Source organism: Glycine soja, chromosome 4 (genome assembly GCF_004193775.1).
Source record: "Glycine soja cultivar W05 chromosome 4, ASM419377v2, whole genome shotgun sequence".
NCBI classification, from domain to species: Eukaryota; Viridiplantae; Streptophyta; class Magnoliopsida; order Fabales; family Fabaceae; genus Glycine; species Glycine soja.
This window is the reverse complement of record NC_041005.1, coordinates 7,372,286-7,473,327: the sequence shown is the minus strand read 5'-3', so window position 1 is coordinate 7,473,327 and position 101,042 is coordinate 7,372,286. Positions and strand designations below refer to the sequence as shown.

The following is a 101,042-nucleotide window of genomic DNA, read 5'->3' as shown; positions in this document are numbered from 1 at the left end:
ATATATATATATATATATATATATATATTGACTTCCATTTCTGTTGCGAATAAAAACTTAACAAAAATAAAATTAGAAAGTTGAAAAATATAAAGAAAAAAGAGGAATGTGAATAGATATATGCTAAAGTATCAATAAGCACGTTCTTACTTTTAACATTAAAATTTCCGTTCAGAAAAAATAAATATAAGATGATGATTGAAAAGCATGGAAAAAGAAATAGAAAATCAAACAAAACAAGCTTAGGATGAATATTAATGTGACATAGAAATAGCCAATATTATTTTACAAAAATCCTTTTTATTTTCTTCTGATCCCCTTCCCTTTTTCAAAATACAAACACGGGGTTCCCTTTGTTTTCTTTTTCAAAATGAAAATCTTCCAGAATGTCTACCCCCTTCCCTTTTTCGGTCCAGAGAATATATTGTTCCCTTTACTTCACCCCTTCGTCATCAGCCATGCCAGTTTTTAGGGCTTTGACTTTTGATGGAACCCAAAAATATGGGTGGAAAGCACCAAACACAATGAGGAAAATAAGAAACAAATTGACAGAATATATATATATATATATATATATATATATATATATATATATATATATTAACATTGATTAAAAATCAAGGATTGAAATTATGATAAAACACATAAGCATATAAAATAAAGGGAAAATTACAAAGTTTTTAAAATCTTACCATCATTTTCTTGAGTAGCAGCATCATACCCCGAGTACGAGTTGACAATAAACCTAGACTCCAACGTTAGAATTACTACTACTCTTCCAAGGACTTGAACAATGGAGAAGGGACCAATAGGTATTGGGAAAAAAGAAATGCTTAAACCAATGTTACTCATCAAAATACTAGTAATCGAATAAATGTACACCTGACCCTTTTAACAGTATGTGGACCATAAGTGATTAATTATATTTTTTGAGGTGCACCTCAATTGTTTCAATATGACGCAAGCTAGTTACACACTATAAAAAAGTTATATTTTACGACATATGATTTAAGATGATTATATTAAATTGTCTTAGAATATGATGTAGAATCGATATAGAAATATATTTTTATTTTTGTAGTAGTGACATGCAGAAATACCACAATATGCATATCTCGTGTTGAATTGAATCAATCTATGGCTCCAGTTAATATGTAGATCTAAAGATGTTAAGTGTAATGGTTGGTTTTACCCAAATTTAACCTTAGACTTGATTGGTTTACAAGTAATCAATAGGTTCACTAACGTTGACTTCTAATTAAATTATGGCTTAGTGTGGCAAGAGGAGACCAGTCAAATTTATGAAACAAAAGGGTAGTATTTTATAATTTATACATTAATTGCCACAGTTTCATTACTAGTAGACAGTAGTCAGTGAGTTCCCCTTTCAAAAAGTCTCCACTTTTTCTTCTTGTCAAGCTATAATCTGTTTATAGAAAATGACGTAACCATATTGGAAACGAAGTTGCAACAGAAGATGGATTCAATCGCACATATTCCTCGTCACATGCAATCGGGCAGGGTCAACGTTAGTTAACGTATCAAAACTAAAAAGCACTTAAACGCTAGCTTCTAGAATAATAGCATAACTGAATATTTGATTGTCCTCTTGAAGAACAAAGGAGATATGGTTAGATTAAAATGGAAAAAAATCAAAAAATTAAATTTATGTTAAAAATTTAATTATGTAGTTGACATATGGATTATATATTCTGAATAATTTTCCCGTTGTGTCAAAGTAATGTTGGAAATTTGTACCCAAAAAAAAAAGTAAAGTACTGTTGGAAACAGTAAAAAGTATGTTAAAGAGAGTGTGGCAAAGAATATATTGTTAATTTTTTTCTTAAAATTATTGATATATAAACTTAATGATTAATAGCAATTATAGAAAATTCATAGAGACGCTGCAAAAATGGTTTGATGGGGGCACCCATTAGGCCATAAGGTGAAGATTCGGATTCAAATTCCCTCTTACCCATATCCCAACTAGAAATAGCTTTGACTATCTATACCATATAAATTATGCTAATTTTATGTGATAATAAGTTAATAACCACGTTTGTTCAAAAAAAAAAAAAAAGCAGATGCAGTAAAAAAAATTCAATAATCTTAATAGAAGTTAAACTCGTGAAATTTTATTTAAAAATAAAGTAATAAATTATTAACACACTTGTTTTATTTAATCAATTTTGCAAACACTATTTTACATGTATCACTAGTCAAGACTTATTTTTTTTTAAATTATAAAAATTTATAAACTAAAATAAAATAATATTTAATTTTACATATATTTTTTTATTATAAAATTTTGTTTTAATATAAATTAATAATTTTTTATATATTAATTTGTTCTTGTTATTTTAAAAAAATTACATAAACTAATATATATATTATTCTTAAAAATATTTTATGTAATTATACAAATTATGTAAATTTAAAATAATATTTAAATAATCTAAAAAATAAAAAAAAAATTATTTTTTATAATTAAAATAAAAATTTGTATTACTTATAAATATAAATAAATTTACATAAAATAGTTTATATAAATAATTTACATATAAATTTATGTAAATTTATTAATTTACATAATGTTTAATTATTCAAGTCAAACCTGTCAAAAGTTTCTCAGTCCAACTCTATGAGTCATAAACGTTATTTGAGAGAGAAAAAAAAAAAGGAAAATGATTTGTCTTTTAGGTCCCGCTTGGAAGAGTTTATTAACAACTTATTGAGACTTATCTTGTGCTATAAGTGCTTATATGAGTGTTTGGGAAGGTCTATAAAAAGATCTCATACTGATCCATAAGATTTTTTGAGCTTATTGTAATAAGTTGTAGGGAGTAGCTAATTAACAAGTGCTTAGACGCTACTTTTAGAAGTGCCAACTTTTGAAACCCACCATTGAGCATTCCAGATTCTTTTTTTTATTTTTATTTTATTTTTTTCAATTCCTTCGCCGCATAACATTTTTATTCTTCCGCTTTTTTTTTTTTCTGGCTTAATCTAAAGTTTTGTTGGCTTTCTTTCCTAGGCTAAAACATTCATATAGAGATGGATATATATTGAATTTGTCCAAATTAATTAACACATCTCCCGATGAGATAAATCAAAGTCCATAAGACTATCAAGAAATAATGAAATAAAACAAATTGATACTTTTTACAAGTACTTTATAATCTCAAGAAAATATTATAATTCATTCAACTAATTTCATGATTCAAAAGATATTCCTATTTTTTTTTTACATTTTTATGATTCTTAATTTCCTTTTGGTTTTTACGATAAAAAATAGGAAAATAATAATTTAGTGATTTTATATTTATAATATTTTTATGGTATATCATGTTATTTTTTTTATAAAAAATAGTTACTTTTAAATATTTTATTTTAATTTTAATCTTATTTTGTTTCTTAATTTTTTAAATTTGTAAAATGAAACGTTTTACAAGTGCTTATGCAACAATTGCAATTGGTTCAATTCTCGATTTTTTTTTCAATCTAATTAAAAAAAAGTTGATGATGACTCAATTAATTATTTTTTAAATTTTAAATTGATACATTTTAGATTTTAGTACTTAGATTTTCCTTTTATTTTTATTTTTTATTTTTTATTTATTTAATATTCAATTTGATATTATTATAATTTTATCTAGTGTTACTAAATGTCTTAATTTGATCATATTTATTATAATTTTTTTAATCATATTTTGTGTAAAGAAATTGATGAATAAGATATGAAAGGTGATAATTCTAGAAAATAAATATTAAATAGAATAAAAGGTTAAATAAGTTTTTAGTCCGGGTCGAATTTCAGATTTTGAGTTTTAATTTTTCTAAAAACAATTTCCTATTTAATCCATTGACTATTTTTTATTGTTAATAATTAATTAGTCCACGAGGGGGGACTGAAAATGAGAAACAAAAGAGAAAAAATTAAAACTAATTATGAGGAATAAAAATAAATGGCAAACTAAAAATGAACATTTTTTAAAAAAAAGAAAAAATAGAACTCAAAATTTGAAATTTCACGTTGACTAAAAAATTATTTAATCCTAAAATAAATAATGAATCATCAAATAACAATAACTATTTTTTTTACCTTTCATTAACATAAAATTAAAATTTTATATATAATAGATAATAAGTAAAGATAGAAATTTGGAAAAACATAATTTTTTTCATAACTTGATGCGTCAAACTAAATCAATTTTTAATCAGATTGGTATAATTTGGATTAACTAAAAAAAGTTCAAAACTTAAATCAAATCAACCCAATTTTTATATTAAGCTCGAATTAATCGAATCCGTTAATAACATCTCTAAATTTTGATAGCATTATATGAAAGGTACTATCAAAGTTTTCCAAATACAATTTTTCTGATGATCACTAGCTCATCCTGTTAAAAAAAATGTTCACTAGAAAATATATGACGACAAATCTTGGAATGTCAAAAATTTTCTTCAATCTAATGAATTGATGTTTGCTTAAAGAACGACAAACTTCTTTTACGACTTTGTGATTTTTGTTATTTAGAATGACTTCTATTCAAGCTTTACTCCCATATGAACAACTCATACTTTCCATGCATCTAGGTCACTTTTGCACTTTCTCAACATTTCATTTGTTGAGTCTCACAGTAATTATTAACAATATGTCTTGTTATGTAAAACGTGCTTATCCACATCTCTCCACGTATAAAGCATAATTAATATAAAAGAATCATTGTATGAAATGTACTATCAAAGTTTAACATTAATTTAATATATTTTATAATACAGAAAAGTTTTGATAAATTAAGTTTCGGCCGAGACTCACCTCTTATTTAGGTTATTTCATATTTATACCTTTTTATTATGGTATAGGTGTAATTTGAACTGGAAGATATAGGTAGCACCTTTTTACAAATCCGTTCCTGTAATATACTGTCTATTTTATTTGTCGATGAAAAAAAATCGAAAGATAAAACATTTCTATAGAAAAGTTCAAAGAATATTTATACAAATACTTACTAATCACTTATTTATAAAGTGATCACGTTGATATTAAAACTGGAATACTGAATTAATATCAAAATATTAACAATTTCATGTTATATATTATGAAAATATAGAGATAAGATTGGTTTGATGGAGAAAAAAGAAGGACGGGAGAAATTATGAGTCAAATTTGTCATTAACAAAAACTAATAACCTATCAATTAATATTTATGGATAAAAAAATCGTAAAAATATTACTATTAGATTAATAATAAATTAATGTCAAATAGTTGTATACGTTTTTACATGCATTTAATTGTATATCTCTATCCATATATATTAAAATTTTATGTGCAAATTAATATTATATTTATAATCAATAAAACATCTATATCACCTAATTTGTACAAACTATATAATACTGACTTTGTTTCAAAATTATAGTAATATTATTTTTAAATGATATATTAATTTAAAAATATATTGATATTTGTTGATTATTAAATATTCAAATATTATGTTTGATACTTTAACATTGTTTTTGACAAAAAAAAGCTAGTCTAAGCATAATTTGATTTTAGTGATAAATTATTTTTGTGTGTGTGAGAGAGTGATAAGAAGTTTTGTTTCTTTTGAATAAATTTTTGAATTTAAATTTTGCGAAAGATTTTTTTTTTTTTTTGCAAGCAGAAGTCTTGGTCTCCCCTTCTTCAAAACCCTTAATTAATATATAAGAGAAGAAGAACAAATTAAAAAAGAATATTAATAGAGAAAAATGAATAAGAAAATTAAAGTTTCAAGTTGATGTTTGTTCAATTTTCTTTTAGTAGTGAATCATATATCTAATTTTACACATAAAATTAATAATAAATATTTTTATAAAACTCATTATGTATTAAATAAACATTTAGTAAAATTTAAGTATTTAGATAATTGTGTAAAAAAATCGACTTCCTTTAATACATTTCTGGCCGGATGTGTCCTCAACAAACTAATTATTAGCTAATGTCACTAAGCACTTTTAATAATTCAATCAACTAGGCACTTTTTGATGTTTTTGCATAAGGATAGATGAGAGGACTAAATTGTAATTTTAAATGCACTAATATTACTTATGAATTTAAGCAATATATTAAATTTATAATTTAATATGTTAAACTCTCTGATACAACAGCTGGTCCCAAACAAACAACGATGACCAGTAGACCACACCTTAAAACAATAACGTTTCAACCAAACATCCCCTTGTGCCATGTTTTTCAACAACGTTCTCCTGCAAGTTTTGAAGACATCTCCGAAGGCCAATTTCGCTAAACAAATCTATGTACCCATATTTGCATATCCCTGTCTGAGCTTTTCGCTTCTATTATTATTCCATTTCTATTCTATAGTTATTAGGTAGTAGCTTACAATATTTGACTAGGATCTGCCAACTGTGCAAATTATGAATATGAAATCCTCCAAGAGTTGCCTTTGTTATGTGTTTACGGATAGACACATTATAATTTATTTATTTATTTTCAAAGGCAACAGACACATTATATTATTATAATTAACTAACTAAAAACACAATATTACAAAATTGCTGAAGATAATATATATATAGTATATACTTGCATAATGCTCGTATATAATAATCTATAAGGGAGTGCTTATCCTGTTGGGGTAAGCATGCATATATAACCTTTTTGAGTATTTATGATTTGTGGTTCGTCGCGTACGTGCTTCATGTTTGCAAATGGCCACACTCCTTCAGCAGGAGCTTTAGAATCTTCTCCTTAGAAAATAGCGATTCTCTTTACCAGTAGTATGGTCCTCTTTTTTTTTTTTAAGGTTTCTTTATGCAATGGCCAATGTCTTTTTTTAATATTTTTAATCATTCATTATATAATATAGGTGGTTTTTGTAACAAATTAACTATTCTTTATTCAAGTTCTTATCTACGGTCCACCACAAACAAACAACGAAAATTTAGATGCAGGGTCATTTTGTATACGATTGCGATGGCCATTGAGAAACACTACAACTTTTGTGTCCGTACATAAAAATATCTATTTTGATTTCATTTATTATATTATGCACTTAGCTCCATACTGTGTGCTATCAATCTTTTAGAAAAATCTATCTATTAAAAATTGCTTTACAGTAATACTACAATTCTTTTTATGTGGAACTTATCACAAATCTTTTATAGTCAATCATAAACTAAAAAACAATAAATAAAAAAATTGACAACACATATTTGTATTTTTCATTTTCGTAAGTAGTTTTGTTAAACTTTATTCATTTTATTTAGTTAGTATATAATTAATTTTTAATATGATATTAATATATTTTACTTGATATAATTTCACATAATGTAGACAAAAAATAGTATAATTTTACATAAAAGTTCTCACTGTGTGATAAATGTACACAGTGAAGTATTAACTTGATCAAGCGTATACATAAATTCATATCAGATTGTTTTAACTTAATTAAAAAATTCACGTTTTAGTTTTACACATAAAGTTATGTTGATTATTCAAAATAACAGTTTATTATCCATAATAATCATTTATGATTCAAATAACATTATATCCCGTGATGGATCAAGATCCTAAATTAGTGGGTACAAAATATAAAAAATAAAATCAGTGGGTTTAATTATATAAATATAAATAAAATAATATAAAAATATAAAATTTTATTTACAAATTTAATGAATTTTAAAAAATAAGAGAGGTAAGTGCACACCCGCGGAGCACCCTAGGTCTGCCCGCCACTGAATTTATATCCCATAAAAGATACTCAAAATCTCAAAAACAAAAAAAATGTTAACATATGAATTGCGAATATTGAGTCACTATTTCTTTTAGTAGTAGTTTGCAATTCTTTTTGACACTCTTTTTCAAATACTTCTTTAAAACACTAATTTTTAATTTTTTTATATTTTCTTTTTCTTTTATTCTATAGAAATTATTAATTTTTCTTCGAATTTTTTTACATAGGTAGAGTTTTATTATTCATTTTTTTTATATTCTCCCACTTGTTTACAATGAGGTTTTTTTTTTTTATTATTTGTAGATACTTATATAATACACTAGCTATTTAACTATTAGGCTGTTTACAATATTTATTTTATTATTTTAACAACATACTTCAAGATATTGATGATATGTTTATTTTAAAAATATTTTTTATACTACAACATTTATTTTAATCATTACATAATTTATGTCATTTATTCTATTATTATTAATATTATAATTAATATACTTTAACCAGTAACATAACGAAAATATAATGCCTACTCAATTGTATGTTTTTTTAGTGGGATAAACGTAAGTACGTCTGTGAATATTTTTTTGAGTCCCAAGACTTTTCCAATATTGAACTAGGGCACCATCATCTTTTCCCTAAATTTTCTGTGATTTTGGTATTTTATTTTAGAAAAATTGTATTTTGGTCTAATAATTAATTTTGCATGTTTTAATTTATTTCTTTTGGTTTAATTGAATTCTAGATCTAACATTTATTTTAAGCACCATAAAAATAGTTTAATTAATTAAAATATAACAAATACATAAATTAATATATGCAAAATTAAAAATTTGGTCAAAATTGTACTACTAAGCCAAAATTAAGGGAAAAATAGGAAATCAAAATCAGATAAAAATTAAAAAGAAAAAAAATACATTTTAACCAAATAATAATAACTTAATTACTCAAACTTTTTACTACTAAGCCGGTCTTAATGACTAAACTTTTTTATTTGAGTCATATTATACTGAAAATTAATAATTTCAATTCCATTCACATGTTTTTTTAATCAAATATATATATTATAATACAAGTAAATTTTGTTCTAGGTAGACATAATTATTAAAGATAACAAAACTTTTTCTTTGGTTATTTGATATGGATGCTTATTTAATACTCGAATTTGTTACAAGTAAGTAAATTGAAAGGGATAAAGTTATAGTACTATTCTTTCTATATGAAATTTATACTTCAAATCTTTTAGGCTTGCAAGTTGCAAGGTAAATAGATTTTTTTTTCTATTTCTTGTTTTTATTATCAAAAAAGAGAAAAAAAAATACTTTAATAGATAAAATATAGAGTAGTTCCATTTCCTCTCTAACATCCGTTAGTCTTCATGCGATAATTAAAACTTAAAAAAAAACCCATTTCTAAAGTAATGTTCTCTCATTCAAATATTAAACCATGTATCTTTTTTTTTTTATTTAAGGTTAAATTTAGTTTATTATATTTTAGTATTTTTTTTATTTAAATATATTAAGTTTTAAAAAATTTATTTTGATTCCTTATATCTTTTTAAGTTTTAATGTATTCTTTTCTTTTAATTTTCGTTAGTAAATATTAGTGGTCTATTAATTTTTAAATAATTAATTTAAAATAGTGCAACTAAAAATCGAAATAAGATCCAAAATCATTATCACAACATTAGATATTAAGCTTTTCTTTATTATTGGGACCTAATCTTTATGATCTATGTTGGTGCTAGATCGCGATGTGATTATGGGATGATACAATAGTGTTGTTTGATGGATGAATATTGTAAATCTGATTAATTTGTTGATGATGACGGCAATGTTAATGAGACAATAAATTTGAGTAAAATGTATTTGCAGAAGACGATGATGAAGATTAGAAAAGTAAATAGTTGAATCCATTTTAAAAAAACACCAGCGTCTTACATGTTATTATTTTAAATTAATTAATTTAAAATTAACGACATACTAATATTTGTCAACGAAGAAATGATAAAAATAAAAATTTCAAAAATATAAATTGAAAATATAAAAAATCAAAATAAATTTTTAAAACTTAATGTAACAAAATAAAACAAAAATAACATCTATCCTTAATTTAATTATTGAATCACGTATCTTTATCGCAACCAGACACTTCTTACTAAGTTACTATTGCATTTATTCTTATGATTTGCTGCATGTACAGAGAAATTCGATGAATAAAGAAAAACTAACAATTTAAAAACTTTCTGAAATCAACTAATTTTGGTGCGGAACATTCCGTTACGGATTAATATGCTTATGCTCGTGCTTTTCTGGATAGATAATAATGGGAATCTCCCATGGTTTTGGCCTATCTTCTTTTTTAGTGATCATTCTTGAAATAATGATATACACACTTATAATATTATATAGTATATATTTTTTATTATTTAATTATAATTGGGATTTTTTAAAACTATTTGAGAGTTTATTTTTTTATTTTTATTAATGTAAAAAAAAACAAGTAATCAATTAATTAAATTAAAAAATTCTTCAAACATAACTTTTAAAATAATCATTACAAAATCTAATTATTATTAATTACTTATGACTAAATAATAATATAAAAAATATTTACACTGTCAAAATATTCTGACGTTGACATTCTAACCAATGTGCTAAGTTTATATATATATATATATATATTCTTCATTGATTCATTGAAAGGAGTGTGCTTTATTTATTTATTCAAGTCCTCTAAAGTACAAGGGGTAATCAAAACTAGTTATTGTTGTTAATTAAAATTTATGTATATTTAATTATAAATAATAAAGTTGTTAAAAACGTTAGACAATTATTTTTTAATCAAAAACTGTAAAATGTAATTACTTTATCCTCATAAATACGCATTCTCGTTTCAAAGAAGTTAAATTGCTTTTTTATAATAAAAAAGGACCGACAATTATCTGGTTTGAGGACAATACTTATAAAAAAATTAATGTTTTAATTGCTCTTAGTTATATAAAAAAGTATGGAGTAATAGATACTTACAATCTTAAAAACTATAATTTTTATTCTTTAAAAATACTAGTATATATTTTAGTTTGTGAGATTGATTTGAAGTTTCCGGTGCAACATAAGTTTGGTAATGTATAGGGCTATTTAGTTAAGGCAAGTCCTTTTTTAAGGTTTGAATTTTTTTTTTTACTGGAAAAAAGGTTTTAATTATTTTTTAATACATAAAATTTTATCAAGATTTTTGTATTAAACATGTAAATAAATTAACTGGTAAATTGTTTTTAAATAAGTTATAGACTTATATTTGTATGTCAGATAATATAGTTAAATCTTAAATAAATTAACAAGTACGCATATGTTATAGAAAAAGATTAAAATAACTATATATATTATTAATATATTACAATAAAAAACTAATACAATTAACAATTTTAACACAAATTAACGTGAATATGATTTTTTACTAACTTCTAATCGTTTGAGTATGTGTTATTAAAATTATATTTTTCCATTCATTCCCTTAATTTTGTTTTCCTTTTTTTTTTTATAAAATGTTAAATTAAGGATCTTCATAAAAGTGATTACAATGAAATAATGTATAATTTATTTTTGATAAAATTTTAGTTATTATTTCATTTAGATTTTGTTATGTACCTTGATTTATAATGTTCTTAAAATCGGTAGAAGTACTCGGGGTGAACTGATGAATGGAATCGAATCCATTTTAATAAAAATATTTTTTAAACATTTTAATACAATATCCTAGTATTGAAAAAAATCATGATGTGTATAAAAATTAATAATAATAAAAAATAAATTTTACTTAAAATGTCATAAGTTATAATACTTTTTTAAAAAATCAAAATCCCGTTGTTTCGAAAGTTTTTTTTAAAGTTTTAAGCGAAATTGGTTAACCCACCAATTTTCGACCGATTCAATGGTTTTGAGCCAATTTAAAGACCCATCAATTTTTGGAAAAAAATTAAATGGGAAACATGCCCTGTGTTCTTTCGATCAAACCGGTTAATCCGATTCGACTTCAAAACAATGCTAATTTATTTATATAAACTTCTTTGACTTCAGGAGAATAATATTGTCATACTTAATTTTATAGTTGTATTAAATATTGATGATATTCAATTATCTTTTATTATTTTTTAATTTTTTGATAGCTCTTTTTTCTTACTATTAACAAATAAGTCCTATATCATGAACATTTGAATTGATTTTAATTTTTTTTCAATATTATAAAAAAATAATTAAATTATTGATTTAATTTTTTATATAATAAAAAAATTTGTTCCTGAAAATTTACCCGTGCATACTAAATTATTTCAAATAAAGTAAAATTCAACTCTTAAAACTGAATATAGTTGATTAAAAAATTTAAACTTCAATAAATATAAGCTAAATTAAAGTGGATAGAAATAAAAACAATAGAGTCCGGATAAAGTGCAATAATAATTCTCACTCACTCACTCACTCACAGGGTCAGCCCCACAGGCCATAACACAAGAAGCGCAGCGTGATTCTAACGCGTGGAATGATCAAAATTTCATTTCAACATCGTTAGTACTATCTTCAGTTTTCTACTGCTCAGCATCACACAATCCCTCTCTCTATATATACCCCCGTTGCGGTCCCTCTTCTTTTCATGTTCACTCCCAGTCTCTCTGCAATTCCAAATCTCTCTTCTTTCTCAGCCAAGCATTTCCCCCCTTTTCGTTTCGAATCTCCCCTTAGACAACACCGATTTCGCCTTCTTCTTTCTCTTTAAACTTTAGGCTCGCTAGGGTTAGGGTTAGGGTTAGGTTTTCGGTGAGGCGAGAGAGTATGAGGTTGAGGGAGGACTTGCCGTGTAAAAACGATGACGTTTGTGAGAAAGAGGAAGTGATGATAGAGAATGATGTAACCGTGGCCCAAAATCATTGGTGTCCCGTCGTGAATGCGGGCTTTTCTTCGCCCAAGAGAGTCGTTGTGGTTGGTTACGCTCTTACCACTAAAAAGATTAAGAGCTTTTTGCAGCCTAAGCTTGAAGGTTTAGCTAGGTAATTCAACACGCCATTCCTTTCATAATCGCAAACCAAAACCGCTAATTAAATTAAATTCATCATATCTTGTTCCGATCTTAATTTCTTTTTCGAAGAAAAATAATAATTAACCGAGATCGTTTCTATTTGGACGAGAGAATTTTCATGTATGGTTGTTTTCAATTTTCAATTTCAATTAACGAGGTTCTTCCAACACGCGTCGTTTTCATTAGGCTGGCGAGAAAGCGAAAGAAAATATATGTGATACTCAGAGAATCTGTGTTGAGAATGGGAAGATATTTTACCATTTTTGTTCTTGTTTTTTCGGGAATTATAGGAACCCGTGCTCTTTCTGATAAACATAAAAGTTTTGTTGATGGAAACGTTGATTTGCCTTACAGCCTCACAAATTCTGAATACCTTCTTTGTTTTCTAGTGTCGTCCCTGATTTTATGGTTCAATAATGTTGAGTTGTCATTTTACTTTGTAACTGTGACCGTGTTCCGGTACTCGGTTTGTTACTGAGTTCAATTTTTACGAATTTTCGTGCAGGAACAAGGGAATACTATTCGTGGCTATTGACCATAATAGGCCTCTTTCAGATCAAGGTCCTTTTGATATTGTCTTGCATAAGGTTATAATTTCCGCTGCCCTGAGTTTCCTCGTTCTCTCTCTCAAAATTACTTCAATACTGCTTGTTACCCACTGTTAACTCATAAATCATTCAATATATTGTGTTAACTGTTTGCAGTTCCATGTCACATGCTCTAATGATACTTGTTCTGTTTAATTGCGACTGATTCTTCCATTTTTTTTCTTGGAAAATGCAGTTATCAGGGAAAGAGTGGCGCCAGGCTCTTGAGGTTGGTCCACCCACCCACCCCTTTTTCAGCACGTGTTTTTAGTGTGTTGATCAATCCAATCATAATAATTATATGCTTGCTGCTTGTGTTGTGTCTATGCTTTTGATTCTAACTGGGATGAAAAAAAAAGAAAACATTGGAAAGGCTGGTCAACGACTAGCTTTTTTAACTTGCTGCCTGGCATAATTTGCAGAGTGATTATTCCTATCTCTCATTAAACAGTAGTTGAGGTCGAGGCCTCAAGGTTCCTGCAAGGGAGGATGTTACTACTTTCATGGCCTTCTAGCTGATTTTGTCAGGTTTTATTTGGCAAATCTCTTCAAAAGATTTTTCCTTTTGAACTCGATTAAGTAGGTTCATTTCTCCTGGGTGCAAGGATAGACTTGTGGCTGGTTATAAGAGAAAGATGACTTACCACTTTATTAGTTGCGTTCTTAGCTTCTTATATTGCAATCTTTTATGCTGTAGTGTTTGCTGTACTTCTTAACGGGATATAGGAATTATAGTGACCTAACTTTGCAAGTTACTACTCTAACTTTTCTGATCAATGGACATAAATTGTGGTGACTATCTCATGCATTTCATTTGATAATAATGCTTCCCGATCTATGATAATACTCCTCAACTGTACTGTAAACACAGATTTGCTGTACCCTCCAAAATATTGTGTCTACAAGTCTACTACTAATTATATGAGTTTATAGCAAGTTCTGCATCTGATTGAAAGAAACGACAATCTTCCATAATAATTACCTGAATAATAGCTACTTTTCCTGCTGTGCTCTCGTTACTAATTAAATGATTCTGTATTTTGATCTTTGTCTTTTATGTTGGAATTTTGAGAAGTATACCTGCAATATAGAAAACTCTTATATTAGAAAAGCTGACAGATGCAAGAGTTTTGCATTAACATTTTAACTTTACTGATTTGTTGCAAGTAGGTCTTTTATCATTTTCCTCAAAGCTTGATTTTCTGGATGATATGCTTTCTATTTTGGTTCAAATATCATTTATGCTTAAAATTCAACCCATAGTTTACAGAGTAGTTGTTGTGGGACTTGTATGAATTGGTACTTTCCTATTTACAATATAGATGGGGACCCATTTCCCTGATATCTTAGTCAAATTAAAAGTTATAAATTCATTCTGTTAGGTCTTCTTAGTAATTTGCTTAAGTCACTATTTCATGATTATATATTAAAATTCATGATTCTATGAATGAGAGTGGAAACAAGATGCCCTCTATGTTCTATACTCAGATTTTATTGCAGTGTGTTATTCTTTAGGAGAAAAGCAATTTTGGATCCTGCTTGGATTTATTTGCAGTTTATTCTATGTAATTTTATAATATCCAGAGAACTGGTAACCTCTTTTTCTTAGTTTCTAACTCCTGTATATATTTTAGGATTATAGGCTGTCACATCCGGAAGTTACTGTTCTGGATCCTCCAGATGCCATACAACATTTACGCAACCGGCAGTATATGCTTCAGGCTGTTGCGGATATGAACCTTTCTGATTCCTATGGTAATTTTTGGCTCTCCACCTTGATTATAAGTTACTACTCAGTGATGCTGTACGTTCAACCATGTTGAGTTATTAATAGCTAATGAATTTTATCATATTAATTATCCATGCAGGCACTGTTGGTGTTCCTCGGCAATTAGTTATCAAGAGAGACGCATTAGCCATCCCAGAGTTGGTCAACAAAGCTGGCTTGACTTTACCCCTTGGTATGTATATGTTGGTTTTTCAACTACTTTTAGATGCTGCGGTTATGCGATTTCTCAGAGCATGGACGCATGGACATTTATTGTTACGAGGGTTGTGTTTTTGAGGCAAAGTCATTAGAACTTATGAAAATAGGCATGGTAATCCCATCTTATTTTGTGTCTGATCAGATTACTTAATTTGGTAATGCTTAATTTGAACTTTCCTTCTTATGTTTGCAACTTCAAAATCATTTTAGTTGCAAAGCCACTAGTTGCCGATGGAAGTGCAAAGTCCCATGAATTATCCCTTGCTTATGAGCATTTTTCCCTTCAAAATCTTGAACCTCCTCTTGTGCTCCAGGAGTTTGTCAACCATGGTAAGCAATTGCTGCCTATTTATACATTTTTTACTCTTAAATGTCTAGGAGCCAATCATGATACACATGCTATTTTATTTCTGGCGTAGGAGGTGTTCTCTTCAAGGTTTATATAGTTGGTGATGCTATAAAGGTTGTAAGGCGGTTTTCGTTACCTGATGTTAGCAACTGGGAACTCTCCAAAGATGCTGGTATATATCGCTTTCCAAGGGTTTCTTGTGCTGCAGCTTCTGCGGATGATGCAGATCTGGATCCTACTGTTGCCGGTAAGTTTGTATTCCTGACCAAAAGCTTTCTATAGACCTTTACTTTTTCAAACTTAAAACAGGTTTTCTCATTCTCCCCCCTCGGGAAGGGGAAAATAGCATCCTTAGAAACCAGGTCCTGTCCCTGCCATTCACAAACATAAGAAAAACTAGTTCCTGGTTGGTTCTCCTGGGTTGATAATCTCATTAATTCAAAAACACTTTTAGTTTCTTGTCATAGTTCTCATACTATCATTTTGTGTCAATCTATTTTAAACAAATTGCTATTTCATAACTTGTTTGACTATATATTTCAATTTTAAACAAATCTCTATTTTGTCCTGCCTATAATATATGGGTTGGTGGGTGGTGATCCAACTTTGACAATTGGAAATGTAAGCTCAACTGATTAGGTTATTAGTGCATTCACTTATGGATGGTTATAGAAAGGGTTTGCAGTATGGGTTCTTCTGCTGTTTGTCAGTCCTTCATGATTCACTGTCTTTTAGTCTCCTCATTTTCTTCATCATTTTTCTCCTTGCAGAGCTTCCTCCAAGACCTTTACTAGAGAAACTGGCTAAGGAGCTTCGATGGCGATTGGTAACTAGCTCATTCTTTGGTTCAAGGTGTCATGTTATTGATACAAGGACTATAATTATGCTTCTTTGTCATATTCTTATTTCTAGGGTCTTCGCCTATTCAACCTGGATATTATCCGTGAGTATGGAACAAGAGATCACTTTTACGTCATTGACATAAACTACTTCCCTGGTAAGACGATATATTGAAGATCTTGTTTACTTAAATCCCATATCACACTAATAGAGAGTATGCCAGGTTATTTGGTATGCCCAATGAGATTTCACCTGTGTTGACAAGAGTATATGTCAGAAGAGTTCGTTTATAAAAATTTCTTTTGATATTCTACTTTGAGTTGACATATAATCCTCTCACCTTCCCATCATCATCTCAAAAAAAAAAAAAAAAAAATCTTTCACCTTCCTATCTGGTATTTGTATGACTTTCTTTTACTTGTTAACACAATGTTAAGTCTTCAATCTTGTGAGAATATTAACAGTTGCCTTTGAAATTGGTATTAAAAATATTAATAGTTCATCTAATTTTGTATGACTTTCGTTTAAAACTTCTGTATTGGTTTTAAAATTGTTGCAGGGTATGGCAAAATGCCAGAATATGAACACATATTTACAGACTTCCTGTTGAGCCTGGGGCAGGGGAATTACAAGAAAAAATAGGCTAAAGTAACTCTTTCCAGCCCTTTGATTTATGTGCCTCTCATAACGTAAGCCCGTTCGCCTCTCAGTATGAAGCTCAAAACTATGGCTGTTGGAAAGTATCTTAGAAAGCATTAGTGATAATAACATCAACTATAAAGACTTAATGTTTCGTGAACTTCGACCTGTACAGAAAAACTGTTAGTATTTTGTTGTGCGGGAACTTTCTGCTGTCCTTCCAAAGTAACAAAATGTTGTTTCAAATCCTGAAGTTCTATAGCTGGGTAGCTTGATGACCGAAGGGGTCAAGTCTGCAATTTGAAGGATTTGTATTCGCCCCGCAATGGATGTTGATATGACCATGTTGGATAAGTTTAAGGATTTCAAATGTACTGACCGTTCTTTGCTGTATATATGGCATAAATTCTTGACAGTAGGAATCTAAAGCAGATTTTCGTCAAAGTACATCTTTTTATCTTGATATTTCTTTCGTGTTCTATATTTTGGTTACCATTATCTCAGCAGCAGAGAATATGTCGAACAAGTCAGGAACACCTTGCTTTGCGTATTAACTATAACGATCTATATAAGCTCGCGCATGTCTATTCAATTTTTCCGTTCCATTGGTTTGTGGTAGAAATTAGGATGCTCAACACAAGGGAAGGTAAAAGGGAAATCTTCTGAGATAATTAAAAGTTGTTTGGTTCCATTGAGAGGAGGGAACCGATGGATGAGATTTTGATTAAACATTAATGCTTAATCAAAAATTAATTGAGAAGAGAAGAAGGGGGAAAGTAACTATTTTCTTTTTCTTTTTCTGAGACGGAAAGTAACAATTTTTAACGGCGAATAGGTAAATAGCTATTTGTTTGGTTTACAAGGGGGGAAGGATTTTATAAAATAATTTATTTTGTATCTTTTAAAGAATAAGAATATTTTAGTCATTGAAGTTGGATGAAAAAAATAAATTATTCTTATTCTTGTAAAGTTGTTATTTGGTTCCCTCAAATCAAATATTTGAGAAAAAACATTTCCTTCAAAATGTCTTAAATTCAACTATTTTCCCTCTAAATTCTTTCAATTATTGGAGAGAAGTAAAAGTTACATGAATTTTTTCTTTCATTTCCCAAAAAAGATTTCCATGATTGGTGCCATCTCCTATGTAGAATAAACAGAATCATGGGAGAGAGCTTAGGTAAATGAGGCAATTGTCAAAGGGAATCTTCAATAAGAGATCTTAATTTAAGATTTTAATCATCTTTTTGATAGATTGCATGGTGTGTTATATTGATTTTGTAAATTTTTTTACTCTAATAATAAAATATAATTTTGAGATATTAAATTATTTTTTTAAACCCTCACTATTCCTCCAGTTCTCCTATTTTGCTTTCTCTCACACTCCTCCACCCCTCACACTTCACCACACCACCCACCCCCACCATTTCTCCCTTCGTGAACTCCATCACCACCATCTGCTCCCTCCACGAACCTCACCATCCTCATCTACCTCCACCCCAAAACCCCACCCTCACCCTCTCCTACCTCTGCTTTGCGACCACCATCTCTATTCTCATCAACAACATGCAGAGGCAGATTTGGTACTCATCAATCCAAATTTGTCCTTTTTTTATTTTATTTTTATAGGTTTTGTTGTTCATCTCCTCTCCTCCCTTGCCTTCCATTTTTTCCCTTCATGGTAGTTGCTATCCACGGGTCTGTTGGGCAAAGAGACAAACAATTTTTTTTTTTTGGAAGCAATACGGATTTTGGTGGTTCTTGTGGAAGAACCAGATCTCTACGTGAAGATTTGGCTGTTAACTCCAATAGTAAATCTTAGAAAGATCGAATCTTGAAATTAAGATTAAGATCTCCTTCCAAGAATCACTGTTGGAGATGACATAGGCCTAGTATGGGTGATAAGTTGAACTTATTATTATGATTTTTTAAGGAATAAATACATAAAATCATAGTAAAATAACTGGTGGGTTAGGACACACAAGTCATCTTGAGTTTTTAATCCATGACGGAAAAAAAATCAATAAAATTTAACCCTGCATTTGTAAATATAAGGTAATTTTTGATAAAAACTAAAATACATTTTACAGAAGCACTGCCTTTGAATACTCAAGAATTTATTCTGTTCAAATTTGACGAATTTAAATAATATAATTATAATATTTCAAAACTAAATTTAGGATCCCGTCAAAATAAGTGAAATTTTCAGAATTCATATTGAGCACTCTTCTATCTATTATTAACTTCATCTTTTCTTTTCATGTGAGGCCTTAGGCAAACGAGGTTGACTAAGCACTCTTCTATCTATTACTAATTTCAAAGAATTTTATATCTTTAATAACTTTACTTATTATGAATTTTAGTAATAAATTTTGTTAAAATTACTTCTTCATTGAGTTTTCTTTTCATTTGAAATTAAAATTTTGTTATTTACACATAAATTACTATTAATTTATTTGCAGTCTCTTGCCATTTTGATTGTTAATTAATTTTCGTTTATAGTCTTTGGGTGAATGTTAGTATATATATATATATATAGTTAGTTGTGTCAGTACTTAAATTGTATAACTAACCAACTAATTCTGTTAGTCAGTTAGTTACACTTTCACTCTGAATCGATAAGAATTCACAAACATGGCTTCTTCTTCTTCTTCTTCCTCCTCTCTTCCTAATCTTCATCCATCACATCGTGCTGAAGTACGCATCGTGACGAAGGCGTCTGAACTCCCCGCTGCATTTCTTGCACCCTCCCCGTCGTCGAAGCTGGTGATCGGTTTCGACAACGAGGGCGTGAAACTGGGCCGCGATGGCACTCTCTGCGTGATGCAGCTGGCGTTCGACGACGCCATATACATCGTGGACACCATCGAAGGCGAAGAGAATCTCGTAATGAAAGCTTGCAAGGCGGCGCTGGAGTCCGAACACGTGACAAAGGTGATCCACGACTGCAAACGCGACAGCGAGGCCTTGTACTTCCAGTTCGGCATCAGGCTAAACAACGTGGTGGACACGCAGATCGCGTACTCGCTCATAGAGTCGCAAGAGCAAGGAAAGAAGGTAAACGACTACATCTCCTTCGTCGACCTTCTCGCAGATCCGCGTTACTGCGGCGTAGCGTATCCGGAGAAGGAAGAGGTTCGCTTAATCCTGAAAAGGAACACCGAGTTTTGGAGAGAGAGACCGTTGACCGAGTATAAGTTGAATGCTGCTGCTGCTGATGTTCGTTATCTTATACACATTTACCACAAGATGATGGAGAAGCTGAGTGAGAAATCTTTATGGTATCTTGCGGTTCGTGGTGGATTGTATTGCCGGTGTTTCTGCGGGAACGCTGAGAATTGGCCACCTCTGGCTCCGGAAGCGCTGAAAGATGAGAACGGAAAGGGACCGGAGGAAGAAAGGATTTGGGTGTTGGATATTCCGGCGGGAGGGTGGGCGAGAGAAGTTATTGGGGACGGAGGGATAACAATTAGGAATCTTAGGAAGGCCAGCGATGCAGAAATCCACATTGTTGAAAGGCCACCGGATGACAAGGCCTTCATCATCGGAACAGAGAAGGAGGCCAAGAAAGCCATGGCTATGGTACGTGGTGTCTGGGAACATTCCGAAATCAGTTAGCTAGTTGCCTTACCTTCTCTTTCAACCTAACTTTTCTATAGCTTTCTATTACATATTGGCTTCAAGGATATGCTGTTGCTACTAGTTTGTTTTTTGTTTTTGTTGATATGTGAACAACACACATGTGATGTGACATACGTATGATTCAATGTTTAATTCCATCAAATTTAGTATTCCCCAATGTACAATTTTTTGTTAGAACTAGAACACAATTAGGGATTTAGTTACATAACATACATGTTTGTATTGAAAATACATTAGTACTTGATTTGTTTACTTTTTTTAATGATATATTTGATTTGAAATATATTCGAGTATGACTTACTTTGAAAAAAAAAAGAAGCTATGTATAACAAAAGAGAAAAGGAAAATCATATCGTGTATATATATATATATAATGAGGAAAATAGTCTCTTGTAAATAATACTTGTATAATTTAGACTGACAAAAGAATTTGCTTTGCTGAAATATGGGGTATACTTTAGAGGATAATATGATTTATAAGTGTATTTTCCTTTCTAAACTGGAATCTCAGACCATAGTTTGAAGGTTTCCGCAGTTGCTTATGTAAGTTTGTAGGATTTTCAATAAAATATGTTCACAATTTCTTTGCCAAAGTCCCAATGGTAATAAATCAGGGCAGGTAATGTAAAGCTAGTATAAATTTAAAACTAGAATCTATAATATAAAAATAATGTTTTAATATATTGTATCAGGTAATGAAGATGATTATTTATTTTAATCATCATAATATCTTCTTCATTTGCAATTATAATATCATAATATTTTGAGGTAACCCACATGGAAAGTGGAAACTCATCTATTTCAAACATCTCATTAATAGTTATCCGTTTCTTTTATCTTTCTTTCTATTATTATTATTATTATCTCTCTTGTATTTATTCACGCACAAAATAGAGGTAAAGAAAGTTGCAAAATGTTTCTAAAGTGCGTCCGTCGTCGGAATCTAAAAATTGATGTATTTTAATCCAATTCTCACACAAGCAATTAGTTTGCGAAATAATAATTTGATTGGCTAACGCATGCTAATTAATAAAGAACAAATGATGAAGAAGGTTTGATTTAAGATGAAATACAAACCGGAATGACAGAAGAAGAGTAGCAAGCAAACAAACAAGAAAAAATGAAAGACAGAGTACCGAGTGAGTGACTAGACAGTGGCTTTGCGGTTTCTATCCCATGCCTGCGTCTTCATGTGATGCGCCGTCGACGAACACACTATCCTCAATCCAATTCCCATTGGCGCCATCAACATGCTTGAAACCCACCACATCTTCCTTCGGCATCCAACACTTTTTCAAAATATTGAAAATGTCTTTTGTTATTTTTAGTTACAAATAGCATATTAATTTTTTATTTTATTTTTGCAGTACTCTTTTTTTTTCCATAAAACCACACTCCTTTTAATATAACTTGTTTTCATTGGCGTTCTTTTGTGAATCTTTGTTATCATCGGTGGTGTACATGCGTTGTTTATAAATATACGATTAAGTTCGGTGGTTTTTCGTTGCCAGAAAAGAAGAAATGTATATTAAAAAAATTCAAAACATATGGATTGATAATCTATATAAACCATACGGATTGTCAATGTGAATGTTTTGAATTTTATTTTAAATTATAATTTTTTATATATTATTTTATTTAAATTTTTTGATAATTAAACAAATTTGATATTTAACTGGATGTTATATTTAGATGTCTATTACGGTAATTAATAATTAAATAAGTTAGATATTTAATTAAATGATGTATTTGGATGTTTATTACAATGACTGAAAATTAAACAAATATGATATTTAATTGAATGATGTATTTTGATGTTTATTACATCAATTGATAATTAAATAAATTTGATATTTTTTTATATATGTAAATTTTTATTAAATCTATGATTTTTATTTACAATTTATACATGTAAATAAATTAATTATTAGATAAAAATTAATTATGTAAATTTACATGTGTATTAAATATATATTAAAAAATTTAATATTATATATATAGCAATATTAATTATTTATAATATAATTGGTCTATTAACTCAATTGGTTAGAGTGTTATGCTAATAATGAAAGGTATAAGTTTGATTTCTGCTTGGACCATTAATTTTAAATTAATTCCAAAATTATATTTTTGGGAAAAAAAATTCTTACGGATTAGTAATTCATATTGAGCCTATAGATTGTCAATAAGTCTCATACGTATTGTGCTTACAAAAGGGTAAAACCGATATTTCACACATTATGCTGTATGCACCAGCAAAAATACTAGGTGGCCCTAGCAGTTCCTAACCCTTCACTACCAGGCCCAAATCATTTTGCTTTCTCTTTCTGGGCTACTGTTACTCTTTTTGGGCTTTTCCTTTTAATAAATTACACGAGGCTGCGAACACAGTTTGATTCGATACTAACCTAAAATAATACTTTGTGTTGGCGATGATAGATTAAAATTAAAACAAAAAAAGAAAGAAGCATTACTTTTATTTCTTTTGGAACAATAAAACACGCGTGTGCTAGAGATTTCTTTTTTCATAAGTATATGATGGAGAATTAATTATGATGCCAACAACCATTCCAATTGATATACATTATTAGCGTAAAAAAAAATTGCACAATCAATCAATAAAAAATCACCACCAATATTAAAATATTTGTGATATTGAGATGCTGATATATAATTACTCTTATACAAGTCTCTTTTTTGGTGAGGTGCTAATTCTCTCCTTGCTTCAAACCTTCACTTTCGTTAGCCGAGACCAAATTGATCTAAATCATTTCCTCCATCTGCTGGGGAAAAAGAAAAACATTTTGCCAAATAAAATTGTTTATGATGAAAACTTACATGCACAAGAAAAAAAGGTGTTTTAGAAGTAATGACATCATTTCCTTTTTCTGAATTTCAAGTTAGTTAACAGAGAAACAAAGTAAGGAAAAAGAATCCTAGCAAACCATTAAAATATCTCAAGTATGGTGTCTATTCGATAACTTTATATGTGTTGAGTGTTGACTAATACCATTGCAATAAATAAAAATATAAGTCTGCCTTTCTGGTCATTTAGGAGATGATTTTGAAGGTAGTTTGCCGAATGGCCGCTTTGTATCCTCGAAGGAGAGGATTGTAGTGATTTTTTAAACTTGTAATCCCTAACACTTACTAGAAAACAAACTTAGTAGTTGGTATCGTGTCATCATTCATACGCTTTCCGTTCTTTAATTCGTGTCTAGATAGTTAAACAAACATTAATTTACCTTGTCCGTTAATTCATTAGCTGTTATCATTAATGTTTAAAAGGGGCGCAAACAAACAAAACCCACTTAATTACGGAACATGGCCACAGAAACACGAAGACGTCCTTTGTTACTGATTAGTGTCTGTTTGATATCGGGTTTAGGGTTCAGAATTGATTTTTCATATATTTTTACATATTTAAATTCATATTAAAAAAAATTCATAATTAATTCTAAATCCAAAATTAATTATGAGTTAAATTTTTTTGAATAGATTCTACGATAAATCTAAAAAATTTGTAATGAATTTTACTTCATAAAACATTTTTATCAAAACATTTTTTAATTAAAATCAATTTTATCAACATCCACGTATACACTAAATCTCATATTCAAAATCAGATCTATGAGTTATTTCTTTGAGCAAAAATTAACATGCATGTAGACCTTTCTTTTACTCTTGTCAATTGCCATGCTACTTTGCCTCTTGGAAAGTAAGTAATTAGTAAACATTAGACCACATATATTAGTTAATATATTTTATATGACAAAAATAACGTTTCAATGTTTTAAATTCATTGGGAAAAAAAAGTGATGATAACATATTTTTTAACACATTTCTTTATACAAATGATTAAAATATGTTAAAAATTATAAAATTAAGAAAAAATATCATTAAATAATATGTGAGATTCATTCAATTTTAACCAATAAAAAATAATGTATTAAAGAGTGTAATTTCAACATTATTTCTCCTGTTGAGAAATTAAATGGTTCAAACTATCCTACCTGCGACATCACTTTATGAATTAGTGTGTCGGGTTGCAAATCTCATATCACCATGACAAGAGATTCTGTACTTGTTGATCATGCACAATAAGAAAATATAGATGTTTAACTGTGCAGTGTTGATAAGTCCACTTTTCACGCTCTCTTAAGGCCAAGAAGGAACTACAAAATCACAACACTTTCTTTATGACTCTGGCTCTTTATGGTTGCCCCTGGCTATCACATTTGCCTCTTCCATAATTCTTCATATTCTACCAAAATATATTATTAAGGTCCCTACTCTTTCAATAGTGGACACAATTGTCCCTGCTTCACTGAGCAATAACTCTAGATAAGTTTTATTTAAAGAATATATATGTAACAACAATAATAATCAATGGGTTAATGGGTCGGGATGAGTATAAAAATTGAAATCCATGACTAAACCCACACATAAGTAAGTTTGAATAGATTAAGTTGAGTTTAAACATTCAAAAATCCAATCCAAAGTGATTGTATTGGTTTGAATTAATTTTGATTCATAGGTGGCTCAGCAACTTATTTTTATCTTTATTTATTGTAAATGATGACAAAAGAAAACAAAAAAGAGTGTAAAAAAAGTGAATGTGGATGAGCATTGAATGAGGAATTAAAAAAGTGATGAATTGACAATTTATGTATGCAGACTCATGCATGAGAGTACTTAAAATGTGTTTTTATTTCTTGTCTTCTAAGATATACAATGTTTGAGAGAAAAATACTAATGTATATGGTGAATGAGAGAATCTAGGATTTTTATTTAATGTGTAAGGGACTTTATAATGTTAAGTAATGAAAAAAAAGGTATAAAAAAATATGTGATTATTAATTTTATATTACATTAAAAAAATAATTTATATTATTTTAGTTAAATTTATGTATCATATTTAAGATTAATTTTTCTTATTTTTAGTTCCTTGACATGACACTAATAACATAACATTATTATTAATGTTGTATTAATGATGTGACATGAATTGACACATAGCATTGACATATTTATGAAATTATAGGAAAGAAAAAAAAAGATAAAAACTTAAAAATTCAAAAACAAACTTAAAGGAACAAAAATTCAAAAAGCGTATTATTAAGTATATTAGAAATATATTATATTAATATTATTAAAAAGTTACACTGAACCGTGTAATTTTTTGAATGGAAAATTATAAAAGCTAATACTTTGATGACTGAAGAGAAAAATGGAAAGAAGGAGGTTTGGGGATATTGGATTCTTTAATAACGTGCACTGTTGCAGCCATAAACTCCACGTGTGTTGTGGCAGTAGGCAACAAGAGCAACGAAGGGCAATTGGGGAATTTAGAATGATTAAAAAATGGATAAAAAGAAAAAGAGGAAAATCGAAAAATCCAACGGGCAGTGTAACCGGTAAGAGAAGGTATTGTATGAGTGGAGCCCAGCCAAGAAGAGAGCCAACTGTACCCAGCTGTATCCCACCCTTTATGTTCTTCAACCAACTAACACACTTACACTTGTTCCTTCCAACTTCCATTAGCATTACCTTCTTTCCCTCCCGCCATGGATCCTTGCCCTTTCTCCAGACTCACCGTTCGCAACCTCGCCCTCAAAATTCCCGTCGCTTCCAAACCCGCGCGCTCCGTTGTTCATCCTTCTTCTTCTCCCTGTTTCTGCAAAATCCAGCTCAAGAATTTTCCTCTTCAATCCGCCGTCGTTCCCTTCATTCCTCCGGATTCCCTCTTCCCTGACTCCCTGGTCCATCCTATCGCTGCTACTTTCCACCTCAGCAAGTCCGATCTCGACAAGCTCGCCGGCAAATCCATCTTCTCCGCCAAGCTCTGCCTCAAAATCTCTATCTACACCGGCCGTCGCGGCTCCACCTGCGGCGTCAGCTCCGGGAGACTCCTCGGCAGAGTTTCCGTTCCCTTGGATCTCACCGGAACGGTAGCCAAAACCACAGTGTTCCACAATGGATGGATTAGGATAGGAAAAGACGCCAAAGGCTCTTCCGCTCAGTTCCATTTGAATGTTAAAGCCGAACCCGATCCTAGATTCGTCTTCCAGTTCGACGGCGAACCTGAATGCAGTCCTCAGGTTTTCCAGATCCAAGGCAACATTTCACAACCTGTCTTCACCTGCAAGTTCAGTTTCAGAAACAACGGCGACCGAAATCACCGTTCCAGGTTAGCTCTCTTCACCTCTCACACCATTATTTTAACCTAGAATTAGATTCTATTTGAATTACACTAGTTGCTACTATTAGGTGCTTTACTCTTTATAGACAAGGAAAATTGAAAATCCAAAGTTGAATTGAATATATTATCACTTTAATAGAAGTTTGAATGTGATTGCTTCTGAATTAAACAGAATTTGGTTGGTTAATTGGTTTTAGGAGTGGTTCAGTTTAGGAAATTAGGAGTCAATTTGAGGGATTTGGATTTCCAAGGGTATAACCGTTTCTGCTATGTTAGCGTGGTGTGTTTCGCGTGTTAACGATGTGGTTATTCTGTTTCGTTCAGGTCGTTACAGTCGGAACCGGGAGGTTCTAGAAGTTGGTTGAGTTCGTTCGGAAGCGAGCGCGAGCGACCGGGGAAGGAACGCAAGGGATGGTCCATAACGGTTCACGATCTTTCCGGTTCACCGGTGGCCGCAGCTTCTATGGTCACGCCTTTCGTCGCTTCGCCCGGTTCGGACCGGGTGAGTTGCTCCAACCCTGGTTCGTGGCTAATTCTTCGCCCGAGCGACGGCACGTGGAAGCCATGGGGGAGGCTCGAGGCGTGGCGCGAGCGCGGCGGCTCCGACGGCCTCGGCTACCGCTTCGAGCTCATACCGGACACCAACGGCGGCATGAGCGCCGCCGGTATAGTGCTTGCGGAATCCACGCTGAGCTCCAACAAAGGAGGGAAGTTCGTCATCGATTTGAGTTGCCGCAACGCCGTTAACGGTAGCGGAAATGGTGGATCTAATGGCCGTGCGACGCCGGGGAGCGCGACTTCACCGGCGTGCAGCCCGAGGAGTAGTGGAGATTATGGATACGGTCTCTGGCCTTATTGTATGTATAGAGGTTTTGTGATGTCGGCGAGCGTGGAGGGTGAGGGGAGGTGCAGCAAGCCTACTGTGGAGGTGAGCGTGCCGCACGTGAATTGCACGGAGGATGCGGCGGCGTTTGTGGCTTTAGCGGCTGCCGTTGATCTGAGCGTGGATGCGTGCAGGCTTTTCTCTCAACGGCTGAGGAAGGAGCTGTGCCAGCAGCTGGATTTGCTTGGCTGATTCCGCTGGTTTTCTTTGTCGTTTCGTGTTTTGCCCCCTGTCGTTTGTTTTAAATTTTTTTTTTAGTGGGGTTGTTCATTTTGAGTGAGAGGCATTTTACTAACTAACAAACAATTTACAGGCTGTACAGAGGAAGGAGAGTATTAGAGTGGGCGTTGTGTATTCACGTGTGGCTTTTTCATTGATTTTTCTCTCTCTTTTTTTTCATCAGTTATGGGAAATCAAGAAAAAGCTTTTTTTGCTTTAAATATTTTTGATAGCAGAACTCCACTGCTGCACATTCGTGTTCATGTTTTTTTTTTTTTTTTTTTTTTTCTGTATCTTTCATTGTTTTGGGTTATTTAAACTTGTAAATGGTAGTCTCTGAACATATTGCTTTTTTTATTTTTAAATTCAGTGAACATATTGCTTTGTGTATTAAAAACTGACAACCCATTAGTATTTCTGTAGTAGTACCAAGTTAAGTCGATATTTTATTCTTTGCCAAGTTGTTTAGAATTCAAGTGTTTTAATGAAAGTCATAAATGTTCTGTAATCAATTATAGTTGAAAAGAGAACGCCTAACTCTATAAAGTAAATGGATATTTAATAAAATTAAACTGATTGTTTAATCAATCTATAAAATAAGTTCATAATTACACCTTTTAAATGGAGTATATTTCTTCCTTTTAAATTGTACTCTGCCTTCTATGGTTTTTATGTATTTTTGGTAATATTTTTAAAAATTAAGATGTTTATTTGCAGCATTGTCTTTGTTTATTATTATTGTATGTAAAGAAAAATATTAAATGTTTCAATTTTTTAATAAATCTAATTTTTGTTAAAAAGTTCATTTCAACAATTTGTATAATTAATAAAAAATTTAAGAAGTTTGCATCATTTATAAGATAAGTAATGAGATGGGGAAGTGGATATTTTATTTAAGCTGTTTTAAATATATAAATTATATTTTAAATTCATAATAAGTAATTTAAATTATGAGTTTTATTATTAACAATTTCACTTAAAAATTATTTAAATTCAATTTAGATATAGATAAAGGTCAATTGAAGAAAATACTGAAGACAGTTAAGAATATTAAATAGATAAATAAAAATAATTGGAGATAGTTGAGACGAATTTCATAGTAAGGTTATGATGGATAAAATTAGTTAGAAAGTTAGCTTATTAAATTATAAGTTTTTGATAAAATTAGCTTATAAAGTAATTAAAAAATATAAAATGACATAAAATTAATAAAATCATGATTTATTTAAAAATAATAATAAATAAATAAAATAAATGTATTGAGGATAAAAAAAAATTATAAGTTACTAAAATAATCTTGTTAATTGAAAACAAATTTTTCAACTAGTAAAAATAATCAAAAGTTAATTGAAATCTCTAATCAAAGATAACCTTAGGAATAAAATATTTTTCCAAACAATGTAGGAATAATACATGAAATGCATACTTTAAAGAATAAATATTTAAAATGTCTAAGTAAGAAGAGTGAAAGTCTCTCTATCTTTTTTATTCTAGTTTATAATGTAAAAATATTTTTTATCTAAATTTAAAGAATTTAATTTTCATGTATTACAATTGTGACGGTAAAGATTTTGATAATAGAACATTGTTACCCATAAATGATAATTTAAAATCAAATTCATTTTAAAATTTTGTATAATACAAAAAAAATTAGCTAGAATAGAACATCGTTACCCAAGAGGTGCTGTGGAAGAATTAGACCAAGCTAAAGTGCCGATCAATTTTAATTCCGGGTTAATAATAAAAGGTGTTAGATTGAGTAATGTGGATGATAGCTGTAACGCAGTGATGTTGCTGCTGCTGCGTGCAGGCTGAAATTCAGTTCCGGCGTGCTTTAAGGGAGGTAATTATATACAAAGTGAGAAATTAGGCACATAATCATATGAGTCATGGGATTAATAATTACGCAAATTATATTCATGGATTTCAAAAATGGGATTCTCTTGTTGCACGAGCGCCAGCGAATGAATTTAAACAATAGAGTATTATTCTATCATAGACAATTAACAAATCGTCAAGATTTAAAATAAAATTAGTATCAGAGTCATAGATGATTATATTCTATTGAGTTCGGTAATAAAATATTTTTATATTATAAGAAAACATGAAAAATACTACAATATTAACATTTGTCATAATAACACCAAAAGCTAAAAAGGATTGATGGTGTGGAAAAATAGAAAAATAAACCATTGTTAGTATTTATTAATGGGGTAGAGAGAGGGTACCACTGACAGTGTCTGAATAATGAGAACTTACACAGACATTGTTATTTTGGCAGTGCTTTGGGTAATAGGTTAGGTCACCAGATTTAACAGACTTTTATTGGAAAGTGAAGAGGGATTCGGAGTAATGGTTAAAGAACTTCACTGACCGAGCAAAGCAGAAGAAAAGAACGTGATCACACGACGACTCACGCTCCACACATTAGCACCCACGCTCCACTCTTGACTAGGTCATGTGCTTTACCTGGTCTCTGCCATGTTACCAATTTTCGTATTTTTCACTATTGTAATTTTGAATCTCATTATTCTATGATTTTAATTCTTTAATACATTTTTCTATAAAAAAATATTTTAAACTTTTGACGTATTATCCTCATTTTTTTTCTCTCATTTTTCTTGTATATATTTTTTTAGAAACACGATGAAAAAGTCCTATTAGAAAGCATAAAACTATAACAAGTGACAAAACTTTTCTTCTAATACACAGTATTTCAGTTTGACATTGTTAATTAAGATGGAACATCAATTGATTCATACTTTCAGAGTTTTTTTTTTTCTTTTAGTTTAACCCACATGTATATGTCCTAGAGATAATTATGAATGACAACACTTTACTACTTTCAAAGTATTTCAGGTACTTGTACATTAAACTCGAAATTATATGTTAAGATAAAACAACTCATATTAATTAATACAGTCGTTCAATGGTACACTTTTGATGGTTTGTATATAAAACACTCAATTTTTCATCGTCGATAAAAATTTCTGGAAACTCATCAAGTAAATTGTTTTAAACATTTATTTAATTTACTCAAATCCTATGAATTAAAGATTTAAAGTACGTAGTATTAGATTTGTATTGGATTGTATAGACATTAGACACCTCTATAAAATTTTTTATGTATTCCATATTTACTATTGTACTATATCTACGACTAAAATATAAGGAAAAAAAATCTCTATGTGAGGATTAAAATATAAGTAAATTTTATCATATTTATTTATTTATTTATTTATTTAATGATATCATCTTTAAAGTATTCTTTATTTAATTAGAATTTTGTTTTCAACAATATTTTCTTTTATTATCTTATGCAATTGAATATAATGTGTACTTTACTAAATGAATTACTTTTTTTGAATGAGTTTATCAACATTAATGATGTATTTTTAATTAACCTGATTAACTTTTTTCTTATATTTCATTCCGAAAAAAGTATTTCTCAAAAATTTTGTTTTTTTTGTTATTTGTATTTTCAGTGGTCTATTTAAAATTATAAATTACTTTTTACTTTTCTTTATATGTTTTCATTCCACACTACCATGTTCATTGGCTGCATGCATTGCCTGCCTCTATAAATTGCCCAAATGCCGCATTGTTTTGTTGGTATCACTTTATTTCATATATTATATAATTATATAATAATATAAATTCCACACAATCAGCCTTTTGCAAGGTTACTTTAACTTCATACAAACTTATACATTGAACGGAAGAAACGATCAAATTAATTAATTATGCTTTACATACGACGTCTCGCGTTTGATATTGTGTCATTAACTGCTTATTATTCATTGTCGTTGAAATTTAGGGTTAAAAAAAATCTTAAAAGTGAACTTAACGTACCGTTAAAATGGGCAAATAAAAATTACTACTATATTTATTTTAAATTAATGTTAGATTTTCATAATACCTTGTTATTAATTCTTTTGATTACTTTATATTTAGATAATTAAATAAAAATGAATTACCTTCAAATCTTAAAAATATAAAAAACACTTAACACTTTCTTCATTTAGTAAATAAATTATTAATAAGAAATTTTTGTAAGAAAAATAAAATAATATTTGACCATGCATTCTTTTTTAATTTATCTTTGACTTAAAAAAGCTAGTTTTATTTTTTCTAGAATTTTTCTAAAACTATTTGTGAGATAATATAGTTGTTGGAAATGAATGAAACCAAAAGGTGCATCGTGGCCAGAACCACTGTTTTTGGAAGTAAATTTTTGACATATTTCTAGTATAATCCGATACTTGGTCTTGCTTCCCAAAATTAACACAACAACATGCTCGAAAATGTGCACCCAACTGAGCCAAGATCAATCGTGGTGGAGTCTCACTATCGGTTCCCAGAAGGAAACAAATAATAACAAGGAAAGAAAGTGTATCATATCACAATTCACAAGGACACAACACAAAGTCAAAAGGAAGTAAGGAACCCCGATATTCTACATGAACTCACTTGCATTGTCACTACACCATTACCTACACCCCCCAATGGAAGCAAAAGAAAAAAGATGTAGTACAAAAACATTTCACGAGTGAAAAAAGAATTTTGTACATAGGTGTTCGATCATGTTGTAAATATGATTGAATTAACATGTAGTAAAGTGAGGTATAAGTTTATCTAAAAAGTTAATTACTCTTAAATAAATTCGTGGAGACTCTCATAACATGGACTATACCTTTAAAATTGAGAAGATTCAATAACAAAATAATCAACAAACTTCAAGATTTTCATGTATTAAAAAAAGTTGCTAACCAATGTATTTTACAAATATAAGTCATAACTAAGGATTCATTAAAAGAGATAGCGCCATTTTAAGTGTATAGTACGTATATAAGGATGGATACAATACTGGCTGAAGGAATTTGATAATTTGTTATCTAAAAAAAAGGAAATTGATATTTTACAAAAAGCCATATTGCCATTATAAATATACTCATTCCACGAACAAGCCAGAATTGTACAAACGGAAGGGTATTGTGATTCAACGAATCCAACAACAACAATGTGTTCGTTGAAGGCAGAGCCAGATCATAACTTACGACTCTTGGAGGGACGAGAATCCAACGTTTTTGCTTTGGCCTTTTCTTGTTGAATTTCCCATTCATTTTCGTTATTCGCTTTGATAGCTGTATTTTTTCCTCTAAATAATAAGAATAATAAATTGGATAGGATTATTATTAGTAGTAGTAGTATTTTCTCTCGAGTTGACTGTGCCATTAGAACGTATTTTTAAAAATATCACCGTGGATAAGGATGACCTTTTTTGGTTGTCATGATTGTAATTGTATCCAGCTCACAAACTCAGATATCAGAATTTTTCCACTAAGTTCAAGGTTTGCGAAATCTATCTAATTATTTCAATTCCAAATAAAAGAAGAAAATATGCTCTTACGGATAAGTCCTTCTAAAAATTGCTATACTAAACCTAAAAACAAAAAAAGTAATGATATATGATTCGTGACTGATTGAAACGGCTAGCGATGAATATAGTTTATATTACTTTTACTTGAATAATAAATTGGATATAATAATAATAATAATAATAATAATAATAATAATAATAATAATGAGATCAAAATTACACGTGTAACATCGACAATTATTATGTTATTTTTATAATTTAATATACAATATAATTTGAATTATATTTATATATTATCAGAATTGTTTATATTAAATTTTGTTAAAATTGAACAATAATGATAAGATAATCAAATGATCTATGTTTTAATATATTTTAAAATGTTTATAATGTGTTGATTTTAATCTATATAAATGAAATAATGTATGATTTTTTATTAATATAAAATTTTGTATATATAATCGACGTGAAAGAAATTTTCAATTTAACAATGAGTTATAAGAAAATATTATTCAATTGAAAGTTATAGAATAATATAATAGTTATCAAAGTTATATCATTGTTATTTGATATATATATATATAGCTTTACTTTTTTATATATAAAGTTCGGTTTGATTCTGTAACATCATTGATTGTCAATTTCTTGATGGCTTATACATTATAATACTTCACACAGTGATACTTCACTCAACTTCTTTATTGTTCAAAATCCTCTATAGGTAATCTTTTTCCAAACTTTGACAATTTACTTCAGCTGCTTTCAGGATCAACGACTATTCCTATAAATCAACACAAGACTTTTCAATGTGTTTTGTCCTCACTCACACATCTTCTAGTAAACTTTCTAGAACTCATCCCATAACTACTCTAAGTTAATCACACACTTAATTATAAAATTCTTAAATGATGGAGTATCAAAAAGTAAATGTATTTTGTTGATATAATCTCATACCTATACAACCTCTAAATTTGTCTCATTTTGGCATGACTTGATTGAGGTGTTTTTCCATTATTAAATAATTTAGTTTGGTTCAAAATATTTTGAATAATTACCATTGTTATCATGAAATGATGAATTTTTATGGTTGTTGACCATATCTGTATGATTTGTTAGTCGTTTTCTTTATAATAATATATAAATATATTTTAATCTTTTTAAAGTTAATTAATATATTATTTTTTAATTATTGTTTAATTTTATTAAAAGTGACTTAGTTTGTTGAATATATTTTTTTAAAAGACTATATATTTACATTTTAATTTTTCCCAAAACTATAGTTTCAAGATTAATTTTCAAGTTCAATATTTCAAATGGACCGACGACATGAATCTTCTTCCAGACTATAGTTAGTACTTTTGAAAGGTTATATTGAACAAAAATAATTGAAAAGTTAGTCTAAAGTTGTAAAATTAACTAGAGAGTTAATGGTTAGAAGTTGATAACCGGAAATTAAAAAATTAACTTATTAAATTATAAGTGTTATATAAAATTAGTTGTTGGAGTAGTTTGAAAAGTATAAAATAACAAAAAAAATCATAATTTATTTAAAAAAGATAATAAAAAATTTAATAAATATATTAAGGATAAAAAATGAAAAAAATATAAAAAAAATTAAAAATTAGAAACTAATGTCTCAAAAATACTACATAAACTAACATTTCGAAAAAGGTCAGAAACTATTATAAAACCTTATTTGTCCAACAACAAACATATAAAAACTAGCTGCCCTTTGTGGAAGCCAAAAATCTAAACACTTCATACTTCATAATTTTTGTTTAGATATACTTCATAGTTCGGTTGTGGTGAATTTTGAGAATAAAATCGACCCAATCACAATAATAGTTACGGTTTTGGATTGGAACAGTTTTTTTTTTCTTTCCTGTTTCCATTCACAAAATAACACTTTTGATTGTGTTTGTTTCAAGTCATATACATTTATTATCAGAAATGTGAGTTGGAAATGCATCATTCTCATGTTTTGGTATGAGATATAAAAAAATTATACCTAGGCATAATCTATTCTCAAGAACATATATTATACATAATATGTAATATTTCTATTCTCCGTAAAATGGTGAGAATTCTATGTTGACATGCAAATGGGAGTTATTCTTTAATATAATTTCTCACATTCACTTTATTTTATTTTTGATATTTTTTTAACTGAAATAAATTTTAAGACATTCAAAGAATGTTAAGTAGTTATCAAATATATCGATGAAAATAATATTTCAATGATAATATTTTCAGAAATATTATTTTCAAGAGTATAATTTAGTTCGTAAAATAAATGTCCCGCATATCGATTTATGAATTCCTCTAATAATTAAGTTTTCATTTAAAAGATGAGACTTATAAAATAAAGTTATATATATATATATATATATATATATATATATATATATATATATATATATATATATATATATATATATATATATAAGTGGTTTAAAGTGTTAATTAAATTACAAAATCACAAGTCATAATAATCTCAGTGACTTTTAAATTGAAATGTATTTGATGGTGGAATAAAAAACAAATGTAAGTTTTCACCCTTATCTTGATATAAATATTCATCACATTAGGTTTAGGTAAAATTTAAAGACAAATGTAGATATATAAATGAAAATTATAGTTTTTTATTTGCAGAAAGAAAATTATAATCCTAATTCATGAAAAAGAAAATTTCAATGAGACTAAAAGTGGAGTAAGAACTTCTAAGACAAAAAAAATCACCACAAATCTCCTAAAGAATGTCAAATTACTTGTTATGGTCTTTTTAAGTTCCTTGTATATTATCCCGAAGTTGGAGTTACTTGAAACGACATCGTTTCAGGGAAGGGAGTGAAGTGATAGAGGAAACCGTAGAACAGTGGTGGAAAAATGAAGGCATTGGGATGGTGGCTGATAGCGGTAGGCACGCTTCGATTGGCCTCCGTGTGGTTCGGTTTCTTCGACATTTGGGCTCTTCGACTCGCCGTCTTCTCCAACACTACAAGTAATTTCCACTCTTTCCTCATTTTACTCCAACAACACATAAAGTTGCTTACACTGATCATTCATTCACTTACATCGATTAGTAATTTAGATCCTCACTTGTTCCGAGGGTAGATATTGTCGGTTGGGTACTGCTACACTACTTGCTCACTGTTTCAGCGTCTGAAACGGGGCTTGTGTCATTCGATTTACTTTCAGAAATTAGTTTTTCTGAGTCAGACAATCGAAAACGTTAGATCCAATTCATGACAATGAGATCTTCTAGATCCCAATGCACCAGATATTGTTATTCATCTTTTTTCTTTTTTTAAGCTTTCACAAGGAAATGTCGTTGTTCCCCCCCTTTTTTGGGTCTCACAAGCTATCAGAATGTTTCCAGAATAGCTTCTACATCAATTATATTTTCAGTTCCCAATTTCCCCTTTTTTCATGTTAACTATGTATGTATTTATCACGCAACCGCTTCAGGATTTTCTTCAAATATTGAAGCCCTCTTTAGCACAATAAAAATGCAGGAGAGACGGTATTAGAAAATTTTGTTTCAGTTGTGAGATCATATGACAAGGTGTGATGTTCCAAGCATATGGCAGGCATTGAATTTTATATTTATAATTGGTAGGCAGGCCTAATTGTATTTTTACTCTCCACATTTTAATCTATTAGTTATTTTGGTTTTTCTAGTTTAAATTTTTTTAATTGTTTAAACGAAGTTTCTCGTTTCAAAATTCTATCTAATAATTAACAAAAATATAACAGGGTTGTGGTATATAATTGATATGTATAGATTTGTAAAGGAAAACTCTTTAAAACTTTTACACGAATGAATGATATGAATATAATTGATATGTATAGATTTGTAAAGGAAAACTCTTTCAAATTTTTTATTTTGTTATATTTTATGCTTTTCAAAAAAAAATATTTTATACATTGTTTATTTTGTAATACAAATGAATGATATGTTACACTTACACATTTGTTATATTTTGTTATATTTCTGATAGTTATTGGAAGTAAGTGTAGAGCGATAAGTTTAATTTGAACAATTGAAAAATTATGAAGACTAAATTTGAGCAATTTAACTTGGGGAAACTAAAATTGCAGATGAAGTATGTGGACAAAATTAAGCCTTGATAGTGATCTAAATGCCAACATGTATTATTATATCGACAGAAATCTGGTTTGGCTAAGTGGTTAACCTAATAGCAACTAAATCTTTTTGAGTGAGTGTCAATAAGAAAGCATAGGATGAGTTTGACTTGTCTCATAACAACAAACAACATATATGAAAGTCGGATTTTGATTGTACAGATGAGATGAGGAAATTTAGCTTGCTAGGAAAAAAGAACTGAATCTGTTTTATGAGTGTTCTGGATAAATTTATTGATGATTGTCTAATGTCTATCAATGTAAAGGATGGTGTTAGAACCTGGGAGGAGACAAAGGAAACAAGTCAATAAGTATTTTGATTATTTTTAAATTCCGAGGTATTTCACGTAGAGATTTAAGATCTTTTGACCCATTAAATATTGTTATCATCCTTGTGAACTGTATCGTTTGTGCTTGCCTTACCTTTTTGAGCCCTGGTTTAATCTGAATCAGCTTTGAACATCACGGATCTTGACAATGTAATTTTGCAATTTGTTTACATGCTCTTCCCAAGGTTATATGATATCCTTTATCATCTTGCAAGTTGTTCCCAATGTAACAATCAAAGTAATTGGATATTTGGAATTTAAATCCTTTTATCCACGTTAACCCTCTTTCATAGAGCATCACATGCTTGTGACGTGATGACCCAATTAATCAAAACAAAATAAACACTCATCTTTTAAGTTTGGTTGAGTCTTTACTGTAAGTGATGCCTACGACTGACAGAAGGAGGCTTTGTTTTCATCCTTTTGAAATGATATGATATGGCTTTGTTGCTTTCGTAATGAGAACAAATTTTTCAACACATTAATTTCAGAATACTCATCACAATGCATTAGCAAGTTGTTTTGCTGAACTTGTTTAAGCTTTATAATAATTCTAATTTCAAACAAAATCCTAATATGATTTTCAGAATGATCAGAACTGATATAAGTTTATTAATTTTTGTAGTGACTGAAGTTCATGGGCGCACATTTGGAACTTGGACTCTGTTGACCTGCACCCTTTGCTATATCTGCGCATTCAACCTTGAAAATAAGCCTCTCTACCTGGCTACTTTCTTGTCATTCATCTATGCATTGGGTCATTTCTTGACCGAATATCTAATTTATCATACAATGGAGATTAAGAATCTGACTACTGTTGGCATATTTGCAGGTATGACATTTTATTCTCGTGTCCCATCAAATTGGCATGCGTTACATTATTCTCTTTAATTTTAAACCAAAATTTTGTCTTTTTTTTTCCCTTCTTTTTTCCCCCTTGGCAATTATATTTTTAAATATACCGTGGCCTATCTGTTTAATCATGCCTGCGATGTTTAATTATAGGCGACGAGAATTTGTTGGCTTTCTTTCTACATTTTTAATCCTTTATTTTGTGCCATGTTTAACTATTTCAGTTGTCTTCTTGTTGTATGCATTATTTGCTACTTTCTTTTTGCTCTCCCCTAGTCAATAAACTAAAAAGAAAGGAAAAGAATCTTGTACCCCAATACATGTCTTCTACTGTGTACCTTTCGGCCCATTATTATTCTGAAACGACCTTGGTTTGGCTGATTTGTCCTCTTATGTTGGCATGATTTATGGATGGAACACATCTTAACATCTAAGTTTACTCATAGGAACATCGATAATATGGATGCTATTGCAATGGAATGCACACTCGAAAGTCCACTTGAAGCACTCTTAGCCTGCAAAAAGAGATGGGGCAAAAGTGCTCTACTGTGATTGGTGGTATTGGACCGTTAGGTACAAGAGATGCAGCTCTAGATATCTCATCCTTTTATTTGATTTTGAAGACATTTCATGTTGATACAAATATGTTCGTTTAGCAATTGCGGTTTACAAAATCATGGATGCAGTGCTTCACCATGTTTTTTTTAAGGTATGCCAAGGTAGAAGGGGGAAAGTATCCCAACTATGTTGGCACCCTAACCCTCAACCACCAAAACAACAAAACTGATGATAGCCATGCTAGCTTGTTGTTAAAAATGCAAGTAACTATTAGCTTTGCTCCGCTTTGCAGTAACTGATTTTGAAGAGATGAGATCCCTGCTGTCTGGAATTTTGAAGACGAATTCTAATCCTATTAATTTTCTGTTTAATGAGCTTCTTGTATTGCTGAAGGGATTGCGTTTGTAGTTAGGAGCATGATAATTTGCAAACAAACTTCGAAACTTCACGTCTAGAATAGAAGGTAATTTGTTTTCATTGCGAACAATTTTTTTATAAAAAAATATATAAATTGCCTCATATTCTTTGCGTATGGGCCTTAAATAATAAGTGAAAACAAATTATAGGAACATCGATAGTATGGATGCTTTCGAGTGTGCATTCCATTGCATTAGCATGCATAATAATATCCTTAATGACATGAAACAAAGTAGGTTTGAATTCTCTTTGGGTATTAGTGTAAGTAGTAATTAAGCTAGTAGTAATGCTAGTGTGCGAATTATTGGGACCAAACGGACTTATCTTTCATCTACACCCCTTATCATAAACTTGTGCCCAATTCGTCAAATCAATGTCACAAGATATATAATGCAGACACGGATCAAGAAGGAAAGAAAAAAAGATGTAGGCGTATTTTTTTTTAATGTTTTTGCAATTATTAAAGAATTTGATTTTATTTTTTTTGCAATTAAAATTTGACAGTGTTAAAACATTAAAGGTAAGTCTATAAACTTTAATCTTTTTTGATATGAGTCGAAATAAAGATGTAGTCAGCTAAAGAATTATTATTAAATTATATTGAGAAGTAAACATGAAATTCCACTTAAAAAGTGTTTAAAAAAATGTAAACATATTTGCTATCATTTCGCATCTCATACGGATGAACTGAGTGTAGTTCGTCATATCCTTCATCCGTATGACTCATAAGTTCAATTTAAAAGATTTTTTTTAAAAATATTTGTAACAAATTAATTTAAAATTAATGGTCCAAGCAAGAATCAAACCTGTGACTTTCAGCAACGGTCTAACCAACTGAGCTAATGAGCTAATTATATTATAAAATAAATAATATTGTTATACATAACACTAAAATTTTTAATGTATATTTAATGAACATGTAAATTTAAATAATAAATTTTGTGACAATTAATTTTGATATAAATCATACGAATTATTTAATCCGAATAATTTTTATAAATAAAAATATTTACTATTTTGATATATATTAAATTTTATAATAGTAAAATTTTTTAATGCACAAATGAGTAATTTAACATATTAATAATTAAAAAAAATAAAACTTTAAGGAATTAAAAAAAAAACCAAAAAACCAATACGGATGATGTTCATCCGTAATCATACGGATGAACTTCATCCGTATAATTCATACGGATCAAGTTGATCCGTATGTGAAAAATCTGTTTATGAGTCATCACTTAGCCAGAAAAAGTAACTTAAAAAGGAACAACGAGGCAGAGGTATTTTGGGCATTAATAAAAAATATTGGGTGCACAAACAATACTGTTGGGTACATCTAGCAACACCCGTTCAATTCCGAGGGAAGGGGGTGTGAGCCCACATCTTTTGTACGCTTAGCCATTTTTGTTGGTATCTATATCACGAGAGCATTCAATCTTGAAGGAAGTGGACCACCTAATACTACAAACAAAAACATTATTGGGTCCTGCCTGACTAATAAAAATGTCGGCGATTCCTTTTCATAACGAACCCAAACTAGCTAAAAATTGGAGGACCAAATAAAATATAGAACAAATTCATATGAAACAATATGTTACTACAACTACAAAAATTAGATCAAATCTTCTCGACACTTTAATCCTATTTGGCATGGCATCCCAAAATAAGTTATACACTTAACTTTTCAAATTCCTTAGCCAGAAGTTTTTTAATTTTATATTTTATTTTTAAGTGTGGAACATGTAAACTTTACGTGGAAGATTTTGATTATAATAATGTCTTGGCACAAGGAATAATATAACCCAAAGTTCACAGGCAGAAGTATGAAGAATTGTTTACAGTCTGAAAAGAGAAAATATCGAAAAATTCCATGATATTATTCTAAAGTAGTTACTTGCTTGGTTGTTGTAACTCCTAACTAGGCACTTTCCTTGCATGCCATGTTTGTTGTGTCTCTGAAACGGTCTGCTTATTCGGCTCGTGATTAAGTACAACTTCTGCCTTTGTTATTGATAATTTGGTACCGAATTCTCCTCTTTGTAAATTCCATATCACTTTTTTTTTTCACACTCACGCACTTGTCCCATTTAAAAAGAAACAAAAGCTTCTAACAGCATCCATGTTAAATTGCATGAGGCCTACTAGTACTATCCCTATGGGTTGCTCAATCAAATTCCTGTCTTATAAGTAACGAATCAGAATTTGATCCAGCACCAAAATCAAGTACATAATCTATTCCTTTTGTAAATGAGACATTTGGAAATGAGCCATGTTCAACTGTAACATTGTCTACCACTTTATGATGACTTGAATTGCTTGGCTCCAAGATTTTCTTCTGCTGCTTTTCTGTTCCAACCCTCTTTAAATTTCCTACCTCTTCCTCTTTTATTTTTCTTAAACCTACAAATTCAAATTCAGAACCTAAACTTTTTGTCACCCTCATGAGAACCCTGGATGCACCTTCTCTTTGTTATGCTTCTCAGTTGTTGCATGTGTGTCTTCTTCACCTTCATCTTCTAATAAGCTCATAAGACCTTCCATCTGTTTTCCCATGTCTTCACCCTCTTCATCTTCATTTTGCTCCTCCTTCTCCTTGTCTTGTTCATCAATAAGATCTTCTACTTCCTCAGATTTTTCCTCTTCAACCTTATCCCCATCATGTATAACAACAACATCATCCCTTTCATGTTCGTTTTCTTCTGTATCATCCATCAACTCGTATGGTTTATAATTTGTCCATGGCTGCAACCCTTTTCTTCCAAGTTTTTTGGTTTCAAGACCAGCCTTTAGATTTTCAAATCTTTTTGCCGACCTTTCCTCGTCTAGTGAGTACTGTCTGAGTTGGTAAAGAACCCACATATCCCAACAATGATCAAAGTAAATATTATAAATCCTAGTTTTACCTTGAAGCCTTTTGTCCTCTGATTTCTGTTGGATAATTGCTTCAACATGGTTTACTCATGAAAAACAGGTGTCAGCAGAATCTGTGTAAGGAAAACATTCGTGTGACCAAAATGCATACCAAAAGAAAGATAAAATAGAAAAGGAAAACAAACAAAAGCCACGGTCTTCCACAGAGTAAAGAAGCCTTAACTGTAGACAAATAATTAAGCATTCTTCATAACAAAGAAAATAATATCATGTTGCATTGAGGCTAAGGTAAGCAACTGAAAGCGAAATGATTGGTAAGTTTATCTATCACTATGACAATGATAGTCTTTTTTCCCCACATTTAACTTTGGATAAGTTAAATTAGTATTTTACTGGGTGCTTGGTTGCTTGGAACACAGGTATTAGAAATATGTTAGTCATCAAAATAGTCAACAAGTAGGAAACAAGGAATTCCGCCAAGTGAAGTTTTTTCACCCCCTCTAAAGCTCTAAACCAAGCTATTCAGTATCACTCTTCATCTAGGAAATTCATACTTCAAGCCTCCACTTTAAATGGTGGATTCTAAGATCAAATAATCAAAGAGTTTGCTATTTTATTTTGTATTGCTATGATGAATCCATTGACAGAGACAATAGCAAACATTCTTTAGGCCTTCAATCCATACTCCAAGCCTCCACTTTACATAGCAATACAAAAGACAATAACTCTATGTGCTGAATCAAAGGCATAAAGAAAGTTATCCAATTCAAATAAAAAAATTTAAAAAAAAATCTGTATCAAAGCATACTTGCTATTTCCAACTTGGAATGATGAGATGGCTAAGCACATTTTTCAAGTCCAAGCTTTGTGGACAAGTGATATTAATATATTTTTTAGAAGAGAGTGAACATAGGTGCCTGAAGGAAAAGTTGATGGTTTGAACTTTGAACTAACTAATAACTAAATAGTGGATATGATATGTGATAATGAGAGAGACAGTGAGAAAAATGAACCATATCCATATCTCTGATGCTGTGTTTGATGGAGCAAAGGCAATGACTGACATATGCTGGTCATGGCCTCACGGGTCAGGCTAGCATGCATTACATCATGCACGTGCGTGTTTTAGCATTCGGCCATTAACGGCCAACGGACGTTCGCAACGACGTCGTTCTCGCAGGAAAGGGTATTTAACTATTTATTGTAGGTAGGTAAAAATATCTCAACTTTTAATGCCAGGGTAAACCCTATTAGTCTTTTTAATGCAACGTATGTACATTTATTTTTTTTATTTATTTTATAGAATACATGGATCTTCGAGAGAGATAATAATGCTTACCCCTGAGCAGATTGTTAAGAACTGTCCAAAGCATAATATTTTATTAGTATAACTTAAAATATGTAATATTTAAGAAAAATATTTATTTTATATAATTAAATTTTGTTATAAATAAATAATTTTAAATACATTAATTATATTATACATAAAACTCGTAACAAATTAATATTTTTAACATATAGATTATCTTTTAAATTTATTATAAATAGTTTATATTGTGATACAAGTTTAATTTAGAAATGAAAATGTAGAAGGTAGATTGAAAGATATGTTGGGTTAAGAAAATTTTCTAACAATATTCTTGTTGAATATAGATCTTAAAAGGGCTCACATACTCTACCAATGAGTATGACTTATATTGTTAATATATAGTCTAATAAATACATCTTTATTTTCATGAGAAATGAGTGGTCGTCTCATTAATATTTTTTTTATAATAAATTAAGGTATAAAAATAACAATAAATATTGTGATATGTTTCTTATTGTGATAATATGTTTCTTATAATTAAGATATAAAGACATTGTGATATGTTTCTTATTGAGTCAGAAATTTTTGTTATTTATATATATAATAATATTGAACTTTGGAATGGGTTTCATCCAAAACAAAAAAAAAAACAAAAACTTTGGAATGGGTTGGAAGGGCTTGAAGTACAGCATAAACCCATGTATCCACAAAATACATCGAATATAATTTCTAAATCTAAACCCATCAAAATTATCTTCAGATTGGATAGATCAGTAAGATAAGTCAGGTCATAAACATTCCTTGAATTCTATTTAAAAAGTAGAATTAAATAAGTATAAAATTATACTTAAAGTATATTTTATAATATATAAATATATATTTTAAAATAAATGATATCAACATAAATATAATATTGTGTTATATAAATATTATTTACCAAGTTTAAAAAAATCATATTAATATATATTTATTTAAAAAATATTTTTAAATATAATAAATATCAGGTCAAGTTAAAATGATCCAAATTAAAATCCATCAAAGAAAACTGTTAGAAACACATCTTCTAATAAATTTTTAAAATTTTTTTATTAAAAATAATAAAATTTTATGAATCTTACATTATATAATGATTTTTTTTTTCAAATTTTATAGTTTTCAGTAAATTACAACCAATAAAAGAAAAGTGTGTTTATCTATCAAATCTAAATTCTAAAACTTATATTAGTTAGGATTGATTTGGACTGAACCAAATTACTGAGAATCTCTGTGTAGTTTAAAAAATATATAATTTTAGTCTGATCTTTAATTTTGTAATATTTTTTATATTTATTTGATTGAATAATTTTTTAATGATACATTAAATAAATATGTTATGTTTAAGATTTAATTAGGGTGAAATAAAAACAATAAAATATATGTAAAATTGAGAATTAGATCAAAATTTTAAAAATTTTAAAATGTAGAGACTAAGATTGTAGAAGAAAAAAAAATAAGAGAATTAAAATTAAAGGGGACTATAATCATAACATAGTAAAAAATTAAAAGAAACAAATTTTTTTAAAAATATATTATATACAACTGACCAACTGACATTTTTTTTATTTTAAGAAAACAACATTTCCTAATTCATTTAGTGCGTGCATTAAGTTTTCAACCTACCATTTTGCATCATATTGTTGCAGCATCACTTCACCAATTCATATGGAATAGGGTTATATATGGATATGGATAAGTTAATTATAGTCACATATATACCATCATGATCATCAATCCAGATCTATCACTTTTTCTCATTATAAATATTATATAGTAAATATTTTCTTTTAACATAATTTATTTGAAACTTAAAATTATTAAAATTAAAAAATACAAATTATTATTATTTATGTCAATTATTATTGGTCGATGCTTCGAACCAAAACATGATAAGAAAAAAAAATACATTATTATTTGTATTTTATTGTTTTTCACTATTTTTGTTCTCTTATTCAAACATACCAATACTACTTTTTCAGGGGAGACGCAAAAGGGGTACCTTCTGCTATGCCAGTTACCCAACGACCAAGTGAGTGGAAGTATTTATGCTGCCCAAAATAAAATAAAATAAAAACCTAGACAGATATAATTAGATTTTAGATAAATAAAGTCAACGAGAAATTTATAAATTTACAACATATTTGGTTGGAGTAAAAAGGTAAGAGAATTTTTTTTATTGTGTTATTTAGGTCAAAGATTTAGAATAAAGGGAAGAAGAAAGAAATGGATTAAAATCTCGCCTTTCGTATTTTTGTAACTTAATTTTTTTATTTATAGAAATAAAAAATATGTTTTAAAAAATTCATACACTCTACTCTATCAACTTTCCTTGATTTTCCTCTCCGATATTGAAAGATTAAAAGAAAGAGAAAGTGATTTACTACAATTTTTTAAATGTGTTGACTGTATTATTTTATAATCTTTTTTTTACTAACATATCTTTCATTAATTAATATTTATAACTTATAAGGGTAACATAATTTTTTTAATAATTTTCTAGAATTCATGCAAAGGCCAGTAATGACGCCAGTTACATTATTATGTTAATCTTTAACGCCAACTAGTAATAATTACCCTCCCAGTAAAAAAGAAGAAGTAATAAGTGCCCTCAATGTATTATTTAAAAAACTATAGAAAAAAATTATCAACATCCTTTTACAGTTTTACGTAATTTCTAATATAGCTTTAATTTTAAATATTTCTTTGTTTATTAAGTTTAAAATCATTCGTTGTAGAATACGCCCAAGTCCTAACAGTAATGTGATGTCCATATATACAAATTTTATAAAGAGAATGTGTTAAAAATTGTTAGAATTATTCCATGATTTCTCATTCCACCATACGGTTTGAACTTTGAATTTACGGACAGGAGTGATGACAGGCTTGCATAACAGAACACGGGGCCATGCCAGCAGCATAAAAGATGGTGATGACGATGATGAATCAATTCATAAATGGTACAGTGCTAGCAGCAAATAAGAGTAACATTAAATATCACGCTACAGTGTCTTGCTGGACCAAAAAGAGATACATTGATACATAATAATGCATCTCACTCAGCAAAAATTCACCAAATCCTTTCCCCACGCTACATCAACTTGTCTTCCGCTTAACCAGAAAATTCCTTCTTCAATGGACCAAATGCCACTTTCATAACTATGTTTCCTCCCACCCGGAACACTCACTTAACACTTAATTAATGCACCACATACGTGCATGCGGTTTTTTTATTGTTTACGTTTTTTTTAATTAGAGTATTTTTAAATAATCATCTAAAAACCATTTCATTTTTTTTTAATTAAAGTCATAAAATTATTTAAGTTAAATTTTTTTTACGATTTTAAAATCATAAGAATTTTTTTTTTCTTTTATGACTTCAAAGTCATAAAAGTTTTTTTTTTGTTTTACGACTTTGAAGTCGTAAAATTTTTTTTAAAAAAATGTTAAAGTTATTTTTTTTTTAAAATAATTTTTATTTTTTTACTGCTTTCTTTCTAATTTTTCCAAATTATAAAAAAAAGTATTTATTTAAGTGTAAAATAAATAGTTTTAACTTTACTTATTAATAGTTTTTATTTAATATGATGTATATTTTTTACGGTTTTATTTTATATGTTGTTAATTTATTTTAATATTTTATTATTTATTTAAAATTTAGATAATCTATTAATAAAAATACATACTAAAATTAAAAACAACATAATACATTAATATAAAATGAACAATATAAATTAAAGAAAAACATAAAAAATAAAAACTATATTAATAATATACTTGTTTGTATACATGGATAATTAATACGATTATGTCTTTCATTTTTACACAATGAGTATTTCTTAGGCTTGTTTGAAATTAATTTATCTATCTCGAAGTCCATACTAAAATTAAAAATAACATAATACATTAATTTTAGTATGTATTTTTATTAATAGATTATCTAAATTTTAAATAAACAAAAATTTAAATAAAACAATATTACAAATATTTAATATATTTTAAATAATAAAACATTAAAATAAATTAACAACATATAAAATAAAACCATAAAAAATATACACCATATTAAATAAAAAATTATTAATAAGTAAAATTAAAATTATTTATTTGACAATTAAATAAATAATTTTTTTTGTAATTTGGAAAAATTAGAAAAAAAATCCGTAAAAAAAATAAAAACTATTATTTAAAAAAAATAACTTTAACAATTTTAAAAAAGTTTTATGAGTTCAAAGTCGTAAAACAAAAAAAAAAGATTTTACGACTTTGGAGTCGTAAAAGCAAAAAAAAGAAATACTTACGGCGGTAAAGTTGTAAATTTTTTTTAACTAAAGTCATAAATAATTGTACGAATTCAATTAAAAAAAGAGAAATATGAAGTACTAACGGGTGTCACGATGATAACTGCTACATATAAACTATTTTTTATAATAAAAATATATTGAAATATCTTTAAAAATATTTATTTAGCAATTATTTTTGGCTTAAATGATAGAAATCGATATTTTTATTATTTATGGCTTGCGGATATGAAAAGGATAAATTAAAAGAGAAAAAGATCGAGAAAATATCAAAAAAAAAAATTTTAGCATCAGGCCTAAGTCTACTTCATCAGCGGTTTCATTTACTCTCTTTTTTCTTTCACCCCTTTTATTTCATCCGTTCTTATACCCTATGAGTGGCTAAATCCTTAGTTAGGACCTAACAGACTTAAAAAGTCAAGTGATGCATGATGTACTTCTCATGTTTATCAATGCAAAAGGAGTCATTTCCAGACTTTTACTATTCTATGATCTTTTCTATTTTATCTTGCATTCTCATCTTTACATTCTTTTAGGGGTTAGACATCCAGGGAGGGTAACTTCTAATAAAGGTTTAAAGAAAGTATGCATGAATCACTTCTAGGGGTTAGACAATCGGGGGAGGGTAACTTCTAATAGAAAAACAAGAAATGATTTCATAAGAATATCATTGTTAGACATAAAATGATAGTTTTATGCCCATGCATTATCTAAACATCTCGAATTCATATTTCATGCGTTTTATTTGTCGAGTCTTGTAGGGTTTTGGGGAGATAGATAAATAAAATAGATTTGTTATCCTGAAGAATCAGGGACAAGTAAATGAATAGATGTGATATAATAGATCCAATTGCATTGCTAAAGAAAAATCATAAACTCATACATCTTAGACCGACAAGGCAAGTCAGGTCTCAACATTACCATATCTTGAATTTATCTTAATCTTTTATCTTTCTCATCTTTCACTTTTCTTATCTTATCTTTTTTCTTTATCTTATATTTTTTATCTTTACCTTTATCTTATCTTCTATCTTTCTTTATTTGTTATTTTAAATTTATTATCTTTTGATTGTAAATTGTGTTTAAGTACAAACAAAATCCCTCTAAATTCGATATTCGGACTTCTGAACATTTTACTGTTTGTGATAAATTTGATACACTTGCCAACGAGTTAATACACGACTTTAGGACTTATTCCCTTTTGGATAATTATTTAAAAATGATCCCAATTAAAAAATAAAAAATGCATTAAAAAAGATAGTGCATGCTTCAAAAATTTTCATCACTGAAATATTTGTGTCAGCTATTACTAACTAAAACTGAAAGGAAAAAAACGGGAATATTTGAATAAATGAGAGATCCCTAGGCACGTAGTAGTATATGTTTATTTATCCCTTCGAGGTAGGTAGCATTAGCTCATGCTCTCTGAATTCTGATGCAAACATATCTTAATCTTGTAGGATACGAAAACAAGACGCTGACACTATTTTCTCTTGCTCTTTAGATCTTCTTATCTAGATTTTGCAATGGATCCCAAGATACCATCAACCTATCATACATTTTCAGTTAACATCCCATTGTTTTCCTTTCAAAAGCAACATAAATGGAAAATATGAAGATATACCCAGAGGTTTATACTATATGCTAGTAATTTATAAGTAGAAAACCCTTACAACAGCTTTTCCTTCTGAGGTAAAATTAATTAATAGAATAAATAAAGAAAAATAAATAGCTATGAAGATGCTTCAGATGAAATAAAGAAAAAAAACAAGTTATATTTAAGTAAGAAGAAGACATAATTGTCGACTATAATTGCCAAATATCTACAATATACAAGGTGGGAGGGATCAGGAGGAATATGTATAGATAATTTAAATCATACATTTCTTTGAATTTCTGATTCCCAAACAAATATGGGTGTTAGTCACCCCTTTGGGTCATGGATTGAAAAGGTAGTCCCCACACTTGCATTTCCAACTCATTGGTTTGTAATTGGAAAGATGATCATCTCTTGATGAATAAGTAACAGCTTTGGTTGCTCTTGCTGATGAATAATGCCTTCTATGGGTTTGAATTTGAGGTGCAACCGGGACTTGAACTGCTTCACAGTGCCCACAAGTGTTGCATCTTTTCTCACACTTAGGAGGCCTAGACCCTATCCGAGGTTTTGCCACCATGATTCTCATGTCCTTCTCCTGCATATATATATATATATATATATATAAATAAGTATACATTACTATATAGTATACTACCTCACGTTAAGTATATATGATTTTGATTTTGTACCTGGGCAACTTCTATAAAACTGGAAATTGCTCTTCCTGCATCCATATGGAAACATAAAATAAGCAAAGTTAATTAGATTAGATAAACAAAAAAAAGAAATGAAGGAAAGAAGAGAATAGAAGCGGGATAACCTTGGGCCGTGAAAACAATAGCAAAGAGAATGAGGCATATGAAGGTAATTTGTCTATATTTGTGGCAGGAGACACAGACTTGAGTTATGCTCATCTTCTCTCAGCAGGGGAAAGAGACTAGTGCAGAAGAAAGGATTTAGTCAATTGTAACTAAATACTAAAAGCTTGATAGAAGATAAATGAAGGTGGAAAAGAACAGTGGTGTGTCTACGCGTTTGTGTGTGTGACAAAGAGAGAGAGAGAGAGAGAGAGGGATATGTGGCAGTGGAGAAAGCAAAGCAGTGCAGCTGAAAATTCTGAAAAAGGTGTCCTAACGTGGGTCGTCAGATATTGAATGCCACCCCTATAATACAAAGGCAAATCCCTCACTCACCCCTTTTACCCTTATTATTTCCCCATCCATTGATAAGCATATGCACTGCAAAAGATGTATTATAAGTGTTGGAGAGAAAGAAATTACGGGCAAGCAAAGGACCTCGTTTACTGAGCCTCAAAACTCCAAGTTGTGTCGTATGGGGACAAAATCTTGAACTGAGGGGGGCATAATGGCTTGTAACCACACAGCAAACTTATGAATACCAAAATACAAGAGAAAAACCAAGACAGATAACCAAGTTCACATGCAGGGAATGGGTGGGAAGACTATTGCGGGATAAACTAAGATTTGATTTATTATCTTATTAATTTTAATAAATAATTATTTTTTATTTTATTATTATATTTATTATTTTATTAAATTATTAATTTGATAGTCTTTTATTAAAATTAGAGATTTCTTATCGTAATAGAGATTATGATAATCAACTTTAAGTCATTTATAATTTTAATCTAAATTGATATTGATAGTATGATTTTTGTGAATAAGATAACAATAATTCAGATAGATCAATATATATGTAATGATTTTTATTGGATAAAAATCAATAAGCTTTATTTATTAAATTGTATATATAGATAATATATATGTGGATGTCATTATATCATTTAACTTATTCAATTGAAAATTTCTAATGATTAATATTATCTTGATATGTTAATAGGAAATTCTCACTAAGAAATATAATAGTTTCCTTTGACATAAGATTATCATAGTAATTAACAAGTTATTTGTTATTTTAATTTCAGACACTTAAAATGATTAATTAAGAATGAATCCATTAATTCTAGGTCATGATCGAATTTGAGCTCTATGATAAAATTAAAACCGTGGTCAATGCAACTCGATGAAAAATGAAAAAAAGTTTCTTAAGTCATTCATTGATTAAATATTAATTAAGTATAATGTGTTAACTTATTAGAATTTGACACTAATATTATACTCTAACGTTAATTTTGGATGGTAAATGATGAAAGGAAATATTTCATTATTCTTCTATTAGTTTTTAAAGGTAAAAGGTGTTACTTCATGCTATTTAAACATTAATAAAGTGTTACCAGACACATACCTTGATGAGTAAATTAATTATGATTAATTTACTACTGGTTTAGTAGTAACCTACGGGATCACACGCGAATCAGTGTTCCAATCTTTGCAATAGAAAAATAATTTATATGATAATTAAATTAGAGAACTTAATTTAATCAAATAAATATTTTAGTGAAATATTATTATATTCTTTACTAGCACCAAAAATATAATTAATATAAACAAAAAATGTTATTTTATAAATGTGGAAGTTATCCATAAAATAAGAATAATTTTTTATTACTCCATATCAGTATTACCAAATCATGTGATTGTAATTAGTTATGTGATTATTTGGGAATTATTTTTGTCTCATCATGAAGCTTCCTAAGATAAAGAGGGAAGATGTAATTTTTATTGTCAAATATAAAGATAAAAAGATATAAAATTATTTTTAATAAAATCGCTCCTTCTTTAAAAGGCTCAAATCCATGTGTATTTAGCATTATGAATAAAAGCATTTACTTGAGCCAAAGTGTACCCACACAAACTAGAAAATTTCAAGTTTAATCGGAAAGTAGAAAGAAAATTTGTTCTATAGAGTTCTATTTTTCAAGGATTGACAATAAAGATTGATTTTAATGTGAATACACACAATACTATCGAAGAAAAATTTTATTGCTTCAAAAAATGGATATTTGGATACAAAAACCTATTTTTTCTATTTATTATTATTATTATTATTATTATTATTATTATTATTATATGTTTTTAAATACAAAATAAATTAGGAGAACACTTTTATATAACTATTAAAGACTTCATTGATTTTCTTCTTAAGTGAGGGAAAAAACGTGCTCAGCTATGTTTCAACTTTGAACACGTCAAACCCTGTCTTGTAATATTTCCCAAGGAAGTCACGGAGGGTAGGAATCTCCTATAGACAATGACAACTTATGGAAAATTAGGTGATACAAGACCATTACATTCTTGTTAGTATTTACATGAAACATAACTATGCATTATAATGTGTTATATAAACATTAATTAGTTGAGACTTAAGACTACCGGATGCGGCAAGTCAGGATCTTGTGGTGACACAGTTGACACACTGCATAACTCATACCACTTCATCCATAACCAGTGAGCTTCCCTGCATGAAAATAATAAATGCCAGGGACTCTCCTCTTCATCACCACACAAGGGACATAATAAGGCATCACCCTGTGGAACAATTTGTCTTCTGTGGAGATTAAGTCCATAGCCAATTCATTATTTCGCACGTGTCAGCCTTTGGTTCATATTAGACTTAGATGAAAAGACTTTGACGAAGACATAAAATATGTATACATATACATAAAGTATGTTATGTTCACATCATTTAACTTATTCTCAGTTGTATCCACAAAAAAAAAACAATTTATCCTCAATATTATATTATATTTTTCTCCTTTTTTCTTTTAGGTTTATCGTTGTTGTAAAATATGTTATGGAAATATATACATAGAATTGATCATGTGTAAATACAAATATCAACTTATATGGAATTATTTTAATATTTTAACGAAATCTCGAGTTAAAATCTTAAATATATAATTACAATTGTTTTAAATAAATATTTAAAGGAGAAATTTTACCTTCTACCTATCCTGCTAGAAGAAAATTGGCTACAGTAATCTAGACAGAAAATTAAATATATAACTGTTACGAAACAAACATTAATGCATCTCCTTCCACTTCGCTCGCTGTTCATTACTAGTTACATACTTTTTGATGGGCTTAAGGAGCCGCTGAATTCAACAGTTGCTTACTGTTATAATACATGGTGACCAGTTGCTTACTGTTATTTATAAACTTTGGAGTCTTATACTAAATTTATTATTAAAGTTAGATGGAATATATTTCATTTATTTTTATTTTAGTTTTTAACTTCTTAGTTTATAAAATTATTTACCGAAGCTTATTCTTTTAATCCATTTTGGTATATAATTGATTTCAAATAAAATTAAGTAATTTTAGTTTAAAATATTTTTGGCAAAAAAAATAATTACAGTATTGCAAACAATATTTTACAAGCAATCATTATACGTATTATAAAAGTATAATCTTTTTTAATATGATTTAATACTTCTGGCTTATTAGGTTTTATTTTTTATTGGCACTTTTTCAATATTTTTAATTTTAACAACTAAGGTCATCCATATTTGATGAGAAAACAAAACTTAAACATCTTTTTTACCCACTTGATTAATTTAAATGTTCGTTTCAAAATTTAAAATCAATAGGAAAATAAAATGAATTATTTACATGGGATGATGGAGGTAATAATCAATTAGTAACAGAAAATAAAGTTATAGAAAGAAAGTCTTAAGAGTGAGATAGAGAAATAGGAGAGAAGAGATTATTAAAATACAATTATATACTTAAAAAACGTTTTGATATAAAAAATAGTTAATACAATATACACGTAGAGTAAGGCATCAGAACTATTTACAATTCATTTTAAAAAAAAAACAAACTATTTACAATGTCATAAGCGGAGTGTAAAATTTATTGATGTTATATTATGTACATAACAAATATAACAAATACAAAGCTTAAGAACTCGTACAAATTCCAAATTCTCCGTCATTACCAATGTTACAAGCTAATGCTTCAGCTTGAGGCTCTTCTGTTTAGTTTGTTTCTTTCTTTGGGGCGTTAGCCCCTTTCAATCAGGAAAAAAAAAGTCGACCTAGTGGCTTATTTACAAACCAAAAATAATTTTGTAAAATAAAAGAATGTAATTTTAAAGATTTTGCTGATTATCCTTGTCTAAACTATTAGATTTGATAAGGTCAAGGGCAAGAGTGTATGTTTGAAAACTGTTTAAACTTTAATGTGTTTTTTTAGACCTAATTTAGTTATTAAATATTTTCTTAGGATTTAAATAGATATTTTATCTTAAGATTTACTTAAATTGAAGTTGTAGATAATTTATTTTATCTTAGGAATTAGATAGATATCTTATTCAAATGGTACATATCTTATCTTAAGATTTCTATACATATCTCATCTACAACTACAACCAATTTTAAATAGGATCATTCTCCTTCCTCTACTTTCTATATTCTCATTCCAAATGACTCGAATATATACTGTGCAGTTAAAAAAATAGAACATGCACAAGAATAACATCTTAGGGTACAATTATACGCCTCATTTTATCCTTTCATAATTTTATGGTTCCCTTTGTTTTGTTTTATAAACATTCTTAGTCTGTTTTTTTCTCCAACTTCAGTCACAAAAAGTGACGAATCCGTCTCAAAAAATTTGCATTGCCCTGTCTGTTGGAAGCTAGCAATATTGGTAAATTTTATATCTGAAAATTGTCAATCATATGTTGAATCACGTCTGCTCCATCGGAATTGATACGATAAGTTTTCACCTGGATATAAAACAAATTTCACGCATACAGAATTACTTAGTTAAGACTTAAAACAAGTGATAATATACCATGCTATCACTATAGCTTTCCAAAACATAAAATTTGTGATGTTGTAGACCCCATCATGGTCCTCCCAGCTGTTAAAGATGAGAAAAGGATTATACTCCTACATAATGTATTTCAAGAAGTAGAAACTTGCCTGAATAGTGCTATGTGCGAGAATTTTCTGCATACTACCACTGAAGCTGACATCAATTCGGTCCCAGCTCATTGTTGTTAAGCTTTTGATCATTTCCTCTAAAATTTAAATATAAAGCATCAATTCTTTATGTTCAATCCGAATTTGCATAAACATGTATTTAAATTGCAAAAACAACATCCAGTTTGGTTCTCAAGGTTCTTAATCGCTAGAGGACATTCTCAGTGGATATAAGTACTTATACACACAGATTTTCCAAACAAGTAGGATGGGTCCACTATACCCCCGTAGACATCACTTTTACCTTGGCATAGAAACAAAATTAAGACAAATGATTGGATCACTCTGTATCTATGGTCTCCATCAATCTCTACCCAACACATACTTAAGTTTTTCAATTTACAAGAAAGAATTAATAACATTATATGTCTTGTATAAATTAATGAGGACCATGATAATCTTGAACCACCTAATAAATTTTCCCAAATCACAGCTCTCAAACCACAGTTAAAGCACTAAGCAGTTAAAGGCAGCAGTACTCTTTTATCTCATGCAAGCACAAATTCTTTTTCTTTGAAATTTCCTCCTTTTAACAGCATCATGGTATTATAGCATATCTAGATCTGATTCGCTTGTCAAAAATATGTTTCTCATGTCTAACTGCCCCCTCCAGAAAGGAAGACAATTAGTGTCAGGATGTCACTCCACCAAATACCCAGTATAATACAATTTAGTTAAATTGAACAAAGCCAATGTGTTTTCTTTAAACAATCTTCAAATGACATCAACTTTGATTTTATTTGTCATTTTCACTTTCATGGGCCATCTGAACTCACAAAGGTCTACAATAATGCTCATCTTTCGAGCTTCATAACAGACAAAACCTTGTCGTGTTATCATATTAGGTATGCCAAATATATTTTAGATATCAGCAGATATACAAAGATAAAGGTCATCAGTTAAAAAAAAACGTGAAATACCTTCGTAGTCAAGTTTACTGGATCCACTACTCACTTTGGATTCATCAGGAACTTCATCAGCAACAGAAGTAGATTTAGTTGTCTCTACATTTACAATATGCGGGTACTTCTCATGTCTTGAAAGATGCTGGCGCTGAATTAAAAACAAGTTAGACAATGACACAATTTACATAAATTATAGTAAATGTTATATTGCAGAAGCTTGACAATTACCTTTGGAAGCTCCTTTCGACGCCTGATCGATGACGTACTCCATCCAACAAGTTCTATTTAAAGAGTCAAGTTGTTCATGAAAGCATTAACCATGGCGATAAATTGTGTAGTAAAACATTAATTCAGGTCAACTTAATCCTTATCCTTAATATTAGCACAAAACAAAATAAATCACCGTCAATTAATATGATCCCTCCTATTTAATCACTAACATTACTAAATCAGTCAATTTAATAGTACTTATAGTTAATTTAATTATCAAAATCAATAATTAAATTGACAGATCCTATTCTTAGGACTTTAAACTCATTTGGTCTTTTGACTAAAAGACAAGGATACGGTCATAAAGAACATTTGCATAGGCAACACGGCGTTTGAAGGAGCGTAAAGCAGACCTATGGAGGAAGAGGTGTAAGTGTAGACTGTTATTTGTTCATCATGACTCAGAAAAGTCATAAGTGAGTCATAAAAACCAAACCATAAATCTTACAGGAATTTAATATCTTCGGAGTCATGAACCATCTGGAGAAGAAGAGGGGGTTTTCCATTGTCTCTATCCGTTAAAAATAGATGTTTTCCCGTTTTACCAAAAACCCCTGCAACACGAGATACTGCTTTCTCTAGAGAGTAAAATCCACAAAACATAGGAACCTGAAGTATGCATAATTCCAAAAACCATGTCATGACATGAAGTCATTATCAACACATATTAGTAGTAAGGCACTTATATATGTATTACACAATGGTCTTGCACACATTCAAATTACATAATATACAGTAAAATCGCATTAGAGAACTCATAAAGTCATAACCAGAATATATTGAAGGCTAAAGCTACAAAAGAATGACCTGTTTATGCCCTCTAGAACCAAGGTGTGGCGTTGCAGAGGTAATGAAATTTATGGGCTCTAGTCCTGCAATTTTTCCTTCATATTTTCTATCATGACATTCTTGATCTGAAATCTGACTTTCACAATGTCCATTCCCCTGAGGAAGTTCCATAGAAATGTCTCTACCATAAAGCTTGGCTATTGCATATCTTGCCACCAAGCCACCTAAAGAGTGACCTACAAATGAAATTTTCTGAACACTTGGGTGACGTTTTATAACTGATATAACCTGACAAAAAAAGAAGAAAACAAATATCCTTTATCTTTCTGGATTTGATGCTACAGAGTTGAAGTCAAATGAACATCTTAAGAGCCTAAAGATTAGTATGAAACGAAGGCCAAAATTAAATTATTAAGAAGATCAAGCAGTTGAATGTCAAAGCTATAACACACCTCCTCTGCTAGTCTATCTCCCATTACATCAACACCGTCAAATGTCAACATGGAAGAATTGCGTTCACTGCCTGCATTGCACAATGGTGATGCATTCCATCAAATGGTGGAAGCCAATTTTGCTTTGAAGAGTGCAATAGAGAATAGAAATTTAGAATGAAGATAATTGAATCTGCATAACTTTTTAGCCCATTTAAATAAGAGCAGGGGATGAAGGTTGCTCCTAGTTTGCAGACAATAAAAACATCACTAACCGCACAGATGAGTCTCTAGAGTTAAACAATTTTCACCGACATTCATGATAAACTTCAACTTGCGATCATTGTCTCCTATATATATGTGGCTACTTCATATTAGAAACATCTATGGAAAAATCATACTCTGATTTCTAATTGTTGACTGAATAAAATCTTTTACACCATGGTTTAATTTGAAAAACATTTGAAAATATAAAATCTAATTTGACAGACACGATTTCTAATTGGTTGACAATGTAACCGGTGGTACATAGAAATCAATCTCTTAGTACAAAAACAGAATCTTTTACCAACGATGCACTGTTTCAATGATATACCACACATTAATACGATTATATTGCTTAAATAATCAAGAACACAACAGGCAAAAAAGGAAGAAACCAGAACTGTGTTTGTGCCTACTTACAATGTACAATAGTATCTTCTGGATACCTTTTCAGAAACTGCTTTGCAGCAAATTTCCAATTCTGTGCGCTGCAGTAAAGAGGTATTGCTACATTACTCAACAAAAAGATTGATAAGCAGAATCACACAACTAAGTGTCATATATATGTTTTGGCACAAAAGTTTGCTCAAAGAGTAGAGGCAAATCATCAAGCTTATGTTTGGATTTCAGTTGGGAGAGAGCAAAAATATATATTTTTTTCCAACTTTGATCCAAACATATCCTTAATCATTGTGTTTTTACAGTTATAAAAACTACCAAATAACCATAAATGGTTAAGAGTTAAAAGTAAGAACAGTTAGACAAACCTGCCTACAAGACCATTAATCATAATGATCAAGTGGGTAGGGGTGGGACGCTGACCAGATTCATCAACAACCTCAATATCAAAACCTCCACCAGAAGCATCATGTTCGATTCTGAAACAACCAAACCTGGGGAAATAAGAACTCCTCTTCTTTTTCTTCTTCTTGGTTTCATTTTTTACCTCCATCTTCTTGTTAGTCCCTCCACCGACACCTTCTTGCTCTATTTCCTGAACCTGGGGCAGTGCTCCTTCTGAATCCATCATTGAAGCCACGAAGTTGGGTTGAAGAAAAAAGCTATGAAACAGTGAGGTATTGGTTTGATTTGGTGGCTGGAAAGGGAATCAAAAGTAGAGTCAAATCGTAGGAAACGGTTTAAGTAGTTACAAGATGCATATAGTTGTTATGTAACTAGAAATCAAGTGCTTGAATGGGACAAGGGACTTCAATGACTTTTAGCTTCTGGTTCAACTTCTTGACTCTGATCCTCCCATTCATATACCCATTCTCTTTATTTAATTTTGTATCTATGTATTTATTAATTTTATATTCTATATATCCTTAATCGACGACATATCACATTTGAATTATTTGATTTGATACATCGTAATCTTATCTTACTTTATTCTTAGAGGCTATAGCATAGCATTCGTTGCAAGGCCCATTAAGATTTTGGTGGATCTTACAACGTGGTATCTTGATTTGGATCGTGTAAAAACTAGACGCGTGGGTTATTGCAGGTTTTATTGATTCAGATTTACGATGATTTGGAATTAATTTTTTACACCTAAAGTCTGTCCATGCAGGTAGAAATTTCTTCCAAACCACAATCCCCTAACTTACATTTTTCCTTCTCATTTTCCATCTTCGTTCTAAAAACCTAGAATACTCCATCTAGAAAGAAACACTTGACCCGTAAGTGGTCGCAGTTGTATTTAAATTAGTATTAGTTTAGTATTTTCTTGCCTACTCAAAAATATTTTTCTGCCCTTGCTGCTTATGCTATCGATTAATTGGGTGCGCTTCGGGTTTGTCCCACCATTTACCGTTTTAGGTTCTAACAAATAACAATGGTAGACATAAAATAATAATTCTTTTTGCACGTGACATCATATTAAGATAACTTAATATTGGAGCAAAAACTTTATAGTAAATAAATGTTTGAATATAATGTGTTTTTTACAAATATGTTCAAGAGGGAGGTTCAGCTGTGGTCAAATCTGAGTTTGGACAGCTAGTTTATGAGTGCAGGAGTTTGCTAGCCCATAATCCATCATTTTTTTTATATTAGATTTGCTAAGAGATAAGTTACACCATCTCTACCTAGTGTCTCTACAGTTGCTATGATTAAGTATTGAATATTTTTTTATGAATGAAATGACAAAAATATATTTTAGTCAAAAAAAAATCATAGGAATTTTTCACAGATAATCAACTAATATTATAAATTAATCCCCAAGGTTTGTTATTATTAAACAATGGTATTTGACTTGTCAAATAAATCATTATTATATATTTTTTATATGTATGGCGCAACCCATCTACCAATACTGAGTCCCCAAGGTTTGTTATTATTAAACAATGGTATTTGACTTGCCAAATAAATCATTATTATATATATTTTTATATGTATGGGGCAACCCATCTACCAATACTGAGTCAGTGGTGGGTACTTGAAAGAACTCTGACATTTTAAGTTGGTATATGCACAAAAGAATACAAGTTAGGAGAAACATATGTCAAAAACAAATTTCCAACCATTCTTCCCTAACATGACTAAACTTAAAGTATGTAAATGTCTAAAGCCCATACCTTCTTTGTCTTTCCTCATGGATAATTTGTCCAACTTAACCAATTAATTCCTCTTCTGGAGTTTTTATTTAGTGTCCCACCAAAATAGTTCAACATCCTTAGAATTTCTTCTTGGAGGGATGATGGGAGAATAAAAGTGCTCACATAGTATGATGGGATTGTCTAAGCAACTGATTTTATGAGAACCTCCCTTCTAGCTTTAGGTAAGTGTTTTTCAGATCATTCTTGAGTTTGCTTCCAAAGTATATCCTTCAAGAAATTGAAGATATTTTTTTTTTCTTCCTTCCTATCATAGAAGACATGCCAATAAATGATATTATTCTCTCTCTTCTTGGCCAAAATATTTTATTCTTTGATAAAATTATAAGTTTGATATTTATACATTATTAATCGACTAGTTTCATAATTTTGTACCAAGAATGAAGAATTCACTACAACTACTAATCTTCAAGAATTAATAAAAACAAAGATAATTGAACAAAATCAACCGGAATATACATAAATTTTTAAGGAAAATGCTTATAATGTAAAAGGAATATGTTTAATTAAGTTAAAAATTTAAGAATATGTAAAAATAATTAAGAATTTAATTATTATAGAAGGTGTAAAAAAATTTACACTTCGATCTATTATAATTCAAAACATGTGTAAAGCATGTGTGACTTTTAATGGAGTGTATTAAATTAGGATTTTAAAGAATTATAAAAAAAGTCTTGTGATATTAAATTATGATTTTTAAATGGTATAAATAAGTCTTATGATATTCAATTAAGACTTTTAAGATTTTTTAATGAGGGTAAAAAAGTCCGGTAATATTGAATTATGATTTTTTATAACTTATAAAAATTCTTTTTTGGTATTTAAAAATATATAAATTTCGATGGATTATTTTTTAAAAAAGATTTCAATGGATTTTATCAGACATTTTAGTGTAAAACAACTATTAAACAATTTCATCTCAATTCTTGAGATTTTATTAGATTTTTTTCTTTATTTTATTTATTTGTTACTGAACTTTCTTTCTCTCATCACATATACCATCTTTTTTTTTTAATATTCTTCAAGATATGCTTGCCATATGTGTTTCTCCTATTATTTTAGAATAAAAAAGATGTCAAATATACTCATTCCCTTTGCATTTTTTTGTTTGTTTTTAAATTAATGTTTGTCTTATGTGCTAAGATTAACTATATTTTTCTTATTATAATCATATTCATCATGTGCTTGATGCAATCTTTTCGTGACGGTCACTAGTAATTCTTTTACAAATTTTTCATCCTCACCACTCCCTTTTAGCGTGTTTAAACATGTCATTGAATTTATTGTGAAATAATTATAGTAATTAAAAAAATTAGAAAGCCACCCTATAATTTTAAATTTTTTGTTTAAATCCAAAAAGTGAGAATGAGAATATTGCAAGAAGAATTAGTATGAAAAGACATAAAACTAAAATCAATTTAGGGATTAAAAGATTAAAAAAACCATATTGATTTTTCTTTTTTTATCCAAATCTCATCATTTCTTATTTTTTTTCATTAATTCTTGTAATTTTAAATGTGTTTTTAAAAATTCACAAAATCTTTATAAATCTACAAAGTCTTTTCAAAAATTCTTTAAATTATTATGATATAAATTCATTAAAATTCAAACTATCATAAAAGTCTTGTAAATAAATTTGATAAGTCATGTTATTCTTAAATAATCTTTAAAATTCACAAGATATTTTTATAATAAAATAACCTTTTAAAATCATAGTCCAATACATCTTAATGTGGTTAGAATAGTAGTCTAACTTTTTTTAAAGATGTCATATTTTGTGATCGATTGAGATCTAATTTTTTTTTACACTATCAATACATACCAATTAAATCCTTAATTTGAACAAATAAACAAATTGATAAACCAATTTGAAAATAATACTAGTTGAGATTTGAAAAATAAATTTTATCATTATTTTTTTAAATGGTAGAAAATTAATATTCAAACAAAATAAATAAAAAAGTATTAGAAAGGTGTGGTAAAAAAATATAAATACAAAGCAACGTTGAAATGAGTTATCTTTGTCTCTGAACCCCCTCGCCCCATCAATTTTAAGAACATAATAACTATATTTCATTACTATAAAGGTCTTCCTATTTTGCTTTATCTAAAATTTTGTTCTTTTTATTTTAAAACTTAGAAATTTGATTTTTTATTTTAAAAAATATGTAATTTTGGTTTAATTCTCTATTTTGTTTATATATTTTTTACATTTTAATTAATTAAATTATTTATTAATTATACTTAAGTAATATATTAAGTTTAGGGTTCAATGGAAACACAATATAAAAAAATAAAATGTATTTTTTTAAAATTCAATCAAAACAGTATTGAGGCCTTATTACATACAAGTAAATTATTACTGTATCATCATTATTATATATGATATAAATTTAATTATAAGAAAATTAAATTACAGTACCGTTAAATAAACAAAATATATATGTATTTGAAAATAGTGTTTCAAAACAAACACATTAATTAATTTGTATAAAAAAAGAAAGGTTAAATTAATTGTTTCGTTCCTATAGTTTTATGGTTCTTTAACTTTTTAGTTGAGAGTGATATTTTTAGTCCTTATAATTTATATTTTAATTCTTTTTTAATTTCTATTATCTTTTTAGTCTTTATAATTTATATTTTAATTTTTTAAAGTCTGTAATTTGAAAATTATAAAAACTAAAAAAATAAAAATCATAAAACTATAAAAACTGAAAAGATCACTTTTAAAATTATAGAAACTAAAAAATAATTAAAATATAAATGATAAGGACTAAAAAGAATACTTTTAAATTATAAAAACTAAAAAAATAAAAATCATTAAACTATAGAAAACAAATAAATAATTTAATAAAAAACAAAACATTAACACATTACCAAAAAGTTGTTGCCATTATTTGTACCATTGTAATCCATACAAAACATGTAAGAGCAAATCTGTAGCAGCTGGCTGAGCAAGCTTCTTCTGCAGTCTCTTGGCACAGCTAAATGGGTACGCGTGTGCCTTTTATTATTTTTTCAATAACCAATAATAATAATTTTCAAGTGATGTGTGCGAGTGTGCGTGCCTGCTAAAACCAACCCCCCCGCAAAACAATCCCACACTGACACGGCCTACAAACCAAACCCCTTCCGCTGCCGTAACCCTATTCGTCCTCCGCTCCACGGCGGCGCCGTCGCTCTCCCCTATCTCCTCGCGGCGTTTTCCCACGCGCCAACGCGTGTTTTCCACGCGTACATGTCGCTTTTCACTTCCACATTCCACATGGGTTTCGTCCATTAATTCATTAATTAGGGGTGTGTCTCTGACGCTCCTTTAAAGCGGCGTGAGGTTCGGTAAACCGAGATAAAATCCCCCACGCTAATGTCCAGAATAATCCCTAACTCTCGTCCATTCTGATTCGAGAAAAATAAAGATCTAGTAAAAAAACACCGGGGTTCACATGAACAGCCCCGTACTGTAACACCCCCTTCTCCTTTACCACCAGAATTAAATAAAGCTCGCTCTTCCCCGTCGTGGTTCTTCTCTCCAAATCGCTTCGATCTTTCGTTTCCGAGAGATTCCTAGGGTTTTCAGTGAGATTGAATTGAATTTCCGTACGAACGCAGAGAGATACAGATACTAGGGTTTTTGTTTATTATTAGTAATTTTTTTCCTCTTCCTTTCTGTTGATGGTGACTCATTGCATTGGTTTCTGAATCAACTTCCACTTTCGCAAATCCGAATCTCAGTTCCTTCAATGTGATGAGTTCTATCGCCGCCGGTGAATGGCTAGATTTCGTTTCCGGCGCCTCCGATTCCTCGCCATCTTCGTCGTCGTCGTGGTGTTCGCGAGTGACGAATTGGAGTCAGAGCGCGAGCTCTCGGTGACCGATTTGGATTGGAACCTTTTCCACCAGGACTACTCGCCGCCGGCTCCGCCGCCACCGCCGCCTCATCCGCCGTCGGTATCGTGCGTGGACGATCTAGGCGGGGTGGGGACTCTGGACACGACGTGCAAGATCGTGAACGACGTGAACCTCACCCGTGACGTGTACATAGCAGGGAAGGGCAATTTTAACATCCTCCCTGGGGTGAGGTTCCTCTGCGAGATTCCCGGGTGCATGGTAACGGTTAACGTCACTGGTAATTTTAGTTTAGGTAGCAACTCGTCGATTGTGACTGGGGCCTTTGAGTTCGAGTCGGAGAATGCTGTTTTTGGGAACGAGTCGGTGGTGAACACGACGGGGATGGCGGGGGATCCTCCGCCGCAGACGAGTGGGACACCGCAGGGGGTTGAGGGAGGTGGCGGAGGGCACGGCGGGAGGGGTGCCAGCTGTCTCGTCGACACGACGAAGCTCCCGGAGGATGTTTGGGGAGGGGATGCATATTCCTGGGCGTCGCTGCAGAACCCTTACAGTTTTGGGAGCCGTGGAGGGTCGACAAGCAAAGAGAGTGACTATGGGGGGTTGGGAGGGGGGCTTGTGAGGATGGTTGTTCATCAAATTGTTGAGATGAATGCAACTGTTTTGGCTGATGGGGGTGATGGAGGGACCAAAGGTGGAGGTGGCTCTGGAGGCAGCATCTACATCAAAGCTTATAGAATGTAATAGTTTTTGTCTATTTTTTTTTACCTTTTTTGGTTAGCATAAACATAATCTTGTTGAATCAGAACTACTTTCGGTCGGCATCTTGGAATCTTCGTTCTTGCTATATTAGCTGCTTTTTTTTTTTTTTTGCCTCTCGTCCAAGTATTTATATTCATTATTTAAATCGACACTTATGATCGAGGCATATTTCGTTAACTTTTATACAAGGTATGACTGATATGACAAGTTACTAGTTGTACATTTCTTTCGTCCGGAATCTTGTATCTGAGGTTCTTTGTTAGCAATTCTTTGTGTTTCCATGTTGTTGCATTTGAGATGTGGTTGTCTATATATATCATTATCACAATGAATGTGATGCCATATGTTCAAATTCCCAAGTATAACTTATATTTTGTAGGAAGCTAACTGAAGCTTAAGACCATAGTCAGCTGATGAATGTATATGTTTAAAACATAAAATATACAGTGGAAGGATCTTTTCTCCCTAATCCCTTATGTTAAAAATTACTCTTGTGCTTGATTGCAATTGAAATGTGATGTACATTTCATGAATCTAGTTTTTATGCTGTTCTATTTACCTGTTTTTTCTTTATGAGCAGGACTGGCAATGGGATTATAAGTGCTTGTGGAGGTAATGGTTTTGCTGGCGGTGGAGGTGGCAGGGTTTCAGTTGATGTTTTCAGTAGGCATGATGAGCCCAAAATATATGTGCATGGTGAGGATTTTAGTTTTTTCACTGGTTAGTTATTTCTAAATATACTTTTCAGGGAACATGCACGCTTGATTGCAGTTGAATGACATTCTCTGTCGTTGATTTGTTAATGACAGATAAGGCAAATGCTTAGAAATCAACCGCTAACTTTTTCCTCATTTTGCACTAAAACTTAGGTTGCTCTCTAGAATTAAGTTTCACTTGAGTTGCCAAATAGGATTTTATGATCTACTCTCTAGGCTATTCATCAACCTGTATCCAAATTTTTGGCCAACTGTGGTAGGTAGAGCAAGAGGTCATTTATTAATTTAATGAGTCCATACCTTTGGCCTATAGTTAGATGTCTTGAAATTCTTTTATGACTTTGTTGTTGTGTTGTTGGGACTCCAAACTTATCATCAGCTATGCTGATTGCAGTGGACAATTGATTTCTTATTTCAGGTGGTAAGAGCCTTGGCTGTCCTGAAAATGCAGGTGCTGCTGGGACTCTTTATGATGCAGTCCCTCGAAGCCTTATAGTTGATAACTTTAACATGACAACTGATACAGAGACACTTCTATTGGAGTTTCCAAATCAACCCCTTTGGACTAATGTTTATGTTCGAAATAAGGCTAGGGCCACAGTTCCATTGCTTTGGAGTCGTGTACAGGTTTGTCAAATGAAGATATATAAATTAGTTGGATAATCTCCTTGCTGATTTTCTGTGAATCAACTCCTTTTTTCTCTTCCTTGTTTACTGACACCTGACATTCTGCCCCCCTGTTTTTGCTTCTATTTGCAAGTTTTTTTTATATCAATTTTGAAATTCGTTAGAAAACTCAAGATGAGCATGTGAGCACTTTTGAGTACCTCCAATGAAACCAGGAACGTTTTTGAAAAGATAATTTACTGTTCTACTTTTACCCACTACCCAGTTTGATCAGCTATGTACCTGTTAAATCCTGATCGTTCTTGCCAAAGTTGGCCCCCCTCAAAGAAAGCCAAGTACTGAAAAGCAACTCTGCAGTTGTCGATTTGGACTTTAGATGTTTTTAATTAACTGCTGAGCCAAATTTAGTATCTCCCACGGACAAAATTGTTGAAGATTAAAGCAACGAAGAACCAAAGACAATAACTTCTTGATGTGTGTGTTTTCATATGCCTTTATATATATAAATCTTTCTTCAAAACTCTAATGTATTTGGGAGGATGAGTGATGTCTTGATTAGATATGCAGTGTAATAGGAACTTGGCTCCCTGCTAGTATTCTGGGTTTGCTGCTTCTTAGAGAGGATGCCTCTGTCTTTGTATTATTTTTTGTTAAAAGGTTTTCTGTTTATATTTGCTTTCCTTTCTAATGAATTCTGTCATCCTAAAAAATTGGTAAGTTTCCTCCCCTCCCTGTCTTCCTTCATATTGTGATCCATGTTCTTTAATTTTAATCTGTTTTGAAAAAAAAATGTTTATGGCATGTGAGGGCTTTTGTTCAACCGTCTTTTCCTTTTATTCATTATATAGGTACAAGGACAGATAAGTATCTTGCAGGGTGGGGTGTTGAGCTTTGGGCTACGACACTATGCTACATCAGAGTTTGAGTTATTGGCTGAAGAATTGTTGATGAGTGATTCTGTGATGAAGGTAGTTGGAATCTATAAGTGTTTATTTAGTAGATCTTGTTTCTTGAGAGACATTGTTGACTCCTAGTTCCAGTATCTGTTGCATCTTTGAATTGTGCTGTAGAACTAGTAAACATAAAGTAGCATATCATACATAGGCTGCTCTCATTTTTTTATACTGCTAATAGTCACTGTACAATGTCATTTTCTGATGCTTTACTCTTGAAATTTTATGAAAAAGGTATATGGTGCTCTACGTATGTCTGTAAAAATGTTCTTGATGTGGAACTCAAAAATGCTCATAGATGGCGGGGAAGATATAACTGTGGCAACTTCTTTACTTGAGGCTAGTAATTTGATTGTTCTCAGGGTATTTGACAACTCCTTGACTGGACAATACTATTGCATGTGTTATCTTCAAATTTGACTCATCAGGTTTCATTAACAGGGGGCTTCTGTGATACATTCTAATGCAAACCTTGGAGTTCATGGACAAGGTCTGCTTAATTTATCGGGGCCAGGAGATTGGATTGAAGCACAGCGTTTGGTTTTATCCCTATTTTATAGTATTCATGTGAGACATTGTTTTATTTTCACCACCAATCTACTATGTAATTTTGTATAGTCTTGTAAACACTTGATTTCCCCCATCTGATTTGTCTAGATTAATGAATTAGGAGATCTCATTTGTTTTTCATTTGATTAACTTTTTTCCCTACCAATCTTTTCATATTAATGGTTAACTGTAGGAGTGGGTATATAGACCTAGGTCCACGGGCTGGCCCGTTAAGCCTGTAGATAACGGGCCTCTTTTTCAAAAGTCCAATTATCGTATTGAGTTTTTGAGTCCGGCCTGTTAAGCCCGCAGACCTAGCAGGCTATCCGCGGACTCACGGACTACCTGTTTAACCGTTTAACCCGCTTTAGTCCAATGTGCAAATATTATTAATTTGTTATTTTAAGATTTTGATCTTTAATTTAGGTTGTTATTGTTATTTTGTTATGTTTAAAATGTTGATATATTTTAGTGTGATAGATTTTAGCTTAAAAAATGAAGTCAAATTTTTTGCTTTTAATTTTATTCATTTTTCGCTTTTTAAAAAATATTTTTTTCAAATTAATTGTGGACCAATCTGTTTATCCGTGGGCTTTTGTGGATTGAATATGGACCCTAAAATAAAGTCCATTTATTTCGTGGATCAGGCTTATCCGGCCAGTCTGAAATGTGAGCTTCATGGGTCAGACCAGTCTGTATACCCACCCCTAATTTATTGTAGGGCATTTTTTTCCCACCAATCTTTTCATTTGTTTTTCTTATTAATTTGTAACATGTTTCTTCTTTTTTTTAATGGTTAACTGTCGGGCATTTCTAGTGGTGTGCTATTTTGTTCAGTTTTTAAAATAGAAAACAATCTAGTACAGTATTGAATATTCTAATACTACTCAATTGTTATTTGTTAATACCTTTTGGTTATTATTAGTATAATGAAATGATACAAAGAAATTTTCCTTCTGGTCAAAACATAATTCACTTGAACAATGAAATTTTGATATAGTATAGCTCTTCTATTAACATTTATCAGACAAATCTAACCTTGAGCTGAACATCAAAGAGATGATGATATGGAGACAATCCTATTATGTGCTGATCTAAAGCCAATGAGAACTCCTAAAATTTAACCATTTTGCTCCAACCAAATATCCAAAAGCAATGCATATAAAGCTTAACTACAAATTTTCATCGTTGTTATACCTTCCAAAATTTCTATAGCCAATCCAAAGAAACTGGTTTTTTTGTGTCTATGCTAAAAAATGATGAAAACAGAAACAGAAACTCTCTGAGGAAAATATCATAATGACTACTGAACATGGACAGTAGCTCTCTTTACATCTTGTCAGGATCTTGGGCTTTAGGTGCAATGGACTGTTCTTGTCCATTGTGCCATTCTTTTGGTGGCTTAGCTGCACCCTTCTGATGTTCTTGGTTGTCTCAGTACTTTGGGTCTGTTTCTTGTTAATTCCATCTTTTTAAATGAAAACATTGTGGTAACTTTGTTGTTTTTGACATTAGCAAGTGGTGATATGTGCTTGTGTTTTGGTTGAGCATTATATGGTCTTACCTCTACAACTTGAGTTTGTTTTTGACATTTCTCATAGGTTGGGCCTGGATCTGTCTTGCGTGGTCCACTGGAGAATGCAACAACTGATGATGTGTATGTTTGGATGTTTTCAAATCATTGTTAGTTAATTTCTCATTATATTCTTTTATTTCTAGTTCTGCTAAATTTCCATACTTTTATGATTAATAGTACTCCAAAGCTTTACTGTGACAAAGAAGATTGCCCCTATGAATTACTTCATCCCCCTGAAGATTGCAATGTGAACTCATCCTTGTCATTCACACTTCAGGTACTTTGTAAAGTATTGGTGGTGTGGTACCTTTGGTTATACTAATATCTGCCTTTCTAATAGTTGAAACTTGAAAATTCTGTATGTTGGCTTTCTAGATCTGCAGAGTCGAGGACATCCTTGTTGAAGGCCTTATAAAAGGTTCTGTTGTTCATTTCCACAGGGCAAGGACCATAAGTGTTGAATCTTCTGGAACAATATCTGCCTCTGGAATGGGTATGCTTCTTTGTTGTGCGTGAGGTTGTTGTGACTTTTTGATTCAAATAGCTGCAGTTCCTATATTGATTATGTTAAAAAAAATTGCAGGCTGTACTGGTGGTTTGGGCCATGGAAATACTCTAAGTAATGGTATTGGCAGTGGTGGTGGGCATGGTGGTACCGGTGGTGAAGCATTTTATAATGATAATCATGTTAAAGGTGGCTGTTCATATGGGAGTGCAACCCTGCCCTGTGAACTTGGTAGTGGAAGTGGAAATGGCAACTCTACTGGAACCACAGCTGGGGGTGGTATCATAGGTAAGCCCAAGTTTATGTTTGGGTCAGTTAATGTTTCTTTATGAATAATAGAAGATGTTGATTGCCACAAGATCTCTTTTTAAATTCATATTCTTGTGTTGTATTTTCTGTTAAACAGTTGTTGGATCATTAGAACATCCTTTGTCAAGTTTGTCCATTCAAGGTTATGTAAAAGCTAATGGAGGAAATTTTGAACCGCAAATCAGAAACGAAAAATTTGCAATATTTGACAATTTTACTGGAGGTCCCGGGGGTGGATCTGGTGGCACTATACTAATGTTTCTCCATATGCTCACCATTGGGAAATCAGCTGTTCTTTCTAGTATGGGGGGATATAGCAGTTCTAATGGAAGTGGTGGTGGAGGTGGTGGAAGAATTCATTTTCATTGGTCCGACATTCCCACTGGTGATGTTTATCTGCCAATTGCTAGTGTGAAAGGAGACATTCAGATCTGGTATGTCTATTGCAAGCTTTTGCTGCAATTCTACCATTTTTTTTCCTTCTGATTGTGCATAATATCTTTGGCTTCAATCAAGTGTGCAAGAAAGAATTTGTTGTTGTGTCTTATTGTGCCCACATCTGCGGAAGAATGTAAGCCAAGCTGTTTGAGCTTGTAGTCTGTTTTTTTTATTAGTCAAACATAGCTCCATTTTTAACAAAAAATAGTCACCGTGTCTGATGTTATCTTTGCTATCTTTTAAATAACTGTTGTTGATGTTAGTTTCATTTCATTTCTATCCTTTCCTTGTATCTCCAACGGAGTTTATTTATTCTTTTCCTTCCCTATCATCATGGTAACAGCTTCTTAGATAGGCATCCTTGCAGAAGAATAATATTATTATGAGAAAGCAGTTAACTATGTTTTTTGTTTTATGTTGGAAATTGAAGTATGATTAAAGAGATAAGCTCATCTGGAACAAGGATAGGCATCCTCAGGAGCTGGAAAAAGTTTTTTTAAAAAAAGAAGCAAAAATAAATAAAGGAAACCTTGGAAGCAGCAAGGCTGCCCAATACCTTTGAGTGTATAAGAGATGGATGCTCCTTAAAACAGCCTTGGGAAGAACACACGAGAGAGTATGAACATAACCCTATCCTAGACCAAATTTAAGGGCAACAAAATGCCCTTAAAGATTTGTGCACCCTGCTGCAGCCAGATGCACTTGATAATTGCCAAGTTAACACTTTTGGCCTTTCTACTCTAGTCAAACCCTCTTAACTGGACCCTAAAAGGCTGCTCTAGCATAGAAGGACAGTCACAGTGGTCATCACTCATTTCAGATCCTGAAATGTTTGAGGTCTGTGAAACTGTAGCAAACTTTTTCTGTTAACCTTTTAGGCCAATGTATTTCTTTTTCTTGAGTGCGGGGGTTGTAATTATAGAACTTTTTGCTTTTCATTGTTTGCTTTGGTGTTATAAACTTGTAACTTTTAGCTCGCATTTTTTAAGAATTTAATTGGAATAGACAATATAAAGATTTTTTACACTCGTTCAATTATGAGTTGTCATGTATGATTAGATTGTTAACTTTTGTGATGATTGCTTTAAAAGTCATATCTAGGATAATTTCTCGTAGGTTGGTAGTGTAAAAATCCTACAGTCAGTGTATCAAAATTTAATTCTTATTTTAGTCCCAAAATAATTTTTAGTGTGTATATGCTAATGGTAATTATTCCTCTCATGAGGACATGGACATGTTTCTCTTGGGGTTGGAGGGGAACTATGTACAGCTTCAGGGGGTGATTGCAGTCCCTAACTTTTGAAAACTTTAAAATATCCCCTCTTTTTTGTATGAATTTATCAATTTTTTTTTCTGTTAAACTTTTCTATTTTAGCTCTCTATTTCATTTCAGTTTCTGCCATTGCTTTTTGTTTGTGTCATAATGGCAATTTCAGAACTTCATAATTTTATCTGATTATGATAGGGGAGGAAAGGGTAAGGGCCAGGGTGGCTCTGGAGCAAATGGAACCATAACTGGGAAGGCTTGCCCCAAAGGGTTGTACGGTACCTTTTGTGAGGTATTTTTTCTTTCCACTTCCCCCAATTCTGTTGTGTGCTCTAGCTAGGCCTTTTGATCTTGGATTTCCATATTTGTTGGATGTGTGACCTCATTCTTTGTCCTGGTAGTTTGTCTAAATCTGTTACTTTTAATGGTTAAATGTATGTGGAGGGATATTAGTTTTATCATAATGGTCATCATCACTATTTAGGTTATGCATTATTTTTTTCCAGCCTCCATATGGTGGTTGGCTTATGAAGCCAGGTTGACAAGACTCTGGTATTTTGATCATATTTCTGGCAATGAGATACTGTAAAATCAAAAGAGAAGCTGACCTTTATTTGGGGGACCAATAGTGAATATTGGTGAAAATATGTTATGTTTCTGATTACATGTCACCCCCAAAAATCTGTAGGTGTTTCAATATTTATGTTTTGTTTTCTAAGTTTAGTTTCCCTATTAGAAGGAGCTATACTCCACTGTTTCTTACTTGTAAAAGTTAGTTCATATCAGAATGGTATGTTAATTTAATTCTATTCTGTCCCATTACATACCTTTCTGTTCCATTACACACCCATCGTCAGATATTACACCAACCTTTGTATTTTGGTGAAAAATATTCCTTGAAGTCTTCTATTTGCAAAGCTTTAGCACTGCAGTGTTTAAAGACTTTTGGGGCTGAAGAGGCCAACGGACTGGGTTGTTTGTTTTAGTTGAGGCATACTGTCTTTTCTTTTCTTAATTTTTCTACTGTGCCAAAAATATAGTATATTTCTATGAAGCACCAATACTTCAATTTGCTTTCAAGCTTTATATAAGGTTGGAAAAGGGAAATTTTGTCCTTGCAATGCATAGCTCTATGACTACTTAATACTATATTGAAAAAGGTCCGTCTCATACATGTTACCAGGATAGTATAGATTTAAGGGTGTCATGACAGTTGTGCTGGTGTTGAAGGATTTTGTATGACTGAACTAAATAAAAGCCTAGAAGCTTGAAATGTGCTGCTAATAAGTATTGGCAGAAGATGAGTGCTGGATTTGACTGCAGATGACTGGGGAAAAAATGGACTGCAATTTTCATGTGAAGACAGGAGACGGAGGAATGCTTTAACAGGAGCCCACATCAGCGTTTTAGCCTAAAGCTTGTTACCTCTCCTGTCTTTGACACTGACAATGACCTTTAATTTTGTAGTTTCAGCTTGCCTTAGTAGGATCCAGTGCGCCTTTTAATTGGATACACATTGGCTAGTAGTGTTTTAAAGATGAAAACAATTTATTTTGTTGCAATGCCATAGTTGCAAGTTTTTTGTTCATCATGCTTTGCCTGAGAGTAGCCTATTCTGATGTTGCTACTCTGTTGGTGCTGGTGAGCCACTTGATTGGATCTCACCTTCCTCTGCACCTAGACTGACCACTGCTTTGACAACACTGGATTAGAGGAGTCTTACCAAATTAATAGGAGCTTTGTTTTTACCCTCTTTGTCTCGTGTTCTTTTGCTACTTTCTTGCTTTCCATTTTTTGATGATTAACTGATGCTTGTACTTACAAATTTTGTACTCATAAGCTTTTACACTTCTTGCTTACCTCCAGGAATGTCCAGCTGGGACTTACAAAAATGTTACTGGATCTGATAAATCACTTTGTCACAGTTGTCCTGTCAATGAGCTTCCTCACCGTGCTGCTTATATTTCAGTCCGAGGTAGATTTTATAAGTTTAATGGATGATTACGTAAACAGGCATGCAAGAGACTTTTTTCTCATTCAAGTATTATTATATTGTGGATGCTATTTGTAAATCTAGCATTCATTTACTTTATTTATTCTTGGGAGTATGTGGTATAATGTGGCCCCATTCTTGCTTCATAGTATTTTCTAAAAGATACCCATCTTATTTTAATATCTGGTGCATCAATGCATAATTTGCTATCTTGTTTCTTTTGTGCAGGTGGTATTACTGAAACCCCTTGTCCCTACCAATGTGTTTCGGACAGATATCATATGCCTGATTGTTACACAGCCCTTGAAGAGTTAATTTACAGATTTGGTGGGCCTTGGCTATTTGGTCTTTTTCTTATGGGTCTCTTGATCTTGTTGGCACTGGTGCTTAGTGTTGCAAGAATGAAATTTGTTGGGGTTGATGAATTACCAGGCCCAGCACCCACCCAACATGGTTCTCAAATAGACCACTCCTTCCCTTTCCTAGAGTCACTTAATGAGGTTTTTCTCAAATCATGTGGTTCCTCTTCTGTTTCTTTATTCTGATATTTGTGAATAAAGATTAATATGCCCCTTAACAGCAGCTATTTTGTTTTTTTATTTGCAATAATTTTTTATTAATAGCATGATGATGATGTGTTATGTAGGTGTTGGAGACAAACAGAGTTGAGGAGTCCCAGAGTCATGTTCACAGAATGTACTTTATGGGACCTAATACTTTCAGTGAGCCCTGGCATCTGCCACATACACCTTCAGAGCAAATAAAGGATGTTGTGTAAGAAAGACATTTTTCTGTTTGATCATTATAAATCCCATGGTCTAAATTTGAGGATGTCAATTTTTTTATTTGTTAATTATATTTGCTTGGTTATGATTTTGTGATGGATATCTTCGAACATTTGACATGGCAGTTATGAGAGTGAATTCAATACATTTGTGGATGAGATTAATGCTATAGCTGCTTATCAATGGTGGGAGGGAGCAATACATAGCGTTCTTTCTGTTCTTGCTTATCCGTTTGCTTGGTCCTGGCAACAGTGGCGAAGGAGATTGAAGTTGCAACGCTTACGTGAGTTTGTTCGATCAGAGTATGACCATGCTTGCCTACGTTCGTGTCGATCACGGGCCCTCTATGAAGGGATCAAGGTTTGACTTGTTCTTATACTTGTTGAACCTGTGAACAGTGAAATATTTGATATTCAATTGATTTGCTTGTGTCGAGTTAGGTGCATCTCTTGATCTTGTTTTAATTTGCACTCATATGGTCCACTGTAAATGTTGAGTTCATAATTTAATGAAAGTGGGAGACAAAAATTTCTTCATAATTTTCCTATTCTGCCTGATGTCAGGGTCATGTATGTTGCAATTTTGAATGAAAGTGTTGTTTCATTAAGAATAAAAAAATATTTATAAGATAGCTTTTCAACTTCTAATTTATTGAAATCTGAACAGAAGTATTTAATATTAATGCTATGTCATAATGTTTAATTGACCTGTAAAATAATATAGGTAAATGCAACTTCTGATTTGATGCTGGCATATATGGACTTCTTTCTTGGTGGGGATGAAAAGAGGATAGACCTTCCTCCTCGATTACATGAAAGGTTCCCAATGTCATTGCCTTTTGGAGGTGATGGAAGTTATATGGCTCCATTCACCCTTCACAACGATAATATCCTTACCAGCCTCATGAGTCAGGTTTGTTTATCGATTTTGAGGAACTCAATTTTATGCACAGATGCACTTAGACACGTGCCTTACTTTTTTTTCCAATTTTCTGAATTTAATTATATGCATACTTTTAATGTTGTTTGCAGTCAGTGCAACCTACAACCTGGTACAGATTGGTTGCTGGGCTGAACGCACAACTGCGGTTAGTTCGGCGTGGACGACTAAGAGTAACATTTCGACCTGTCCTCAGATGGCTCGAGACTCATGCCAATCCTGCATTGAGTGTCCACGGTGTGCGCATTGACCTTGCCTGGTTTCAGGCTACAAATACTGGCTATTGCCACTACGGGCTAATGGTTTATGCTCTTGAGGAAGGTTATCCAGCCACTGGAGGAAGTGCTGACGGAGCTTTAAGAACTGAGGAAAGATCACGGTAATCCTTTATACTCTTGGAGTGCTACCACATCATATCTTCACGAGAAAAATAATAATGTTCTGATTATGTTTTAGATGAATGTGGTATGATTTTTTATGTATGATACTTCATAAGGAGTGCTAATAACACTCTTTCTAACACCATTATTGGTTGAAATTTATTGAAAACTACAAAATCAAAAGAGATTTATTAAATGAGAAGTGAGATCCACCAAAATTTGTAATTTCTAATAAATTCAGTGTGTTGTTAGCATTTCTCTACCTTTTAAGTGTTAATTATATAATTTTTGGTTTCCAGGGTCCAGAGTGTTATAAAGGAACTTCCTTTGGGGTTTGCAATAAGCAGAGCTCATTTAAGCCCTGGTGGAAGAGTTGAAGACAATTATATGAGGCGACTAATGAATGGAGCTGCTTTAGATGTAAACAATTTGCAGATGCTTGACGAGAAGAGAGATATCTTTTATCTTCTCTCTTTTATACTTCAGAATACAAAACCTGTTGGGCATCAGGTATCTCTTGTATTGATAGTTTCTACTGATTTAATAGACAAAATTGCTTGCATCATTTGATAACTGATTTCTTTATTTTTTCTTTTCCTTTATGTGTTGCCTGCAGGATCTTGTTGGTCTAGTAATATCAATGTTGCTTCTAGGAGATTTTAGTTTAGTATTACTTACGCTGCTTCAGTTGTATTCAATTTCTATGGTGGATGTCTTCCTTGTGTTGTTTATATTACCTTTCGGCATTCTTCTCCCATTTCCTGTCGGAATTAATGCTCTCTTTAGTCATGGACCAAGGCGTTCTGCAGGCCTTGCACGTCTTTATGCTCTGTGGAATCTTACATCCTTCATAAATGTTGTGAGTTATCTATTGAATTTCAGCTGATTACCATATTTGATCCTTCAATTTATTTGTTTGTCAGGCTGATGGACCTTTCCATTTATCAGGGTGGAATATAGTAATATGGATTATATTTTTCTGGTTTTAACTGGGGATCTCGTGTCATTTGTCACTAGGTTGTTGCATTTCTTTGTGGATATATACATTACAACTCTCAATCGTCTTCCAGTAAAAGACACCCGAGCATTCAGCCATGGAGTATCATGTAAGGGTATTCTTAACTTCGTTAAGAGCCTGTTTATTTATTTGGGAAAATCGAACTGGTTATTAATTTCTCAACTGTCTGGGGATGCAGGGACGAAAGTGAATGGTGGATTTTCCCAGCTGGATTGGTTTTGTGTAAATTATTCCAGTCTCAACTCATTAATTGGCATGTTGCCAATCTGGAAATTCAAGACCGTTCCTTGTATAGTAACGATTTTGAGCTGTTCTGGCAGTCATGATGTTCAAAGCATATATTCAACATTAACTTTTTACCCTTTTACCCACCTCTTCTCTCGATCCATCACATGTTCTGAGTACGGTCATCTAGAATAGGTCAAAGATTGACATAGAGATGGTAGTAGGATAACTCGAGGTGGGGAGAAATAGAACTACAGAAATCCAAAGTAGAAGTTGTAGAGGCATTCATTACTGTAACACCTAATGTTCAATAGTTCTTTTTAAAAAAAATTAAATTATTTTCACCTTGAATTCCAACTGTGTAAATATCAAGTAACTAAAGCACATTTTAGAATATGTTGTAGGTTTTGACTCATGACTACCTATTTTATTATGTTTATTTGGCGAACGGCTTCAAATTGAGTAGAATCGGCAGAGAATTTGGGTTTCTTGGGATAAGAATTGTGCTTGATTCAGGCGTTTTATTCCCCTCACCCCCCAAAACAGTTGTATTTTTTTATGGTATCAAAATTAGTAATTGTTTGTTCGTGAAATGGGTTTATATCTTGTTGCAATCAGACTACGTGAAATCCTTTTCTAAAATTTTCCTAGCAGTAACTTGTGTCTTCGCACCTCGTTGAAATATCTTCGACATGATTAAAGAAGAGGTAGTTAGCAGACTTTGGAATTTGTGCTGGTTAATATTGTATATTTCTGTTTCATTCTGCACGAACAATATATAAAAAGACCTCATAATTTTGTTACCTGCGATGACGGTTTTCTAGATGTGTTTATTTACTTTGGTTAAATTTAAAAGGAGGTGCTAGAATTATTTTCATGTTTTTTTTTTAATGAGGATTTTCATGTGTTTTAGTTAATGACATGGTTTCTGATTATGCTGTCGATGAGTTTTCTATTTTACCAATTTCCAGGTGGGCTTTGAATGTTTTTGTTGAGGTGGTTTAGTATTATTTTAGTTTGATTCATTTTTATAAAATTGCATATATATTTTTGTAGTAATTCAACCTACATTAGTTTTTAATATTAATGAAAAAGATAAAAAAATGTAAAATTGAGATTAAATTAAAGTTTTTTTAGAAAGTCGAGAAATTGAAATAACAGCTTTTAATTTTAAGAATTAAAATAAAAGTTTATATACTTTTGTTTTGTCCCTAAAATTTGAATTTCTTGAACATAAAAAAAGGGTGTTTCATTGGCTAATCCGTTTTCATTTTTATTCAAAATTTTATTTATAAAATGTTCATTTATATATTTATCAACTAATAGTTTGGGGGGAAAAATAAAAAATAATTTATAATAACTAATAAGCATACCAAAATATCAATAGCAATTTCAAATTAATGCCCGACGTGTATTTAAGAGTCACTTTCAATTCTACTCTTATTTTATTAGTTAAAGAATTTGAAGTGAAAAAAAAGTATTTTCTTAGGTGTTTTGGTTAGTGAGATTTTTTGTCTATACTGCCATAGTGTGCCATTGCCGTGCTTCTAATTTTGATATGTTTTGTGGAACGGATTCTCGAACAAACTTAGTACTATTGTACTGCATGGTTATGAATGAATTTTTATAACGCTTGTACAAATTAATATGCTTTATTTAATGCTTGCTTATTGTAAAGAATAAATAAATATCAAATTGTGTTTTGAAATGTAATAACTTAACAAGTATCTTTAATTATATTCTATTTTGTTTCCTAACTATTATTCTTTGTGCATTTTTCGTAATAAAGTTTTAAATTGAATTGATACAGGTGTCAAGTTCTGTAAAAATATTTATTACATTTAATGACCTTGAGGGTTCGTTTTTATGTAGGCATTTTAAATTTTATAATTTTGTATACATTTGTTTATGATTAGAAGTGTATAACTATAAATATAATTTTAATTTGTACGTATCACACACCTCTTGAGATGGTTGCTTTGCTTTTGTATTCTTGTGGCGTTTTTTTTTTCTGGCCGTTTGACTTTAATTTCAGAAACTATATATTTTTCTTTTGGGTTAAAGGACTATGAGAAAATAATATACACTGAATTTTTACACGATTAAGTAATAGAAGATTGTGATGTGTGATTATCCTTTTTTATTTTTATAATAACTATCTTAAAAAAATATTCATAAATAATTAATTATTATTAGCTGCCAGTATAGAATTGCTTTAAACTATATGTGCATAAATTTTAAACTCCGAAGCTATTATTTTTACGTTGTTTCACATTTATAATTTAATAATTGTGTAAAATTAAAATTTTTAGTTGAAATTGAATTTCTTTTTACCCTTGAGTATATGAATTAACTGACACATGATCGTTTAATTTAATCATTAATTTTAAATTTGAATTCAACGTATACAATTACATTAAATATTTATAAGAATTTTATCACCATAAAGTGATACCTATGATGTCTAACAAACAAAAACTTAGACATCTTTATTTTAAGAAACAAAAAATCTATTCATTACCATGAAAGACTCCTCACCCATTATCCCTCTTAATTTATTATTATAAGTTGAATATGTATTATAATATTAAACTTATTTTAAAAATAATCATTAATTTTTTGCAAGTAGTCATTTGCTAGCCAATAATTCCAAAACCGTTGATGTAATTGTATAAAATCTCATTGCATTCATATATGAAAAAATAATCTACTTATCAAGATTACCTGTATTCGATCTATTCTGTGTGCAAAATTTCCTTCAATCAACAACAATCCATCATGAATGAAATTAATCTAACTCGAGTAAAGACACCCGTCAAAAACCATTTGCTAACAAATATTTTAAATTAATAGCTTCATTAATTATTTTCAGCAAATAACCTTCATGAAAGTATATTTTGAAAAGTTTCAGATGATGCCGGTTAAATCTGAAATAATTATGATATTAAAAAGAAAAAGTAATTGTGTTTACAACTCTACATTCATCACAACTTCAAGGTACTATGTACAGCCGTCATGCGATTAAAACAATGCATATCGTAAAGGTCTCAAGTAGAACCGTATTTACATTTTCTATCACAAAAATGGGATTTACAAGTTCTGTATATATATCATTACAATGTATATCGTAGCTGTCACTGCCCTAATCAAATTCGTCCCACGTACATGAAAGTCAATCTCCCTCTGTATCTCCTTCAAGTGCTACCAAATTGCTTCGTTCTGCATCGTTACTGGTGCATTGATGCAGCTGGGGAGAAGCAAAGAGATTTTTCTGAATGTCATATGAAGGAAGTGAATTCACAAAATTAGTGGTATTGCCACTAGAAACTGAACCGGACCCCACTGTTGTGACATGTGCAGAATCAACGTCAATGCCTCCGGCAGAATTTGGTCCATTTTTACCGCTACCTACAACCAGCAAGCATCGTTAAAAATATTGCCCTTTATTTTTGTATAGACTTTTCTTTCCAAATAAGACCTAGTAATTATTGCGGAGGACAATAACCTGGAAGACTAGGGGCAGGAGATGTGTTTGATAACGCAGGTGACGTTCCACTTCCTCTTTTCATCTTGGACTGCAAAGCAGAGCCGTAAGTAAGGATTAATGGTCAGCAGATAAAAGGAAGAAACATTATTCATTATCAATTTTAACTAGGAAACAAAAATTGTACAAATTTTGCAAGGTCAATGAGTCCTTATGCTTCAATTGTCGTGTGGAGAAGTACTCCTTAACATATAGCTCGCAATTCAATTGCCTTGTGACGATTTGAAAAACTAGTAAGATTTGAATGTCAAGCACCTTTCTCGAAGATGCATGCTATCAGGGTTTGTTTTTGCTAAAGTTGTTCTGGTACAGAAAAGTACTTCAGTAAGCATTTATTTAGCATACCTTCGACATTTCTTCACAATGCTTTACAACAATTGAGATATTTGCACAACGCCCATGGGATAGCACGTAGGCCCACAAGAGAAGCTTCCTTGGTATGCTCAGATCAAGTGCTTCAATCCCAGCAGTACTTGGGTTGAATGGTGTCTGTGTTACTGATTGAGATGGAATCAAATAAAAGTTGAGTCCAGAGGTAAGCACTACAGAAGAACTCTCCCGGTAAAAATTATAGCAAGCTCTGAGCAAAGTGTTTGCAGTTTCCAAATTCTCATCAGAAGCTTTCTTGATAATAATATTTTTTACTTTAGATAAAATAGTGCTCCATTTTGTTTCAATCTTTTCTAAATGAGTTGGATCTTCAAAAGCTGTACTCCATAATTCTTTTGGCTGCAAATCAATACAGAGCAACTGGCTATTATCCATCCCACCATCAGTCAAACTAAGGACCTGAATCCCATTTGAGAATTCACAAGATAATGGAGTTATTTGTGCCAAATTATATACAAGAGATCGACACCAAGCAACAGAAGCATGCTTGCCAACTTTTGCACAATTACTGTCTGAGAACTTTGGATTCTTAGAACGCTTCCTAATCTTCTCATTTGTTGCTTCAAGAGTTTCCAGTTTTCCATTTTTCTCCAACAATACAATATGTTCATGAAGATATCTGGAAAGATTTGAGGATCTGAATTAGTTTTTACCATTGAAAAACAGATGGCAAACGCATTATATATCAGTGGAAAGATGTTCAGTGAACACAAACTGTTCAAAAATATCATATTTGTTTAAATCTTATTACCCATATATGATAGTCTCTGACATATCTGAGCCTTCAATTTCGGGCAAACTGCATATTTCTGGCCATAAGCTCCCTTGCTCCATGAACAATGCAAACATTCTCTCCAGCACATTGTTAGAACTGCTCACTGAACCAGAGGCAGTAGTCTGAGAATGGCACATAGTTGAAATCAGGGCCTTTAGATACCTTCCGATAGCCACTGGTATAAGATCTTCAATACATAATGAAAACTGCATTCGTGGTGGAAGTCAAAAACAAAACAAGCGAAGTTTACAATACTATCAAACCAGAGGATATGATATGCAAAATTGAAAGAAGAAATGATGCTTGTCGTAGTTGACAGGTGACTAATAACATATAAACATTATTGGATTGTAGACATAATAATAGAAATGTTTAGCCTTTTTTTTGTGAGGCAATGAGAGGGATTGTCACAGGACACACCCAAATAAAAAGGACAACAAATAATAAAGCCTCAAAGTCTGCTTAAGAAACACATTTGAAGTGTCTAGGAGAGGAAGAAGCAAATAAATGAATAATTAGTGCAATTCATTGTATTATTGCTGATGAATACATAGTAAAATTAATTGGCAACAGGAACTTCCAAATTTTTATACCAAGGTAAAATTGATCCACTTAGGTTTGGATTTGCTAGTTAACCAGTTTAGTTATTTTATATAAAAGAATAAATAAAAAAAGAGGAATAGGAATCCACCTGAGTCAAAGTACAAAACAGAAAACAACAAAGAAAAAAATTCAAAGGAACAACTCTTGGATTATGAATATTTTCCCCTAATATATCTGATGGTAAATTCTTAGTTCAAGATCAGATTTTGCTCTGGTTGTGAAGGGGCTTCCTTCCCATGTGCCTGCATAAACTGTATATCCATATCTCTAACGGTAATTTTCATCACCTTAATTAAATAAACCAATCTTAGTCTTACTATGTAAAGGCCACAAGTCAAAATCATCAATGATTCACATTAATCAAGTGCAAAAACTGTCTTAAACAAAGAGTGCTTCCACAAGAACAAACACAGCATAAAGTGAAGCTATTATCAATTTACAGACATGTAACTTAAAAAGTAAATCAGACACTGGAATTTACCCGTTTATCTGCACGAAGAGCAACATATGAACGTTCGAGAATACATCTATCTCCAGTCTCTTCCAATAGTTTGAGATAAAACAGCAAATACTTTCGAATGCAAGTAATAAATTTTCGAGAACTTTCAGGTAAGTTAACCTCAAGGGATTTTTTGTTCCCAGCAGTACCTGGTGTCTTGCGCCTGATGATATTAAATGCAAAATAGGTTAGTTCTAAGTTGCGGACATATTGATGTTTCCTTCCTCCTGCATAGCATGGATAACAAATCCATCAAGTGTTACTTTATTTTGACAAGGGAATCCCGCAAGTTACACAAGACAATTTGGGTAAAAATTCTTTTCATTTGAGATAAAAAGAAAAGGTTCCAAGAGACCATATCTTTCAAATCTTCAAAGTTTTTGTTGGGACACTAATTAATATTACCACAAAGTATTAGTCATGCATTCTTGGAAATTGCCATAGCATGAGACATCAATAGTTAGTGACAAAATGCCATTTCATTCAAGTTCAATCAAAGCAACAAAAACTTAAAAATGAAAGGATAAGAACAAAATCGTACCTTCCTTTTTTTACTGTGCTATCAATTTCCCACATATTTATTGTAAATGATGAGCGTGAAGATTTGAAGCAGAAAGATAGATGATCTTTTGCCCTCTCTATATCACCACTCTCACCTCTTTTGTACAGTCCTTGAGCCAGCATGTATCTGGCCTTATGGAAATGTTTGAGATCCCCCTCTACGCATGTTTCAAGAGCAGAAAGGCAATCATTGTAAAGCATAGACCATACTGTATCCAATTTGAGCAACTCTTCATGCTTTGTTTCCACAAAATTGGCATCAATATGTCTCTCCTTTGTATTTAAAAATGAGCTATCAATACCAATAAGAATACTTGTGACAGCTTCTTTTACAGATTGATTAAAGGAGTTTGCCGAGAGAACCTGTTGAGGACCAAACAATACTAAAATATAGATAAAGTGCCCAAATTATCTAGTCAATTAAAAAATTGAAGGTTAACCTTTGAATTAACTGCAACTGTAAAGGACATAAAAGCTAGAGATATGACAGTTAGTGCAGTCAGAATAAATGGACAATGTCAAAGACAAATAAATTAATAGCAAAATAGAGTTTAGTGATCAGAAAAGGGAGGGAACCTTCAAAATCTCCAAATTCTGCTTTCCACACTTAAATAATAATTTCAAACGTGAGGCATGCATCCTATAGACAGGATCAACAGCTGATGTGTTCAAAGCAATAGCTTTATTGTAATATGATAATGCAATTTCGTGTGAATATCCAAGTTTTTTGCTGAGTTTACCCAAGTAAAAGGCATGCAACCAATCTTGCCTGTACAAAGAATCAAAGTAGTTCATAAACATCATATTAAAGCTTGAGAAGTTCAGAAAATAAGAATACACAAGAAAAAGGATATACTTAAGTGCGAAGGCTTTCTTAAAATGCTTCATTGAGTTCTCACAAAACATCATCCATGCCGCATCCTTTAAGGGCAAAGCAGATCTCTGATCATAAAATGGGACTACATTTTGAAGACTGTCGTAGTACACCAATGCCAATAACTCGTGTATCTCACACTGGAAATATAGCAAATGCAAGAAAGAAGTTAAATATATAAATAAACAATAATCTTAGCAAGGCAATGATGACATGCCTCAAGATTCTTAGGGTGTACGCATTCATGTAAATGTCGTAAGCATATAAAGTTGCAAATCCATAACATAAATCTTGAATATTACAGCATATAAATTTTTATTGCACATTTTACTAGCCTTAAAAATATTATCAGACATTTAATGTGACCAAGTAGCTAGCATAAACAATGAATGGCACTGTCTTAATAATTTACAGTGCAGATAACATTTGCAGGGAACTTTTGGGGGTATAAACACTGCTTTTCTAATTAAATTCTCATTTTGATTGAACCCAACTGTTAACAACCAGATGATAGTGACTAAAGAAAGGGAAATTTTAAAAGGAGTAAACATATAAATAGAGGTAAAACCTGCTGAGCAGATGTATTTGCCAAAGCTAAACTCATTAGTAGGCACCGTCTACTCCTCCTTCGGCTTGTTTCCACTCTCTCGGATAAAGTAGCATTGTTCCTCCACCCTACTACATTAACGTGCTTGCTACCATCATTTAGTAACAAATCTACTTCCTGGTTCAGTGCAACAAAGAAACAACTATAAAACTGTATAAGGCAACATATTTAGAAATTAAGACATCATTGTTTACTTGTAAATTTAACGGCATTCAGGGTTTAAGAAGCCCAATATTTAACTTACCTCATCATAAATATTTCCAAGTCTCTGCCAGCTTTCAAAGCGCAGAGGATTGTACATGAGATCATATTTGAAGAGCTTTGCATTTTGTTCAACAAATTCTTCCCCTTCCTTGGTCAGCACAAATCCAGGCCACTTATCTGTTGCACTCATTTCCTCAGACAGAGCCAAGAAATAATACAAGTTACAGTATACCTCCAAATATGGCTCAGACCTGAAAGTCATATACACTTTGAGATAACATTAAGAAACTAAAAACAAGGAATATCATGGATATATTATAGCCATTAAATTTAAATATGAAACAGGTTACGAGTAAAATAAATTAAAAAAGAACCTACAGTACTGTACAATGTATACCTCCTCAATAATGTTGCATTATACTGAGCAAGGCCACCCACATCAGGAAACATTCTCTTAGTAATAGATTCAAGAAACCCATCAGACCCAGCCTCCTCTGAGAGCTTATCTTCACATAGATTAGGATCATCTAAGAACTTATCAATAGGGTTTCCTGCCAAGAGGTCCTCTGGTGGCTGCAGAATGTGCTTCCTAATAGCTCTTAAAACTCTACGAAGTTTGACCAGTCCAGTCCTCTGATACATAACAAAAATTTTAAGCTAAATAAAATCACATGAACTTTCTGTACAATATTCCATAGATGAGCAGTGCTATACAAAATTAGGGATAGAGAGAACTCACAGAAGATGCCTTTGCATAGGGAAGAACATACTTGAAAACATCAGCACATTGTTCCTTGGTTTGATAATCTCCTCGGCTTGTGTTTTTGTGCACCACTAGATCATCCTCATAAGATGAATCAGATCTCAGATGTAATCCATATAAACAGAAAAAGCACTGATCTAAGGCACAGTCAATTTTAGACTCAAGTTCCTCCCGTTCATATTCAGAAAGTTCATCTTCACATTCAATCAATTGATTGCTTAAATTTTCGCCCTTAATTAACTTACTGCCAGTGCCAGCACCTCCATGATTTTCAAACTCTACTTCCTTACCGTCTTTATCATGAACTCTGCAAGATGAAATGCCTTTGGATATTATTCCTTCAGAAACATCCTTTTTCTCTGAATTAATTTCATCAATTTTGGTCAAATCCATTTGGATGTCTAATGCATCCAATTTTGATTCTTCAACAGACACATTGACGAGACTGTTTTTGGACACTTCTTCACATTGCATTGATTCTTTATGGTTAAAGCTGGATTTAAGCTTCGTATCCAAGGCCAAGAGATGCTTTATCGCAAATCTAAGAAATGTTCCTTCTTCACCTTTGCCACCTTCACCCAAACAGCAAAGCCCATATTCAGCAAGCAAGTCATGTGTTGCAACAATTAAATCAACCTGAGTTTTGAATGCAGAAAAGAATGGTAGAGGTTTTCAATTAAAAAAAAAAGGAAACACTAAAACAACAAAATCACTTAAAAGTATAATTCTTTAAAGAAGATAGCTAACTTGAGTCTTGATAGGCATGGTTGGGCTAAGATGCTGGAGTTTGCAGAAAACAATGGCTGCATCAACGAAACAGCTGCTTTCAGCTTGATCAGAAATTACTTGTGCTGAGGCTTTGTTGAGGGCAAGTATGTTGCCAACATAGCTCATGATTAACAACAGCAGGGATTGCATTTGACAAATGCTGCTTGTTGGAACAGAAAGGCCATCCTGCAAGTATAAGAACACGCTTTTTCTTTTTTAATTGCAATGGATAACTTGTTTATCACGTTGATGGCACATATTATGTTTATTCAAAAAGTAGTTACCATTTCTAGATGTTCATTACTAGGCTAATTATTAACAGTCTAATAATAGATAACTAGTAGGTATATTTTAATTAACTGATTTATTTGTTGTGTTCAGGAAGGGAGAATGGCATGTAAAGTTCATGAACTTAATGGATGAACAGGAAAATAATTTTTAAGAATATGCCTCATGGCTATAACATCGTAGAATCCAAAACTACCGGAATGGTATAGCTTACAGAATCTCCATGTTGATCGATAATTTTCTTCACTTGTGAAATACAGTCAGAGAGTGCCTTCACTTCATCCGTGACCAAGTGACTACAGTTCTTGCTAGAACTTTCCTTTGAATCAATATCAAAATTAGGAGACACAGTTAAAATAGGTGCTTGATCAGAAGACTTAAATGATGTAATACATGTCTTTAAACCCATCTTTGTCATAAGTATTTTCAGCTTTCTATAATGACAATTAAAATACATCTCTACATCCATTGGCTTTGTTTTTTGACATGCTTCCATTAGAACATCTACAGCCATAAGTTCAGTGGAAGTTATCTTTTCATCTCTTTTATCAGTCATGGATAAAGAGAATGAATCGGGGTAGACATCCTGTGTGGAGAATAGAAGTGGAGAAAGCAGGGATACACACTCCAAAAACTTTTCTTGTTCCATCATCTTAATGACAGACTTTTCCATCAAGAAATTGACCTTTAATATATTAATTTCATCAAGAACTCTATCAAAGTTTAGCTCTTTTACAGCCTTGCAATGTGGGCGGGGGACTGAACATAGAGAATTTTCCTTTTCTCTCTTCGCCAAAAGTGTCAAAGCAATACAATATTCTTGACATGCTTTTGCCCTGTTGTCATCAACAATAGACAATCTCCCACTTAGCCAGAAGAATCGAGACCAAAGGGGACAGTTTTTCATCAGAAGTGAGCTGTCTAAATTTGAATTGCTCTCAGTCGAGGTATTTATTGTTTTTCCATGGGTCTCTTGGTTACTATCTATTGAAAAACTATTTTCATTCAAGGCATGAGTCAAGTGAAAAGGATAATCTAAAGCTACAGATTCTATAATCTTACAAAGATGATAAGACGTCTCAGAAATAAATTCCAATTGTTTAGAACCAGTGGGGGAGCATGACCCAAAGTCATAATACAGCTCAGCAAGAAAAATATTACATTCAGCAGTTCTCTCCTTTCCCCAATGCCTTGTCAACTTTTCCAACTCCAAAAATTTGACAAAAGCATCCTGATATGCGAGACCTTGTCTTGCAACTTCTTCTAAAAGCAAGTGCCCCATATGATAAGCACCATAATTGTTTGAAGTTTCTCTTAAAAATGCAGAAACATTATAATATTCAGAATTTCCTAAACAGGATACTTCCGTGGTATCTCTATCAATTGTATCTTGACCCCCCAATCCACCAGAAATAAATGGCTCTAAATATTGAATGACAACCTTGGTAGGGTCCTTTCCACAAGAAGAATCAGATTCTTCTTTCCCTGGTTTACGACTCCGGAGCCTTTCAAGTCGAGAACTTCGCCTTTCATGCGGTTGTTCTTCTTGGATATTAGCTTCTTTCTCTTTAAAAGCACTTGATCGTTCTATGTTACCATCACCAGAAACACTATTTTCACAATTGGACCCTTTCATTTCCACAGTGTTCATAACAGCTTCTGAGCTACTAGGTAAGATTATGCTTAGCCTAATATCAGGAGAACTGAATGCTTTTTCAGGATCCATCTTGGAACTTTGTGGTGATAAGATTTCCAGAAGTGCATCAGCAAGAGCCACCCAGGAAACTTCTGTCAGGTGCAGTTCTTTATTCTGGTTCAGCTTTTTGAATGCAACATCCTCATCTACATTCTCATTAGTAGCTTTCCTCTTGTCAGGAAATTTGAGCCGCACATGTTGAGGTTCCAATTTGTCTATGCCTCTTGGAGCAAATCGCAAAGGTTCTGATTCTTCGATGGTATTTCTAACATGCAAAGCACGAGAATGCGAGGGCCAGTGCCTCAAAATCAATTTAGAGACAGAAAGGCAAGCAACCTCATCACCAATTGCAATAAGAACTTCCAAAAGCTTCTCCATGCAATTCCCTGTAGACAAAGCGTGGATCACATATGTGTAAATACATATGTCTGCATACACTATGAGCATGTTTGCATAATCGGCATAGAATTAATATAGAAAAGGAGGTCTTTTTTAAAATAACTTCAAAGGATGAACTTCATCGTTGAAAATGATTATTTAAAGTGATTTTGAAAAAACTAGTCTTGTTTGGATAAGGATGAGATTTGTTACAAGTCACAACAATAAGATTTCAACCTCAGGTCCCAATGCTCACATGGGTAAAAGGATTCACATGTCCATTCTTGCCCATACCTCATAATCACGGGAGGCCCAAGTACTGGGATGCCTTTTTTTTTGTTATGCTTGGATGGTGTTAGATGAAAATTACTTTTGAAAAAAAAAAGTTTGACAACAAATTTAAATTAGCATTTAAATGCTATGAATGACAACATATTTGTAAAACTATGAGCAAAATATATCAGAATCAATTCTTGCTGAATGTCCATTCAGCCAGAATCAACAAAATATTACTTCTGGCAGAATGGCAGTTCACACTGCTCAAGATGTAAATTTTACTTTTGTAGCTTAATGAGGTAAAAAAAAATGCCAAAAGTAATTCTACAGTCCAAAGTGCATTTTGTAAAGTGCAGAAATCATTCCTCACTTTTATTCAAAAGACACCCAACTGTAGTACATGAAGGGTAAAGATAACCCAAAGAGATCAACAAAAAACTGGATTTCACATACAAGAAATACTGAGAAGCACTCCATTAAGTAGCCATTAAAATAAAATGACTTGTTAAGATCTAAGAGTATTAGGTGCTTACAGTTATTAGGGCTACATGAGAGTCCTTGCTCAAATGCCCAACGTGAAATACTCAGTGAGCCCATCAAGCATGACAGTGTTCCCAGCCGGTTCCAGACAACAGAATCTTTAGAATCAATCTCCACAGCTTGAAGATAACATCGTAGAGCATTCTCATAATGTGTAGAGCCTTGCTGAAGAAAAACAGCGGCAAGGTTTTTCAATGCCAAAAATCTGTAGAAACGCCTGTAAGTACTAAGAAACACTGATATAGATATATATATTTGAGTGTATATCACATTCACAATACATTAAAGTAACTTTCATATCCAACCGGTCAACTGATAAAACACTTGTCACAAAAACTAAGTATCCAAACCAAAAGCACTCAACAATGCTGAGTTGATATTGAATTGACCCAGTTAGAATCAGAAGCATTGCCAGCAAAGTGACAACTTGTGCAGATAGAAGAATGAAAACTGCAACAAGTATGAACTAAGTGTATAGGTTTTACCTACGTGATACCAAATAAACTAAGATCCATTTTGTTTTACTCATACCCACAAAGAAGGGTAGTTTTAAAACTAACTTCACCAGTTATGTGCTTCATGAAAATTCAAAATAGTGACAGATTTATCAGGATACAAGAATCAAGCGCCCTAAAACTTGAGGTGAAAGGAATTTATTGTGATATATTCATGTCAAATGTTACTTTAATAGACTAGAAATTGGAAAGGAGAAATTCTTGCCCGAGCACAGTACCGATCAAAGGCTGAAGTAAAATATTAAAATAACTCTATCAGACTAGCGCAAACTTTAACACAGACTTTCTTGTTATTTTTTATGCATTCTGGGCTTTTAGTTGGTCGTGCAAGAATTGTTTAATTGAAAGGGGAGATTATGAGCAAACAACAATGACAGAACAGTGGACAACTTGATAGAAAAAATGTAGTATAGTGCAGAGCAAAACCTGAGTTGCAATAGATGACCATCACTGGCACTACTATCCACCTGATAACAGAAAACACATCATACCACCAATCCAAAATGACATTAACAGATTGAGCAAATTGTGTGTTATGCAAAAACCAAAACCTGAGCATTAGCAATAAGAGGATCTTTAAGGACAGATTCTAAGAGCTCGCGAGCCTTCTCATACTCTTTTGCTTGTAACTTGAGAAGTCCTTCATGATAAGTTTGGGAAAGATGAAATTCCTGAAATAACAGAAAAGAAAAGAAAAGAAAAATTATGTGGAACCAATAATGGTAATGTAGCATTTGAATTAAGATTTAAAAAAAAAAAAAAGAATCAATAGCACATACATATATGAATTAACAGAGCTATTAAGAGTATCAAGAGTCCTAATCTTTGTACCCTAAGCAAAGCTATCAGAAGTGCTTAACATCATCATTTATCATAGAAGAGGGTGAAATAGAGAGAGAAACGTGCCTGTGCTTCTTTCGTGGGAGCTAGGGGTTCCCACTGACTTTTCGAGTCAGTGTCATTGATAGCTGCAATTGAGAACTGAAAATGCAAAACCAAAGCCATTTTATCATAACTAATAATTCAACGCTGCGAATTCAAGTAGCTACCAGGATGCATAGAAGCTCAAATTTAGTCTCATACCATTTTTCAATCTTCAGAACGTTTAATGATCATGCGGTTTGTATCGCCTCGGTGTAGATTCAGCAAATTAGGGTTTCAATCTTCGATTTCTCAGTTAAGTGTTTTAAACACTTAAGTTATAAGCGAGCGCGCTCTGAGAACCGCCCTTGAACCATTCCAGAAACGACGTCGCGCTACGGGCTTCTCTGCTAATTTTTTTCAACATACAAACTGAAGAGAGTGTTTCTCTGCCATTACTGTGGTTTGGCTTCCGATGTTGCAAAATAGGAGGAAAGTATCTTCCGCAATAACCCGCCTCTGGTTCGTACCGTAACGTCACTCTATGTTTTGTCTTAAAAAATAAAATAGGTTAAATTAGTGGATTGGTCGTTCTAATTTATTCTTTACAGGTTTGATTTATTTCGATATTTTTTTTTAGATTCAATCTAATTTTTTAATTTTCAAAATCCATTCAATTTAATTTTATTATTTAAATTAAATCAATTATGTTAAAAAATCATATTGTGTTATTGTATTAATTAAAATCACTTAACAGCAATTTTAAATCATTATAAAATATATATTGACTACTCAAATTAATTAAGAGATTAAGATCAAACCAAAAATATTTTAAATATTAAATGATCAAATTGAATGAAAAAAATAAAAGACAAAATCAAATATAAAAAGAAAGTAAAGAACCCATAAACTAATTTAATGAAAAAATATTGAATTAAAATATGGATATATATATATATATATATATATATATATATTACTTAATTTCTGTAAAAAAAAATCTTCTACTTTAATTGTAGTTTAATTTTAATTGAAATTTAAAGTAAAGTGTATTTATTTTATAAATAGGGTACTTTAAATTTTAATTTTGATTCAATTAATTATTAAATTATTTCTCTTTTATAAATACACACCTTGAATCTTTAATTTTGTTTTAATTCATTATTAAATTTATCTTTCTTTATAAATTGCCTCTTCTTAAAAATTAGTTAAATTATTAATAAATAAAAATCAAACTTTTTTTATTTACAATACATCTTTATTATTTATTAAGTTATTTTTTGTTATGATTTATTTTTTAGGTTAAATTATTCATTTAGTTCCTATCATTTCACTATTCATATCTTTTTAGTTCTTATAATTTGAAAGTAATTTTTTAGTTCCTGTAATTTACATTTTAATTTTATTTTAGTCATTATAATTTAAAAGTGATTTTTTTGGTCTTTATATTTTATATTTTAATTATCTTTTAGTCCTAATAATTTGAAAGTGATCTTCTTAGTCCCTATAATTTATATTTTAATTACCTTTTAGTCCTTACTATAAAAAATGTAAAAATAATTAGTTACAAATTAGTTATAAATTATCAACTATTTTTTTATTATAAATTATCTTGCGATAAAGTAGTTACGAATTATCTGTTAACATTTTTGTAGTTATTTGTAATTGATAATATTAATCATATTTTTTATGATAAGGACTGAAAGAGAATTAAAATATAAACTATAGGGTCTAAAAATAACACTTTCAAACTATGGAGATTAAAAGAGAATTAAAATACAAATTATAACGATTAAAAAAATCACTTTCAAACTATAGGGACTAAAAGTAAAATTAAAATATAAACTATATAAACTAAAAAAATGACTTTTAAACTATAGGAATTAAAAAGTTAGGAATCGTGAGTCAAATGAGTAATTAAACTTATTTTTTAAAACATAATAAAAATAGAAGGGGGAAAAAGGCTTACCTCTAAACCAACCCGTAGCAGTAAGAAGCCTAAATGGTGGAAGGATTATATCTCTTCTTAGTTATAATTTATAATTACTTAGGTAAAATAATTAGTTAACGAGGGAATGTAACGACTGAATTAGTTGCATGTTGTTGGTTAGGAGTCCTGGAATTTGGGATATCTAAACGATTTTCATTCTTGTCATATGTAGTGGACAAATGCATTGAAAATAACAACAAAGATATGATTTACTCTCTTTCCCTTTCACTTTCTTCCTTTGGGATGCTTCTCCCAGCATGCTCTAATAATTTGGTGTTTTCATCCATCAAACTTATAGCTGATCCTTTGCATTCTAAAGTTTTTGCTACTTCAACAAACAAGATGTAAGAAGCTCTTGCCAAGTTAGCTCTCTCTCAAGCCATACTTGGTAAACATGCCTTTAACTTATTGAAAATAAGTTTGATTGGATTGAATTTGTTTTAATAATGGATTGAAAATTTTAGTCCAATTAAACAATGTAATGGGTTGGATTAACCCAACAAAAATTAAAAATAATAAATAAATTTCTCAATAAGTTGACGTACTAAATATATAAATTAAAATAAACAATTTGAACATAATTTCACAATCACAATAATAATATCTTACTAAATTATCTTAACTCTATTTTTTTAAGAAATTATCATCATGACTTAAAAATATAAAGTAAAGCAACAATATAACATCAAATCCATAATACATTGTAAAACAATGCGTCCAAAAAGACAATATTTGACTGGGAAATCTATGGAAAAAATCTAAAAAAACACATCAATGTAGCAAAAAGAAATCATGTTTTATGCTTATTTTAAAAACAATGTTCAATATTTAGAAGGTAGTATTTTAAATACAATGATTTTCATTCAATCGTTGATTTTTTTAATCTGTTTTTTTTTCTCTTCAAAGTTTGATTTTAATTTCTGATATTGTAAAGAGTCATTTATTTTAGTTTAGGAAGTGTTGGCAATTTTAATGCTCGAAATCTATAGTATTTGTAGTATTAATGCAGTGTTTATGTCTTCAAGTGTACAATGTATATTTGTATTGTTTATGCACTCAGGTGTATAGTGCAGATTTGTATTGTTTGTACCTATATAATGCTCTAAATTTGATGAAACCCACTTTTTCATATAATATAATGATTATGTTAGATACTTAATTATTATAGTTGTGATGTTGTTTAATTATGAATTAAGTAAGAACGACTAAAGGTTGGTTGTGTTTGCCTGTTTCATTGTGTTTTAATGTTATGCTTATACTGTATAAGAGTGAATTTTTAATTTGTTTGAATTATCTAAGAGTCAAATTATAATTTACTTCGTGGTAAAAAATTTAATTAATATCATTTATTTATTAATTAACTCTATCCATCATTAAATTGGGGGTAATAATGTGATATTGATATATAAGTACAGAGAGAATACATAGATAAGGACTAAAATAATTATTGTGTAGGTTTGAGAGTGAGTTAAATGTTTTAAAAGATAAATAAACACAGTATAAAAATGGGTCCTATAATACACTATTTAAATCTTGTCAAATGTCATTCTTAATTGGAATTAGTTCAAATTCTTCGAGGAAGATGTCACGTTTAAATCTTGTAGACGAAAACAATTTGATTGAAAATGAAAATCTTATTAAAGGTGATTACTCAAGACAAAATTAATTATTTCTAAAATTTACATATATTTCACACTGATATATTTTTTTAAAATATAACTAAATATTTGTTATAAAACTACACAATTAGAAATGCCTAATTAAAAAAAAGTGTGAATTATCATTTAATTAATTTAAATATTGAATGATTAAATTAATAAAAATTAATATATAGAAAAAGTTATTGAAATGAGTAAATAGTTTTCTTAGAGTCACTTAATATAACAATGGATCAAGTTACTCAAAAGAGGGGGTAACTCTTGGTTCTTCAATAACTTTTTCTATATATAAACTTTTATGAATTTAACCATTAAACTAAAAGTTCTTATTGAATATATTAACATTATCATTTTTTTATGAAATTTTAAAACTACGTAGTGCTTCACTAAATAAATTTAATTTACCAAATAATATATTTCTTAAAAAAATATGAATAAATGGTGATTACAAGATTATATAATTAAAAATGTCCAATGTATCTAAAATTTGACATGATCATTGATAAATTTGTGAATAAAACTTCATCGAATAAATACTTCATTAAATAATTTATATAATCTTATTCTCATTTCTACTTTTGTACCACTACACAAGCATTCGTGTGTATTAATTTTTTCTTGTTAATTACTACTTTAAATAAAAATTAGATTATTTTTTAGGTGAGAAGGTTTATAGTTTTTTTTTTCTGCAGAAGGTTTATAGTTAACTACTACTTTAAATAAACAAATAAATAAAACTAGGGTGTACCCGAAAATACATGGATTTAGATCTCATAGTGTATTTTATCTCTTTTTTTGTTCTTCTTTCCTTTTTCATACAATACCATTATATTTTTTAAGAACAAAATATTTATTAAATTTATTTACTATCTTCATTAAATTATAATGACACATGGATTTTTATTTGACATTGAATAGTCTGTAATAAAAATGTTACCGTACTAAAATAGAAACAAACGTCTATTATTAAGAGCTGGGTTTGGAACTAGAAATGTCTATATTTAATTTCCATCTAATTTCGTTTCACGTAGGATGCCCATGGAAAACATTTTTTTAAAACAAAATGCATCCAAGTTTATTTTGAGGGATTTAGTTTTTTAAAGAGAACAAATGCGAAACGTAAGAGATTGGAAGTACAACAAAGTATTTTGTAATCTTAACTCATTCTACATCAACAATAAATATATATTTATTTCTTAACATTTTAGAATAGTTAAATCTTTTTTGAGAAATTAATAATAAGAGACAAAAGATCATTCAATTTTTTTTACATAATCATCTAATTACAATTAATCATGATAAATTTATTAATTTTTAAAATAATTATATCAAAATAATTTAAACATTGATTTGTAATTGAAAAAACAATGTAAAATTATTTTACACTATACATAAACATTAAACTCTAATAATAATAATTCTCTATGAGAGAACTTAATAATAAAAGTATAAGAAATATATTTTTTGAATTTTTAATGTATTTCAGTAAATTATAAAGAAAAATGTATCAAAATATTTTTTTATAATCTGTTTCAATACATTTAATAATTAAATTTATAAATAAATTTGATATGATTTTTTTATACAGAAAGAAGAGCTAAAACCTCAGTTGAATAAAGAACTATTAAATAAATATTTAATTTAATTATTTATTTATTTAAACGCACTCAACTTTAAAAAAAAAAACCTTATTAAAATTCATTAAATGTTTTTTAAATATTTAAAAATTGTAATTATTTATTTCATTCTTAAAATAGCAGTTTCATTATCAAGAAATATCTACCTTTTCATCCTTAACATAACTTTTTTTTACTGTCTTAATATAACAACTTTATTATGGTCTACTCTGGACATATAATTATGGTGTTAACGAAGACGCTCCTCCTCCTGCCATGGGAAAGAAAAGGAAAGATTTGAAAAGCGTAGAAAGTGGGATGGGAACACGTGGCCCGCTATCCGTTATTCGACCGTTGCAGAAAGAAATCTGTTGAGTTGTGTGTTTATGCAAAACGCAACGCATCACAACACAACAGAGGCTCTGTCCATTAAAACCACTCTCCAAAATTTCTCTCTCCATTCCTTGCGCTTCCATCCATCATGGCCATCGCAACAGAGACTCAGCCTCAACAACACAAGGTCTCTCTCTCTCTCTCCCTCTCCCTCTCCATTTCTTTGTTTCTCAAATCTAGGGTTTTCGTATCTCGAAACTAAACTATTCCTCTTTGTGGAATTGATTAATCGGCAACAAAACCTGGTGATGGTTCTGATTCTTTCGTGGTTCGTTTTGTCAGGATTCTTCGGAGGTTTCGGGTTCAGCTGCGGAGCAAAGAAGGTGGACGCTTAACGATTTCGATATCGGAAAGCCTCTTGGAAGGGGAAAATTCGGTCACGTCTATTTGGCCAGAGAGAAGACTGTGAGTTTTCAATTATTTCCGGATTTTCTCTCTCAAATAACAATTACAGTACTAATTCCTGCTGATCGTGGATAGTTCGTAATTGTGCTAATTTCTATGGATTATTTCATTCCCTTCTTGATTTATTTGCCCTGTGTTTACATTTGTTTGGGGAAAAGTTTGCTTGCGCTATTCTTGGTTGCTTTGGCAAGCTTTGTATGTGATTCTCGCATATTTTTTCTCATAAATTTCTCATTGAAGATTTGAATGAGAAACTGTTCAGAGGTGTAGCAGCTCGAGTTTTTGAAATTGTTGGTTTCTGACAAGGTATTACAACCTTTTTGTGGTAAAGTGGTCTAGGGTTTTTCGTCTTTACCACCACTGTTCTTTCTTCTAATTGAAAATTGCATTTCAACACAAGGACCGTAGGGGCGTGAGCTGCTATGCATTTTCCACAGTTAAAGCCCCAAGAGCTACTGCATGAGCATTTAACGTGTCTTCACCTAACAGGATTTTGGAATTGTTGGTTTGATCATAAGAGCTATCGCATTATACATGAGCTTTGTTGATTTCTATATATCTGAAATGGTTTTCTTCACCTTTTTGTTTTCACATGTTAATTTAATTGTGAAACTGAATTGTGGTTTGATACAGAGTAATCATATTGTTGCTTTGAAAGTACTCTTCAAGAGTCAATTGCAACAATCCCAAGTTGTGCATCAACTTCGACGTGAAGTTGAAATACAGAGTCATCTCCGACATCCCCACATTTTGCGCCTCTATGGATACTTTTATGATCAGGTATGGTTTTTTTTATGCTGATATTGCTGAAGAGGTTAAAATTCACTGCTATTGACATATTCTGTGAAATATCTTATTTGCAGAAACGAGTTTATTTGATTTTAGAGTATGCACCCAAAGGTGAACTTTACAAGGAATTGCAAAAATGCAAATATTTCAGTGAAAGGCGTGCAGCTACTGTAAGTATATATCATACAGCAATATTCCTTCTTTTCCTCTCCCCATATGCTGTTATTTGTGGATTACAAAATTTCATTCTGACTGACAAATTAATGTTTATTTTGTGATTGAGGCAGTATGTTGCATCATTGGCCCGAGCCCTTATATATTGCCATGGAAAGCATGTAATACATAGGGATATTAAACCAGAGAACCTTCTTATTGGTTCACAGGTGATCCATACCCAGGCTGCTGTTTCTTATATGGTCCTTTGTTTGTTATCCTCACCTTGTGCTCATTATTATGTTAACATCTTTTCATTGTTAGGGTGAGTTGAAAATAGCAGACTTTGGGTGGTCAGTGCACACATTCAATCGCAGGCGGACCATGTGTGGCACACTGGATTACCTGCCTCCTGAGATGGGTATGCTTATGCCACATGAATCACTCTTTCAAAAATTTTATATGTTACTCTCCATAGGATGACACGTCAATATTTCTTCTAAACAATTTTGATTTCAACAGTGGAGAGTGTAGAACATGATGCGAGTGTGGATATATGGAGCCTTGGTGTCTTGTGCTATGAGTTTCTTTATGGAGTCCCTCCTTTTGAGGCTAAAGAACATTCTGATACTTACAGGAGGTAAGCACCAAGCAGTTGAATATAAGTTAGCATTAGCATCATGCAAGAACATATGTAAACCCTTCGATTTTGCAGGATAATACAAGTGGATCTGAAGTTCCCTCCTAAACCAATTGTGTCTTCAGCTGCAAAGGATCTCATTAGTCAGGTATTGCGTCTTGTGTGTAGGCACTATGGTTTTCTTTTGTCAAGTTCTCTCTCTCAAGGATTGCCCGAGTAAACTCTTTTTCCTCTATTCTTTTTTATTATTAGCAGATGCTGGTCAAGGATTCCTCTCAACGTCTACCATTGCACAAACTCCTCGAACACCCTTGGATTGTTCAGAATGCCGAGCCCTCCGGTGTATATAGGAGCTAGTGCTGCACCTTATCATTCTTATATTGTATTTTCTTAATCGTGGAAATCATCAAAATAGCAGCTGCTTCTAAGTATTTGACAACATTTTGGTTTTGAGATGATGCAACTATTTGAAGTAGGTTGCTAGGTTAAGAGAAATCACTTGTTGATTGTAAACCCTACTCCTTCAAGGGCTATATAAAGAATAACTGATGTCACTTGTTATTTGATTGTAAACCCTACTCCTTCAAGGGCTATATAAAGAATAACTGATGTCACTTGTTGATTGTAATCCGGTATACTCCAAAAGGAACTGATTTTTTATTCGCGGTATTAAATCCCTGTTCTCGCGACTACACAGAAAATACTGATTTTTTATAGGACAAATTAATATTTTATATGTTGTGGAGCGTATTGCACAGAAAATATTGACATGTTATGGTGCTTTTTGCATAGGGCTTATATCTAAAGCTAAAAAGATCTGTAAGTTATACACTGAAGATTATATTAAAACTTATTGAATACTATCAAGTGCATGGAGGAATGGAGTTGTTGCAACTTAAGCTTAATCCGTTGTTTCGAGTTTGTTTGATTCTGTATGTATTACATTTAATGCTTAAAAGGAAAGTTTGTTGGCATAGTGATCCTTTGAGCATGATTTTTTTTATTTATCCCAAATATTCATTAGTTTTGTTGAGAGCATCTCTAATGTGAGTATTTAAATAAATTGTTTAACAAACTTTTTTATTGGAATTGATGACTTGATGATGTGTTATTTAAATTAGTTGCTTATATGTATTACTTAATTGATTATTCTAAAAAAGAAAAAAAATCAATTCAAAATTTAATGTGACTAAAGTTGAGTACTTACTTGAAATCAGTATTGGAGTAAA

General features: G+C 31.0%; 9 protein-coding genes across 13 annotated transcripts; 6 read left to right on the top strand and 3 right to left on the bottom strand.

The window, feature by feature from the left end:
- The first annotated feature begins 12,326 nt into the window (after positions 1-12,326).
- LOC114409155 (inositol-tetrakisphosphate 1-kinase 3-like) lies at positions 12,327-17,750 on the top strand. 3 transcript variants are annotated; one of them, XM_028372495.1, is made up of 10 exons: positions 12,327-12,784; positions 13,319-13,400; positions 13,597-13,629; positions 15,035-15,155; positions 15,269-15,361; positions 15,598-15,717; positions 15,807-15,983; positions 16,507-16,562; positions 16,649-16,733; positions 17,136-17,750. In XM_028372495.1, the coding sequence occupies exons 1-10, from the start codon at positions 12,570-12,572 to the stop codon at positions 17,216-17,218; spliced, it is 1,065 nt and encodes a 354-aa protein (XP_028228296.1). In that variant the 5' UTR covers positions 12,327-12,569; the 3' UTR covers positions 17,219-17,750. The 3 variants fall into 3 exon arrangements, with proteins under 3 accessions (XP_028228296.1, XP_028228297.1, XP_028228298.1); XM_028372496.1 differs by lacking the exon at positions 12,327-12,784 and adding an exon at positions 13,823-13,928 and having other exon boundaries at positions 13,313-13,400; XM_028372497.1 differs by lacking the exon at positions 12,327-12,784 and having other exon boundaries at positions 15,043-15,155.
- Positions 17,751-19,772: 2,022 nt separating this feature from the next.
- On the top strand, positions 19,773-21,002 carry LOC114408091 (piRNA biogenesis protein EXD1-like). The gene has a single exon (XM_028371212.1). The coding sequence runs from the start codon at positions 19,847-19,849 to the stop codon at positions 20,828-20,830; it is 984 nt and encodes a 327-aa protein (XP_028227013.1). The 5' UTR covers positions 19,773-19,846; the 3' UTR covers positions 20,831-21,002.
- A 5,161-nt stretch (positions 21,003-26,163) lies between these two features.
- LOC114409154 lies at positions 26,164-28,501 on the top strand. Its single transcript, XM_028372493.1, has 2 exons — positions 26,164-27,044; positions 27,381-28,501. Exons 1-2 carry the CDS (start codon positions 26,422-26,424, stop codon positions 28,129-28,131), a joined length of 1,374 nt encoding a protein of 457 aa, XP_028228294.1. The 5' UTR covers positions 26,164-26,421; the 3' UTR covers positions 28,132-28,501.
- A 7,833-nt stretch (positions 28,502-36,334) lies between these two features.
- On the top strand, positions 36,335-40,081 carry LOC114409153 (ergosterol biosynthetic protein 28-like). Of its 2 annotated transcripts, none has more exons than XM_028372491.1 (3): positions 36,335-36,539; positions 38,639-38,845; positions 39,990-40,081. In XM_028372491.1, exons 1-3 carry the CDS (start codon positions 36,425-36,427, stop codon positions 40,064-40,066), a joined length of 399 nt encoding a protein of 132 aa, XP_028228292.1. In that variant the 5' UTR covers positions 36,335-36,424; the 3' UTR covers positions 40,067-40,081. The 2 variants fall into 2 exon arrangements, with proteins under 2 accessions (XP_028228292.1, XP_028228293.1); XM_028372492.1 differs by lacking the exon at positions 39,990-40,081 and adding an exon at positions 39,312-39,815 and having other exon boundaries at positions 36,338-36,539.
- Positions 40,082-50,131: 10,050 nt separating this feature from the next.
- On the bottom strand, positions 50,132-51,285 carry LOC114408090 (EPIDERMAL PATTERNING FACTOR-like protein 2). The gene is made up of 3 exons (XM_028371211.1): positions 50,775-51,285; positions 50,644-50,678; positions 50,132-50,549 (listed from the first exon to the last, which is right to left on the bottom strand). Exons 1-3 carry the CDS (start codon positions 50,866-50,868, stop codon positions 50,292-50,294), a joined length of 387 nt encoding a protein of 128 aa, XP_028227012.1. The 5' UTR covers positions 50,869-51,285; the 3' UTR covers positions 50,132-50,291.
- A 3,436-nt stretch (positions 51,286-54,721) lies between these two features.
- Positions 54,722-59,799, bottom strand: LOC114409151 (putative lipase ROG1). The gene is made up of 10 exons (XM_028372490.1): positions 59,292-59,799; positions 58,945-59,012; positions 58,282-58,352; positions 57,848-58,117; positions 57,489-57,649; positions 57,338-57,393; positions 56,999-57,051; positions 56,786-56,918; positions 55,806-55,903; positions 54,722-55,606 (listed from the first exon to the last, which is right to left on the bottom strand). Exons 1-10 carry the CDS (start codon positions 59,552-59,554, stop codon positions 55,535-55,537), a joined length of 1,245 nt encoding a protein of 414 aa, XP_028228291.1. The 5' UTR covers positions 59,555-59,799; the 3' UTR covers positions 54,722-55,534.
- A 4,479-nt stretch (positions 59,800-64,278) lies between these two features.
- On the top strand, positions 64,279-78,620 carry LOC114409150. The gene is made up of 22 exons (XM_028372489.1): positions 64,279-65,725; positions 66,328-66,443; positions 66,882-67,090; positions 67,939-68,058; positions 68,278-68,406; positions 68,485-68,610; positions 70,194-70,249; positions 70,346-70,445; positions 70,544-70,661; positions 70,752-70,961; positions 71,080-71,416; positions 72,886-72,979; positions 74,554-74,662; positions 74,909-75,180; positions 75,327-75,454; positions 75,591-75,825; positions 76,189-76,377; positions 76,497-76,783; positions 77,084-77,294; positions 77,401-77,643; positions 77,802-77,890; positions 77,981-78,620. Exons 1-22 carry the CDS (start codon positions 64,908-64,910, stop codon positions 78,126-78,128), a joined length of 4,344 nt encoding a protein of 1,447 aa, XP_028228290.1. The 5' UTR covers positions 64,279-64,907; the 3' UTR covers positions 78,129-78,620.
- A 2,328-nt stretch (positions 78,621-80,948) lies between these two features.
- Positions 80,949-92,713, bottom strand: LOC114409149 (calcineurin-binding protein 1-like). 2 transcript variants are annotated; one of them, XM_028372487.1, is made up of 19 exons: positions 92,392-92,713; positions 92,215-92,289; positions 91,860-91,979; positions 91,735-91,775; positions 90,787-90,998; positions 88,100-89,985; positions 87,595-87,801; positions 86,824-87,483; positions 86,482-86,717; positions 86,125-86,335; positions 85,842-85,997; positions 85,256-85,413; positions 84,976-85,168; positions 84,380-84,762; positions 83,821-84,001; positions 82,713-82,942; positions 81,917-82,580; positions 81,533-81,602; positions 80,949-81,435 (listed from the first exon to the last, which is right to left on the bottom strand). In XM_028372487.1, the coding sequence occupies exons 1-19, from the start codon at positions 92,392-92,394 to the stop codon at positions 81,200-81,202; spliced, it is 5,922 nt and encodes a 1,973-aa protein (XP_028228288.1). In that variant the 5' UTR covers positions 92,395-92,713; the 3' UTR covers positions 80,949-81,199. The 2 variants fall into 2 exon arrangements, with proteins under 2 accessions (XP_028228288.1, XP_028228289.1); XM_028372488.1 differs by having other exon boundaries at positions 88,118-89,985.
- A 5,015-nt stretch (positions 92,714-97,728) lies between these two features.
- Positions 97,729-100,473, top strand: LOC114409148 (serine/threonine-protein kinase Aurora-1-like). The gene is made up of 9 exons (XM_028372486.1): positions 97,729-97,953; positions 98,109-98,231; positions 98,865-99,011; positions 99,095-99,190; positions 99,308-99,403; positions 99,498-99,594; positions 99,696-99,813; positions 99,889-99,961; positions 100,069-100,473. The coding sequence occupies exons 1-9, from the start codon at positions 97,915-97,917 to the stop codon at positions 100,168-100,170; spliced, it is 891 nt and encodes a 296-aa protein (XP_028228287.1). The 5' UTR covers positions 97,729-97,914; the 3' UTR covers positions 100,171-100,473.
- Positions 100,474-101,042: the final 569 nt, after the last annotated feature.

What these genes read in the sequence shown, in the direction of transcription:
- LOC114409151 (XM_028372490.1), bottom strand. Translation starts at nt 59,554, where the DNA reads ATGATGGATTCAGAAGGAGCACTGCCCCAGGTTCAGGAAATAGAGCAA. An exon ending in TGCAAATGTTCTTTATGACC is followed by an intron (nt 57,052 to 57,337) that starts GTATCCTTGTCT and finishes CTCTTTAAATAG; the next exon opens with AACTTGTTGGATGGAGTACG. An exon ending in TCGCACATAGCACTATTCAG is followed by an intron (nt 55,607 to 55,805) that starts GCAAGTTTCTAC and finishes TTTTATATCCAG; the next exon opens with GTGAAAACTTATCGTATCAA.
- LOC114409149 (XM_028372487.1), bottom strand. An exon ending in CCTATGCAAAGGCATCTTCT is followed by an intron (nt 86,718 to 86,823) that starts GTGAGTTCTCTC and finishes GTTATGTATCAG; the next exon opens with AGGACTGGACTGGTCAAACT. An exon ending in TTGGAAATATTTATGATGAG is followed by an intron (nt 85,998 to 86,124) that starts GTAAGTTAAATA and finishes GCACTGAACCAG; the next exon opens with GAAGTAGATTTGTTACTAAA.
- LOC114409153 (XM_028372491.1), top strand. Translation starts at nt 36,425, where the DNA reads ATGAAGGCATTGGGATGGTGGCTGATAGCGGTAGGCACGCTTCGATTG. An exon ending in CGTCTTCTCCAACACTACAA is followed by an intron (nt 36,540 to 38,638) that starts GTAATTTCCACT and finishes TAATTTTTGTAG; the next exon opens with TGACTGAAGTTCATGGGCGC. An exon ending in TACTGTTGGCATATTTGCAG is followed by an intron (nt 38,846 to 39,989) that starts GTATGACATTTT and finishes AACAAATTATAG; the next exon opens with GAACATCGATAGTATGGATG.
- LOC114408091 (XM_028371212.1), top strand. Translation starts at nt 19,847, where the DNA reads ATGGCTTCTTCTTCTTCTTCTTCCTCCTCTCTTCCTAATCTTCATCCA.
- LOC114409155 (XM_028372495.1), top strand. Translation starts at nt 12,570, where the DNA reads ATGAGGTTGAGGGAGGACTTGCCGTGTAAAAACGATGACGTTTGTGAG. An exon ending in GAACCTTTCTGATTCCTATG is followed by an intron (nt 15,156 to 15,268) that starts GTAATTTTTGGC and finishes TTATCCATGCAG; the next exon opens with GCACTGTTGGTGTTCCTCGG. An exon ending in TGGCTTGACTTTACCCCTTG is followed by an intron (nt 15,362 to 15,597) that starts GTATGTATATGT and finishes AAATCATTTTAG; the next exon opens with TTGCAAAGCCACTAGTTGCC.
- LOC114409148 (XM_028372486.1), top strand. Translation starts at nt 97,915, where the DNA reads ATGGCCATCGCAACAGAGACTCAGCCTCAACAACACAAG. An exon ending in CTCAGCCTCAACAACACAAG is followed by an intron (nt 97,954 to 98,108) that starts GTCTCTCTCTCT and finishes TCGTTTTGTCAG; the next exon opens with GATTCTTCGGAGGTTTCGGG. An exon ending in ATTTGGCCAGAGAGAAGACT is followed by an intron (nt 98,232 to 98,864) that starts GTGAGTTTTCAA and finishes GGTTTGATACAG; the next exon opens with AGTAATCATATTGTTGCTTT.
- LOC114409150 (XM_028372489.1), top strand. Translation starts at nt 64,908, where the DNA reads ATGGCTAGATTTCGTTTCCGGCGCCTCCGATTCCTCGCCATCTTCGTC. An exon ending in CCTTGTCATTCACACTTCAG is followed by an intron (nt 70,446 to 70,543) that starts GTACTTTGTAAA and finishes TTGGCTTTCTAG; the next exon opens with ATCTGCAGAGTCGAGGACAT. An exon ending in TTACCAGCCTCATGAGTCAG is followed by an intron (nt 76,378 to 76,496) that starts GTTTGTTTATCG and finishes TGTTGTTTGCAG; the next exon opens with TCAGTGCAACCTACAACCTG.
- LOC114408090 (XM_028371211.1), bottom strand. Translation starts at nt 50,868, where the DNA reads ATGAGCATAACTCAAGTCTGTGTCTCCTGCCACAAATATAGACAAATT. An exon ending in TATTGTTTTCACGGCCCAAG is followed by an intron (nt 50,679 to 50,774) that starts GTTATCCCGCTT and finishes ATATGGATGCAG; the next exon opens with GAAGAGCAATTTCCAGTTTT. An exon ending in GTTTTATAGAAGTTGCCCAG is followed by an intron (nt 50,550 to 50,643) that starts GTACAAAATCAA and finishes ATATATATGCAG; the next exon opens with GAGAAGGACATGAGAATCAT.
- LOC114409154 (XM_028372493.1), top strand. Translation starts at nt 26,422, where the DNA reads ATGGATCCTTGCCCTTTCTCCAGACTCACCGTTCGCAACCTCGCCCTC. An exon ending in GACCGAAATCACCGTTCCAG is followed by an intron (nt 27,045 to 27,380) that starts GTTAGCTCTCTT and finishes TGTTTCGTTCAG; the next exon opens with GTCGTTACAGTCGGAACCGG.